The 144179-nt window shown below is 36.3% G+C and overlaps 2 protein-coding genes and 1 long non-coding RNA gene across 5 annotated transcripts; 1 reads left to right on the top strand and 2 right to left on the bottom strand.

Annotated features, from left to right (window-relative positions):
- Window positions 1-59912: 59912 nt before the first annotated feature.
- Window positions 59913-141497, top strand: LOC130012516 (cyclin-dependent kinase 9-like). 2 transcript variants are annotated; one of them, XM_056100632.1, is made up of 4 exons: window positions 59913-60218; window positions 70108-70192; window positions 124988-125078; window positions 125289-141497. In XM_056100632.1, exons 1-4 carry the CDS (start codon window positions 60130-60132, stop codon window positions 126122-126124), a joined length of 1101 nt encoding a protein of 366 aa, XP_055956607.1. In that variant the 5' UTR covers window positions 59913-60129; the 3' UTR covers window positions 126125-141497. The 2 variants fall into 2 exon arrangements, with proteins under 2 accessions (XP_055956607.1, XP_055956608.1); XM_056100633.1 differs by lacking the exon at window positions 59913-60218 and adding an exon at window positions 63958-64040.
- On the bottom strand, window positions 86886-89192 carry LOC130012523 (uncharacterized). 2 transcript variants are annotated; one of them, XR_008787961.1, is made up of 3 exons: window positions 89008-89192; window positions 88368-88600; window positions 86886-86958 (listed from the first exon to the last, which is right to left on the bottom strand). It is a non-coding gene; the product is annotated as an uncharacterized LOC130012523 (long non-coding RNA). The 2 variants fall into 2 exon arrangements; XR_008787962.1 differs by having other exon boundaries at window positions 86909-86958; window positions 88383-88600.
- LOC126820616 (uncharacterized) lies at window positions 131043-135693 on the bottom strand. The gene is made up of 2 exons (XM_050548697.2): window positions 134686-135693; window positions 131043-131766 (listed from the first exon to the last, which is right to left on the bottom strand). Exons 1-2 carry the CDS (start codon window positions 135329-135331, stop codon window positions 131399-131401), a joined length of 1014 nt encoding a protein of 337 aa, XP_050404654.1. The 5' UTR covers window positions 135332-135693; the 3' UTR covers window positions 131043-131398.
- Window positions 141498-144179: the final 2682 nt, after the last annotated feature.

Genomic DNA, 144179 nt, shown 5'->3' with positions numbered 1-144179 from the left:
TCAATTTAATGTCATTGTAAAATGAAACACAGTAGCCGACGGTCTATATGTAATCTGGGTCGGGCTAAACGACCTATACTAATTATCATGGAGACCGATAGCCAATTTCAAGTTTTCTGAACTTAGAAGTCGTTGGCTTGAAATAAATATCCAACAAAACAAATTACACCCGTGTTGGTGTAATAATTAAAATTGAAGTGTAATTTACAAACCATCCTTGAGGGGATAATGCTTAATCTACACCCACGGGTGTAAACTATTTATATGTAACATTACATTGTCTGAGTGCATCAGGCAGGTTACACTACTGGAAGTGGCAACTAGTTTACACCCGAATTCTACACTAGTTGGGTGTTATCGGTTTACACCACTAAAGGCTAGGAGTTACCCCTATTTAGGTGGCAACTAGTTGCCACCCGAATTGGTGTAAACTTCCTTATTATTTTTAACTGTGTATCAAGTCTGTGGACCCGAGTTTGGTGAAACTGAAATAATGTTTATAACCCAATTATCTCTTAGTATTCGTACATATCGGATCGTAACTTTGATATTTGCGCTGGTTTATATGAGCATGTTGTGTAAGATAATATTAAATTACCAAGGTATTATTCAAGACATTCAAGTTTCATGCCATTTAATTGTTTTATCAGTTTTGAATGTATAGTAAGAATGGACCATTTTCTTACAGGCTGCTTCTACTGGTTTTGAACTCCTTACTTTAGCCTGCAAAAGAGAATATCTAACCCTGCCCACATTTCAAGAACCAGCCCTCGGCCAAGTAACTATACGTTCTACACCTCACCACCCTTCTCTGTTGCTGATGAAGAAGTATGGTTTGATGCATTACGGAACACCTTATACGTCCATAACAGATGGAAATTGTCTCTGCAGCTCCATATCTATAAGTTTAAAGGGCGATAACAGACTTAACATAGAATTACGTCTACGCACATGTATTGAGATGGTACTTAACATGGATGACTATATTAAGAAGCCTGAAGCAGCGGATGTAGATGCAGTATCACCTTCATATAAGACAGCATCACTTGAGTGTGCGACTTCTGGAAGATATTCCTCTCAGTGGACGGTGATGGCACTCACTAACGTGGTCAACAGAAACCTTCAAACAGTATACCCCGATTCCCGCCTAACTGCTGCTTATTCCAGTTTAAACGCAATTTGTAAACCACGAATACCGTGCTCTAAGTCACCGATTGTTGAGTTGTGGACGAATTGTATATATAGCGCAAGTGTAAAAGGATGGTTACCAGACCACTTTGTTCCATTGTTGAAACCTGCTTGCGACCCGGTAATGCCAACCAAATTCAAGCCAAAAATCTACAGCTCTCCGAATACATCTTCTCTTTTGGATGATGATGAATGGCCAAACCTGAAAGCAACCTCTGCCAGCACGATTTCTTTTGATTTCAATAGTTCGTCGTTTGCAAAGAGTAACAGATCAATACCAACCGATACCTCTTCGTCATTGGATTCTGATGAATTACCAGATCTGAAGGCAACCGGATCGCCTGCAAAGAGAACCGGATCAGTAGCAACCGATATCTCGTCATCACTGGATGTTGATGAATTACCAGATCTGAAGGCAACCGGATCACCCACCAGTATGCATTCTTATTACACAGAGAGTACTTGTCAGTCTCCGAAGAGTATTAGACCATTATCTACAGATACCTCCTCATTTTTCGAGAATTTAAGACCACTGTCGTCGCTAGAATCAAGCGTCATTACTTCACCACTGGCACCGATTGTTAATCCATTATCTAGCGCCATTAATTCACCATTGGCACCAAGTATAAGTCCACTATCTAGCGTGATTACTTCCCCATTGGCACCAAGTCCATTACATAGCGATAATAATTCGTCAACCCTCCGTCCCAGAAACCGGAACGTAACTTTGACAAGGCATGTGGTGATTTACCAGAATCAAAATTTCTGCGAATAGCTACCGTAATGGATTTATTGAACGACATAGATATTTCAGCCATTTATAAAGTTCCAGCAGGAAAAAAAGAAGATGAATACTTCGTGCTCAACAATACTGAAAACCAAACGAGGCGACGAAACGGACAACTGGGTGTTTTTTGGGACGACTGTGGCGTGTGGCAGACGTCCAAAGGAACGTCGCCGATATCTTATTTCCTTAATTCAAACCGTCGACCACTAAATATTTTTAAACGTCAAGGCCAATTTTGTACCCAAAAACAGGTAGACAAGAAACGAATCTACTTCCCTCTTGAACCACAACCCGATCCTACAGATATTACTATTGTCCATCGCTCCTACTCCACACTTAAGATATCTTCAAACTACAAACGCAGAGTCACTTGGTCCAATTCCAGTAACCGTGCCGTGGTTGAGTACATTGGTTGTTTTCCTGGTCGTAATACCCACGGTAATACGAAACAGTCAGACAGACCATATATAAGAACACCACATACCGCACTGCAATCAATGGGTGAAGAAGCCAGAACGTGTATGCCATCTAATGTTTACCAGAAACATCTCCTGCAAAATAGTGAATTAAGCGGCCCAAGGGATATTAAGCAGATCCGTAACAAAAGGTATACTATATTACAGAAGGAACGTGCTGCCAAGGGCTATACTCAAAATTTTGCTGACAATGTCCTCCAATTAGAAAATCTTGTTCAAAGTGATCCATTTGTCCAACAGGTAATACACATCAAATCGAAAGTGCCATCCGTTATCTGCTATACAGACAATCAGATAAAAGATATAAAAAGATTCTGTGCAAAAAATAAAGGCGCTGTTTTTGGATTAAATAAAACTTTTAATCTTTCAGACGTGCACGTGACAGTCGCGGTTTTTAAAAATTTGGCAGTAAGGAAACATACCACTGGGGAACACCCTCTCTTCCTTAGGCCTATTTTTTTTCACGGAAACTCGGACACAGCCACATATAACCAATTTTTTTCTGAATTATCTAGACATTTTACAACGGAAGAAATGAAAAACCTTGTTATTGGTTCGGACGATGAACTTGGACTGCGAAATGCCATTAAAAGAAATTTTTGAGATGCAACAACATTTGTGTGTACCCGCCATATTTTTCTGAATTATCTAGACATTTTACAACGGAAGAAATGAAAAACCTTGTTATTGGTTCGGACGATGAACTTGGACTGCGAAATGCCATTAAAAGAAATTTTTGAGATGCAACAACATTTGTGTGTACCCGCCATATTAAACAAAATGTTTTGGACTATCTAAGCAACAAAGTTAGAGTGAGTAGATCAGAAAGAAAGCGCGTTGTTAACGAACTCTTTGGCGAAAATGGTATTGCCGGCGAACAAGATCCGATCATCGTGGATCGTCGCATTCAGAATCTCCTGAAAACACTTCCCTCTAACGGCAACCTAACAAAATATCTAAACAATCGTATTCCAGCCTTATAAAAGTAAATTGTAGCGTCGACAGTGACATCCGTTCCCGCGAAAGTAGCTGGACCAACAACAACTGCGAGAGCATCAACTTCGTCCTTAAAGTTCGAATGGAAAACCTTAAAATTAGTTGACTTAGTTATGAAAGTTAAAGATTCTGTTGCAACCAAATACAAGGAGGTTGAGTTAGCATTGACCAGTAGGGGTCCCCTCAAACTGGACGACTGTTTCCAGCACCGAGTCGTCGACTTTGATAGCTGGTGTTTCAAGTCCACAACTGAAAGAGCTTCTATTGTGAGAAGATTTATGTCAGATCCAGGCCGTCTAAACCGTGGTTATGTGCGCTCAACCGACGGACAACGTGTTGTTCAGGAAGGATCCTCACGCGGGAAGAAGCCTCGCCAAATAAAACATAAGCGCGCTGAAAAGACAACGCCCAAAAATGTTAAACGCCCTAAACGAAATTGAATTCTGAAATAACGCCAAATAACTATTCAGTTGCACCCAAATATTGATGACTTAAATTTAGTTGAATTAAAATAACCCATTTTTTTTATGGAATAACAATTACTATTCTTTTTTCTTTTCATATGAAACATTTATAACGGAATTAAAATTAACTGCCAAGTGTCTCGTTACCACGTCAGGTAGCGCCTTTGTGTGTAGAATGTTTGGCAGTTAATTTGAATTCCTTTACAGACTATTATTTGGTTATATCTTGCCTTTTCTTTTCTTATGCAACATTTTTAAATATTTGTACGTTTTAATAATAGGTTTGTAACGGAATTAAAATTAACTGCCAAGTGTCTCGTTACCTCGTCAGGTAGCACCTTTGTGCGTAGAATGTTTGGCAGTTAATTTGAATTCCTTTACAGACTATTATATCTTGCCTTTTCTTTTCTTATGCAACATTTTTAAATATTTGTACTTTTTAATAATAGGTTTGTAACGGAATTAAAATTAACTGCCAAGTGTCTCGTTACCTCGTCAGGTAGCGCCTTTGTGCGTAGAATGTTGGGCAGTTAATTTGAATTCCTTTATAAACTATCATTTGGTTATATCTTGCCTTTTCTTTTCTTATGCAACATTTTTAAATATTTGTACGTTTTAATAATAGGTTTGTAACGGAATTAAAATTAACTGCCAAGTGTCTCGTTACCTCGTTAGGTAGCGCCTTTGTGCGTAGAATGTTTGGCAGTTAATTTGAATTCCTTTACAGACTATTATTTGGTTATATCTTGCCTTTTCAATTCTTATGCAACATTTTTAAATATTTGTACGTTTTAATAATAGGTTTGTAACGGAATTAAAATTAACTGCCAAGTGTCTCGTTACCTCGTCAGGTAGCGCCTTTGTGCGTAGAATGTTTGGCAGTTAATTTGAATTCCTTTATAGACTATCATTTGGTTATATCTTGCCTTTTCTTTTCTTATGCAACATTTTTAAATATTTGTACGTTTTAATAATAGGTTTGTAACGGAATTAAAATTAACTGCCAAGTGTCTCGTTACCTCGTCAGGTAGCGCCTTTGTGCCTAGAATGTTTGGCAGTTAATTTGAATTCCTTTACAGGCTATTATTTGGTTTTATCTTTTCCTTTTTCTTTTCTTATGCAACATTTTTAAATATTTGTACGTTTTAATAATAGGTTTGTAACGGAATTGAAATTACAGACTATTATTTTTAATAATAGGTTTGTAACGGAATTAAAATTAACTGCCAAGTGTCTCGTTACCTCGTCAGGTAGCGCCTTTGGGTGTAGAATGCTTGACAGTTAATTTGAATTCCTTTACAGACTAATCGTCGGGTAGCGCATTTTTGCGCAAAATTATTGGAAGTTATTTGATTTTCATGTAAAAAAAAACAAACTATAGCGGAGACATCTGTAATAACGTTTTGTTGTTGCCACCGCCTGACGATACCCATGGAGGGGTTGAAATAGTTATTTTACAAAAAAACAAAAAAAACAAGATCATTTAAAATCAGACTGATGGCCATCTTACATAATAATATGGTATATTTTAATAATTATTTGATTTCGCACCTATAAAGTGGTATTTAATGATTAAAATATTATACAAAGAACGGGCCCCGACAAAGAACAGCTTTCTTTCCTTATTCATTGCACATAATCGCCGGCTATGATTATCAATCAACTTGTATACACTGCCATCAATAGTAGGCATATAGAATGTTCACCAGTTAATTGTCATTGTAAAACGTAACAAATCACATACAATCACACCTCCAACAAACATAATAAACTATGATAACATGAGAATGAGAATTAATATTTTTCTAAGGTCGATGTCGATGACCGAAAGAGTGACAATCGGCGCAATTTGCAATTATAAATAAATAAATATAGCTATAATATTAAATTGTTTATTGCACTATATATACCATAATATGTTTCATGTATATAATTACTGTTTTAATAAACTATTAATCAATCTTTTATTACAATACATTACAACGAATTGCAACGAAAGTATACATTAGTTTCTTGTCAACAAAAATCACAAACACGAGTTATCTCCCGTTTACCTCCGATTTGGGCACAAATCAGCGAGGCTTCTTAAATTCAATTGTTATTTTGTGATTTTGTGTTTCCACAGTCAACATTTTGAAGTTATTGGGTAATTCGACGCAAATTATTATTTTGTGTTATTTTGGAGTTCGGCCTATTGTACACGCCCTACGTTATCATAATCATGATCGGTGCATATATTTGAAATGAATTCCGGTAGTCTTTCAATTTCAAGTAAATTCACCTACAGCGCCTTTATCTGGCCTGTGGAGAGATCAAAATGTATTATACATTTAAAATAAGTGAGTTTTGTTGGAGGAATCAGTGATTTTAGAAGTGAATTCCGGTAATTGTAAATGAATTCCGGTGATTGTAAATGAATTCCGGTGATTAGTCTACCCCCCCACCCCCCCCTGCTCAGGCTTGAAAATTTGAAGGGTCCGAGAAACTTAAATCTAAAAGCCCGAATCTGACCCCAAAATTGCGAGTTTGTATACATTGAGTTGAGTCATGACTTTCATTCCATTGTGGGCAAAAACAAATAGTCACATACAGCTCTGGCAATTAGCCAGAAACGTCGACAGCATAAATTGCAGTCGGGACCAATTGACCCCACAGCAAATCGCCTATTGACGACGGCAATTTTTTAATACCGTACTGTATGAAAATATAAGTTTATTGAAATTTAAAGAGTTTTATTAACGCTGTTCGCCTGCTGACGTTGAATATTGTTGTGTTTGCTTTTTAATTTTATCGACAGCGTTGATAAGAAAAAAAACCTGGTTTGTGCTCTGGAAAACCCCGACCAACTTTCCTATACTTATATGGACTGGTTACTCTAATAGTAAATTGATACTGCTAATAAAGCTTGTTAAGATCAACCATAATATGGTATCTGAAGATATTTTGTTCCTCGCCTGTGAAGGGAGCATTCCCCATCAACATTTTAAGGACATTTTATGCGATTTTATTGGCGATTTTTAGACCTGTAATTTTGGAATTTACCTTCCGGAAATACGTCAGAATGCACCAAATTGAATCTAATTTACCAATTACCACCGCAATTAGTTAAGCAATTATCCCCTCCCCTGCGACAAATCCTGGATCCGCGCCTGGATAATGGCTTCTTTTTTATGTAGTAACCCGTCTTAAACATCCGTCTTCATCCTCGGCTTTATTCATTTGTCTAACACACGTTCATATTCCTTTAGTCTTGAGGGTAGGGGATTGGAATAGTATAGAATATTGTAGCCCTAGCTAACTACAAATGTGAACGAGTCGTGTAGCAGTTTCATAACGAAGAAACCATAGGGTTATTCATTTGAATGAGTTAAACATACATTATGCAAGAGCTTAATCTGCCTATTGCAAGTCTTTATTTAGGCTTCAGATATTATAGAAATTATTAAAGATACATTATGGGAGATAAGATACGGAGATGGCTGTTCTCGCTATAATAGTTAAAAACTAGATAGTGTAAAGGTAATTTGCTGAAAATTTCAGTCAAATTGATCCACTATGAGCCGAGAAAGAAGCGGGTGAAATTTTTGCATAGTCTCGGTCATCATTACTAAAATCATTAATATAAACAGCATAGTCTCGATTATCCACTTTTTCTGATTTAATTATCAACGGCCGTTAGCGGCATATAGGAATCTAATCCAGCCAACATCGAAGGCTAGCCTTGACATCGAGAGTTTATTATGGTCTGGATAAGTTAATTAATGTCTAATTGATAATTTAGAGAACATTTCAGGCCTAAAGAAAGACTTGTAATAAGCAGATTTTGCTCTTGCATCATGCATGTTTAATTAGACCTTTATTTACACGACGAGCTCAAAATCAACTCTGTAGATCCACGGATGGCTTGGATACAATTTGGATTTAAACAGTCGTCCATTGTAGCTCCAAGCAGCTGTTTGCATGCGACAGCGGCCACACCCCGGAAAACCGCTTCGACAGGCGGGCTAAACCAGGTGAGGATAGCCGTCGGGTCTCAAACTCTCGGCGAGTTAGGGAATGCCTACCCAAGCCTGTGAAGACTGTAGTCGGCGGAGTGAGCGGATAAGGTCATCTTCAATCCCAACGGTCACGAAGGCGGTGAAAGCAAGCGTCGTGGGGTGCTATGGGCACGGCAAGGCACTACAGACGTCGTGGTCATCGACTGCAGCCGAGGAAATCCCTGGCTGTGACGGCTCCTCCGTACCACCAGATCCTGGCTTATGAGGCCGAGAGAGTGGGATTGCCCCTGTGCATCGACTTTCCCACGTTAAACACTCTCCCGCACAGGTTTTCCTCGTGTGTGTTAGTCCCCATACCCCTACACAAAGTCCGGCGGCGATGAGGAACGAGCGAAACAACGGTTGGAGGCGCCCACTGAAGTTGCAGTTTGAACCCTGCACGTTGGCGGCCCTCAGGTGACTGAGCAGCCTCTTTAGGATAGCACTGCTCACCCTCATATGAGAGCGGGGACTGGAAAAGGTGTCCCAAACAAATGCTTGTCCCTTCCAACTGTTCAGCATACCGCGGCTTGCAGTTCTACCCTTGAACTGGCCCGTTACCGCATTGACATAGCTGCCCTCAGCGAGACCAGACTAGCTGAGGAAGGATCTGTGGATGAACTGAAAGGTGGCTACACTTTTTTTTGGGTAAGGCAAGGCCAAAGATGAAGAGAGAATCCATGGAGTAGGATTGGCCATCAAGACATCGCGATTTCAATGCCAGAGTTGGAGCAGACTGCAGAAATTGGAAAGGCGTGCTGGGACCCCACGGAACTCGAAAGCTGAATTTCAATGGATTGATGCTTTTAAGCCTTTGTGCTGAACAACACCTCACTATTACATACACCCTGTTCCGACAGGCCGACAAATGCAAGACAATATGGATGCACTCAAGATCCAAGCAGTGGGATCTGATCGACTGCGGCAATTACCGGGGGATCTCCCACCTTTGTGTTGCTGGGAAAATATTGGCTCGGATCCTCCTCAATCGATTAGTAGAAAACATTTCCGAAGGAAATCTGCCAGAAACACAATGTGGATTTCGCCCAAACCGCAGCTCTGTGGACATGATCTTCTCCGTCCGGCAAGTGCAGGAGAAATGCTTAGAGCAAAACATGGACTTGTATGCTGTCTTCGTCGACCTCACCAAAGCCTGTGACACAGTGAACAGGGAGGCCCTTTGGATCATTCTATCCAAATTCGGATGCCCACACAAGTTCGTCAACCTTTTACGCCAGTTCCATGACAACATGACTGGACAGATTTTCTCGGGTGGAGAAGTATCAGAGCCTTTCAATATCAGCAACGGCGTCAAAGAGGGATGCGTTCTGGCCCCGGTCCTTTTCAACCTCTTTTTCACCTGCGTCCTCAACCACGCTATCAGGGACTTGGGCCTTGGGGTATACCTACGATACAGACTTGATGGCTCACTGTTCGACCTCCGCCGACTGAATTCCAGGACTCACCGTCAGCCTCGGCAAGACAGGGGTACTATTTCAGCCAGCCCCTGCCCCAACCGCCCCCCCCCCTTCTATCTCCATGGAGGACACCCAGCTAAAGACAGTGGATGACTTCAGATACCTCGGCAGTACCATCAGCAACGACGGCAGCCTGGATAAAGAGATCAACGTCAGGCTCTGCAAGGCCAGTCAAGCTCTTCGTCGTCTCCGAGCTCGTGTCCTGAACCAGCACGACATCTAGCTCTCCACAAAGCTCAAGGTGTACAGAGCCGTCGTCCTCACTATCTTCATCTATGGATGGGAGACATGGGCTGTGTACAAAAGACATTTGAAGCAGCTGGACAAGTTCCATATGAGAAGCCTGCGGTCAATAATGAATATCCACTGGCAAGATCGGATCGCAAACCTCGAGGTCCTGGACAGAGCTAAGATGTCCAGCACAGAGGCCATGATACTGAAAGCTCAGCTTCGATGGGTTGGTCACGTGATCGGGATGGATGACCACAGGCTGCCAAAGCAGCTTATGAATGACCTCGGGAAAGCGGAACCAAGGCAGACCACGCAAAAGATTCCAAGACAGCTTGAAGTCCAACGTCAAACACTCTGGCATCCTTCCTAAACAGCTGGAGCTGTATTCTATGGACAGACCAGGTTGGCGCGCCCTCACTATCCAGGCGCGTGACAACTTCGAGGAGAAGAGGCGCGCTGATGTGACTGCAGCACGGGTAAGAATAAAGGCGTCAACAACCAATCCTGACGACCCCGGACAGTTTCCTTGAGCCTACTGCACCCGCGTCTGCCGATCAAGGATTGGCTTAATCAGCCACCTCCATGCCCACACAAGACAAGGACCTACCTCATGAGGACAGTCATCATCGCATCGATGGACGACCAAGAGAGAGAGCTCAATGGCTATGGTAGCCTCGCTTGGTAGGCCTTTCATCACCAGTTTCCGGTAGTGACATCCGCGACTAACGGTAAACGTTAGCTTGGTCCTTGTCAGTGATGCAGGGCGGAGGGCCTGACAAAGACAGCTGTCTAGTCATTCGGATGAGACGGAAACCGAGGTCCCTTGTACACATTGGCGTGCACGTAAAAGATCCCTTGACAGTTGGAATTCGATATAAGAGTAGCCGTAGTGCCGCTGTCCGGGCAAAATTTCCCTCGTAGCACACTGCATTGCGTATGCCCGTCTTCAATAACCCAGTTCGGAGCAAAACGGTAGGACGTTAAATCCAATTTCATTTCATTTCGTTAGCTTGGTCCGCGATTTATTGATTTAATTTTAAATGGACGACTGTTTAAACCAAAACTGTATCCAAGCCACCCGTGAGCCTACATAGTTGATTGAGCTTTTCGTGTAAAAAAAGGTCTTATTAATAATTTCTGTAACATCTGAAGCCCAAATAAAGACTTGCAATAGGCAGATTTAACTCTTGCATAATATATGTTTAAAATTAAATCAATAAATGGCGGACCAAGCTAACGTTTACCGTAAGTCGCTGATTAGCAGAAAGTTATCAAAATTAAGGGAATCTGCGAATCAAGTTTTTTGTCCTAAATTAAGCGTGAAAAATGTTAAACAAATGTGAATTACCGTTCCCTTTGATGTCGGTCGACGAGATTAAAAGTAGTCAAAGATTAGCCAATAAACTAATTGTAAGCTAACCTTTTAACAATCATTCAGTTCACGATCTAACTAAGTAATTAGTACAGACGTTAAATTTAATAATCCCGTAAATATACAAGCTTGATAATTATTCACAAAACAATAATTTTTATCTGTAACTATTTTACTTTGTAAGAATTGACTACGTGTTCCCATCTGGCATTCCATTTGCCATCACACCACATTTTAATCATTTTCCATTCACTGAACAATAAAATATTCCGTAGGCTATAATCATTCGAAAAATATATCCACCCGAATCGCGCACTGTTATGGTTATTAGCTATACACATCAGTTTAATTTTTATTCGTTTAACAAACTACTTGCGACTAAAATGGCACTTGTTTCATTTTGGCGGGAAAAAGGTCACGTGGACAAATGACACTAACGTGGCAACAATGCATGCAAGGCATACGGGTGTCGATGCTACAATGTAATTTTAAAATACCGTTTTATAATAAAAACAATCAATGTTTCGACAGATATTTTGCTTTCATTTTCTGCCATGTAAATGAAGACACGTAATTTTGGAGGAATATTACTTGCGTAAATTTGAAGCAGGTAGCCTACGGTCGTACGGGTCGGTACTCTTTCACTCCATCGTATTACGACAACACCTAATTCCCTAGGAATATTACGGACGTAAATTTGAATACTCTATACGGCAATTGAATATGAAAAATAGCGAGGTGTGCCTATTTATTATTATTATTTTTTTGTATTCAGAACATGATATGCTACATTGGCTAACATAAAACTATTCGTAGTTTAAGTCTATTAAAGGCCATGAAAGCCTCCCATACTCACAGAGACGTTAATTGTAGGCCATACCGGTAGAAATTATGACCTACAGAAATCGTTCAATACGATACCGTGAAAATTTACTTATTTGCTATTTAATCAAAAGGAACTGCTGATCAATTTTCAGATTGATTAGCACTTTTTTTTAGAACATCCAAAAACTGCTAATCAATTTATTTTTCTTATCATCCTGCTGTATATATGCAAGTCAGAAAAGGAGTGACGTAGGAGCGAATCTGACGTATTAGAGCAGGTTATCCAGTCTACCATAGCCATTGAGCGTGTTATTATTATTATTATTATTATTATTATTACAGCATATTTATAGTGCACCCTTTCATATAACATGCTCAGGGGCACTTTACAAAGTGACAATGTAAATCATACATAAACAACAAGATTATGGACATGGTAACGATTGTATACAGAGTCAGTTAAAAGCCTGATTAAATAAATGTGTTTTAAGTTGTTTTTTAAAAGAATATAGAGATGCACAACATCTTAAACTATAAAATGGTAGATTATTCCATAAAACAGGTGCTTGATAACCAAAAGAGCGCTGACCATAAGAGACCAGTTGAACAGTTTTGGGCTTTAAAAGTAGTTTATCTGATGTACGTAATGTTCGGCCAGGTGTATAAAGTTCTAAAAGATCTGAGAGGTAAACAGGAGCTAAATTATTTAAACATTTAAAAGTAAATAATAAAATCTTAAAATCAATTCGATATTTAACAGGTAACCAGTGTAAATTATATAAAACAGGAGTTATGTGGTCACATTTCTTAGTTAAAGTAACAAGTCTAGCCGCAGTATTCTGTACTTTTTGTAATTCATCTATAAGCTTTAAAGGTAAACCAACTAAAAGTGAATTAAAGTTATCTAATCGAGAAGTGACCAGAGAATTAACAAGTGACTTAGTGGCCTCTACAGTTACACATTTGCGTATTTTACCTATACTTCTAATATTAAAATAGCACAATTTACAAATATTATTTACTTGAGCTCCCATAAGCATAAAACTATCAAAGATTGCGCCAATATTACGAGCAGAATAAGATGAAAATATATCACAATTACCAATTACAACAGGGGGGTTATCATGTGCAGATTTACTTAATTGATGCCTTGAGCCTAATAACAAATATTCGGTTTTATCATCATTCAATTTTAGAAAGTTCTCAGTGTTTCCACTTATACGGGTTTTATTCTGGATTTTTCACCCTTTTCAGATCTTCAAATGAGGGGTATTTTGAGGTTTTCTGGTCAAATTTTCTTCAAATGAGGGTCCGTCTGCATCATCGTCCTCGATTGATGAGGCTGTCCAGAGTGCAGGAAATAGCGTTTCCGACAGTCCAGTTTTGATATACATTGTCCACCAATTTTACAGCACCCCTGAGAAAACTTCCCGCCCCCCTCGTTGCTCTGAGCTATAGTTACGGTCCTGCTTACAAAAAAATTGGCCGACGACATACAGATGGCGGTAATGTGCTTCGACTGCAGTGGAGTGGTTTAGGCAAGGAGCTGAATTTGTACAATTACATGTAAATAGTTATATTGTATACCAAAACATCCATCCAGGACAGCATACAATACTAGCCGATCCGCCTATCATTAGCCTGCTAGTAGTAGAAAGTTGTTAGTCGTTTTTAGATGCTCGTAGCAGCGCTAAGGGTGCCTCTGCGCCTCTGGGGGTAGTTGTTAGCCGCTACAGTAACAACTAACAAGGAGCCTTTGTTATCTACTATAGTAGCAACTAACAAGGGCCGTATAGTTTTTACTTGGAAAACTAATTTTATTCCCATTTTCTGGTTATTGACGAAATGTTGACTTCTTTAATAAATAACTAAATTACCCATATTTTACCGCGGCCAAAATATTCATGAATAATACTAAAATATGGATTAAAGATGAGATTTTTTTGTAGATAATCAAGGCCCTATCCTACTTATAGGAGGAAACTGTGCGCTGTATTCATATATATTATTATTTAATGAACTTTCTTTTCGGAGGTCCCTATATTCTAATTTCGACAATTATAACATACACTGTACATTGCATCCACTTCTGTCGAACATTTCTGATTCGCTTTTTAATGCACCATTTTATAATTTGCTCCCTTTGTACAAAAGGAGTATTCTGCCCGCCTTATAGGAGCAAACTGTGCGCTGTATTCATATATATTATTATTTAATGAACTTTCTGTCGAACATTTCTGATTCGCTTTTTAATGCACCATTTTATAATTTGATCCCTTTTACAAAAGGAGTATTCTGCCCGTCTTATAGGAGGAATCTGTGCGCTGTATTCATATATATTATTATTTAATGAACTTTCTTTTCAGGGGTCCCTATATTCTAATTTCGACAATTATAACACACAGGTTAGAACTAAAACTTAGAACTTAAAAGACCAAGCAAATTTTCTGATTTCATGTAACAATGCGTTATTATTACTTATTATTAGGGCCTATGTTGAAGAAATTGCCTTACTGAAAAAGAAGACAGTGAAGCAACATGAACATTAGATATCATTCCTCGATTTTTACAAAATAGATTGAATATGAAAACAGGACGAAAGCAAAAAGATAGGCAACCGTATGACATATTAACTTATTGCGGCTTTAGTTTTAGTCTACTTTAGACACTTTAGTCTTACAGAGCCTGGAAGGAACAGTGTGACCTGCTCTAGTCATTCAGTTGTTTCTTTCGTAACATCGAAACATCGCTCAGTAATAAGCAGTCATTGTATTCCATATAATTGTGACCTGTATATTCCAGTTCAATTACTAAAATTTAAATGCGATTGAAACAATTCAGTATTTTCTTATTGAACCTTTCCATTTGGATTGACAGGAATGGTCAAAGAATTTTGTCTGTGAGATACAGTTCTGACAGGAACTAGTCATTCAGATGGTACGATAAACAAGTTCCCCTGTACACGGCATGAAATTGAAATAAGAGTGGGCGGGCAAAATTTCTTTATACATGTACTAGTACACTGCATGTCGGATATCGGTTTCATTATTCTCTGGTGTAGTTACCCCATGTGATGTCAGTGGTGAAGGACAGGGGGCCTGACCAGGACAGCTGTCTAGTCATTTGGATGTTACAAAAAACAAGGTCACATGTTCACATTGGCGTGCACGTAAAAGATGCTGTGGCAGTTGGAATTGGATATATAACTTGTAAGAGTAGGTCATAGTGCAGCTGTCCGGGCAAAATTTCACTCATATCATGTGCCCATCTTCATTAACCCAGGCGGAAAAGAAACGTAGGACATTAAACCCAATTTCATTTCATTTCCGTCTTCACTAGCTCGAATAACCCCATTTAGAATTGAATTCCCCAAACAACCTTCAATTGTTGTTTTCTACATTAGTGGGATTAGTTGCAGAAAGTATGACAATAAACCCCATTTCATTTCTTTAGTATAAATTGTCATGTAATTTTGTCCATGCTATCAGTCTATCTATCCATTTCATATAGTTTACTTTTATGCCTTTTTAGAAATGAAATGAAATGAAATGGAGTTTAACGTCCTACTGTTTTACTCCAAACTGGGCTAATGAAGACAGGAATACGCCATACAGTATGCTATGAGGGGAAATTTTGCCTGGACAGTGGTGCTACAGGCTACTCTTATATTGAATTCCAACTGTCAAGGGATCTTTAACGTGCACCTCAATGTGTACACGGGACCTAGGTTTTTCGTACCATCCGAACAACTAGACAGCTGTCCTTGTCAGGCCCTCCGTCTTGCATCACTGACAAGGGGAAACATGGACTGGAAACAATGAGTGAACGAAAAGAGGAGGGTGGCTGGTACATAAGTTTACTTTATACATACAATAGAAAACAGTCCATGGACCCAATAACTATTCCTAAGCACATGTGTACGTCATTAGTAAGGGAAAGTGAGGTAATATTAAATTCTATGTTAATTTTGCAGATTTAGTTTGTAAACAAATTAATCGCCACCCAGAATCTTTCCATAGAAAAAGCTAAGCTTATTATTACTGCACCAAGTTATTAGTAAAGGTTAGATTATCTGTTCAAATTTACCAGCGCACAAAGACTCTCCTTTTATATTATAGCGCGTTCAGACGTTGACATTGAACTGGATTGAATAAACCAGTTTAACAACCCCACCTGTAGCTGTCTTAAAATCTCTGGCTCCAGCTTGCTTTGGGCATGCACAGTATCGTAAGCTATAGCCTATTCCTGGCAAAATGCCGACATGTGCAACAGCATTCGGTCTTAAATACCCTGCAATTTTGAACTAGTTTGAATATAAGCTTCTGAATAGGCTACCAGAAGGAAATAAACAACTTAAACCCACTTATTTTACAATTTTCTCAAGCTAAAAATAAATTGGGGGGGGGGGGGGGTAAACTGACCAGAAATAGATCAGACAAATCCAGTTTGTGGCGATTTACAATGTACAAGGATATTGATGCATCTCAGAATAGTTTTAGTAAATTATAGGCCTAAACATGCATAAGGCCTCCAATCTAATTCTGAATTGGCCTTTTGTGTAGTGAAGTGAAGATTAACCAATGCGGTATTTTTAACTATGCTAGTGTACATGTACATGACAGTAGCTAAATATTTTTACACATTATGTTTTATTTATATTTTTTAGAAGTTGATTTGGAGAAAAATAAAGCTCCTTAAGCAGAGAAAAGACACAAGAATGTATTGATGTTGGATGTTTAAGTTCAGCAGAAGTGAAATGATCCCAAAAAGAACCCAAGGGGGAAATTCGTTTCAAGTAATTTCTTTATACTTTCTAATTATGTGCCTCCATTTCAACTTACAGATACATTATGTAAGATTTAGATAGAGAGCTAGCCATTCTTGCTATAATAGTTCGAAAATAGATAATGTAAAATGAATAATATTGAAAATTTCATTCAAATTGCTTTATTGCCAGCGAAGATATTGCCTTTGAAGTTTTGAAAAGACATGTTCAATAATTGCATCCACCATACTGGTTGTTCAAAGCTAAGTCTCGCTCCTCCATTTTTTAGATTAAATCAAAATATGGCTGAACCGTTCTAATCTAGATAATATCAGAGAAATCAGATGGCATCGAGAGATGATTAGTTAAACATACATTATGCAAGAGCTAAATCTGCCTACTGCAGGTCTTTCTTTAGGCCTGAAATGTTAGGGTGTAACGGTGATATAATAATACGGGTTTTTAAATCGGATAACAATTATGACTTCCATAGGGTCCACAAGCTAAAAACGCGATTTTTTGTACAATCAGGGGCCATAATTCAGGAAGTTAGGTTCCGATATGCGCGAATATCGAAAGGAACCGAGATCTTTGGGTTATAAACTTACATTTCAAGTTTCAACAAAATCGGATAAAAATTGTGACCTCTATAAGGTCCACAAGCTAAAAAACGTGATTTTTCGTACAAACAGGGGCCATAATCTATGAAGTTTCGATCCGATACATGCCAATATCAAAAGCAGCCGAGATCTTTTGGAGATAAACCTATATTTCAAGTTTCGTCAAAATCGGATAAGAATTGTGACCTCTAGAGTGTCCACAAATTGTGGACGGACGGACGGACGGACGGACAGGGGCGACGGCATAATATGAAAATGTGGGCGTATAAAAAAGAATAAGTACACCTTGCATAGGCTGCACACATACATATAACTTGCCGTTCAGTTCTCTAATTAGCTTGAATAGAAAGGCCCGCCTAGAGTCGCATTGTAAATGCTTTTATAGATCAGTATAATGCTTTGCCATTGGAATTTGTTAAACCACAGAAACATTCTATAATGTTTCTGGTTGAACTTTTGCATGGAACAGTGCCTAGTTGCTTGGATGGAAAGAAAAATGCGTCTTGTACATAGAACTAAAAGAACCCTACGGACAGAATTCCAAAAACGAGTAAGCTTACGTAAGCTACATTACTTATTGTCACTCTGTGCAAAATTTGCCTCATCATAACATATTAGCCCAGAAAGAGCAGAAAAGCAGGATGTTAAACTCCATTTCAGCATTTCATTTCATTTTGTTACATCATCATATTCATATCTTCAAAATTCATATCATCAAAATCCATATCATCAGAAATGGCATTAGTACCAGTAGGTCTACATAGGCCTAGTTTAGTAGTTAGGCTACAAGTACAAGTAAGCTTCAAACCTAGTACCGCCGAATACTAATAGTGCTTGATGGCAGTAGGAACATTGTTTAGCACTATCTCACAAAATCTGTCATTGAGCCTAACACGGCGTGCGTGGGTCGACTGTCGAGTGAATTTAACAATAGGCCTATTAGTCCCGAAATGATTTAGGCCTAGTTTAATGGTTTGTGTCGAGTGGTCGAGACGAGTGGACTTTAAAGGAGTTAAATCGCTGGTGTTTAGAACCTAGAAATTGACCCAAATGGGTCGCAACATAAATAATAATGTACGGTAATCTGATTAGTATATAAACTGATTTACATTTAATTGTTTCAGTTTTGACTCTAATTTCAAATCAGTTATCTCCAGCGAAATATGGCATGAGTCTCAATCGAATCGCTATTTCTAGCGTCTGGTTATTCCAGTCTATTGCGCATTCTCTCATGGCGTCACCGTTTGACATGAGTATTGAGTTGTGGAATATGTCTAGCCTCGTCTTTACTGGTCATTTGTTACAAATGACAATGAAACGCACTATGGCACTGTACACGATTCGTGTACCAATGGTAAACTATTAATTTTATTTTAAATATTGGATATCAGAAGCTTCCCTTTTCCCCGGTAAGATCACAACATCAATGTTGATTTGAATTGAAAAATAATTCGTGTTTTCAAAGAGTAAGACTTTGGTGGATGATTTTGAGTTAGACTTAGAGACTTAGTAAATTTAGCTACTCACTCCGAGTCTCTCTCTCTAACTATTAAAGCCCAGTCTTTGGATGGGTTTTATCCTCTGTTTAAGTCTGCCCTTTTATAGAATAAAGTAAGTTACCTCGTATTTTGGTTTTATATTTTTAAGTTATGTATGAATATGGCGCTCTTTCCCGCCTTGTTGACCTTGGACCTTGTCCAAAAGAGCGCAGGAAAGTAGTTCGAGAGATAGAGTAACCCCAGTAACTCACAATGTGATTCTTGAAGACGATTCCCGTTCATGAAATAAAATGAAATGATTGGGGTTTAATGTCCTACTGTTCCGCTCCGACTGGGCTAATGAAGACGGGCATACGTCATACAGTGTGCTATGAAGGAAAATATTGCCCGGGCAGTGGAAATATGGCCTAGGCCGACTCTTATATCGAATTCCAACTGCCAAGGGATCATTAACGTGCACGCCAATGTATACACAGGACCTCTTTTTTTCGTCGCATCCGAACGACTAGACAGCTGTCCTTGTCAGGCTTTGCGTCTTGCACCACTGACAAGGGGAAACCATGTCGGAAAAACCCGATGAAATTCTTGGCCAATGTAGGAAACAAAGATTCCCGTTTATGAAGAAATGAAATGGGATTTAACAATAACCCAATGCAGCATGCAGTATGCTATTGGGGTGAGGGGGGGTCTTCGGCGGTACTGGGTACGGCGTACTCTTATTTTGATTCAAAACTGTGAAGGATTCCTCTACGTTTACGTGTACGCGGGACCTCCTTTCTGTCCCATCTGAACGACTATATAGCTTTTCCTTGAGGCACTCCGCCCTGAACCCACTGACAAGGGTAAACTTTGCCTAAAAATCACGACGGATTCACACCGGGAGCAAACTCCAGACCCCCCTCCAGCCTAATAATAAGCAGTATGGTATTTGTATTGAATATAATGTTTTATTGTGACCTGTATATTCCAGTTCAATTACTGAATGCTATTGAAACAATTTATTAATAACTGCACCCCATAGTCTTTTACGCTATAGACTAATCTACACCCAGATTCAGCGCTACGGGTTCGATCCCCCGGTAACATACAGTGGCGAGGATCGACGGGCGGTAGGCTATATATTTTAGGCCAAAGTATTTTGAAAGATTTCTTCTAACTTGGAAGATTGTTCGGGTCGTCATAAGAAGGCAATCTATACAAATTCTATCTTTTATTCCGATTTATCGGAGATTGAGAAAATAATGATTTATAAATAAGCTAATAGCGGATACTAACTATTACAGCCCTTGTTGGTTGCTAATAGTAGATAACAAAGGATGTCCTTGTTAGTTGTTACTGTAGCGGCTAACAACTACCCCCAGAGGCGCAGAGGCACCCTTAGCGCTGCTACGAGCATCTAAAAACGACTAACAACTTTCTACTACTAGCAGGCTAATAATAGGCGGATCGGGTGCAAATCTCGAATTCGGGTGTACACATCAAAGTGTGATGTAGGTTCGAAAAGCAGATAAAATACTGTTATATTTTGGAATAGTTTCTTGTTTTGTTACTATAATCCCCAACTGAATCAGAGAACAATGACACGTCGTCAGCATATAATAACGAATCATTTTCTGGTGCTTCTGGAATAGTAAATATACCCCTGCAGTTTGAAGAATTTAGCATCTCAACAAGATTAATATATAAACAAAATAACAATGGGCTTAAAATACATCCTTGCCTTACACCGGAATCACAATTAAACGATCGTGTTACATAAGAATCAGGTTTTACACAGGAGGTAACCGTTTTATACATAGAACATAGAAGTTAATGTAGCATACATTTTTCCATGGAGACCTTTATTTATTAATACAGATAGCAGTTTAATTCTGCTTAAACAACCATATGCCTTACTGAAGTCAACGTATAATACAAATAGCCTCCCTTTGGATTTGGATAGATATTTTTGTACCAGACCCTGGTCGTAATCAGGATCGACACATAGGTTCAACTCAGTCAACTCTACTGCTCTCCTAGACCGGGAGTACGATCGTATCGATCGTGTTCAATCGATACGATCGTACTCAGGATCGACCGATGTATTCCACTCAGTCAACTGTACTTGTCTCCTAGACTGGGAGTACGATCGTATCGATCGTGTTCAATCGATACGATCGTAATCAGGATCGACACATAGGTTCAACTCAGTCAACTCTACTTCTTTCCTAGACTGGGCGTACGATCGTGTTCAATCGATACGATCGTAATCAGGATCGACACATAGGTTCAACTCAGTCAACTCTACTGCTCTCCTAGACTGGGAGTACGATCGTATCGATCGTGTTCAATCGATACGATCGTACTCAGGATCGACCGATGGGTTCAACTCAGTCAACTATCGTGTTCAATCGATACGATTGTACTCAGGATCGACAGATGGGTTCAACTCAATCGACTCTACTGCTCTCTTAGAATGGGGGTACTCAGAATCGACAGATTAGATCATCTCAATGGACTCTACTGAGTGCACAGCCAAAGCTTCATGAAAAAATAAAGTTTCATGGGGGGGGGGGGGGGGAAAGCTTCAGCTTCCCGAAGGCACACGGATTTATGCGAGATCAGGTTTCCAGTATTTAGATATGACATAATAAAAAGACTAATTTGGATCGGTTAAATTAATTAGATGATGTGGAAGTACCCATAGCGTATGCGTATTTTGTGTAGAACATTAAGGTACGGTGCTTAGCTATTAAATAAGAAATAAACAAAAAAATCCAATATAATAGACTTTATTTTAATGACAATAAAGTAATTTATATGTTGTTCAATAGTGTGTCTTGTAGCTATTCCGTGGTCTAATTGTTCACTTAGTTGTATAATTGTCCAGTTTCCAACATACATTTTACAGGGGGATTATTTTCCTTATCTACTTTGTCTGGAAGATCTGCAAAATACTATTCAAAAAAAGTAGGGGATATTTGATTTTTAAGTGTTATTAAAGTCACCTAATGAAACTGACGAAGAAACAAATGACAAAATGAAATGAAGTTCACATTCATCGATTTATTCCAAATGATCGTTAGACTAAGTAAGGCACAGACTGACCATTATAAGGGTAAAATGATACCCGGGGTCAAACAGCAAAGTTACCACAGCATCACAGCCAAGTCAGTAACGGGTAAATCCTCCTCTGTTTGCCAAACAAGCATTGATCCGACGTGGCATACTCCTAATGAGACGTCTAAGGTCATTTTGGTCCAGATTGTCCCATTCCTGTTGCAACGCAGCAGCAAGTTCTTGGACATTGGCAGGACGTTGTTGACGTTGACGTAACCTCTGTCCAAGCATGTCCCAGACATGCTCGATGGGGGAGAGGTCGGGACTCAGTGCTGGCCAAGGTAATGTGGTGATGTTCTGTTGTTGGAGGTAACCTGTAACGATCCTGGCCCTGTGACATCTTGCGTTGTCATCCTGGAAGATGAAACGGCGGCCATGACGTCGTCCGAACGGCACAACATGGACTGCCAACATGTTGTCCCGGTAGTACTGGCCTGTAACACGCCCTGCAACAACATGTAAAGCCGTTCTTCCAGCAACAGTGATGCCTCCCCACACCATAACAGAACCACCCCCAAATCGATCATGTCTGATGACGTTAACGTCTTGGAAGCGCTCGTTTCGACGACGCCACACCCTCCTACGTCTGTCCAAAAAATCAACAGTGAACCTTGACTCATCTGAAAACATCACATTGCTCCAGCGTCGATTATCCCAGTGTTGACGATCCCTACACCAACCACGTCTTGCCTGAATGTGATGATCTCTCAAACAAGGGATCACGCGAGGACGTCGGGCGCGAAGGTGACCCCTATGCAGTCGATTCCGAATCGTCTGGCCACTCACTCTCACACCAGTGTCTGTTTGAAGACGAGCGCTGATCTGATTTGCTGTGATGACACGATTTCTCAAGGCCAAGGTACGGATAAATCGATCCTGGGCTTGAGTTGTCGCCCTTGGTCGACCTGAGCGTGGTCTGTCCTGTACAGATTGTGTATCACGGTATCTGGACCATAGCCTGCTTATGACAGACTGAGAAACATTCATCGTCCGCGCCACAACCGCCTGTGTTGTGCCGATCTGTAGCATGCCAAGGGCACGTAACCTTTCATTTTGGGTAAGCCGACGCATATCAAAATTTGTTTTCTGGTCACTAAAACAATTAAACTGATGTTTCCACCCTGGAATTCAATGCCACAATGACTGTAACATTCAAAGTCAGAGTCGTGCAAATCTTGGGTTGGACCCCCATGATGATCCCAAGCATCACCTGCATTCCATGCGGTAGCTATTGGTGCGTTTGGGCGTCACATGTAACTGGAAATGTTTCTTCTGTTAGGTTCTATAGTGACTTTTTTCGTAGTCATTTGCATATTTTAGTATTATGCCCCCAAAATCAAATATCCCCTACTTTTTTTGAATAGTATATATATAGATACATGTATATAAAAATAAGATACATAATATTCTAACTCCAGAGTTCTCACTGTGTTCATATTAATTTATCATTATGTGTAAGCAAATACATAGACAGCATAGACGCAGGGGTACGTACCCACTACCCCTGCAGCGCAAGTACTCCCAGTGCATAAGCAGATCATCTGCGTCTTTCTGCGATAACATGTGAATTTTATTAGTCTAAATTGACCTGACTTACGGTGTCGACTTGTCATAAAACAACATGCATTCATTAATTCATTTTTTCCTGCCCCTTAGAGGCACAGTCACCTGACATTAAACAATTTTTCCATACATATATTATATCCCTAACCCGAACCCTAACCCTAAAAATATTTCGATTAATATAATCCTATCCCTATCCCTAACAATAATCCTAACCCTATGTGTCGATCGTATCGATCGTGCGTTTCAATTGAAAATCCACTGAGTTGATTGATTTGACAGATGACGTTCGATCGTTGTCGATCGTGTCGATCGTATCGATCGTGCGTTTCAATTGAGAATCCACTGAGTTGATTGATTCGACAGATGACGTTCGATCGTTGTCGATCGTATCGATGGTGCGTTTCAATTGAGAATCCACTGAGTTGATTGATTCGACAGATGACGTTCGATCGTTGTCGATCCTGTGGATCGTATCGATCGTGCGTTTCAATTGAGAATCCACTGAGTTGATTGATTCGACAGATGACGTTACTATCAAGTCGTCCGTTTTTAAAATCTATTGAGTTGATTGAATCGACAAGTGTTGTTGAATCAATCGATTGTCGGATCCTGTACCTTAATGAATTTTATCGTTTCATTTCTGTTTCTTCTTCCGCAAAATCTCAAATTCGTGTGTACACATCAACATGTGATGTCGGTTTCGAAAGCACAAAACTACTGCTATATTTTGGAATAGTTTCTAGATAAAAAACACAACACAGTTTATATGGAAATACAAGGATTATAGTTTCTAGATGTTGTTAATATAACAGACAGGAAAGCGTGTTTATATGGACGTTTAATGTTTAATACTTAACGGGGATTTGGTGGCCAAATAGTGAACACGTGAGCGCTGTATCATTAGGTCTGTCATTAAATCAACTGGCGTGTTTTCGATTTCCCGGTTGTAAGTGACAAGAAGTAGGGTCGCTTGTCCAACCTCGGAGGTTTTCTCTGGGTCTTCCCACAGCTAAAGACACCTACGCGCAAGCTGGTCTCCTTAAAGTGGAAACGTATATTCCATAGAACAATGAGTGATAAAGTAGATAATTCATTGGTTTCATTATTTACAAAAATAAATATTTTTCTTAACAAATTTTTGTCTAAAGTGTGATGACGTGTATATTTGTAAGTACTATTTTTTCGCGTATTAGCGCGACCCGATTTAATCTACTGTACCGCTGCAATTTTTATAATATAGTGATTTATTTTGATTTTTCAATGGGTTGCTTTTCAATTTATCTCGGTTTTCAGTCCGAAATTTTGGAAAAAATCAATTTTTCTGCCCGATGAGTTCTGATCTCGCACTTCGCCGAGTAGTTGCAAATAGCTTTAAAGACGTGAGGCCGACATTACGTCATTTTGGTGAAGTTATCGAAAATATACTTTTGCCTTCAATTCAACAAAATAAAATGTCCAAAATCCCATAACTTTTTGGCCTTTCCAACCAGTCTTCAAACATCGATCATTATAAAAATTCAATCTTTTTTTCGGGAATTGAAATAGCTTTAAATTGAGAGTATGGATAAAATAAGATCACTGTAAAAATTTCTGTGAATGCAGCTGGTTCATTTCTTTATGCGCATTGGGTTGAATTTAGTTTGCAAAAACAGGTTGCTGTATTCACACACTGAATTAGCACCGGGTCGATTGTGCGCTTTGCGACTTCTGGCGATCATGTGAAAATTAATCGGAAATTTTATCGTTCCAACATTTCTGTTTCATCTTGCCCAAAATCTCGAATTCGGGTGTACACATCAAAGTGTGATGTAGGTTCCAAAAGCAGAAAAAATACTGTTATATTTTGGAATAGTTTCTAGTTTTGTTACTATAATAAATGGACAGGAAAACGTGTTTATATGGACATTTTATGTTTAATACTTAATTTGTTGTCCTGCTATAATCTAATGGGGGCCTTAATACGTATATTTTTTATACAGCTGGTCTCCTTAAGGTGGAAACCTATATTCCACAGAACAATGAGTGATGAAGTAGATAATTCATGAGTTTCAATATTAAAAAGATAATGTTTTTTGTAACAAATTTCGGCTCAAGTGGGATGACGTGTATATTTGTAAGCACTAGTTTTTGCGCATTTGGGGGACACGATTCAATCTTCTATACCGCTGAAATTTTTACAGTATAGCGATTTTGTTTTAGTTTTCAGTTTATCTCGGTTTTCAGCCCGAAATTTCGGAAAAAAATCATGTTTTTCGCAACAAATTTCGGCTGAGATATTATGACGTGTATATTTGTATGTACTAATCTTAGCGCATAAGGGAGACCGGATTTAATCTACTGTATCCTTGAAATATTTACAATTTAGTGATTTTTTAAAATTGTAATGGGTTGCTCTTAAGTTTATCTCGGTTTTCAGCCCGAAATTTCTGAAAAAATCGATATATGAAAAAAATCGATTTTTCTGCCCGATGAGTATTGATTTCGCACTTCGCCGTGTAAATTGCAAGAAGCTTTAATGACGTTGGTTCGATATGACGTAATTTTGGTGAAGTTGTCGAAAGTTTTTAGTCCGAAATTTTGGAAAAAAATCGATTTTTCTGCCCGATGAGTTCTGATCTCTCACTTCGCCGAGTAGTTGCAAATAGCTTTAAAGACGTGGGGCCGACATTACCTCATTTTGGTGAAGTTATCGAAAATATACTTTTGCCTTCAATTCAACAAAATAAAATGTCCGAAATCCCATGACTTTTTGGCCTTTCCGACTAGTCTTCAAACATCGATCATTATAAATATTCAATCTTTTTTTCGGGAATTGAAATAGCTTTAAATTGAGAGTATGGATAAAATAAGATCACTGTAAAAATTTATGGTGAATGCAGCTGATTCATTCTTTATGCGCATTGGGTTGAATTCAATTTGCAAAAACAGGTTGCTGTATTCACGCACTGAATTAGCACCGGGTCGATCATGTGAAAATTAATCGGAAATTTTATCATCCGATCATTTCTGTTTCATCTTGCCCAAAATCTCGAATTCCGGTGTACACATCAAAGTTTGATGTAGGTTCCAAAAGTAGAAAAAATACTGTCATATTTTGAAATAGTTTCTAGTTTTGTTACTAAAATGAACAGGAAAACGTGTTTATATGGACATTTTATGTTTAATACTTAAATTTTTGTCCTGCTATAATCTAATGGGGGCCTTAATGCGTATATTTTTATACAGGTGGTCTCCTTAAGGTGGAAACCTATATTCCATAGAACAATGAGTGATGAAGTAGATAATTCTTGAGTTTCATTATTAAAAAGGTAATGTTTTTTGTAACAAATTTCGGTTCAATCGGGATGACGTGTATATTTGTAAGTACTAGTTTTTGCACATTTGGGGGACCCGATTCAATCTGCTATACCACTGCAATTGTTACCATAGGCATTTGCCTGTTGTTCAATCCATTTCAGTTTATTGAATAAAATATTGTTTAAACTAATTGTTACAATATAGCGATTTTTTTTAGTTTTCAGTTTATCTCGGTTTTCGGCCCGAAACATAGGAAAAAAAATGTTTTTCGTAACAAATTTCGGCTGAGGTGTTATGACGTGAATATTTGTAAGTACTATTTTTAGCGCATTAGGGAGACCCGATGATTTAATTCTACTGTATCCCTGAAATTTTTACAATATAGTGATTTTTCTTAAATTTCAATGGGTTGCTCTTAAGGTTATCTCGGTTTTCAGCCCGAAATTTCTGAAAAAATCGATATATGAAAAAAATCGATTTTTCTGCCCGATGAGTTTTGATCTCGCACTTTGCCGTGTAAATTGCAAGAAGCTTTATTAATGACGTTGGTTCGATATGGCGTCATTTTGGTGAAGTTGTCGAAAATATCCTTTAGCTTTCAAGTTAACAAAATAAAATGCCCGAAATCCCATTACTTTTTGGTATTTTTCAACGTGCGACAGTTGATCAGTGTAATAAATGTGCTTTATCACTTTTCTTTGAATGCAACTGGTTCAGTATTTATGCGCATTCGGTGGAATTTATTTTTCAAAAATAAAATGCCCGAAATCCCATTACTTTTTGTTATTTTTCAACGTGCGACAGTTGATCAGTTTAATAAATGTGCTTGATCACTTTTCTGTGAATGCAACTGGATCAGTGTTTTTGCGCATTCGGTGGACTTTATTTTGTAAAAACAGGTTGCTGTATTCTCGCAACAGGTCGATTGTGCGCTTTGCGACTTCTGGCGATCCTATGCAATCTAATTGGGAATTTTATCGTTTCATTTCTGTTTCTTCTTCCGCAAAATCTTAAATTCGCGTGTACACATCAAAATGAGATGTCGGTTCCGAAAGCACAAAACTACTGCTATATTTTGGAATGTTTCTAGATGTTGTTAATATAACAGACAGGAAAGCGTGTTTATATATGGACGTTTAATGTTTAATACTTAACGGGGATTTGGTGGCCAAATAGTGAACACGTGCGCGCTGAATCATTTGAGTGAACTGGCGTGGTTTCGATTTCCCGGTTGTAAGTGACAAGAAGTAGGGTCGCTTGTCCAACCTCGGAGGTTCTGTTGGTCCTCCGGTTTCCTCCCACAGCTAAAGACACCTACGCGCAAGCTGGTCTCCTTAAGGTGGGAACATATATTCCATAGAACAATGAGTGATAAAGTAGATAATTCGTTGGTTTCATTATTTACAAAAATAATTTTTTTTCTTAACAAATTTTTGTCTAAAAGTGTGATGACGTGTATATTTGTAAGTACTATTTTTTGCGCATTAGCGCGACCCGATTTAATCCACTGTACCGCTGCAATTTTTATAATATGGTGATTTTTTTTTTGATTTTTCAATGGGTTGCTTTTAAGGTTATCTCGGTTTTCAGTCTGAAATTTTGGAAAAAATCGATAAATTAAAAAAATCGATTTTTCTGCCCGATTAGTTCTGTTCTCGCACTTCGCTGAGTTGTTGCAAATAGCTTTAAAGACGTGAGGCCGACATTACGTCAGTTTGGTGAAGTTATCGAAAATATACTTTTGCCTTCAATTCAACAAAATAAAATGTCCGAAATCCCATGACTTTTTGGCCTTTCCAACCAGTCTTCAACATCGATCATTATAAATATTCAATCTTTTTTTTCGGGAATTGAAATAGCTTTAAATTGAGAGTATGGATAAAATAAGATCACTGTAAAAATTTATGGTGAATGCAGCTGGTTCATTCTTTATGCGCATTGGGTTGAATTTAGTTTGCAAAAACAGGTTGCTGTATTCACGCACTGAATTAGCACCGGGTCGATCATGTGAAAATTAATCGGAAATTTTATCATCCGATCATTTCTGTTTCATCTTGCCCAAAATCTCGAATTCCGGTGTACACATCAAAGTTTGATGTAGGTTCCAAAAGTAGAAAAAATACTGTCATATTTTGAAATAGTTTCTAGTTTTGTTACTAAAATGAACAGGAAAACGTGTTTATATGGACATTTTATGTTTAATACTTAAATTTTTGTCCTGCTATAATCTAATGGGGGCCTTAATGCGTATATTTTTATACAGGTGGTCTCCTTAAGGTGGAAACCTATATTCCATAGAACAATGAGTGATGAAGTAGATAATTCTTGAGTTTCATTATTAAAAAGATAATGTTTTTTGTAACAAATTTCGGTTCAATCGGGATGACGTGTATATTTGTAAGTACTAGTTTTTGCACATTTGGGGGACCCGATTCAATCTGCTATACCACTGCAATTGTTACAATAGGCATTTGCCTGTTGTTCAATCCATTTCAGTTTATTGAATAAAATATTGTTTAAACTAATTGTTACAATATAGCGATTTTTTTTAGTTTTCAGTTTATCTCGGTTTTCGGCCCGAAACATAGGAAAAAAAATGTTTTTCGTAACAAATTTCGGCTGAGGTGTTATGACGTGAATATTTGTAAGTACTATTTTTAGCGCATTAGGGAGACCCGATGATTTAATTCTACTGTATCCCTGAAATTTTTACAATATAGTGATTTTTCTTAAATTTCAATGGGTTGCTCTTAAGGTTATCTCGGTTTTCAGCCCGAAATTTCTGAAAAAATCGATATATGAAAAAAATCGATTTTTCTGCCCGATGAGTTTTGATCTCGCACTTTGCCGTGTAAATTGCAAGAAGCTTTATTAATGACGTTGGTTCGATATGGCGTCATTTTGGTGAAGTTGTCGAAAATATCCTTTAGCTTTCAAGTTAACAAAATAAAATGCCCGAAATCCCATTACTTTTTGGTATTTTTCAACGTGCGACAGTTGATCAGTGTAATAAATGTGCTTTATCACTTTTCTTTGAATGCAACTGGTTCAGTATTTATGCGCATTCGGTGGAATTTATTTTTCAAAAATAAAATGCCCGAAATCCCATTACTTTTTGTTATTTTTCAACGTGCGACAGTTGATCAGTTTAATAAATGTGCTTGATCACTTTTCTGTGAATGCAACTGGATCAGTGTTTTTGCGCATTCGGTGGACTTTATTTTGTAAAAACAGGTTGCTGTATTCTCGCAACAGGTCGATTGTGCGCTTTGCGACTTCTGGCGATCCTATGCAATCTAATTGGGAATTTTATCGTTTCATTTCTGTTTCTTCTTCCGCAAAATCTTAAATTCGCGTGTACACATCAAAATGAGATGTCGGTTCCGAAAGCACAAAACTACTGCTATATTTTGGAATGTTTCTAGATGTTGTTAATATAACAGACAGGAAAGCGTGTTTATATATGGACGTTTAATGTTTAATACTTAACGGGGATTTGGTGGCCAAATAGTGAACACGTGCGCGCTGAATCATTTGAGTGAACTGGCGTGGTTTCGATTTCCCGGTTGTAAGTGACAAGAAGTAGGGTCGCTTGTCCAACCTCGGAGGTTCTGTTGGTCCTCCGGTTTCCTCCCACAGCTAAAGACACCTACGCGCAAGCTGGTCTCCTTAAGGTGGGAACATATATTCCATAGAACAATGAGTGATAAAGTAGATAATTCGTTGGTTTCATTATTTACAAAAATAATTTTTTTTCTTAACAAATTTTTGTCTAAAAGTGTGATGACGTGTATATTTGTAAGTACTATTTTTTGCGCATTAGCGCGACCCGATTTAATCCACTGTACCGCTGCAATTTTTATAATATGGTGATTTTTTTTTTGATTTTTCAATGGGTTGCTTTTAAGGTTATCTCGGTTTTCAGTCTGAAATTTTGGAAAAAATCGATAAATTAAAAAAATCGATTTTTCTGCCCGATTAGTTCTGTTCTCGCACTTCGCTGAGTTGTTGCAAATAGCTTTAAAGACGTGAGGCCGACATTACGTCAGTTTGGTGAAGTTATCGAAAATATACTTTTGCCTTCAATTCAACAAAATAAAATGTCCGAAATCCCATGACTTTTTGGCCTTTCCAACCAGTCTTCAACATCGATCATTATAAATATTCAATCTTTTTTTTCGGGAATTGAAATAGCTTTAAATTGAGAGTATGGATAAAATAAGATCACTGTAAAAATTTATGGTGAATGCAGCTGGTTCATTCTTTATGCGCATTGGGTTGAATTTAGTTTGCAAAAACAGGTTGCTGTATTCACGCACTGAATTAGCACCGGGTCGATCATGTGAAAATTAATCGGAAATTTTATCATCCGATCATTTCTGTTTCATCTTGCCCAAAATCTCGAATTCCGGTGTACACATCAAAGTTTGATGTAGGTTCCAAAAGTAGAAAAAATACTGTCATATTTTGAAATAGTTTCTAGTTTTGTTACTAAAATGAACAGGAAAACGTGTTTATATGGACATTTTATGTTTAATACTTAAATTTTTGTCCTGCTATAATCTAATGGGGGCCTTAATGCGTATATTTTTATACAGGTGGTCTCCTTAAGGTGGAAACCTATATTCCATAGAACAATGAGTGATGAAGTAGATAATTCTTGAGTTTCATTATTAAAAAGATAATGTTTTTTGTAACAAATTTCGGTTCAATCGGGATGACGTGTATATTTGTAAGTACTAGTTTTTGCACATTTGGGGGACCCGATTCAATCTGCTATACCACTGCAATTGTTACAATAGGCATTTGCCTGTTGTTCAATCCATTTCAGTTTATTGAATAAAATATTGTTTAAACTAATTGTTACAATATAGCGATTTTTTTTAGTTTTCAGTTTATCTCGGTTTTCGGCCCGAAACATAGGAAAAAAAATGTTTTTCGTAACAAATTTCGGCTGAGGTGTTATGACGTGAATATTTGTAAGTACTATTTTTAGCGCATTAGGGAGACCCGATGATTTAATTCTACTGTATCCCTGAAATTTTTACAATATAGTGATTTTTCTTAAATTTCAATGGGTTGCTCTTAAGGTTATCTCGGTTTTCAGCCCGAAATTTCTGAAAAAATCGATATATGAAAAAAATCGATTTTTCTGCCCGATGAGTTTTGATCTCGCACTTTGCCGTGTAAATTGCAAGAAGCTTTATTAATGACGTTGGTTCGATATGGCGTCATTTTGGTGAAGTTGTCGAAAATATCCTTTAGCTTTCAAGTTAACAAAATAAAATGCCCGAAATCCCATTACTTTTTGGTATTTTTCAACGTGCGACAGTTGATCAGTGTAATAAATGTGCTTTATCACTTTTCTTTGAATGCAACTGGTTCAGTATTTATGCGCATTCGGTGGAATTTATTTTTCAAAAATAAAATGCCCGAAATCCCATTACTTTTTGTTATTTTTCAACGTGCGACAGTTGATCAGTTTAATAAATGTGCTTGATCACTTTTCTGTGAATGCAACTGGATCAGTGTTTATGCGCATTCGGTGGACTTTATTTTGTAAAAACAGGTTGCTGTATTCTCGCAACAGGTCGATTGTGCGCTTTGCGACTTCTGGCGATCCTATGCAATCTAATTGGGAATTTTATCGTTTCATTTCTGTTTCTTCTTCCGCAAAATCTTAAATTCGCGTGTACACATCAAAATGAGATGTCGGTTCCGAAAGCACAAAACTACTGCTATATTTTGGAATGTTTCTAGATGTTGTTAATATAACAGACAGGAAAGCGTGTTTATATATGGACGTTTAATGTTTAATACTTAACGGGGATTTGGTGGCCAAATAGTGAACACGTGCGCGCTGAATCATTTGAGTGAACTGGCGTGGTTTCGATTTCCCGGTTGTAAGTGACAAGAAGTAGGGTCGCTTGTCCAACCTCGGAGGTTCTGTTGGTCCTCCGGTTTCCTCCCACAGCTAAAGACACCTACGCGCAAGCTGGTCTCCTTAAGGTGGGAACATATATTCCATAGAACAATGAGTGATAAAGTAGATAATTCGTTGGTTTCATTATTTACAAAAATATATTTTTTTCTTAACAAATTTTTGTCTAAAAGTGTGATGACGTGTATATTTGTAAGTACTATTTTTTGCGCATTAGCGCGACCCGATTTAATCCACTGTACCGCTGCAATTTTTATAATATGGTGATTTTTTTTTTTTTGATTTTTCAATGGGTTGTTTTTAAGGTTATCTCGGTTTTCAGTCTGAAATTTTGGAAAAAATCGATTTTTCTGCCCGATTAGTTCTGTTCTCGCACTTCGCCGAGTTGTTGCAAATAGCTCTAAAGACGTGAGGCCGACATAACGTCAGTTTGGTGAAGTTATCGAAAATATACTTTTGCCTTCAATTCAACAAAATAAAATGTCCGAAATCCCATGACTTTTTGGCCTTTCCAACCAGTCTTCAACATCGATCATTATAAATATTCAATTCTTTTTTTCGGGAATTGAAATAGCTTTAAATTGAGAGTATGGATAAAATAAGATCACTGTAACAATTTCTGTGAATGCAGCTGGTTCATTCTTTAAGCGCATTGGGTTGAATTTAGTTTGCAAAAGCAGGTTGCTGTATTCACGCACTGAATTAGCACCGGGTGGATTGTGCGCTTTGCGACTTCTGGCGATCATGTGAAAATTAATTGGAAATTTTATCGTTCGATCATTTCTGTTTCATCTTGCCCAAAATCTCGAATTCGGGTTTACACATCAAAGTGTGATGTAGGTTCCAAAAGCAGAAAAATACTGTTATATTTTGGAATAGTTTCTAGTTTTGTTACTATAATGGACAGGAAAACGTGTTTATATGGACATTTTATGTTTAATGCTTAAATTTTTGTCCTGCTATAATCTAAGGGGGCCTTAATGCGTATATTTTTATACAGCTGGTCTCCTTAAGGTGGAAACCTATATTCCACAGAACAATGAATGTTGAAGTAGATAATTCATGAGTTTCATTATTAAAAAGATAATGTTTTTTTGCAACAAATTTCGGCTCAATCCGCATTTGGGGGACCCGATTCAATCTTCTATACCGCTGCAATTGTTACAATATAGCGATTTGTTTTTAGTTTTCAGTTTATCTTGGTTTTCAACTCGAAATTTCGGAAAAAAAATCATGTTTTTCGTAACAAATTTCGGCTGAGGTGTTATGACGTTTATATTTGTCTAAAGTGTGATGACGTGTAAATTTGTAAGTACAATTTTTTAGCGCATTAGGGAGACCCGATTTAATCTACTGTATCAGCCCGAAATTTCTGAGAAAAAAATCATCTTTTTCGTAACAAATTTCGGCTGAGGTGTTATGATTTGAATATTTGTAAGTACTATTTTTAGCGCATTAGGGAGACCCGATTTATAATATAATGATCTTTTTATTTTTTCTTATAATTGTTTTTAAGGTTATCTCGATTTTCACCCCTAAATTTCAGAAAAAAATCGATAAATAGAAAAAATTGATTTATCTGTCCGTTAAGTTCTGAACTCGCACTTCGCCGAGTAGTTGCTAGAAGCATTAATGACGTTGGGCCGACATGGCGTCATTTTGGTGTAGTTGTCGAAAATATCCTTTTGCCTTCAAGTTTTCATGTGGACGCATATTGTCGTCGCCCCCATCTGCCCATCCGCCCCTCCACAGTTGTTTCTGAACACTCTATAGTTCACAATTTTTATCCGATTTCATGAAACTTGAAATATAGGTTATCTCCCTAAGATCTCGCTTGTCATGTCGATATTGGCATGTATCAGACCGTAACTTTATGGATTATAGCCACTAATTTGTAAGGAAAATCACGTTTTTAGCCTGTGAACACTGTAGAGGTCACAATTTTTATCCGATTTTGTTTAAACTTATAATGTAGGTTTGTAACCCACAAATCTTGTTTCCCTTTCGATATTCTCGCATCTCGGACGATAACTTCCTTAATTATTTCCCCTGATTGTACGAAAAAGCGCGTTTTTAGCTTGTGGTCCCTTTAGAGGTCACAATTATTATCCGATTTAAAAAAAAAACAAAAAAAAAAAACCGTTTCAATATATCACCGTTACATCCTAATGATGGTTGAGTTCGAATTTTGTGAAAATCGAACCAAAACTGCCGGACAAAATGGCCGCCACTCGTACGCAAATAAGGTAAAAATATGGTATATCAATGTCGTGGACCCTCTAGAGGCCACATTTTTTAACCGATTTTGATACAACTTTAAATTTATCTTTATATCATAAAGATCTTGGTTCCTATCAATATTCGCCCATATTAGATCGTAACTTCCTTTAGCTTCTGGGCCCTCTAGAGGTCGCAATTTTTAGCCTATTTAAAAAATAAAATTTGAATATATCACCATTATACCCTAATCATTGGTGAGTGTGGATTTTGTAGAAATTGGACCCAAACTGCCAGACAAAATGGCCGCCCTGCCTGTGCAGCAAATGGTATATCAAGGTTGTTAACCCTCTAGAGGCCACAATTGTTATCCGATTTTAATGAAACTTTCTTTAAATTTACTTTTACATCACAAAGATCTTGGCTCCTTTCAATATTTCCTGTATTATGGCTCTTAATTATACGAAAAATCACGTTTTTAGCTTGTGGTCCCTCTAGAAGTCATAATTTTTATCCGATTTAAAAACAAACCGTTCGAATATATCACTGTTACACCTTGAACATTGTTGAGTTTGAATTAACTGAAAATCGTACCAAAAATGCCAGACAGAATGGCCGCCCCTCCTGCGCATATAGTGTAAAAGTATGGTATATCAAGGTTGTGGGCCCTCTAGAGGCCACAATTTTGAACCGATTTTGATGAAACTTTAAGTTTATCTTTATATCACAAAGATCTTGGCTCCTTTCGATAACCGCGTAAATCCGAACTTAGCTTCCTGGATTATGGACCCTGATTGTTCGAAATATCACGTTTTTAACTTGTGGTCCCACTAGAAATCACAATTTGTATTCCATTTTAAAAAACGTTTTTAAAACATTGTTACCTTTACACATTAATGAAGGTTGAGTTCGAATTTCGTAAAAATCTGATCAAAACTGTCGGACAAAATGGCCGCCCCTTAACTGATTTTGATGAAACTTAAAATATGTTCATATCCTGAAGATCTAGGTTCCTGTAGATATTCACGCATATCGGACCGTAACTTCTTGGATTATGGCCCCTGATTATACGAAAAATCGCCTCTTTTTAATTTTAGCTTGCTCTCTATCTATGTCTTGCCAAATTTGGGCGCATCTTGCATGGCAACCACTTGTTTGAATTGGGTATGTAAAGTTTATCATTCTAGGCGACAAATTTTAGCTGAAATTTTTATTTTGATGTGTCACAGCCGACATGCACGCGCGAAGACATCACGCTTCTGGCAAAGTAATTAAACGCGCCAAAAACGAATTTTCAAGGCCTTCCTTCTGAAGTCTTTAAGTTGTGTGAAACAACAGAAGAGATGGGTATGTTAGATATCAGTGCTTTCCTTATGTTTACACCATATGTTTGATACAATTTAATAAGATTTGAGTGACTGAATATGATTTCGTAAATTGATAAAAGTTATCTTTATTTTCACCGATTGGTGTAATTCGGTCCCGCTTTGTATGATTTATTTTTCTAAAAATGTTAATATTGGGCATATCTCTATAAAAACTCATTTCCTATGTGGGAACGCATGCCAGTATTGAAGTATGTTCTAAAATTTTTCTCATCACAAATATAATTCCCAAATTTATGCGTGACAGAATTACATGTTTCTTTCGCGACAGAATTACAAATTTTTTCGAAATTCAAGCATTTAGTAAGTATGGAATTTTATTGCATTATATAGTTTCATAATTATATTCTTTGAGTTATAGCCACACCTACAGCATAGAGACACCATCTACGAAAAGAAAAATTTATAAATCAGCTGTAAATCGGGTGGATTATGATAATGTTGATAGGGAACGGACGATAAATCTGATATTTGTCATGTTACCAAAACAGCTCAACTATTTAAGAAAAAGAAATAGATTGACTGTTTAAAATCACAAAATGGGCAATTCCAATGATAAGAATGTGGGTGCAATTTGTGCCGTGACTGGATATCATATAAACCCGCGAAGTCCATATAAAATGAAGAAACCCGAGAGGAATGTTTGCTCCAAATGGATTTTTAGGAAAATTTCAAATATATATAGCTAGGCGAGATCCAATCCACGCATTGGAAGCAACGTCGAGTGATGATCCTATATCAATATTTTCACTTGCTTCGTCTGTACCGCAATATTAGATTTTCCGCATTCAGACTCATGTTGCCGCGAGGGTCACAAAATATAAAAAAAATATACATAAAGACGCCTTGATGCGTATATTATGCAAAAATATACATATGTCCCCTTAATGAGTATATTATGCAAAAATATACAAAAAGTCGCCTTAATGCGTATATTATGCAAAAAATATATATATATATGACCCCTTAATGCGTATATTATGCAAAATTATACTTATGTCACCTTAATGCGTATATTATGCAAAAAAATATATAAAGTCGCCTTAATGTGTACATTATGCAAAAATATATGTCGCCTTAATGCGTATATTATGCAAAAATATACATATGTCGCCTTAATGCGTATATTATGCAAAAATATATATAAAGTCGCCTTAATGCGTATGTAACAGTAACAAAATATTAAGGCGACCAAAATTTTTGTATATTTTTAATTATTTTTTTCTATGAACAAAACTTCAGGAAATTGTAAAACAAAGGGTACAGTACTCGAAAAAGCATTTTCTGCTATAAAATATGGAAAATCTACATATATATATATATATATATATATATATATATATAATGTCTGTACATATAGTGTCTGTATATATATATATATTTTTTTTTTTTAAAAATTGGGGTGTACGTTTGCTTTTTTGATGTATATATATTGATTTGCTATGTGTAGCTTTAGCTTGAAATGTTAATCATTGTAATCAGTCAAGACATTCACCTAATGAACATGGAGTTATGCGCCCTTGTTGGCTGCAGCTGTGTTAATTTGCTCTGACTTCTTTTAAAATTTTCTGCATAATTACTTTTTTGTGATAATTGAAATTTGTATGAAATCAACATAAGGATATCTGGACCAGACTGTGAAAATTTTGTGTCTCCAAATGTTGTAATTCTGGTGTTGTGATTGTAAACTTTATCATATATTGGATGTGTGAACAAGTATGGACGCAAAATATTTATCTGTGAAACTTGATTAAAAATCGTGTAATCCTATGGATAAAAAGACTCTTATAGCAGAAAGTAGTTAACCAAACGCTAATAGGAAGAGTGCAGATCATATGAATACCAAAGAAAACAGAAAGAGTGGCCGCAAACTGAAGAAATCGAAAGGACAAAACAAGAGTAACATCAGTCACGAAAAGCCACGTAGAAAGTTAAATGAGAGTATTGAGAGTAAAAAAACAACAACAACACAGGATATGAATGAACATAACAATAGTATGAGCACATTCTGTGTATCACCATCAAACGACCAACAATGCACCCCAAGGCTACAGCGCCCAGAAATCCAACATTTACAACAACAAAACCAAATAACCCCAAATATACCCATGGGTGAATATTATGTAAGTAGTCCCTTCCAACCCCATATGAACCCCGTTATGCATTCAACAATGAATCAGGGCCAAGATATAAATAGTAAAATAGATAGACTAGTTCAAAGTGTTGATCAGATGTTTCAGAAACTTTATGTTGTAGATCAAATCAGTGCAAAACTTGATACTTTTGAGACAAAAATTAACGGTTTAATAGAAAATGTGGATCAACTGTCAAATCGCATGAATAACATTGAGGGTGGTTTAAATGAAGTTAAAACAGAACAGGCTGAAATGAAATCAGCCAATTCTAACCTCCAATATGAACTCAATCAGGGTATGACAACAATGAAACAAAACTATAGTGAGTTGTTTGAACGTCACTTGGATCTACAAACTAGGTCAATGAGGGACAATTTAGTGTTCGCTGGTTTACCTGTGTCTGAATCTGATGATGAGGATACAGAATCATTGCTCATTGAATTCATGAAAACAAAGTTGAAACTTAACGACCCCCCCCCCCCCGACTTTCCTAGAGCTCATCGATTTGGAGGTACGTATGAAGTAAATGTTGATGGAGAACCCGCATATCGCTCAAGAAATATTGTGTGCAGATTCAAAAATTTTAAGGGTAGAGAATGTGTTAGAAATTGTGGCAGATTACTAAAAGGGAGCAGTTATGGTATAAGAGAGCAGTTTCCAAAAGAAATAAACGAAAGACGAAAATTCTTATGGCCATATTTCAAAGAAGCTAAAATTCAGAAAAAGAAAGTGTCGCTAAAGAGAGATAAACTATATATTGATGGGCGGGAATTTAAACCAGCAAATGAGAGACAAGAAGACAACGAAATGGTAGTAGATTCTCAAACTAGGTATGATTTACAAGGCGCGCGTCGCAAACAGAGAAACGGACTAAATCAACGGGTAACCCAAACAAGGCCCCATAATAGATATGATAAATAGGAATGTCATGGAGGACCACGTGACTTATACAACGAAAATGAACAAATCAGCGAGACTGTTGATGATAGGGGTCCATACAGAGTGAATGAAAACGGCCAAGGTGTAACTTATAAAATTCGTATGCTTGTGTTAAACGTATGTCGGCTAAAAAGAAAATTATTGATTCCTGATTTTCAAGAGTTAATCAAAGAACAAGATTTGCTTTGTTTTACAGAAACAAAATTAGATGACATAGATGAAATTATAGTTAATTATTTTAGTTTTATTTATAAGAATAGAAAGAAATTATCTGGTAATAGATCAGGTGGAATTGCTTTAGGTTATAGAAAAAGTTTGTCAAAATTCATACACCCTATTACTACAGACAGCCAATTTGTTCTTTGGTTTTATATTGACCGTGGTATTATATACTATTCAAAAAAAGTAGGGGATATTTGATTTTGGGGGCATAATACTAAAATATGCAAATGACTACGAAAAAAGTCACTATAGAACCTAACAGAAGAAACATTTCCAGTTACATGTGACGCCCAAACGCACCAATAGCTACCGCATGGAATGCAGGTGATGCTTGGGATCATCATGGGGGTCCAACCCAAGATTTGCACGATTCTGACTTTGAATGTTACAGTCATTGTGGCATTGAATTCCAGGGTGGAAACATCAGTTTAATTGTTTTAGTGACCAGAAAACAAATTTTGATATGCGTCGGCTTACCCAAAATGAAAGGTTACGTGCCCTTGGCATGCTACAGATCGGCACAACACAGGCGGTTGTGGCGCGGACGATGAATGTTTCTCAGTCTGTCATAAGCAGGCTATGGTCCAGATACCGTGATACACAATCTGTACAGGACAGACCACGCTCAGGTCGACCAAGGGCGACAACTCAAGCCCAGGATCGATTTATCCGTACCTTGGCCTTGAGAAATCGTGTCATCACAGCAAATCAGATCAGCGCTCGTCTTCAAACAGACACTGGTGTGAGAGTGAGTGGCCAGACGATTTGGAATCGACTGCATAGGGGTCACCTTCGCGCCCGACGTCCTCGCGTGATCCCTTGTTTGAGAGATCATCACTTTCAGGCAAGACGTCGTTGGTGTAGGGATCGTCAACACTGGGATAATCGACGCTGGAGCAATGTGATGTTTTCAGATGAGTCAAGGTTCACTGTTGATTTTTTGGACAGACGTAGGAGGGTGTGGCGTCGTCGAAACGAGCGCTTCCAAGACGTTAACGTCATCAGACATTATCGATTTGGGGGTGGTTCTGTTATGGTGTGGGGAGGCATCACTGTTGCTGGAAGAACGGCTTTACATGTTGTTGCAGGGCGTGTTACAGGCCAGTACTACCGGGACAACATCTTGGCAGTCCATGTTGTGCCGTTCGGACGACGTCATGGCCGCCGTTTCATCTTCCAGGATGACAACGCAAGATGTCACAGGGCCAGGATCGTTACAGGTTACCTCCAACAACAGAACATCACCACATTATCTTGGTGACCTCTCCCCCATCGAGCATGTCTGGGACATGCTTGGACAGAGGTTACGTCAACGTCAACAACGTCCTGCCAATGTCCAAGAACTTGCTGCTGCGTTGCCACAGGAATGGGACAATCTGGACCAAAATGACCTTAGACGTCTCATTAGGAGTATGCCACGTCGGATCAATGCTTGTTTGGCAAACAGAGGAGGATTTGGTTGTGATGCTGTGGTAACTTTGCTGTTTGACCCCGGGTATCATTTTACCCTTATAATGGTCAGTCTGTGCCTTACTTAGTCTAACGATCATTTGGAATAAATCGATGAATGTGAACTTCATTTCATTTTGTCATTTGTTTCTTCGTCAGTTTCATTAGATGACTTTAATAACACTTAAAAATCAAATATCCCCTACTTTTTTTGAATAGTATATATCCACAGTTCCAAATATAATCTTGATTGCAAATGGATTTATTTCTTGAAAAGTATTTTAAATGAAACCGGATTTTCCTATACGTGGAACTGTCAAATAGTAGATAATTGGACAACTAAAAGAATTGAAATATCACTAAAAGATCAATTCTTACAAAAATGTTTAGCAGGTATACAACTTTCAACAAAATGTCTTTGTTACAAAATATTTAAAACCGAATTCAAATTAGAACCATATTTTAAAAATTTAACAAATATTAACATACAAATTTTGTCTAGATTCAGACTTGGGAGTCACCGATTACCGATTGAGTCGGGGAGGTGGAATAAAACACCACGAAACGAAAGACTATGTCATGTCTGTGACTCAGCCGACATCGGTGACGAATTTCACTATATTTTAAATTGTAAATATTTTTCTTCTGAAAGAAAAAGATTATTGCCAGATTGGTGCCAAAATCGCCCAAATATATTCAAATTTCAAAGTCTTTTTAATTGTAAAAATACTGTTGTATTACAGAAGTTATGTCGACTCATTAAAATCATTACATCAAAAATTAATCCTCCATGAAAACCTTTTGTTATATACTTACACCACTATTGTTGTTGTCAATATTATTTATTAATTATTGATATTACTTAATTGTTCGCACATGTCATTTAAGTTTGAATCTTTGTATATAAATGTGCATTATCTCAATAACTATGTATATATAGTTTTGGAGAATAAAGAAGTTAAGTTAAGATAATTTGTGCTATTTTTAGTTACAATTTACCTGTTGGTCACTATCATGTGAACTGTTTTAAGTGTTATGTGAGCCATCTTCAGCAATGTTGTGAGCTTTTCCTGAACTATGAAATGATTTCCTACTCACGTCAACAACTTTTTGAATTAAAGAGACACTCTTCTAAATTATTTAAACAATTTGTCAATCCCTCAATGTTACACGACCTTGGTCTGCTCAGACCCTTTAGAGGAACTAGAGGTGGTAAATCCAAACATGGAAATAAAATTGTTTCCTTAGACTGTTCAATCAAGTCATGTCAAAACTTAGTCAATCAAGCACCAAATTTAAAATCATCCAAATCATTGAAAGTTTATGTTTTAAATTGCCAATCATGTCGCAATAAAACCCTAGACATTGCTAATTTATTACTTGATGAAGATGTTGATGTCCTGTTTTTAACAGAGACATGGCGAAAGGAAGCAGGGGACGATGTTAAGATTTCGGAGCTCACTCCTGACGGCTACGATATTTATCAAGTTCCAAGACCTAATCGTGCTGGCGGAGGCTTAGCAGTAATTTTCAAACTTGGATTAAACCTAGAAGTTATAAATAACATTTCGTGGAAATACAATTGTTTTGAATCATTTCATGTAAAATTCAGTTCTTATAATGTGACAGTTCATGTTGTCTGTATTTATAGACCACCGGTATCCAAAAAGAACAATGCTTCTCTTGCTACTATCTTTGACGAATTTGAAACTCTATTTGGTATTCACAAAAAGGATAACACAGTTTACTTTGGAGACTTTAATTTTCACTATGAAGACACAACTAATTCAAGTACACAGAAATTCAGAAAACTCCTTAAATCCTTTAGTTTGCTACAACATATATCCAACCCAACACATAAACATGGCCATACTCTGGATTTGGTTATATCTCCTGAAACATGCAACCTCATTAACAATGTATCAGTTTCTGATATTCAAATATGTGATCATTTCCTCATTCAGATGGATTGGTGCATGCAAAAACCATCTAATGAACGTATTGAAAGAGTTTGTCGGAACATCAAAGGTATGAAAATATCAGACTTTATTGCTGACCTGAAATCCTCAGATCTACTTAATGATCCACCGTATGACGTAGATGAATTATGCATATTGTACAACGAGACTCTTTCTAGCTTGTTGGATAAGCATGCCCCTGCAACCACAAAGGTAATTATTATCAGACCAGGCACCAAATGGTATGACAAGGAGATCAAAGAGGCTAAGCATCGGCGAGGAAAAGCTGAAAGACGTTGGCGGAAGTCACACTTAGAAGTTCACCGACAAATTTTTAAGTCAGAAAGGAACATATATTCAAAAACGCTGAAGCGTGTAAAAGCTCAATACTGCAACGAGAAGATTTCTGCCATTAATAAAGATCCTAAGAAATTCTACAGTTTTATGGAATCACTCCTGGGTGTAAAGTCTAAATCAAAACTTCCTGATTCTGCAGATGACCATGTGCTGGCAACAAAATTCTCCGACTACTTTATATCGAAAATCGAAAATATTCGGCGGGACTTGGACGCGCAGCCTTCATCCAAAAATGATCTGGGCACATGCACATACTATGTCTTGGGAACCACTCTCCTGTTTTGAACCTTTTGGTGAGGATGAGGTCAGAAAACTGATACTAGCGTCAAAGAGGACTACCTGTCTGCTAGATCCTGTTCCAACCACTATTGTTTTTGATCATTTGGATATTCTTACACCGGTTATAATGCGTATTATAAATGACAGTTTTTCAAGTGGTGTATTCCCAAATGTTCTTAAACAAGCTATTGTACGACCACTACTGAAAAAGGATAATCTGGATAAAAACATACTGAAGAATTTTCGACCTGTATCAAATCTGTCTTTCCTGTTTAAAATTGTTGAAAAAGCCGTGAACAATAGATTACGCTCCTATTTGACAACAAAAAATCTCTGGGATAATTTTCAGTCAGCTTACCGTCCATCACACAGTACAGAAACCACTCTTGTCAGAGTTGTAAACGACATCAGATCTTCTGTGGATAGTGGTTCTATAACGGCACTTATTCTATTGGATCTATCGGCAGCATTTGACACTGTTGATCACAAGATTCTTTCTGGTCGTCTCAGAAATGAATTTCTCATAACTGGAAGTGCACATTCTTGGTTCATGTCATACCTTCAAAACCGCCATCAACAGGTTCAAATAAATGATGTAAAGTCTAATCCAGTTGAACTTAAATATGAAGTACCCCAGGGGTCAGTTCTGGGTTCTACTTTACTCGTCATGTGTTTCGGAAATCATCTGTCAACACGGCATCAACCATTTTTCTTATGCTGACGATACACAACTAATGTCATCTTTCAAAACAAATCAGATTACCAATGCTATAAATACCATAACCCTGTGCTCTCAAGATATAAAATCTTGGATGTCATCAAATAAATTAAAATTAAACGACGATAAGACTGAAGCGATCATTTTTGGAACAAAAAAGCAGCTACATGATCTATCGGAAATTAGTATAACCATTGGAGATTCCAGCATCCTAGTTTCTGATGATGTTAAAAATCTTGGCGTAGTTCTAGATTCATCTCTTACTTTAGAAGGACAGGTCGATATCTCTGCAGATCATGCTACTTTCAACTGAGACGTATAAGCGGAATACGAAACATCATCACTGTGGAAGCGGCTAAATCATTAGTTCAATCTCTCGTCCTTTCAAAACTCGACTATTGTATAAGTATACTAACTGGAAGTACTCAGTCCACACTATATAAGTTACAAAAAGTTCAGAATACAGCTGCCAGGATCATAACTAGAACAAACAAATCATCACACATCACTCCTGTCTTGAAATCCCTGCATTGGCTTCCAATTCATGCACGTATTGAATTTAAGATCTTGTGTTTCACTTACCAATGTCAGTGGGGTACTGCACCCTTGTATCTTTCAGAAGTATTAACTATATACCAGCCTACTCGTACTTTGAGATCCCAACATCAAAACCTTTTATGCATTCCGTCATCAAAATTGAAACAATTTGGAGATAGAAGTTTCAGTGTTGCTGCACCCAAACTCTGGAATAGTTTGCCAATTAATATCCGTGACTGTAAAACTCTGTCAAGTTTTAAATCACATTTAAAAACTTACATGTTTAAACTATCTTATCCAGACTAATATAATTGATATGTTTTTACCATAGGCCTATATTTGCGTCCGATTTCTAGTAATTTTAGAAAAGTTCAAAGATATATAGGACTATATATAAGTTATTTTTATTGTGGGGTCTTTATATTAATAAACACCTGTCATTGCATAGGCCTATTTCATTTTTCTTTAAAAAAAAATACTTATATTATAGGCCTATATCATATTTTTATTTTATTTTTTAAAAATTACTTATAGTATTGGCCTATATCCTGTTTTTTAAAACAAAAAACTACTTATATTATAGGCCTATATCACATTTTCTTCTTTACTATTTACAATGCTGTTTTTCAATGGTAATTTCAGAGAGAATAAAAGCACAAATTGATTTGTAATAAAATATAGGATTACATTATATAACTATATTTTATAGGCCTATATCCCATACAAATAGTCAAAATTTATTTTTTCACAAATATATAGGCCTACATTATATACCATTTTCGTCTTTACTTTTCTGTAATTTCACAGTCAATTTTAGTGGGGGAAAAACTAAGATTTGATGTCCAGTTAGTTATTTCTTTGGTATTGTGGACAGAATAATCTGTAATTATAAAGTCTTTATTTAAAAAAATATAGGCTATTCACATAATAAAAGAATTATAGGTCTATGTGTATATGATATGTGTCTAGCTTCTTTTATTACTTCTTTTTCACTGATGTTTAAACAAACAAAATGGAAATAGGGCCTAAATAAAAATGAACGAAATATATGCACGTACATGCATGTAACAAGAAAATTTTTTTTTTTTTTTTTTTTTTTTTTTTTGCTGCTATTTTGCATTCTCTTATATTTTTTGAAAAGTTTAAAGATATATTAGTTAATTGTATGATAAAAAAAAGCCTTCCGTAGCTTAGGCCTATATCTTTTTCTCTTCTTAAAAAGACCCTTACTCATTGCATAGTCCTGCTTATATCCCATTTTCTTCTCATACTTTACAATTCTGTATTTTCACTGTTTATTCACTGTCCAAATTTATTCTTTAAAAATACATATAGGACTATATAGTATTATAGGCTAAGTCATAACTCATTGTCTTCTTTACTATTCTGTAATTGTACACTTAATTCTAGAGGAAAAATGCCCAGGATGTAGTGATTATTTTTTTTAAAACGGCTATTATATAGGCCTAAATATGTGTCCAATTTCTTTTTTCCTTAAATCAAAGTCAATAGCAAATAAATAAATATAAAAGAAGAAATATATATAAAAAAAAGAAAAGAAAACTCGAAGAACTATATTAAAATACATATTTGCTTTTCTTTTCACCCGTGAATTCAGTTCTCCTTCCTTCCTCTATGATGTGAAAAGTTTCATTAAAATAATAGGACTGATTTAGCCCAGGATGTAGTGATTATTTTTTTTAAAAAGGCTATTATATAGGCCTAAATATGTGTCCAATTTCTTTTTTCCTTAAATCAAAGTCAATAGCAAATAAATAAATATAAAAGAAGAAATATATATATAAAAAAAGAAAAGAAAACTTGAAGAACTATATTAAAATACATATTTGCTTTTCTTTTCACCCGTGAATTCAGTTCTCCTTCCTTCCTCTATGATGTGAAAAGTTTCATTAAAATAATAGGACTGATTTACGTCTATTTACCATCCATGCGATCATATTTAATATGATGATTATGAATATGATTATGAATGAAAAGAAAGACCAAGGCATGCCCACGTAAACGGTGATTTTCACGTTTTCGTTTCTTTTATTTTCATAAACTGTCGCACATTTCATTCAGGATAACTTGCAATTAATTTTGAAAATTTATGATTATTTAAAGAACAATTAACGGTATTAATTATCGAAGTTTACCTTGAGGTAAATACAACTACGTCAACGGTAGAAACCAATGTTTTCAGAGTGGTAACATGGCGGAATTGGTACTTCCGGTAACTTCACACATCTCAGCCAATGAGCTATCCAGTTATTATATAGATCAGTGGTCCAGACTAATATGGACACAGCTCCGAATGTAGGGCAAAAGTTATTTTTAGTCTTTTTCTCCCTTTCCCTTTTTCCCCCTTTTGCATGGCGATTTTTGTTGACTTTTTGATGTAGAATGTAGAATCGAAGAAAAGGGTTTGAAAATACATTTTCTACCAGGTTTTGGTGAATATTCATGATTTTGAGGCGGAAGGATACAAGAGGTGAGAGGTTGCCCACATAACAATATGATGTTAATTTTACGTTACATTTACGTAAAAATGGTCAGTCAGTTAACCATCATTTTGCTCATCTTTTTAACGATAATTTTACGTCAGGAAATGACGTTAATCTAACGTAAACTTTACGTCATTTTTACGTTATATTTACGTCATTTTCTGACGTAAATCTAACGTAAAGTTTACGTCATTTTCTGACGTAAATCTAACGTAAAATTTGCGTAAAGTTTACGTCATTTTCGTTAGATTTACGTCAGAAAATGACGTAAACTTTACGTTAGATTTACGTCAGAAAATGATGTAAATATAACATAAAAATGACGTAAACTTTACGCTAGATTAACGTCATTTCCTGACGTTAAATTGTCGTTAAAAGGATGAGCAAAATGATGGATATCTAACCGACCATTATAATGTAAATCTAACATTAAATTAACATCATTTACGGATGCAATTCTAATGTCAAATTTTGATGAGCATTAAAACCTTCAAAATTATTCATTATTTGCCGCAGTAAATGGGAAGTACATTCAACCAATAATCAAATTTTCCTGACCCGTGGGTGAGGCTAAAAGTTGAGTGGTCCAACGTGTGCGCTTTAGATCATAAGGTCTGTCATTGAGTCAAGTGGTTTCTTTCCACACCCAACTTGAACATGGGTTTTCTCTGGGTCCTCCTACTACTAAAGATTCCTGGTGCGGATGAATTATTCAACTTGAATTGAATCACTTAGTCCCAAAGTATATACATATACTTTATTTAAAAGACAAAAATATAATGTTATAAAATACAAAATACACATTTAAATATTAACAGTTTTTATCCACAGCTGTTTGAGAAATGAAGACGGGCATATGCCACACAGTGTGCAGAGCTATGGCGTACTCTTATATAAAATTCCAACTGCCAAGGGATCTTTCACACACACACACTTGAGTTTACACTGTACCTTGGTTTTTTTTTTGTCCCTTCCGTATGACTAGTCAGCCATCCATGTCAGGTCCTCTGTCCGGCATCACTGACAAGGGAAAATGTTCAAGAAAAGGGTCTACATTAGCGCTATGAAAGTGTTGATATGCATATAAGAAAGAAAAAACTGGGATATTGACCAAATTGGGCCAAAACCTATAGCCTCTATCTTATTTGCTCAAGGTATTGATGGAATAGGAGTTAACTTTGGAATGAGTGAAATGAAATGGGGTTTAATGTCCTATTCCGACAGGGCTAATGACATGGAAATATGCTATACAGTGTCCTATTATGGAATTTTATCCAGACAGCGGCGCTAAAGCCTACTCTTATATCGAATTCAAACTGCCAAGGGATCTTTCACGTGCGAACCAATGTGTGCACAGGACCTCGGTCATTCGTACCATCCAAACGACTAGACAGCTGTCCCTCCTTGTCAGGCCCTCTGTCCTGCACCTCTGACAAGGGGAGGAAACCAAGTCTGGAAATCACGAAGAACTTTCTCGGCCGACACTGGAATGGAATGTTGTGGAATACTGAATATTGATAAGTTTCGTCCTCTCATGATTCCAGTGTGTAACACAAATTTGAAAAAGATCAATTAAGAATAAACACAGCATCTATTGCATTTGAAAAAAGGAGAATTAACCAAGGAAGGCAAAGTCCTGAAAAGCTGTATATTGATAATGCTTGTCCTCTCACAATCGGAATGATTCACATTTCACACCCAGTGTACGGACAAACAGGGCCAAAATTGATATGTGGGTGTATAAACAAAGATATATACTACACCAATATTACATGTGTTGCAGAATTGGTTTAACACATTTCAAATATAATTGTAACACGGATATTTGCAATGGTTGATCCATGACAAAAGATTTGAAATATTTTGAAGAGACGCAAAAGGTTACGCCATACAGTGTGCTATGAGGGAAATTTTGCCCGGGCAGCAGCGCTATGGCCTACTCTTGTATCGAATTCCAACTGCCAGGGGATCTTTTATGTGCATGCCAATGTGTACACTGGACCTTGGTTTTTTTTGTCCCATCCAAACGACTAGACAGCTGTCCTCGTCGGGCCCTCCGTCCTGCATCACTGACAATGAGAAACCACACCGGAAAATCAGGATGAACTTTCTCGGCCAATGCAGGGATCGAACACCCGACCTCAAGGCTAGCGAGTCAGCGTCTTACCCACTTAGCCACATGATCCCCCCTTGGCCTATGTACATGTAGAGATGAATTTTGAGCTACCTTTATATATATCTTTCTATTTTTAAAACCTGCGACAAGTATATTTATATCAAGGATGTAACCCTCTATTAGTTAACCCGTCACAGATTGGTTGCATTGGTGAACCGGTTCAAAATATTCGTTTCATATCATACCTGACCTTCAAATCCAGGAATTGTAGCCACAACGGGGATCACGTTGGTTAAGTCGGTAAGACACTGGCTATCTAGTCTGGAGGTCGGGTGTTCGATCCCTGCATTGGCCGAGAAAGTTACTCCAGATTTTCCGGCGTGGTTCTCCCTTGTCAGTGATGCAGGACAGAGGGCTAGACAAGACAGCTATCTAGTCATTAAAATGGGACAAAAAAATGAGGTCCCATGTACACATTGGCGTGCACGTACAAGAGCCCTTGAAGTTAGAATTCGATATAAGAGAAGGCCGTAGTGCCACTGTCCAGGCAAAATTTCCCACATAGCACACTGTATGGCGTATGCCCATCTTCATTAGCCCAGTTCAGAGCAAAACAGTAGGACGTTAAACTTTCATTTCACTAGCCACAGCTCTGTTTTCTTTCACCAAAGGGGGGGGGGGGGTGGATGGCTGAATGGTTAGCGTGCGCACGCTGTATCATAAAGTCTGTCATTGAGTCGACTGGCGTGGTTTCGAATCCCCGGTTGTACGTGGCAAGGAGTAGGGTCGCCTGTCCAACCTCGTGGGTTTTCTCCGGGTCGTCCGGTTTCCTTCCCCTGCTAAAGACCCCTACGCGCAAGCGAATTATGTAAATAAAAAATTAAACCATGTTAGTCCGAAATGACCTAGTTTGTGTCCAGTGGACAGTAAACCCCATTTCTCTCTCTCTTTCACCAAAGGGGGGGGATCAAGTGGCTAAGTGGGTAAGACGCTGGCTCGCTAGCCTGGAGATCGGGTGTTTGATCCCTGTATTGGCCGAGAAAGTTCATCCTGATTTTCCGGCGTGGTTTCCCTTGTCAGTGATGCAGGACGGTGGGACTGACAAGGACAGCTGTCTAGTCGTTATGGGACAAAAAAACGGGGTCCCGTGTAGACATTGGCGTGCACGTAAAAGATCCCTTGGCAGTTGGAATTCGATATAAGAGTACGCCGTAGCCCCGCTGCCCAGGCAAAATTTCCCTCATAGCACACTGTATGGCATATGCTCGTCTTCATTAGCCCAGGTTAGGAGCAGAACAGTAGGACGTTAAACCCCATTTCATTTCATTTCATTTCTTTCACCAAAGACCACATAAATACTTCATTTAGCACTTGTCATTTGAAACAGTTATAGCATAAGTCGATGTTGAGTATAAGTCAAATTGCCAAATTTTACATTTTTCCGACCTACATCCATAATTAAGTAGAGGCGGTATATAAGACTAATGTTTATCCTAGTCTAATACCGTGCCGGTGTACCCCGAAGAAAAGTTGGGCCATATAAATAATGAGGGTCTGGGACAGTTGTCAATAACACTTGCATTTATAAACAAACATGAATAGTGATGACGAATTAGGATTCAATAAAAAAAACAACAACATAGATATGGCCCATGAAGAGAGAAATTTTACAATAAAAAAAATTAAGAGTGTTGGATATTGAACTGACAATGCAATCAAATGGATTTTCGGAAATGGCATTCTTATATAAATTTCATGGGCATCAACATCTTGTTTTAGGACTAGTTACCTCCCTTAGACTTTGTTTATGATAATGTAAAAGACCGGATAATCTAGCCTATGATCGATTATTCTCAAATGTTGACAACGCAACCACACTAATATTCGTAGAATATAGAATATTTTTTTCTAGATGATAGAGACTAATAATATGCCAATATTGAAATGTGTGCATAAATATGGTATATACTTAACTACACCAATATTATACCTATGTCATAGAATTTGTTACACACATTACAAATATAATCTTAATAGAGATCTTTGCTATGGTTGATCTATCAGTAAAAATTGGAAGATTTGTAAGGAACGCAAAAGGTTATTGTTTACTGGCTGCAGCAGGGAGCAATAACAGGAACACAGATGATTTTCAACTCACTGATACAACTCAGTTTAAATTTTAAGCCAAAGAGCTGTTATATAATACTGTGACAGGATATCTGCTCTAAACTAACTAGTCATCAAAGAATTGACTGTCAAAAGTTCAGACAGAAAGTATTTTAGGCCTACAATGCTTGTAAAGCTTTGGCCTACATTCTGATGATATTTGTGCTACCATAGATACATATATATTTATATCATTACATTATGTGACAAGTAGTAGTGTTTGGCAAGTAGTAGTGTTGTCTAACATTCATTATAAAGCCCATATAAATCTTTTTAGAACTTCTTTGCCATTACTGCCACCACGGGTGCTCAAATATACATGTAGGATCTGTAAAAAAAAATAAAAAGCAACTTTATACTCCCAAAAAAAACGATATTGGGTTAAACGGCCTACTGTTCAGCTCCAACTGGGCTGACAGCCAACCTACTGTGGATCTGTAATGAAATGGGGTTCAACACCATACTGTGCTGCTCAAATTGGGCTAAAGAAGTTGGACAAATGCTTGAAAGTGTGCTATGATGAAAATTTTGACTGGACCGTGTGTACAAAAGAGCTTGGTTTTTTGTCCTATCCGAACAACTGTACATTAGCCCTTACCAGCCCCTCTGTCTTGCACCATTTAAAAGAGGAACCATGCCAGAAAATCCTGATGAACTTTCTTGGCCACCACAAGAAAAAATATGCAGGGGAGTAGGACTGAAACCTTTATGTACAAGTATGTACGGGCAAACTTGTTATTTAATGTTATATCATATAAATAGGCCTATGTATATAAGCTTAAAGTCTTGATTATCCATTTTTCAATTAAATTAAATCATTAACATTAACCGCCAGTGTTTGAATCTGTGAACATCTCGAGCACCCGATGGCATTGAGACTTGATTATAGACTTAGCAAGTTAATACATTAAAATGTCTTATAAAAAAATTTACAGTCTCAAGAAATACCTACCTAACCTACGTACAATATATAGATTTAGCTCTTGCATTATGCATTATTAAATTTGCAAAAATATCAGTACAATAACAACAAAAAAAACCAACCTGGAACACCCATAAAAATGTTTAGAAAATACTACATGTACTTATATTATAATTAGCACAGCCTGAATTTTAACAGTCTACATCATTAATAAATTCGTTATGTGTTTGATAATTTTTGGATCCAGATTTTTTAAAAACAATTTTGGAACCAGTATTACTTTCGATAACTTAAAGCAATGTTGATTTTGTTTATGAATAGTATGGTTTACGGACAATTTAACTGCATCAGTGCATCGTGTTAAAAACAAATACTGACTGTCTGATATACAAAGTTGATTGCAAACTTTTTCCACGGCCAGATTATTTTTTTATCAACATTAGATCTATCGGTATACTGTCAACGGAAGTTCGCATAAAAAGTGCACTTACCTTCAACTTTACTTTGCTGAATCCAAAATCGTGTGTGTATGTGTGGAATAGCTTTATTTAACTTTAAATCACGGCATCATTTCTTCTTTGGGAAAAATAATAACCTATGCCGCCATTTTAAATCCCAGAATTCCGTACGTTCCGGTCAAACGAACAAACAAAAAATATTTAATAAATAATTGAAGCAATTTTGATAAATAACAACAATAACCGTAACCTATAAAAAAATATTGTAATGTGAATAGAAATAATATGATATAAACCGATTTAAACACAATCATCAACCGTGAACAGATCGTGACCTTGACCTTGCCCGAGACGATAAAAATATATTTGTACATCTACATGTATGTAGGTCTAAAAATGGCGACTGTTCGTTTGAAAGGCCTGTAATATTTCTGATAATGAATCTATTCATATTATTTGTTTGTATACGCTCTACCATATTTTATATGAGGTTACATGATTACGTTATATTAAAAGAATAATCAAATCGGGTAATTTTAATTTTCAGAGATAGGTCTTTTATCGAGAGACGATAAATATATGGACTCATATAGCTAGGGTTAATTGACTGGGTCATTATTATCTATTTTTCAGATTCATAACTTAAAAAAATGGAACTAGTCTTGGTCCAACCTTTATTTTTATATGGTTTTACAACTTATATAATTAAGTGCTGAACTTTTAAATTCGAAATAAAAAAAACGGCAACAATCGACTCATGACCTTTTTTATATATTGTATATGTAGACAGCCGCCATTTTGAATGACATTAACAACACACATTGATTTAAGCAATATTTTATTTAGATAGTTTCATATTAAGAACTAAATTTTCAAAAATTTAAGGATTCATGAACAAGGCCAAAGGTTATTATAATTGATCTCCATATTGTTAATGGTAATACAATTCCAAGAATGTACACTTGTACAAACATACATGAAGGCCTTATATAAATAATGATCATGAATTTTATATTTACTGGTGCAAGGATCATTAATTTTATATTTACTGGTGCAAGGTTGATGAAGGCCTTATATAAATAATGATCATGAATATTATATTTACTGGTCCAAGGATCATTAAGTTTATATTTACTGGTGCAAGGTACTACATTTAATAACTTTAATTATAAAAACACAATGCATTGTCGGCCTATGAATTTTATATTTATTGGTGAAAAGATCATTAATTTTATATTTACTGATGCAAGGTAATATACTATTCAAAAAAAGTAGGGGATATTTGATTTTGGGGGCATAATACTAAAATATGCAAATGACTACGAAAAAAGTCACTATAGAACCTAACAGAAGAAACATTTCCAGTTACATGTGACGCCCAAACGCACCAATAGCTACCGCATGGAATGCAGGTGATGCTTGGGATCATCATGGGGGTCCAACCCAAGATTTGCACGACTCTGACTTTGAATGTTACAGTCATTGTGGCATTGAATTCCAGGGTGGAAACATCAGTTTAATTGTTTTAGTGACCAGAAAACAAATTTTGATATGCGTCGGCTTACCCAAAATGAAAGGTTACGTGCCCTTGGCATGCTACAGATCGGCACAACACAGGCGGTTGTGGCGCGGACGATGACTGTTTCTCAGTCTGTCATAAGCAGGCTATGGTCCAGATACCGTGATACACAATCTGTACAGGACAGACCACGCTCAGGTCGACCAAGGGCGACAACTCAAGCCCAGGATCGATTTATCCGTACCTTGGCCTTGAGAAATCGTGTCATCACAGCAAATCAGATCAGCGCTCGTCTTCAAACAGACACTGGTGTGAGAGTGAGTGGCCAGACGATTCGCGTGATCCCTTGTTTGAGAGATCATCACATTCAGGCAAGACGTCGTTGGTGTAGGGATCGTCAACACTGGGATAATCGACGTTGGAGCAATGTGATGTTTTCAGATGAGTCAAGGTTCACTGTTGATTTTTTGGACAGACGTAGGAGGGTGTGGCGTCGTCGAAACGAGCGCTTCCAAGACGTTAACGTCATCAGACATGATCGATTTGGGGGTGGTTCTGTTATGGTGTGGGGAGGCATCACTGTTGCTGGAAGAACGGCTTTACATGTTGTTGCAGGGCGTGTTACAGGCCAGTACTACCGGGACAACATCTTGGCAGTCCATGTTGTGCCGTTCGCACGACGTCATGGCCGCCGTTTCATCTTCCAGGATGACAACGCAAGATGTCACAGGGCCAGGATCGTTACAGCTTACCTCCAACAACAGAACATCACCACATTACCTTGGCCAGCACTGAGTCCCGACCTCTCCCCCATCGAGCATGTCTGGGACATGCTTGGACAGAGGTTACGTCAACGTCAACAACGTCCTGCCAATGTCCAAGAACTTGCTGCTGCGTTGCAACAGGAATGGGACAATCTGGACCAAAATGACCTTTGACGTCTCATTAGGAGTATGCCACGTCGGATCAATGCTTGTTTGGCAAACAGAGGAGGATTTACCCGTTACTGACTTGGTTGTGATGCTGTGGTAACTTTGCTGTTTGACCCCGGGTATCATTTTACCCTTATAATGGCCAGTCTAACTTAGTCTAACGATCATTTGGAATAAATCGATGAATGTGAACTTCATTTCATTTTGTCATTTGTTTCTTCGTCAGTTTCATTAGGTGACTTTAATAACACTTAAAAATCAAATATCCCCTACTTTTTTTGAATAGTATATATTTAATAAATTTAATTATAAAAACACTTCATGCATAGTCGGCCTAGGTGTGGACTACTCCGAACATTTGGACAGTGATAACCTTTTAGTAGAGAACAACTTTGCTTTATGAAACAGTTTCCGACAATCAATCATTATTTGTTTTGTCAAATTTTTGGGTATCAAAATTGAGAGAGAGAGAAATGGGGTTTAACGTTCACTTGACTCGATGATACAACAAAAAACACAATTACTATTTTAATTAAAGCGACATTTCGTTGAGGGTTCTCTCAACGTTTTCAAGTAAATGATGCTCAATAGTCAATGGGTGCACTCGTCCGCTTGCCAGCCTATCTTTTATAGTCCCATTGGTGCAGAAAAGTAGGAAAATTAAATAAAATTAAATGAGATTAAACATCCTACTGTTTTGCTCTGAGTGAGCTAATGAAGACAGGCATACACTATATACAGTGTACTATGACGGAAACTTTGCACGGATAGCGGCACTATGGCCTACTCTGATATTGAATTACAACTGTCGGAGTGTCTTTTACGTGCATGCCAATATGTACACGAGGACTTGATTTTTCATATGACCCGAACAACTATACCTTATCCCTTGCCAGATCCTCCGCCCTGCCACAGTCCATAGAAAATTTCCGTCATAGCACTCTGCATTGCGTATGACTATCTTCAATAGTCCGATTGGTTCAGAAAAGTATAAAAATGAATTTTAAATGGGGTTTGAACATCCTACTATTTTGTTCCAAGTGGGCTACTGAAGAAGGGCATATGCTATAATGGTTAAAATGTTGTGATTTCGGGTTAAAATGCCGTGATGTTGGGTTATCGCCTTACGAAGGGTGATATCAGTCACCATATCTACTGGGTTTCTTTAATACTCATATTTATAGTATTTTATAGAGTCAGACTAGTGGACTAGTGAATGCACGGATTAGTGCACCCACAGACTAGTGAACCCGCAGACTAGTAATTGGTAATGATGGAAAAGTGTGTAAAGACCTGTTTTACAGGTTGGCGTGCACTTAGAACTATTTGTAATGACTATATGCAGAAATGCTGCTCTGCAGGCAAAATGTCTTTCCTAGCACTTCTTCATTAGTAAGTGCGGTAATGCTGCTGTCCAGGCAAAATTTCTGTCATAGCACATCTTCATTACTAATTTTGATAAAGCCATGGTGGCTAAGTGCGTAAGATGCTGGCTCGGTAATCCGGAGGGCACGTGTTCGATCCCTGCATTGGTGGAGAAAGTTCATCAGGATTTTCCGACATGGTTTCCCCTTGTCAGAGGTGCAGGAACAAGGACAGTAGTCTAGTCACTCAGATGGGACAAAAATCCGAGGTACCATGTATACATTGGCTTGCACGAAAAGATCCCTTGGCAGTTGGATTCGATATTAGTAGGCAAAATTTCCCTCATAGCACATTGTATGGTATGTACCTGTCTTCATTAGCCCAGTCGGAGCAGAACAGTAGGACAATAAACCGATTTCATCAGGACAAACCTACATGAGGAAAAACCTACATTTCACAAACTTAGTAATTAGTAACGGGGGGTTGGATGGCTGAATGGTTAGCGTGCGGGCGCTGTATCATAAAGTCTGTCATTGAGTTGACTGGCGTGGTTTCGAATCCCCGGTTGTACGTGACAAGGAGTAGGGTCGCCTGTCCAACCTCCGGTTTTCTCCCACTGCTAAAGACCCCTACGCGCAAGCGAATTATGTAAATAAAAATTAAACCATATGTTAGTCCCGAAATGACCTAGTTTGTGTCGAGTAGACGTTAAACCCCATTTCTCTCTCTCTCTCTCTCTCTCTCTCTCTCTCTCTCTCTCTAGTAATTAGTAACACACTGGCTAGCAAATGAGGGGTTCAATTTCCGTGTTGGTCGAGAAAAATGAAATGAAATTGGGTTTAACGTCCTACTGTTCTGCTCCTAAACTGAGCTAATGAAGACGAGCATACGCCATACAGTATGCTATGAAGGAAATTTTGCCCAGGCAGCGGCGCTATGGCCTACTCTTATATCAAGTTCCAACTACCAAGGGATCTTTCATGTACACTCCTGTGTGTACACGTGACCTCAGTTTTTCATCCCTGACTAGACAGCTGTTCTTGTCAGGCCCTCCGTCCTGTATCACTGACAAGGGGAAAACACGCAGAAAAATCTGGATGAACTTTCTCAGCCAATGCAGGGATCGAACACCCGACCTCCATGCTAGCGAGTCAGCGTCTTACCCACTTAGCCAACGTGATCCCCATGTTGGTCGAGAAAGTTCCCTTTGTTAGTAGTGGTGTAGGACAGAGGACCTCAAAAAAACAGTGTCTAGTCCATCACGTGGGTGTGCACGTAAAAGAACCCTTGACATTTGGAATTTGAAATGAGAGTAGATCATTCATTCATTCGTTTTCTCTTTGTGTGTCACCTACAGACCGCAACTATTAAAGGAGCTAGATCTCTATTCTTGGGCACTTAGAAATGGATACAAAATGTAATGAAATGAAATGGGGTTTAACGTCCAACTGTTTTGCTCCGAACTGGGCTAATGAAGATGGCCATACACCATACAGTGTGTTATGAGGGAAATTTTGCCCCGACAGTGGCACTACGGCCTACTCTTATATCAAATTCCAACTGTCAAGGGATCTTTTACATGCATGCCAATGTGTACACAGAACCTCGTTTTTTTTTTATCCCATCTGAACAACTAGACAGCTGTCCTTGTCAGGCTCTCCGTCCTGCATCACTGACAAGGGGAAACCACGCCGGAAATCTGGATGAACTTTCTCGGCCAATGCAGGGATCGAACACCCGACCTCCAGGCTAGCGAGCCAGGGTCTTACCCATTTTAATGACTAGACAGCTGTCTTGTCAGGCCCTTAATTGTTAGTATCATGACATTAAACTGACATTTGTTTTACGTTTTACAACTAATATCAGGTTTATGTTAGAAAACTAACGTTAGATTTATGTTAGAAAACTAAAGTTAGATTTATGTTATAAAATTAACATTAGATTTACGTTAGAAAACTAACGTTAAATTAACGGTTAAAATTATGACATAAAACTAACATTACATTAACGTTAGAAAACTAACATTATATTAACGTTAGAAAACTAACGTTAGATTTACGTCAGAAAACTAACGTTAGATTTACGTCAGAAAACTAACGTTAGATTTACGTCAGAAATCTAACCATAAACTAACGGTTAGAAACCTGATGTAAAATTTACGTTAGATTAACGTTAGAATTATAACCAATAATACATATATAATTATTATGTCTGAATTCCGACTATATATCAATTGTTAGAATGTGCACACACTTGTAATGTTATTTAATCAAGAAGTATTCAAAGGGAAAAAAATTGGTTAGTAATCCGTCATAAAGTTTACGTTACATTTACGTCATTTTCTGACGTAAAAGTAACCATAACCATTATGACGTAAAAGTAACGTAAATTTAACCAAAGAATTTTACCATTATTGGACGCTAACCAAAATCTAACCATAATGACGTAAACTTTACGTAAATCTAACCATCAATGTTAACTGGGTGGTTAGTTTGAAATGTAGGGTCCAAAATTGCATGTTTTCTTGTCTCTACTTCCAGCTTGTGTGTTTCAAGTTTTCCATGGTGAACCTCATACGTGCTTTTGGGCAAGAGGTTGCCACATGTTGCTCCATCTGTGGTAGAAAGCGTTCTACCCAACGAAAAATTTGGGAAAAAGTTAGAGCCGGTCTAAGAGACGAGAATTAACATTAAAGTCAATGGGCAAATGTTTAGTGATCTGTGGCCATATTCGTAGAATATTTTTCTGGACGATAGAGACTAGGAAGTAGAGACAAGTAAACATGCAATTTCCGGCCCTACATTTCAACGTAACCAACAATGACGTATATAATATTACGTCATTGGTAACCAACCTCACAACTCTTGTATCCTTCCGCCTCAAAATCATGAATATTCACCAAAACCTGTCAGAAAATGTATTTTCAAACCCTTTTTTTCGATTCTACACCAAAAAGTAAAAAAAATCGCCATGCAAAAGGGGGAAAAGGGAAAGGGAAAGAGAGACTCCCATGAATATTTGGTGATCTGTGTCCTGATAGTGATATTTGGAACGGGAAATAACTCTTACTCTGTTAAAAAAATTCTCTACATTGTTTGCTGTATCTAGATTCAATCGAAGCTGTATAGATAGTGAGCTTGTCAGTTAGGGTTATTTATTGAAGAAATTAGCAAATATTTCCCAATCTAATGAAAGATCCAAAGATATATTGAAACTTTCTCATTTTTCATTGCTGTATGGGACAACAGAGAAGAGCCGGAAGTTGAAATTGTCAAACTTAAGTTGTTTATTAATATTTGTACTAGGCTAAATGGCAAAATATGACGATTTAAAGTTTCCGTATTGTGAAGAAGAGACTAAATATGAAAAACTATTGAAAATAGGTCAAGGCACATTTGGGTGTGTAATTGTTGTTGAATTAAATGTGCATGAAGTAGCTAAGTCTCTAACTCAGTATCATCAAAAATCTTCGACATTGAAAACACGAATTATTTGTCAATTCAAATCAACATTGGTCTTGCGATCTTACAGGGATAAGATGGGCTTCTGATATCCAATATTCAATACAAAATAAACATTTTACCATTGGTACATGAATCGTGTACCATAATGGTTTTCAGCGCCATTTGGAACAAGGAACTCAAAGAACAGGGCTAGACATATTCCAAAATCATGTCAAATGGTGAAGCTATATTCTTATCTCTAGAGCATGCGCAATAAATACCATCAGTGTAGACTGGAAAAAACAGACGCTAAAGATTGCCATTCACATGAGACTTTCTGGCCTATTTCGCCGAACATAACTGATTAGAAATTACAGTAAAAACAGAAACGATTGAATGTAAATCAGTTTATATACATTCATATTACAATAGGGGTTTCAGGTCATGTGACTTTAGCGTGAAATCGGACAGCCAGCGGCTGAAATATAGCCCACTTCAATCTATGATTCTGAATTACTATTTTATGTAAATGCATTACTAGCAATTGTATTGCAATAGTTTAATATCAATCTCAATATCTGCAAAGATTCAGGCTAAAAAATTATCGAAATGTAAGCGAAATTACCGTTTGTTTACATGAGACGCTCGCGGGAAAATACCGTTCTGACGTCACACGCCCTGGGATTTTCCATTGCTACGACTCACTTCATTGATAAATCCGCACCTTAGTTACCGGGGGATTTTGATATAGAACCAATCAAACGATAGATAACATTTTTGTGGTTATTATGCTTGTTGATACCACGTGATCAGACAATTAGACCCGTAGAAAATGGGATTTATCTGTTTAGATGACTGAAAATTGCCAAATTTCGACTAAATATCATTCAGATTATAAATATTTGACATATTATCATTCAAATTATTACGATTTTAATAAATTTTAGCTGACAATAACGGGCGGATTTTAGTTTTAAAATTGGTGCTACTGATTCTGAAGGGAAAATACCGCTTATGACGTCACTCAAATATGACTGAAAAGCGCTTATTTTGGTGCCATGCCACGCATTGACTGGTATAGAGCATTTTGATTACATTATTGACGTCGATCTTGGATTTTAAAATTCCATAACTTTGGATCTAATTAGAATATTTTGATGAAATAACAAAATTTGGGTAGCATTTTATGTATGTTTTCACAAAATAATTTAAAAAAATTTTTTTCTGTTATTTGAAACTTTGACCTGAAACCCCTAATTACAATTACATTATTATATGCGTTGCGACCCATTTTTGTCAATTTCTAGGTCCCAAATATTAGCGATTTAGCTCCTTTAACTACTTATGAAGTGCAGATCTGTAGATTTTCCTTTCTTCAGTCAGTAGCGACCGGCAGCTATTTTTATACGCCCACATGGAAATGTGGTCGTATATTGCCGTCGCCCCCGTCCGTCCGTCTGTCTGTCCGTCGTCCTCAATTTCTTGTGAACACTCTACAGACTACATTTATCATCTGATTGTTTTGAAATTGATATATGTTGTTTGCATTAGTGAGATGAAGAAGCCTGTTTAAATTCAATAACTTCCGTTAATTTCGTCTGGAGTTATGGCCCTTGTTTCACTTTGTTGCACCTTGTGAACGCTCTAACGACAAAAGTGATAAACCGATCTGTATGAAATTTATATGCATCATTTAAATTAGTAAAACAAAGAAGCCTATTGAATTTCAGCAATTTCCGTTAATTACATCTAGAGTTATGGCCCTTGTTTCACTTTGTTGAATCTTGTGAACGCTCTAATGACAACAGTTATCATCCGATCTGTTTGAAATTGATATGCATCATTTAAATTAGTGAAACGAAGAAGCCTATTGAATTTGAGCAATTTCCGTTAATTACGCCGTGAGTTATGGCCCTTGTTTCACCTTGTTGCACCTTGTGAACGCTCTAACGACAAAAGTGTTCAACCGATCTGTATAAAATTTATATGCAGCATTTAAATTAGTAAAACAAAGAAGCCTATTGAATTTCAGCAATTTCCGTTAATTACATCTAGAGTTATGGCCCTTTTTTCACTTTGTTGAATCTTGTGAACGCTCTAATGACAACAGTTATCATCCGATCTGTTTGAAATTGATATGCATCATTTAAATTAGTGAAACGAAAAAGCCAATTGAATTTCAGCAATTTCCTTTAATTACGCTGTGAGTTATGGCCCTTGTTTCACTTTGTTGTACCTTGTTTATGCTCTTAACGACAAAAGTTATTATCCGATCTGTATGAAATTTATATGCATCATTTAGATTAGTAAAACAAAGAAGCTTATTGAATTTCAGTAATTTCCGTTAATTACATCTAGAGTTATGGCCCTTGTTTCACTTTGTTGAATCTTTTGAACGCTCTAATGACAACAGTTATCATCCGATCTGTTTGAATTTGATTGCATCATTTAAATTAGTGCAACGAAGATGTCTATTGAATTTCAACAATTTCCGTTAATTACACCGTGAGTAATGGCCCTTTTTTCACTTTGTTGTACCTTGTGAATGCCTTAACGACAAAAGTTATTATCCGATCTGTATGAAATTTATAGGTATCATTTAAATTAGTAAAACGAACAAGCCTGTTGAGGTTCAGCAAATTTCCGTTAATTACATCTAGAGTTATGGCCCTTGTTTCACATTGTTGAATCTTGTGAACGCTTGAACGACAAAAGTTATCACCCAATCTGTATGAAATTCATATGCCTCATTTAAATTAGTGAAATGAAGAAGCCTGTTGAATGTCAACAATTTCTGTCAATTACTTCTAGAGTTATGGCCCTTGTTTTACTTTGCTGAAAGTTCTGAACGTTCGAACGACAAAAGTTATCATCCGATCTGTATGATATTGATATGTATTATTTGAATTAGTAAAACGAAAAAGTCTGTCGAATTTCAACAATTTCTGTAGATTACTTCCAGAGTTACAGCCCTTGTTTTAGTTTTTAGAACCCTATGAACCCTCAAACGACGAAAATTATAATGTCATCTGTATGAAATTGTCTATTAAATGCTCCCTAATTACCTACAAAAGAACAAATATACGACAACTCTTGTCGACCGCTCGGACGATTTAGCTGCTGTGGGCGTATGTTTAGTTGCCTGGCAACCTATCTTTAAATATTATTTTCTTCTCCAGATAGGGTGACCCACCATAAATAAATATCTCGACAATTACACCACAATATTTATATATAGGAGCTTTTATGGGTTTCCTTTTTGACGTCATTTTCGGTCATGCTCAGACCCTGGCCTTAACCGTAGACTGAAACACATAGGGCCTGAATAGGCCATTGTGTCTTTTTTTTGTGAAAATACCGTCGTACAGTAAGCTTGTTTTACATAAAATGAAACCGATCGCCATTTCTACATACGTGTAAGGTTTACCGACCGATGTCAGAAACCGATATTGACAAAACTTCAATGTAGAAAAGATACAGCAAGTTTGCTGTATCTAGATTCAATCGAAGCTGTATAGTGAGCTTGTCAGTTAGGGTTATTTATTGATGAAATTAGCAAATATTTCCCAATCTAATGAAAAATCCAAAGATATATTGAAACTTTCTCATTTTTCATTGCTGTATGGGACAACAGAGAAGAGCCGGAAGTTGAAATTTTCAAACTTATGTTGTTTATTTGTCTAAAATGTCAAAATATGACGATTTAAAGTTTCCGTATTGTGAAGAAGAGACTAAGTAAATATGAAAAACTATTGAAAATAGGTCAAGGCACATTTGGGTGTGTAATTGTCGTTGAATCAAATGTGCATGTTAACTAATTATAAAGTACAGATCTGTAGATTTTCCTTTCTTCAGTCAGTAGCGACCGGCAGCTATTTTTAAATATTATTTTCTTCTCCAGATAGGGTGACCCACCATAAATAAATATCTGGACAATTACACCACAATATTTATATTGGGTAGCTTTTTTGGGTTTCCCTTTTGACGTCATTTTTGGTCATGCACAGACCCTGGCGTTAACTGTAGACTGAAACACATAGGGCCTGAATAGGCCATTGTGTGTTTTTTTGTGAAAATACAGTCGTACAGTAAGCTTGTTTTACATAAAATGAAACCGATCACCATTTCTACATACATGTAAGGTTTACCGACCGATGTCAGAAACCGATATTGACAAAACTTTGATGTAGAAAAGATGCGGCAAGTTTACCAGACCTGTAATGGCCGTATGCAATTGAGGAAAACAAGTGGATGACTGATCCGTGCTCATGGCCCAAACTAGAATTTGGTCAAGTTTGTTACGCATTTTACGACCAAACAGATGTTATCTATTAATTACAGGACAGTATTAACACAAAAGATTTAAATGGTCTATCCTATTTACATCCAACTGCCGACTGGACAGTACGTGCGAGGTCGTCTGCTTTTGCACTGCATGCTATACTCTACACAAAAAAAAACCACGGTACTATGTTGGTCCTTGAGGCTATCGACTTAAAAATAATTCCAGCTAATAATACTATAAATAGTATGCAATATGCAAATAGGATTGTTTATGCGAGCTGTTAGCCAATAGCTACTGTAAATTTCCCCACGTTTAGACGGCTCTAATGATAAAATCGTTGTTGGATGCACAGAGTAAAACTTGAACCATTTTTATAAAATTTCCCCTTGATGGAATATGAATAACAGAAAGAATAAAACGATGATCAAGCTGAATCTCTGAATATTTTTTTAAATATTTTTTCTTTTTTCCTTATGTATTCACATAAATCGTCTTAGCTCAGCTTTTGACAGTCAGTTTATCTCCACTGTCGCTACCAAGAATCAAGAATGATACAAGTGTCCGTTTTATCAATTTCTAAATCAGTATTAGGTTTAGAGAACAACTGTTGAATGCAAATATATAACTGGACTCAGTGCATTCTATACAGAATTATTTTTACAGCGTGATTATTATTTGTTTTGTTTTTTTCAGATGTGCTACGGTACTGCTTAAATTTTAATATTGTCTTGAATAATTCTTTCGTGGAAGTGCAGGTCACCACGCTAACCCATTCTATTATTTACTCTTATGCTCTACTTCGTGGCATTTTACAACCAAACATTTACCATGTTAAGATACGTGATGAAAAAGGCCAGGCTAAAAATAGACACCGGAAGAACGTCACACGTAAAAGCTCCTATATACCAAGCTTTAAACATACATTAAGCAAGAGCTAAATCTGCCTATTGCAGGTCTTTCTTTAGGCCTGAAATTAGTGACCGGCAGCTATTTTTAAATATTATTTTCTTCTTGAGAAAGCTTGTTATTTTCCGAAAGCTGTACATCTCAGTATTGTAAAAACACCAAGCTACATTTTCTTTTGTCAAAGTCATTTGAAGTATTAACTGTGGTCTGTAAATTCATATTTCATGTTTTTTATTCATGGTCAGGTATTGTGAACTCACGGGTCTATACCACTTTGTCAGCATGAGGTACACAAAAAAAATATATATTGGACTTAAAAATGAAACATTAGTAAGGCTTATGATAATTATTTATTCATTAAATATTTTGTTTTGGCTACTTAAATAACGAAATAGCTGAATTGGCTGTAGAAAAAACATTTCAGTAACTAACACGTAATTACCACATGCTCTATAGAAAACACACTGACCTGGATAATTTTGGGTTGTAATACAATAAATTTGAAATGAAGATAAATATATAATTATCCACGGCATATATCTCACATTTATTGGTTTTAGAACATTCTTATGATACGTGGACTATACGTGAATGATTAACAATGGACCGCTTCATGCCATTGATAAGATACCCACATATCAATTAAATTTTATTGTTCTACTACCAGACACTCGTCATTAATTATCAACACAACATTCAGTATAATCTGTTGATGACTATGCATACAACCCTATAACACCAATCACAGGATTATGTGCATTATTCTGTACTGGCGTACATTTGTATAGTTACATAGTGGAGGTCTATCGTAGCCATATTTGAAAATTGGGTTTTGAAAAAAAAAGGCTTTCTTTCCGGTGTGCAAAATGACTGTTGGGTCAGATCTTGTTACAATCATTTTCCATACCACTAGGTCTCAACCGGCATATACGACCGATGTGGAACCCATGGTCTGTACCCATATTGTGATGGAGTTGCGTTCCTTTGGAATCTGACACGGTGCTGATTTCCAGGAATTGCCACTTTCCACGGGGGTTTCGATCCTTGGGAATATTTTAGGTCACTAATTTAGTGTTTATTTTTATAATTGTAAGTAAAATTTTGAGTGTATATGCGCATATCAGACAATTTCAATAAAAAAGAAAACTTCAACAATTTATTAAAAGCCAACTTACTGCATGTCAACTGCCATTAACCAATTTTTCAGACACGCTTGGATACTCTCTAAGAGAACCATATGGTTTCCGACCCAAATTCAGTTGGAAAAGTCTGTACTAGCTCGGCAAAAACATGACCCCTAAACAGATGGAGTGGGGTTGAAAATCGTCCATAGCTGAGTGCACCACTGTCTGAGCCCCCTAGCGGTGGCACCGGTCGCTACAGTCAGTCAGACGTGGGACTAGGAATAGGATATTCTATATCCATATGGACCATATCCATAATATTCTATATCCATAATTTGTCAGCTGTATGTTGGCCCTTTGGGCCTTTTAGCTGATCTGTATTCTAGAAAAATTTCTAACCAGTTCAATTTAGGAGACTTAGCACAGTTCAGGTTATTTTTCTAAAGAGGCCAAGGAGAGCATTTTGTGAGCCAATTTTTGCAACACTCCAACAGGTAAAACTTAGTTCAGCTCTGAACATAGGTCTCATTACACTTACTGGGCAACTTTTAACTGCTAAACGGTCGCGTGTCAGTCCCTGTGAACGCCTGTACTGTACACTGTAAAGGAACATTTTAATGAGATAAAAAGACCTCAGTGCTTAACTCGCTGCAGTCAGTATGTTTGACACAACCTGCTGTTAAAAATATGTCCCCTCATGCTAAGTTGCTTTAGCGCCGCCATTGCACTCTAATTATAGGTCAACACATAAATTTAAGAATGTTGGGGATACAAAGACAAAACGAAATTTAGGTAACCAGGACAAAGAAATTGGAATCTTTGAAATAATTAGAATCTATCTGGGGTAGGCAAAGCAATAAATGACCGAAGATTCAAAGATTCCAATTTCTTTGCTCTGATTACCTAAATTTTGTCTTCGTATCGTCAACGTTCTTAAATTTGTATCTAGAGTTGTACCAAGTGTGATTTAGTCTGTTTACTATTCTTTGACTGAAGAAGTGTGCACGGAAAGACTTATGGGTGAAAGTCTTCTCCAACTTTAGGTCGTGTCATCTAGTCATTGGCCTAGGTCTGTCCGTTCGGGTATCGGTGTCAAATCTTAGCTTTGGGGCAGTGACATTATACATCCAGTTAAGAAATTTCCATACCTCAATCATGTCCCCCTTCCTGTGACGATACTTCATGATGCTTGGTATGCCCATTCTTATCAGTCGCTCAGTGTAATTGTATTTCTTCAGGTTCGGAATTATCCTGGTGACTCTGTGGAGAACATTTTCAACTTTCTGTTGGACCCCTTTCCACATTGGGCGCCAGACACTTGCACAGTGCTCTAAGTGTGGTCTTACCAGGGCCCAAAACACGATTAGTTCCTGATTAGATAGTCACATTGACCTTTTTGATTGGTACCGCGACACAGGATAATGTCACATCCATAGAATGCCTTCGAATTCTATTTAGCTTTTTAGCAATGCTTTTCTCATAAGCTCTTGCAGCCTTTATGCAGTTGGCCTTTGCAGATCTGTAGGTACAGCTCACCTTCAAGGGAGTCGATATAGCGCATGTTTCTTCTTAACTTTTGATAGCGCCTTTTCATTCATCCAAAGTGGTCTACATTTTCTTTGTTTGGTGCAATTGTTTTTATTCGACCTCTTTGGCGGGATATACATGCTTTCCCAGGCTTGGCTAGCTGATTTAACCTCAAGCAGCCATTTCCTGTGTCCGAGATCATACCAACTTCATTGGACCATACTAGGTCTAGGATGGTTGCCGTACAATGTGGCCTGTGTGTGGGTCTATATACATGCTGGATGAGGAATGTGTCACTAAGTGCTTCCAAGAGCACAGCTGCTTGGTGTCTGAGTGGGAGGGTTGTTGTACGTCACCTAATCTACTGATGGAGAGTTGAAGTCTCCAACAATTACGTTGTACGAAGCTGACGAGTTTTGGCAGATATTCATGAGACTGTCATTAGAGTTTGTTGTTGTTTTCAGAATCTCTCAGATTAAACTCGCACCATACACTTTCGTGGAAGTCTGCTGTTGTTTAAAATGGGCTCATAGCAGCAGAAAGACTTTGTTGGTGTAGGTGAATACACCATGCGTAGCAGTTGTGAAATTGGTGAACTTGTCGTACCCATCAATCTGGATCTCGGCTTCTGTTGGTGCATAACATGCATTTTGGGGTAAAAATTCTGTGCAGCAAATAACGACAGGTGCATAAAAATATCAACGAAACAAGTTAGTTGAATTTTTTTGTTTGAAAGACTGTCTACGTTGGTGTAATAAACCTTCAAATTATTTACAAGTTTGGCACCATGGTCTTGGCTACAACTAGGCGTTTTTATTCTTTGCCTTGCAATGGCCCTGGTTCGTATCACCTGCCACTATGCTTGTTGCCTGCCGTTGGCTGTTGGGGCGTCTTACTGTGTTAACTACCTTGTTTCGGAGGATTACCCAGTTTGCCTCCAGGCCCTCTTCTTCTGATAGCCTCCTCTTCTCGTCCCTCGTCTTGACTAGATACCTCATTGTATCCCGTTGAAAAGGAGTTTGGTCCTGAAACATTCTCTTACAGAAGTCTTACTACTGATTGCATATTTCTGTAGGAGTCGTAGTCACAGGAGGGGGGAATTGGTGTCAGCACAGACACAAATGGGAATTTTAAGTTTTATTTATGGTCCATTTTAACACGATAATAGATACTCATTCTTAATGATGAGTAATATCTGTACTGTTATTTGTTACGCTGTAATGGAATGCTTGTTAACCCAAGTCCTATTACCAGTCATAATTAAGGGACAGAAATCATTAGTCAGCCCAGCAGTGTTTGAGTGGTACAACTATAAGGTCTAGTCAAATGAAACCCTGCCAGAAGTATGGGAGTGGAAGTTCTTACATGTAGGTTCTGTTCTCAGAAACAACTAGGCTACTCGTAAAAGTTTGGTTCTCACCTTATCATTTCTGAATTTTTTATGTATTTCACAAGTCTGTGACATAAACAATTTTCTCTGACAGTCTATCACTCGCTGTCAAGTAATTTTCAAATAGCTGTTTCCATCAACGCCAGTTTTCTGCTACATTGGGTTCCCACACATTTTTATAAGCTGCATGCAGGTGGTTGAATTAATTGATCCATTTTTCCTTTTAGACATCTGACACCATGTGATATGAAGATATTAATAATGGCTGACAGGATGACTTATTTTATTGATGACTACACATACTACTTTGGGACTGTTGTTGAGTTGTTCATAGCAAAGACCGTTATAGGGAGACAACAACATTTAAATGTGTCATTAGTCTGTTAATAATGATATCTTTACAACTTTGCGTTGGTGTGGTTGATTAAAATCTGTTGCAGAATCAGTTCTCAACAATGACGTCAATGTGCAGAAAAATAGGATGATAAACTTCATTTCACTCATTTCAGTTATCAGGATGTTAAGTAGGCTTGGATTAATATTTATTTTACATCCATGTCAAATTTTTAATGGAGGTGAACTTTGAGAGTTATAGCATTTTATATTCTTTCAGTGAAGTGTTTAAAGCAAAAGACAGAAAAAACAGAAGTAAATTGGTTGCTATGAAGAAAGTGTTGATGGAAAATGAAAAAGAAGGTGTAAGTTGATTAATTGTAATTAGTAATGGTCCTATAATTGGTTTCAACATCTGTAATTGATCTGTATGTGGCCTATCGGTAGAAATTGGTATCGGCCGATACTCGGCCATTTTGCCGATATTGGAGACACTGGAGTCACCGACATCTGTTCAAAAGGACAAGGTAAATACCTTTAAAATACCGGTACATTATTTATAAATACCTTTAAAATACCGGTACATTATTTTGCTTGACACTTGGTACATATATTTTGGTTGCTGTGCACATGGCTATTTAGACATAATACAAGACTCTCATAGAGTCTGTAAAAAGGGAAGAAAAAAGGGTGCAAAATCCGTACCAGTATACATTATTTTTATACGCCCACATTGAAATGTGGACGTATATTGCCGTCGCCCCGTTTATTACGTCTAGAGTTATGGCCCTTGTTTCACTTTGTTGAACTTTGTGAACGCTCTAATGCCAAAAGTTAACATACAGTCTTTGTGAAATTTATATGCAATATTTAAGTTAGTGAAACGAAGAAGCCTATTGAATTTCAACAATTTCTGTTTATTACGTCTAGAGTTATGGCCCTTGTTTCACTTTATTGATCCTTGTGAATGCTCTAACGCAAAATATTATCACCCGATCTTTGTGAAATTTATATGCATGATTTAAATTAGTGAAACGAAAAAGCCTATTGAATTTCAGCAATTTACAATAATTACTTCTAGAGTTATTGCCCTTGTTTCACTTTGTTAAACCTTGTTAATGCTTGATTGATGATAGTTATCATCCGATATGTATGAAATTTATATGAATCATTTAAATTTGTGAAACAGGTCTATTGAATTTCAGCAATTTCCGTCAATAATTTCTGGAGTTATGGCGATTGTGAACGTTTGAATGACAAAAGTAATCATTTGATGTGTATGAAATTTATATGCATTGTTTAAATTAGTAAAACGAAAAAGCCTGTCAAATTTCAACAATTTCTGTAGATTACTTCCAGAGTTGAGACCCTTGTTTCAGTTTGTAGAACCTTGTAAACCCTCAAAACGACAAAATTTATAATCTGATCTGTATGGAACTGTCTTGTAAAGGCCCCCAATTACCTACAAAGGAATAAATATGCGACAACCCTTGACGACTGCTCGGACGATTTAGCTGCTGTGGGCGTATGTTTTGTTGCCTGGCAACCTACCTTTTTAATCCTTATTCACACATTGTAGGTTCATGCACAGAACAAAAATCCAATAAACGAGCTATATTTGGCGCGTATTTTAACAAATATGATAAGACTTACCATTAAAATCATCATTCATGAACAATTAAACTATTGCTAAGTTGGATTTTTGTGTGATTTAACCATTTTAATGGGCCTTTCTAACATGTAGAAAAGTTCATCGCCCAAAGTGGCGTTACAGTGATAGATTTTTTCATCAAAAAGATTTAGGTTTCTTAATTTCCGCAGTCGGGATTCTTCATTTTTTATACGCCCACATGGAAATGTGGTTGTATATTGCCGTCGGTCTGTCCGTCCGTCTTCCACAATTTCTTGTGAACACTCTACAGACTACATTAATCATCTGATTGTTTTGAAATTGATATATCGTGGGTCTCCGCTTGAAACCTCGTATAACGAAAAAATGCTGAAAGTTAGTAAAGGAGTTAATCGATAAAATTTGTTTTAAATAAAACTGCCATATTTTTCTGAATAATATCGGGTATCTGTTTGATGAAAATATGAGTACGCTTTGATTCATGATCTTTTTCAAGTGAAAATAATTATTTATTCTAAAATATAATCGAAAAATGTTATATACGTGTTTTTGATTCTAGAAAGATGACCAATTCTTCAAGTACGTGTTTTTTGATCAACGAAAGTTTAAATACAAGTTTAACAAAAAAATGTTAAAATAATTAGTTTTGAGCTTTCGAAAATTTATAAAAATGGAATAAGATAAAAAAAATTCATGTGTCTGATATATTTCATATCACAACTATTTAATATAATTTTCTAAAAGATTTGTCGTGATTTTGAAAAACTGAAAAGTACACAGTTCCTGATACAATGCCAAAGGGCTAATATGAGTAGGACAACGGAATCTGCAGTGACTCAGTGTGTAAGGCACAGGCTCGCAAACCAAGGCGTCCCGGGTTCGATCCCGGTGATGACCTAGAGAGTTCCCCCGAAGAGGGGCTGACAAGAAACAGCGTCTAGTCGTTCGTATGGGTCGAAAATCGAGGTCCCATGTACACTTTCCCGTACACGTTAAAGAACTTTTGGCGTTAGGCGGTAGTTCTTATAGCAAAATGCCCACCCCACCCCATAGCACACTGTATGGCGTATGCCCGTCTTTATTAGCCCAGTAGGAGCACAATAGTGGGACGATAAAACCCATGTCATTTCAAATTTTTAGACCATGTGACCAATACACAATTTTGGAAAACTGAAAAGTACACAGTTCCTGAGGCAATCACAGGGATTATAAGGAGTGTGTGTAGGACAACGCGGGACTGTGGTGGCTCGCTAACCAATAAGTTCCGAGTTCGATTTCGTCGTCGACCGAGAATGTTCCTCAGGATTTTCCAGCGTGGTTTGCCCTTGTCAGGGCTGGGAAGGAACAGAGTCTAGTCTCTCGGATGGGACGAAAACCGAGGTCCCGTATACACTTTCGCATGCACGTTAAGGAACCCATGATATCACACTGCATCGCGTCTGCCCATTATCCCGGTTGGTGCAGGCAAGTGGGATATTAAACCACATTCCACTTCATTATATTTAGGACAAGGTATTTACAAACCTATTAAAGTCCAGTCATGTCGTTGGTGGAAAATGTCAGACGACGTGACCAATAAAAAATAATCAGTGGATATTTGCGACAAGGAGGGGTACAGATAATAAGTATGATTTGATGTTAATGGATTTTATTATATGAAATGTAATGTATTCATAGATGATAGTTAGTATTAAACTCAAACTAACAATATGCTTTGAAATTATGACAATTTATATCTGTGTTAAATATACCATACAAGTACACGTCGATTGGTGAAATCTACAGCATGCGATATGTCCGTTATTCCTGATGTACATAAGGCAGGGAATCATAGAAATGATGATATTCCCGTGGCAATACTTTTTTCAGTTCCTGCAAATGCTGCCATTTGGATTTTTTGATGGGAAGTGGATGTCTGTATAGTGGGGCGACAATTTGATTATGACGAGCTTTAGGTCTCCTGGGAAGCAACTGCCACTCTTCTGAAAACAAAAGCTTAAATTCTACTTTCAGATCAGGAGAATATTTAAGAGCACGAATATCAGTAACGACATGATCTCCAACTGAGTTACCAGGTCTGATACTGCTCAAATATGACAATTGGCTATAATTTTTAAAGAATGTATGATCGACATATTTGATCTGATATTGCGGCTCCCTTCTGGCTGATCTAAATATATTTACGTACTCGGCTGGCCAATATACTTCGCGATTTCGGAGCTTATTTTCGATGGCAGAATGAACGGAGTCCACCTCCATCCAGGTATGGCCTTTCTCCAAAAACTTTTGAATTATTGTAACACCAGTTGACATTGACAGGTTAAGGAGTGCGTTGGCCAATACAAAATTCCGGTTCTGATAGCAGCAGCCATCACTATAAAGAATAATGGTTTTTGGTGGTTTTTCAACATTTTGACTAATGATATGCTGAACCTGGTCAACAATACAAGATGCGAAATTGTTTCCAGTAACTTCACCTTGGCCCTCATGCCAGAAATAGCAGTACACTTCCCTAGTTCCTAGATTATAGGTGGTGAAGTTGTGGCACGAGAGTTTTGTTTTGTAGTAATTGGCATTTGCAAAAATTCTTGGTGATAGAAGAACCACTTGAAGATCCATGGTAAGTACCACAATATCACCATCTTCAGACTGAGCTTCTTGTTTGTCTTTCTTCTTTTCTTCTTTAGCCTCTTCTTTTCTCTGTATGTGAAGCTGGTGTTCTTCATCGGATATGGTGTTGTGCTTATATGAACAACATACATTGCATTCGTCTTTTTTGGGTTTTGTAATGGCGACATTGTCTTCATTCATCACTTTGCTGAACACTTGGATAGAAACCTTCGGGTAATCTTTTGATTCACAGTAACTTTGGAACACTTCATACAACTTTCTCTTTGTGTCAATTGTTGTTTCTAGGTAATGTTTGGACGAATCAGAGCGCGAATAATGTGATGGCAGCTTGGGTAATGATTTAAGAAATTCTCTTGCAATACTGATCTTATTTTTGTTGGCAGTAGGTGTGTCTCCTTTTTGTTTTCGATAGCTGTAACTCTCGTGCATACCGTATTTATCCTTCGCACAAAGGACCCAATTTCTAACAGACCATTCTTTCAGCCCGAATGTGTTAAGAAACATTTTTTTACACACATTAATCATCTCATCATTTACTCTTAAATTGTACTTAAAAGTCCCGGTCCTGCGCCCTCGGTGTGGAACATGATAATATGTAACAAGGGAAGCTATGTATACTTTCCTTTGTCCCCAATCCATTGCATTCCAAAATTCACCAAAAAGATTTTGCCGATCTTCGTCTGAAACAGTACCGCATTTTTTCGTCTTGAAATAATTCAGGTTATGATCACATCGCTTACCAAGCTTTCTTTCCCCTCTCTCAGTGTATTCATGTTTACCGGTTTCATGATTTTTCCTGTACCCGGAGTAATGCTTGCCTTCCATCCGTAGTCTCTTATTTTGTATTGTTTTCCAGTTATCTCTATCCACTATACCCTTCCTCTTCTGTGTTAGATTTTCATTGGTATTAAGGTCTTCATCCATTTGTTCCTGATGTCTACCACCTTCAGGATGTCCCTCATCTTCATCTTCTTCTATTCCCTGCTCTCCGTCTGTGCCATTGTCTTTTCCATATTCATCACTTTCGTCTCCATATTCCACATCATCGCTTTCATTCTGTTGTCCTTTCTGTTCTTCTTCTTTATCCCTTTTTACTCTGTAACAATGATCGCCACGTCCTCCTTGGTCATGAGCACTTTTCAACTTCTTAAAATTTTTCTCTTGTCAAACGTCACCTCTCGTTTCTCCATATGTACTCCCCTCTTCTCTCTCACCAGCTCTGTGTTCTACAAATTCAACTCTCTGATGTCCAGCTGTTAGCTGATCAACTTCATCGCTCCGATGTCCAGCCCCACTTCTGTCTTCCTCATCCGAAAAATCCTGTTCACAGTTCTCATGGCTTTCTTTTCTAGCTACACCCCCTTGTTCTTGTTCTCTACCGCCATATTGTGCTACCAACTTTTCAAGCACTGACGGTGCAGTGCTAGGAAGTACATCTGTACCAGTATCATTTAAAACAAGCTCCTCGTTATCGTTTCGGAATAATACATCAGCTAATAAATATATCTGCTGGATATCGTCATTCTCGGGTAAGGATTGTTCTATTAAGGCCACCGCCCCCTCATCAAGTTCATTAAAAATTGGATCATTAGACCCTTCCAAACCACATATAGGCCTATCTGGTATTAAATTCGTCAAATCATCATTTGTCTTTTCGGTCGGTATTGGGTTCTTCTGGGGACTCGGCGCTCTTTGAGCTGATTTATGCAATGCTAATTGAACAAGTCGCTGACCTCTACTGCAAAATTTCCCATAAAAGCTTTTGTTCCTGATCATCTTTAGGCCTAATCTGTAAAAAGAATAACAATCAGAATTTAGGATAGTCAGAATTTGTGAACACTCCCGTAAATAAACAAATTATGTCATCTGGTTCTTTGCAAGAATCTCTAGAAAAGTAAGAACAGGGGCGTTTAATTGGACCATTTTTCTGTTGTTATGACATCGTTTGGTACGCAGTAAGTAAATACAGCGTAGCTACTGTTCTTGTTTGTAGGCTTAAAGGCTTGTCAAATGTAAAAGCAAGAACATAATTGGACCATTTGTCGATTGTTATGGCATCTTTTGATACCGGTAAGTGTATAGTGTAGCTACTGTTCGTATTTGTAGACTTAAAGGCTTGTCAAATGTAAAATCTGGAACACGTGTAGAAACTGGACCACGTGGCATTTAGTCACAGTGACACATTCAGTGATACATGAACATTACACATTATATTTACTTATTTTTCTGTGCCTGAATTAAACAATGTGATATTGAATGGCACAAAAACAAGGAAACTTTCATAATTATACTAAAGTTTAAAAGAAACTTACGTTTTATCTTGGTACGTCGACGTCTTACTAGGCTAAATGACCTCGTATTATAGTAAATAGATGTCACGTGATATGAATCTGTAGTATAAAAACCTCGTATGTCGGTTTATACGAGGTTTATAGATTACAATTGATAATATTTCTAATTCAAAACCTCGTATATTATTATACGGGGTTTTGATTGTATGCTATTTTATACGTGATATTTATTTAGACATTTTCAGACATTTAAAACTATCGTAGGTACACGAGGTTTTGATATTCAGAAGCGCACTTTTACGAGCTTTACAATGATACCAAAAAGTGTTTTGGGCCAAAAATCGGTTATACGAGGTTTCAAGCGGAGACCTACGATATGTTGTTTGCATTAGTGAGATGAAGAAGCCTATTTAATTTCAATAACTTCCGTTAATTTCTTCTGGAGTTATGGCCCTTGTTTCACTTTGTTGCACCTTGTGAACGCTCTAACGACAAAAGTTATCAACAGATCTGTATGAAATTTATATTCATCATTTAAATTAGTAAAACAAAGAAGCCTATTGAATTTCAGCAATTTCCGTTAATTACATCTAGAGTTATGGCCCTTGTTTCACTTTGTTGAATCTTGTGAACGCTCTAATGACAACCGTTATCATCCGATCTGTTTGAAATTGATATGCATCATTTAAATTAGTGAAACGAAGAAGCCTATTGAATTTGAGCAATTTCCGTTAATTACGTCGTGAGTTATGGCCCTTGTTTCACTTTGTTGTACCTTGTGAATGCTCTAACGACAAAAGTTATTATCCGATGTGTATGAAATTTATAGGTATCGTTTAAATTAGTAAAACGAACAAGCCTATTGAGTTTCAGCAATTTCCGTTAATTACATCTACAGTTATGGCCCTTGTTTCACATTGTTGAATCTTGTGAACAGTTGTCATCCGATCTGTTTGAAATTGACATGCATCATTTAATAAATTAAATTAGTGAAACTAAGAATCCTATTAAATTTCAGCAATTTCCTTTAATTACGCCGTGAGTTATGGCCCTTGTTTCACTTTGTTGTACCTTGTTTATGCTCTAAAGACAAAAGTTATTATCCGATCTGTATGAAATTTATATGCATCATTAACATTAGTAAAACAAAGAAGCTTATTGAATTTCAGCAATTTCCGTTAATTACATCTAGAGTTATAGCCCTTGTTTCACTTTGTTGAATCTTTTGAACGCTCTTATGACAACAGTTATCATCTGATCTGTTTGAAATTGATATGCATCATTTAAATTAATGCAACAAAGATGCCTATTGAATTACAACAATTTCCGTTAATTACACCGTGAGTAATGGCCCTTTTTTCACTTTGTTGTACCTTGTGAATGCTTTAACGACAAAAGTTATTATCCAATCTGTATGAAATTTATAGGTATCGTTTAAATTAGTAAAACGAACAAGCCTATTGAGTTTCAGCAAATTTCCGTTAATTACATCTAGAGTTATGGCCCTTGTTTTAGTTTTTAGAACCTTGTGACCCCTCAAACGATTTCTGTAGATTACTTCCAGAGTTACAGCCCTTGTTTTAGTTTTTAGAACCTTGTGAACCCTCAAACGACGAAAATTATAATGTCATCTGTATGAAATTGTCTATTAAATGCTCCCTAATTACCTACAAAAGAACAAATATACGACAACTCTTGTCGACTGCTCGGACGATTTAGCTGCTGTGGGCGTATGTTTAGTTGCCTGGCAACCTATCTTTTTACGTACGTACAATTAACGATTGAATTTAACATTTGTACGTGTGCGCAACCCTTAGTTAGTTAGAGAGAGATTGTCTGTATTCATCACTTACCTTTTTTTTTAACGTTTTCATGTAATAGTTAAAACTTTCTAATAAGGGGGAATATCGTGGTTTACAAACGCAGTATGTAGAGAGTGCTTGCCGTACTCATATTCAAACATATTGTAGATGTTAAATATCCTATATGATAATCCTATTTTGTTTGAAATAATTATCACAGACAAATATAAAAATTATACACATCAAAAACAGAGCACACGACACACGCAAAGAAAAAGGCCTGAAGCATTTTCAGATCGGTTCGACAGCAGTGGTCCAAATGTCTATCATTGCACCCGGAATTACGTATAAGAATCTACTTAGAAGTCAAAAATGCGACTCCTAACACATTGCGCTCTAAACTGTCCTATAAATTATAGAATAAACCGTAAATCAATTGAACCCATTTCAAGGTGGAACTGCATGCTTTTTGATATGGTTATTTGAGGCGCCAGATAGTCTAAAAATAGAATTCGATACATGACAATGCGTCTCGAAAAATTCTTTGATCTGTTATGTTATAGGAAAATTCTGTTATTAAAAACAACCTGCATGAAAATGACTGCATAATAAATTGGAAGTTCTACGATAAGGATCTTTTAGTGAAATATTAGAGTAATTTAAGTTTAAATATATCCTTTGTTTGAATTACCACTTAATGGTTGGTTGTGTCGAACTATGTATCAACCTGGAAATTTCTATTTTATAGCTATTGTTCTTGAAAGTAAGACGTACAATTTACGCATCGTGTCGCGTTTTCATATTTTTAATAATTATGAAACAGTCAATGCTCGTCTTTTTAGTTATATACTCTTCAAAAAAAGTAGGGATATTCAGAAACAATACAAAACTGCGGAAATGCACTGCTGTTTTTATTAGAGGTAACCAGTGTATGTTAATAACAGGCCAATTGTCTACACATGAACATAAACAGCTCATATGGGCGGTTTATCTGATGGCCCTATTTCAATCGCAAAGAGATACAATGCCTGATCTTCGATGCAAATGTTGCAACCATATAACACCAAATAACAAATATAATTTTCATAACTTTAATTTTAGAGTCAATGACAATATGAATTGTGACACAAAAAATCTCATATGTCTTGACTTGTAATGGTTGTCGAAATTTTTATATCGGAGAGACAGGTATAAATCTACGGGATAGAGTATGCAACCATCAACGGGATTGTAACATTGAAAATGGGCCCTTATTTGTAAATAGACATATCTTTAGATGTGCACAACACCTATAAGTGAAATTTAAATTTTCCCTTTTTATAAAATAAAAGTCGATGACAGGACGAAAAAAAAAATATTAATGGAAATTTTCGAAAACCATTTTATTAAAAAATACGTTCCACATCTTAATAGTCAATAAGTAACAATTGGCCATTAATCTATCCCAGGATTATCTTCCACTCATTGTTCCTAAATTGTACCCATGTACAACAGATTAACACACGTGTATACATGTTTTCTGTTAGTTACCTATATACTATGTAACCACAGACAATGGTAACTATAGCCAAGTAAAACCACAGTGTTACTATGTCAATACGTATAAATTTAGTACGCTGTCCATCTCTATGCAATGACATTATTTATGAATAGTTTCAAGACAGACAAAGATAGGTTGCCAAGCCTCGAAACATATGCCCACAGCAGCTACATCGTCCTGGCAGACAACAAGAGTTGTTGTATATTTTTACTTTTTTCGGTAATGAAACATTTATAATACACTAAAATCTGATTAAGAGTAACAAAACTCATTAAAGATACATTATGGGAGATAAGAGATGGCAGTTCTCGCTATAATAGTTAAAAACTAGATAGTGTAAAGGTAATTTGCTGAAAATTTCAGTCAAATTGATCCACTATGAGCCGAGAACGAAGCAGGTGAAATTTTCGCATAGTCTCGGTCATCATTACTAAAATCATTAATATAAACAGCATAGTCTCGATTATCCACTGTTTTGATTTAATTATCAATGGCCGTTAAGCGGCATATAGGAATCTAATCCAGCCAACATCGAAGGCTAGCCTTGACGTCGAGAGTTTATTATGGTCTGGATAAGTTAATTAATGTCTCATTGATAATTTAGATAACATTTCAGGCCTAAAGAAAGACTTGTAATAAGCAGATTTTGCTCTTGCATAATGCATGTTTAAGTAATTATCAGAAAATCATTAGAATTTTTTTGGTTTTTATAAAGTTCTGCACCATGCTAACATTTAGTATACGAAACATTTAATATCATGGATTTAGCTGTTCAAGTTATCAAAATTTATTGAAAATCAATATACTTGTGTGTCTCAAGACCTCAAACTATGTGTATCAATCTGCAGTGAATCGGATGATAACTTTAGCCTCTAGAGTGTCACAAGATTTTTCAAAGTGTCAAAGTGATCAAGGGCCATAACTTTGGCAGTAATTACCTGAAATAGTTGAAAATCAATAGGATTTTTCGTCTCGTGACCTCAAACACTGCGTATAAATTTATTTAAAGTCAATAAGATATTAACTTTAGCCTCTAGAGTTCCACAAGATTTTTTAAAGTGATCAAGGGCCATAACTCTGACAGTAATTATACGAAATCGCTGAAAATCAATAGGCTTCTTAGTCTTATGACCTTAAACACAGTGTATGAATTTAAAGTCAATCGGATATATTCTTGAGCCTCTAAAGCATCCACAAGATATTTTGAAGTGATCAAGGGCCATAACTCTGGCAGTAATTATCCGAAATCGCTGAAAATCAATAAGCTTCTTCCGCTCATGACCTTAGACACTGTGTATAAATTTAAAGTGCATACCATACATCTCCACGTACAATCCTCGAAACCCGAAAACATGGCTGGAAATTTTCGCCTGTCTACTTGTCGCCGACATGGATTTTTTCGTCTTGGCAGGTGGACTAAATTTTTCTTGATGTTCAGTAAATTGACTTAAGACCACAATACACACGTCCACGTCACATACAAACAATTATTCGTTTCTAAATGCAAGAATTAAGCACGGAAATACTGCGAAAAGCCACCATTTGCACTGTATACATTTCGCTCTGGCGTAGGCTACAGTTACTCACACAGTTTGTAAGTTCAAGTAGCCAGTTTTATAACAATGAATTTCACACCATCTACGCTTGTTTTCATCTACATGTACTTGACACCAGCTTATAGCATTATAAAGTATTATATCTAAATAAATTAAAACGCACCCCCAAATTATCTGAAATAATTCTACCGTAACGACACCAAATAAATATAGTGGTGGCTGGAAGGAAATGCACACAGCTCATTGCCTGATGTATTTAATCATTCAAAAAGTTTAAAACAATTTCCATAAATAAAGGCTATGAATATTTTATAATACAATTTGACAAAATCAAATAATTAAGTTGGGAAAATATCTTATAAATAAATATAATTTGTACTTAATTTGTAGCATAAATATAGACAGGATGTGAGAAAGGAATTCCAGGGGGTGTTACCTGACCGCCGCACACGGTACATGTGGACTCAGACTAGTAATTATTTCCCCTTATTTCATGATGGATGAATGTAGTGCGAGTTATAAATAGACAATTTTTTCCTCAATTTCATAGCAGTTTTGGGTAATACTCATGATATTACAGTGGAGGAATAGGGGGTGTAAAGTGTCTTTCTGCAGAGCAATCATTGTGTCGGAAGTGAGATTTTTACCCCAGTCAACCACAAATCCCCGTAGCAAAAAATCTAAACGGTCAACCGCCTACAAAATTATGATGAGGATATTGCCAAATGTGGTCCCCATTGTGCCTATAAGTGTTTTTAGTATTTAGTGTTTAGTGTACATACATATAAATACATACATTACAATTGTTTTTTGTTATTATCATTAGATTATCATAGCTAAATATATGTTCTGTTTTATTTATAATCCCATTTCTTTTTTGGGAATGTGGATTTTGAATTAGTACCAATTCACTTCGCCACCCCCCCCCCCCCCCCCGATTCCTACCACAAATCTAATTTATTTTAAATGCATAATATAATGAATAACTATTTTGATCTCTCCACAGACCTGATGATGGCGCTGTAGGTGTATATATTTGAAAGACTACCGGAATTCATTTCAAATATATGCATCATGATTATAGGTGTTCCACAAGGATATGTATTGGGACCTCTGCTTTTTCTTCTATACATTCTTCCAACTGGTCAAATCATAAGAAGACATGGGGTACAAAACCGCAGCTTTGCTGATGACACCCAAATATATGACTACTTTCAGCACAACAACTATCTTGCTTCCAAGGATTCTATCAGTAGACTAGAGTCTTGTCTTAAAGACATTCGAGGATGGATGACTAGAAATAGGCTAAAACTTAACGATGACAAATCCGAATTTCTCGTCATATCATCAAAGTAACAATCCAGTAAATTGTTTAAACCGGATTCCATTCAGATCGGTGATTGCTCTATCTCTCCCATGAAGCAGGCTAAAAATCTTTGCTATGTGACCGATGAATTTATGTCCCCAGTTCCCCAAATCAATAGTATCATACGGAAAATGTATCTTCAAATGAGAGCTATTTCGAGAATACGCTCTAATCTTAATAGTGATGCTTGCCAGAGTGTTGTTAGAGCATTAGTAACATCGCATATGGACTATGCAAATTCTCTTCTATTACATTAGGAGCATCCAGAAACAGTTAAAACAGACTACAAATAGTACAAAACAATGCTGCACGCCTCATAACTAGAACACGAAAATTTGATCATATATCAGCTAAGTTACAGAAACTCCATTGACTTCCAGTTCGAGCGAGGGTTCAATTTAAAGCTCTTGTGAATGTGTTTAAATCAATTTATTCTGACACTGCACCCAGTTATTTAAAAGAACTCTTTGATTTCTATTCTCCTCGTCGATCCAACCTGCATTCTTCAAGTGATCGTAGCATATTGAGGATTCCTAAATAAAATAAACGTTCTGGTGAATATGCTTTCTAAGTCAGAGCAGCTAAAATGTGGAATGATCTTTTAAAATCTCTTCGAGAGTCCTCTTCCATCCAGAGGTTTAAGATTAACTTAAAAACATATTTATTTCAAAAATGTTTTTGAACTGTTTTGTTGTGAATGTGCTTAGAAACACTCATGTGTAATAAAGCGCTATATAAATCGAACAATAATAATAATAATAATGTAGGGCACGTCGTATTACCCAATAACTCCAAAACAACACCCAATAACTCCAAAACTGTTGACTGTGGAAACACAAAATAAGAATTTAGTTGAATTTAAGAAGCCTCACTGCTTTGTGCCCAAATTGGAGGTTCATGAGAGATAACTTGTGTATGTGATTTTTGTTGATAACAAACTAATGTATACTTTCGTTGCAATTCGTTGTAGTGTATTGTAATTAGTGATTGATTAATAGTTTATTAAAACAAGTAATTGTATGCATGAAACATATTGTGGTATATATAGTAGATGTCACAGCTCCATTGCCCGCGTTGGAAGAAAGTCGTTTTTCCCGTATTTGTAACCCTTTTTTAATTTAACGTCAAACAGTGGCTACTTAATCTTTTGTAGTAATTTAAAAATATTTTGGAAGCAGATATTATTTTCTTTTGTTTGATATAATTTTTATATACGTGTTCGTTTTATTTATTTCATAAGCGTAAGTTGAAAAACGTCAATTTGCCGTGTTTTGACGTTACGCAGAAAAATTTTGTCACGTTTTTAAATGAGGGTACCCCACTTCAAATGCTCGGCGAGGTCACTCATTATTAATATTTCTTTTTCATTTTAATATCATTAGAAAGATAATTGAACGATCTTTCGATCGGTCGGGGGTGCTTTGTTGACATTTCAAAATACCATGCTTTTTTTTTTAAGTTGAACACTTCAATTCACATAATCTTTTTTTGAGGAAATTTGCCAATATAGCACCTCCGACCGATCGAAATTTTGTTTTATTGCCGTTTCGATGCTATTAAAATCAACAAAATCGGAGCATGTTAAGTGACCTCGCCGGGCATTTGAAAATGGTATACATCGGGAAATGTTTTGGGAAATAATTAATAACGTAGTTTGGCGTGTGATGACGTCATTTCAACGCGCGAAGAAAAAAATAATTTCAAGTTCCTAAGACCCATATTCACGGTAAATTACGTCTAAATGCAACTCATTGTTCATTTATGAAATAAGCGTTATGTTATATAAATAAATGACTTGCCTGAAAAGACATAATGATAGATAATTCCATTATTTTGATGCCTGATCTCGACCATGATCCACAATGTTTACATCACGTGACTCATATTCGCACGCTTTTATCGAAGGGAAATTTCCTCTCGTCTCAGCTCCTATTACACACGCCTTTACGTTTAACACCAAATATTTTTCAACCGTTAAAAAATTTCCAAACATAGACAAGTATTTCAATGTTCTGAATTACTTAATTCTCTGTTGTTCATGCCTAATTTGAAGTATTTAATGTGCACACGAATGAAAATGAAATCGGTAAATATCAACACGGTATGGGAGAATCATTTCCGGTTGCGACTTGTATTCGTCTGAAGGAACGGACTTACGGATAATAATAACATGATTTCTGACCATTGTAATATCCAAATAAAGTTGGAATGGCAAAAGAATTAACAAAAAATAATTTAAATAATGGCTCAAATTCTGGAATTTCCGTTGACGATTTACAACATTTCCTTTGAGATTAGTGCCGTGGTAAGTCAATAAAATGGCGGTACAGTTACAAAGGCAATTTATTCAATATTTTATCATTATATCGGTTTTTATACTAATTATTTATATGTTTAATTCATTGTAATTTTGGGAAAATACATGTATTTAACACCAAATTTTATTTGTTAGTCAGTAAAAACAAATAGAATCTAGGCCGACAAACACAGGGTGAAGGCTGCAGAATTAAATTTAATAGGCCTAGATTTGATGTTGTTGACGAAAATATACGAATAAAAAAAGGGGAGTTGCTCCACGATAGTCTACATTTGGAGGAATGATAAAAATGTTCAAATGTAAAGTAGACCTTCATTGTAAAAACAAAACAATTCTTCCAGTCAAAATCCTAGCATTAGTGCCACCCTAGGCCTACATGACATGTATGATGTACCTTAGCGTACTGTCGTATGGGTACCTACCAGTGATGGGATTTTACCCGTATATTCCGGACTTGTCCGAATCTTTTTTTCGAAACGCCCAAAATTGTCCGACCGGGAATATGCCCAATCGGACATCAAGACATGGTGAATAATATTCAAATTCCAAAATTAATATAGTGTACTGAGTGTATAACTACCGTGCAACCCGATTATCGTTGATAATAGGCTGTTTGGTTAGGTAATTAAGTGATCGACTATTTATCGTGTTATATCGTCTTACACACCTACCTTGATTAACTACTATTCTGCCTTGATTGGCTGAACTAATTCTTTATCGGCCAATTCATCAAATCAATCCTGAACAGAAGTCATTGCTTCTCCTTTGTCGGACGATATATCAATCCAATAAGAGTGATTAGAAACTTAATCTGATTAACCCGTGATTTCTCCATTGACCATTGTCTCACGTTTTAATCTCCTTTGTGTTGGACAATAACACGTAGAAATTAGTCATATATGTCACATATCCTGATAGTATATAACACCTCAAATCAACATACATTGTATCCGATAACTTGTCTGTGATATATTTTCGGTGGAAGCCGAAGTTAAATATTTCACACACATGGCGCTTATAGAGTTCAGTAATTAAAATGAAAGTACAAATCTCGCGAGACACGTGAAATTAAGAGATGTATACGTGCTGAATCCAATACGCCTGATGTTCGAGAAAAGATTCAATTTTGATAGCATATTGTCGGATTTATGATCATATTTTGAAGGGGGTTTATGTCTTTAAATAAATAAATAAACACGCTAAGAAATGTTGACGAATATTTCGATTGGAATGACGTAAGTAGTTAATTGTTTTAGACGATAGCGCGTGCTACAGTTGAATGCAATTATTTAGAAGTTGGTTACACTCGCTCATAGGGCGTCGTTAACTACGGTTTACGGCCAAATAAATTTCGGGATGTCATTTTTTTACCTTCCGTATATAAATCGAAACGGAGTATCAGACGAATGTCGGACTTTGCTGAAAAATGTACTGACGTATGACCCGAAAAATACGGTAATTTTGGGGGAGTTTGAAACAGATCGGCAGCAGTCGGCACGCTGCCAATTCTATAGTATTACGATGTCATGTAATTTTGTAGGAATATTATTGACATAAATTTGAATACCGTACAGGTTTTAAACATGAAATATAACGAGGTGCGCCTATTTTTTTTTTACATATGAATTTGAATATATTTTGTTGACACATGATTCTTAATTGTGTTTTGAAAACGTCTGCTTAAATTACGGTAAGAGTTATGCCCCTTTATTTTCGGGAAAAAATGTCCGACATGAATTTTTTTGAAATCCCATCACTGGACCTACCTAGTCTTCTTTTAAACGTTTTAGAGAATTATTTAGATGCACCACAAATAATTTGTTTTTATTGGTCAATGTTGTTAGATAATAATGTATATACAAAATAGAAATCTTCTTGTAGCATGTAAGCAATACATGCAGAGAACAGACAATAGCATTGCCAACGGGTTTTCAGATACAACCATTGACTCAAAAATGACAACGATACTGCAATTGTGAACTATCTAGAATGAATAATCTGAAAAAATTTCGAAAAAATATTGAAAATTAAAAAAGTTATAGCGTTTTAAAGAAGGCAAACCAGAGGCGCTAAAAAACGGCTTTTTTTAAAAACCGCAAAATAGTGACCGAAGCCAATATCTCAGTAACTATACAAGATAGGTCTATGAAAATTGCACTAATTAAAGATCTAGATGTACTTGATAAAGCCAAATTGTCGCTATAATATTCTAGTATATACTTTTTATGTTACAGAGGTTCAAAGTTGGGATCCGTGCCGATTTCGCACAAATCACAGCAAAAAATTTTTCAAATTTGTGTGTACTTAAATTGTAGCGCTTTGACATTAATACAGAGGCTTATTTTTTAATGAATAAGCACACATAAAAGTGTTTTCAGTCTGTTCTGTTATTTATTTTTTGCATGACAATTTTTGACTGTATGATGTCAATGTCGAAGAGAAACAAGTTTATGTATGTAATTGGGCACCTACTGGTTCCGAGGCCATTGACCACTGGCCATTCACAGTCATACAACAATTATAAACCGGTTATACTAACGTATACTGTGGATATTTTTAAAAATCATGAAAGTGTGTGGCAAAATGAGAAATAAACCTGTAAGCTTTTGGCAGATTTGCCTCTTTTGCCACGCCAACTGCTTTAGTTGTTTAGAAGCTGCCATGTACATCAATTTGAAATTGTTTGTTTCAGGAATGAAAATTAACAATTAAACTATGATTTATATAACAGCTATATTTTTGTGATCAACATCACTACAATTTCAAATAAAAACAGACATAATTAATAGACATAATTAAAACATTTGAATATCTTAAAAGAGTCCAAATTAAAAGGTAAGCTTATAAAAAGTAAGATATAATCTACATGAAAGAGTATTAAAAAAATTAAGTTGTGATACATGTGCATTACGATATACTATATTATAATATCAGTGGTAGAAGTCTAGCTTTCTTGTTGAGACATTATCCCATGAAAATAAAAACAATATAAACATTCAGATGGTGATACATCTTGCCGAGACATTATCTATGTCATAAAAATATAAAAATATTAAAAACAAAATCACAATAAGATCAAAATTCATATCTGTTACTTTTTAATATGAAATTAAAAATGTTCACCCACCGGTTTAAAATAAATGATAAAAAAAAAGAAACCATTATCACATTTATCAACAAATATAAGATTTCTAATACATGTATCTTACAAAAACAAACAATAATAACAATATAAAATAATCACATTATTCATATGCGATATTTTTCAAAATAAACAAAAACATTTGACGCATCAGGCCACTTCTTTCAGGTAGAAAATGTTAAAAATAAAATAAATATTATCACAAATATTGAAATAACAAAAATAAGATTACTAAGACTGATTTCAAACAATAAATTAAACTAACTTCTATGATTCATACCAAATTTATAATAATTATGGACTTTCTTGAGAATGCTGAGAAACAGTCAGTTTCAAGCCCCCCTTTTTATAGTCCTCATGCAAATTGTATGAGTAGGCCTCTATATCATCATCATTTGTCTATTTTATGTTGTACCAAGTAATATCAGGGATCGCCTTTGGCTATGTTTGGATTTGGATGAGTATATATTATGTAGCTTACTTCTTCAGCTACAGTTCCTGAAAAAAAAATCCAAGGTGGTCAACAACATTCACAATTTTTATCCTTTGTTAGTGAAATGTCTGGCTAAAGTTTGGTTGGTAGCTTTAGTAACATTCAATATAATAAAAAAAACCTGTCCAAATCTAACATCATTTTTTTTACACTGAAGTCTGTGGGGGGGGGGGGGGTTAATTATGGTCTGAACCCTGATCAACCACGAGTTACCTCCCTTTAATTCTACATGGTTCAATTTCAGCCATTTTACGAATTCCTACGGGGGATACGGACTTAACAAATGGTCAAACTAAGTAGTTAATGAATTGGGCTTTCCAAATATACCAAAATCTTGAGCGTCGAGGGCCTTTTTCGAAAATTTCTCTCAACTTCAAATTTTCAATTCATGAAAAATATCAGAAAATCTTACCTCAGCTTCTCAAAATCCTACTCGACAGCAAGTTCATCTATTTTTCTCGATGGTAAACATCACGTGGTCAATGTTTGACACTTTGAATATTCATGACAAGGCGTAACACGACGTATACTTTTCTCGGTCAACTTTTTGTGATGTCTGTAAATAGTACAGCCAGCGCTCCTAGCGGCGTTTAGCATCGCTACAGACAATAGTGAAACAACAGTTACCGGTATGTTATTTTTAAAATTATATAGCTGCTATGGCAACCACCCAAAGTTCTTAATATTTTACTAAAAATTATGCAATTTATAACCATTATACAATTTATAACATTTAATATCACATTGCTTTTAAATGCTAAAAGCTTTCTTTAAAATGGGTGATCAGTGATCACATGTTTCATTATGGTAAGAACACGTACCATTCAAAATGATATAAAATTGCATTTTTTGGGTTTGTTTTTCGTTTTGGTTGCTGACAACAAAATATATGTTAAATATACAAGAGTAAAGATATGTAATTTTTAATATTCACAAAATTCTGGACTTGTAAACAAAATTCACTTCAAGATTTCAATTCCTTCATATTTCATTTACAGTATGTCTTAATACCAGCCAAATAAATGGGCAATTTGCTACCGCGGAATGTTTTCAGCTCTTGAGAGAAGACATATTTATAAAGATTTTGATTTTATTTATTTTTTTAAAATCTTGCCCAATAGCTTCTGATTTTAGATAATACAATTATCAATATTGATGTCATAATTATTGAAAAATAATTAAAAAAAAATATACAGTGGTTGCTATGGTAACCACTCAAACTCCTTAATGGGGGGGTCCTTAATGGGTTTCAAATATTTTAAAATGCTTATTTTTATACGCCCACATTTCAATGTGGTCGTATATTGTCGTCGCCCCCGTCCGTCCGTCGGTCTGTCGGTCCGGCGTCCACAATTGCTTGTGGACGCTCTATAGGCTAAAGTTAATATCCGATTGACTTTAAATTTATATACAGTGTTTAAGGCCATGAATCAAAGAAGTTTATTGATTTTCAGCGATTTCCGATAATTACTGCCAGAGTTATGGCCCTTGATCACTTCAAAAAATCTTGTGGACGCCCTAGAGGTCAAAGTTAATATCCAATTGACGTTAAATTTATACACAGTGTTTAAGGTCATGAGACGAAGAAGCCTATTGATTTTCAGCGATTTCCAATAATTACTGCCAGAGTTATGGCCCTTGATCACTTCAAAAAATCTTGTGGACGCTCTAGAGGTCAAAGTTAATATCCATTTGATGTTAAATTTATACACAGTGTTTAAGGTCATGAGACGAAGAAGCCTTTCAGCGATTTCCAATAATTACTGCCAGAGTTATGGCCCTTGATCACTTCAAAAAATCTTGTGGACGCTCTAAAGGCCAAAGTTAATATCCGATTGACTTTAAATTTATACACAGTGTTTAAGGTCATGAGAAGAAGAAGCCTATTCATTTTCAGCGATTTTCGATATTTACTGCCAGAGTTATGGCCCTTGATCACTTTTGAAAAATCTTGTGGACGCTCTAGAGGCTAAAGTCAATATCTGATTGACTTTAAATTTATACACAGTGTTTAAGGTCATGAGACAAAGAAGTCTATTCATTTTCAGTGACTTTCGATAATTACTGTCACAGTTATGGCCCTTGATCACTTTGAAAAATCTTGTGACGCTCTAGAGGCTAAAGTTATCATCCGATTGACTTCAGATTGATACACAGAGTTTAAGAGCTTGAGACGAACAAGTATTATTGATTTTCAATGAATTTTTATGATTTGAAGAGCTAAATCCATGATATTAAAAACCAAACAAATTCTAATGGTTTTCTGATAATTACTTCATGAGTGTATTATAAATGTTTCATTACCGAAAGAAGTAAAAATATGCGACAACAATTGTTGATTGCCCGGACGATTTAGCTGCTGTGGGCGTATGTTTCGTTGCCTGGCAACCTATCTTTAAATGTGGTGATCACTTTTTGGGTGATGGTAAACCGCGTTGAAAATGGTCAAAAATTGCATTTTTTCCATTTTGGTTGCTATGACAACCAAAATTGATAATATATGACGGATTAAAAATAAGTAATTTTAAAAATTCACAAACTTTTTGACATATTCCCATAATTTCACTTGTGTACAAGCGCTGAAATAAGCGTCCGGACACGGACAATGTCCGGGCGAATTGACCCCTTTTGACAGGCCAAATTGCCTTTCGTCCGGACATAATTGTCCGACCGTGTTTTTGTAAAACATTAAGTCAAAAATATTCGAGTCGATCGCTATTTATTATTAGACTCGAAAGTCCAGGACCAAAAATATCAATGACCCGAGTCATAGTGAAAATGTTACTATTTATATCTCGGCCGCGTGCAGATAAAATCTTCAATAAGTTTTAGAATCGACTCTTTTACGCTGGTTATATCAACGACCCGAGTCATAGTAAAAATATTACTATTTACACATGTATCTCTCTCGGCCGCGTGAAGATAAAATAATGAATAATATTGAGAATCGGTTCTTTTACACTGGTTATTCGAGTCTCGTAGCTAGCTTTGCGTTACTTTCGTATATATGATTAGCTCTAAATCACACCTAACATGACATGTAATTATATAAATTATTAGTAATAAAAGTAATAATATTTTAAAATTAGTTTACAAGAAAATGTTCAAGTTGACTATGGATGTACATGTACATGTAATTAGAGACAGACTTTTTATACGAAAATATCTCACTTTGTTGGACACTTCCGATGTGAATGTAAATAGAAGAGCCGTGAAAACATGTCGAATAAAATAACTTCTTACTTTTCCCAACCCTCGAACACGGATATCCCGGCTAGTGGGACCGTTCCAGAAAATTCAAAGACTGGTACTGTGTCTTATGTCTCTCATTAAGACACTTCTAAACAGGGGCCGTCACCAGTTCGAAAATTACAAACACGAACCGTAGACTAGAAAAGTGGATCAAAAATGACTTGGCAGATTCTGAACCATTTACGACAACTCAAGATGTCTATTCTTTAGTTAAATTTGAATCTTAATCCCCAGCCCCACCAAAGAGATTAATGACATTATTATATGAACTATAAAGTTGTATTCCATATACATATAAAAACTTTAAACTCCAGGTTGTATGTGAGTCATCAATTTATTTTATTAATAAATGTATGTATAATAATATATATAAACATAGTAAATTTCAACAGTTTTTTGGTTTAATATACTTTATAAAGTATTTGTCAGGCTGAAAATCTGAAATGTCCGGCCGAAAATCAGTTCAGCCTGACATGATGTCAGGCTGAAACTTGGCAGTTATTTCAAGGCTTGCTTGTGTATCTCCATTCCTTCTTATTTTACTAATGACCCAAAAACGCCCCAAAAATAGGCAATTGTGTGCCGCGGAAAATTGTTAAAAAATGAACATATATTCAGCTTTTGAGAGAAGGCATTTAGATATTTTTACTATTTTTTTTTCTGTTTATCTTACTTGATAGCTACTGACTTTAAAATGCATTTATAACAACCAGGTTCAATATTTTAGATATAAGACCATTTTTAATGAAAAAATTGACCAAAATCACTTTGACAAAATGGAATTTTTGAGAAAACCTATGTATTTTGGAGTTGCTGGGGAAATCGGAGTAATTGTTACACAAATGTGAAAATCGAAACATAATTAGCCTTAAAGTTGTATTTCATGAATTTACATCTACATTTTTGATAGTTTCGATACGAAATGAAATATGGCATCGCAAAAAACACCAAAAATGACTTTTTCAAGGTGTTGAAAAACCTTTCTTCCGCGAAAAGTCAAAAATCACAACTTTGAGCCTCCATAAAAAAAAAAAAATTCATCCGATTTTGAATCTGTAAAAAGTTTTGTGAGAAGAATGATGAGATCTACTTGAAAAACTTATAAAATCAAATGTATAATCATAATCTCAAAATCACCTTTTCCACCTATATATAGTGCAATAAACAATTCAATATTATAGCTGTATTTATTGTAACTTGTTTTGAAATAAATAAATGAAATCAATTTAGATAAGTACAGCTGCCAATTAATTGTCTCTGCTCAGAGTATTCTCATGTTATTATAGTTTATTATGTTGTAATTATATGTGATTTGCCACCTTTTACAATGACAATATTTAAATTTAATATGATTCGTAAATCCGACATTTTGATCATTAAAGGGAGAGTACTGGACATGTGGAGAAAACCTTGTAACTCGTCATATTTCAAAACTAGTAAGCATATAATTTGAGTTGTTTTAAAACAATTATGTGTAGAACCTATTTGTAATTCATCAAAAAGCCTCTTTTATCAGCATTTCTGTCATAATTTTAACTTACAATATTATTTGACCAAATCCATTCCATGTAAGTATGCTAATTGTATTTCAAAAATCCTTTTATCTGCCCATAACTTATTTATAGAAGTAGGTGTAACGGCTTTACGTCCCCGAGTTGGCCGTATTGGATATTCAGGTGTACTGGACTTCAGGCATAATCAAAGTCGTAACAAATAACAATTTTAATTCTATATGAAGCATGTAAAAATCTTTGTGATGGCATACAACTTGATAACAATTGAAAATGCAGCCATGCTCTTCACATGAGACACATGTCTGCCGGTTATAGGGAAATTACGGATTGACTACTCAAACAATTTCTTAATTTACAATATTACGGATGGTGAACGGAATGTCTACAGAATTTTAAAATTATGAAATATCAAACATAATAGCATCTCTATCTCCGTAACATGGCTACCCTAAATTGGCAACAATTTACCACACATCACTTTCAAAGTCATATTATGAGTCTTTTAAAGAAAAAGTATAAACGAACTCAAAAGTCCGCCATTCTCTAAATAACATTAAAAAGTTCAACACAATAAGGTTTGAAAATGATAAGCACAATACAGTCTCTATCTTGGCTTCTCGATGGGGAAATACCCCATTCATTTATGTATTCGGAAGCAATAGAACAATCTTGTGTATTGGTCTTTCGATATAAGTCGGTGGTTTAGTACGTTTGCCTTTCTTATCGATGGTTCAATCTGCAACGACGAGTTTTAACTTTTCGAACTAATCCATCATCACTACTGTAAGTCTGGATGACACGGGCTAACTGCCAATTATTACGAGAGTCATTATCACTTTCAACAATCACCACGTCGTTGACTCGAATGTTTCTATGTGGTTTATTCCATTTGGATCGTTCTTGGAGGTTGTGGAGATACTCTGTTTTCCATCTGGTCCAAAACTGGTTATCTAGATGTTGAATACGTCTCCATCTTTTCTTAGAGTACTGATCAGTGTTGCCAAATACACCTGGTAGTGGTAGTTAGGGCTGGCAATCGATCCTGTTTCAAGTATCGATTATCGCGGACCATCCACCGATCGATAATCGACAATATCCGCAAATTATTTTGACTTACCATTGGTCTGAAAACAATCATAATTTGTACACAAATTATATGCGAGTTTATGCTGTGATATTATTCTGTATACATGTAGATTTTTTTTTTTTCATTTATTTGACATTAGACAATAAAATAATAGCATTCCATAGCAAAACCAAGGTGTAGAAAGAAACTTGATCAACTTCGTTTGTAAGACAGAATCCGCCACCGCTCGGCATATCTTTGTCGCTTATGACCTAAATAATACTGAGTAAAATGTAGTTATTTCCCTTTGATCACATCAAACGAATTCTTCAGTTTGCCGTAACAGTTTATTTCTTGCAGTGATTTCTTCGCACTGGGGAAATTAAAAATCTCCTCTTCAGACATTTCTTCGCAAATTTCTTAAAGGGACAATAACACTCTTGCTGGCTTGACAGCTCCAGAAAATAAAAAATAGCCTTATTCTAAGTACTAGATGTGTTAGTGTCCTACCTGTTGTGTAAATTATCCATTAAATCCTATTTTACTTGTCCAGAGGGCTCAAAAATATTTTTAAATCCAAGTCACATTTGAAAAGCTTTACGTCAGGCTTTTCAAATCATTTAGTTGAATTTTTCCAATTTTTGAAATTAGGTGTGTTAAGATGAAATTTGTATCACCAATTAATTGGAATATTGTAAAATAGTACAATTTGTTGACCAGAATGAAGATTGGGACATATTATTCAGTTACAACAAGAGTGGTATTGAGCCTTTAATAAAATAATAAATTTTATAACGGGAAAGTACGTGTTTGACTTAGAAACAGAGAACACGAAAGAACTGAAGAGTTAAAATAAGGGGCACAACTGGATGTTACGTGAAACCCACTCGGCAAACCTCGGCAGATTCCGGTACCCTACATCAAACTCGGCTAATCATTCTTATTGAATTGATGAGTAGTCCGACAAAAGGAAAGCAATGACTTCTGTTTAAGATTAGATTGATGAATTGTCCGACAAAGGATTAAGTCAGTCAATCAAGGCAGATTAAGTAGTTAAATCAAGGTAGGTTTATACTATAGACGGTATAACACGATAAATACGTTGATCACTTAATTACCTAATAAACCCAGCGTATTATCGACGATAATCGGGTTGAGTGGTAGTTATACACTCAGTAAACTATATTAATTTTGGAATTTTGAATATTATTCACCATGTCTTGATGTTCGATTGGGCATATTCCCGGTCGGACAATTTTTGGCGTTTGGAAAAAAGATTCGGACAAGTCCGGAATATACGGGCAAAATCCCATCACTGCTTTATACCCCCAGGGACGTCTACTTCTTTTGGCGACACCGCCATCAGGATTTGTTTGGAGAAAGTGTTCAACGGCTTTATTGTACAGCTCTTCACAATTATTGAAACTGACACCATAACTGCTAATTATTAACAAATCTTCAATTGTCTGATTTTTTAAAGATTGTCTTTTGTTAAAATTTTTACAAATTTGCTGAATACTCTCTCAACCTCAGCACTACTTATTGGTACAACTATTGCGATTTCTGCTAAATGCAAAAAATTATCAATAGCTAAATCAAGTCTTGACTGAAAAAGTTGCGGCCAAACATTGTGACTTGATGAATTTTTTTGAAATGTTTTAACATGGAGATCAAGCGCTGAAATAAGCGTCCGGACACGGACAATGTCCGGGCGAATTGACCCCTTTTGACAGGCCAAATTGCCTTTCGTCCGGACATAATTGTCCGACCGTGTTTTTGTAAAACATTAAGTCAAAAATATTCGAGTCGATCGCTATTTATTATTAGACTCGAAAGTCCAGGACCAAAAATATCAATGACCCGAGTCATAGTGAAAATGTTACTATTTATATCTCGGCCGCGTGCAGATAAAATCTTCAATAAGTTTTAGAATCGACTCTTTTACGCTGGTTATATCAACGACCCGAGTCATAGTAAAAATATTACTATTTACACATGTATCTCTCTCGGCCGCGTGAAGATAAAATAATGAATAATATTGAGAATCGGTTCTTTTACACTGGTTATTCGAGTCTCGTAGCTAGCTTTGCGTTACTTTCGTATATATGATTAGCTCTAAATCACACCTAACATGACATGTAATTATATAAATTATTAGTAATAAAAGTAATAATATTTTAAAATTAGTTTACAAGAAAATGTTCAAGTTGACTATGGATGTACATGTACATGTAATTAGAGACAGACTTTTTATACGAAAATATCTCACTTTGTTGGACACTTCCGATGTGAATGTAAATAGAAGAGCCGTGAAAACATGTCGAATAAAATAACTTCTTACTTTTCCCAACCCTCGAACACGGATATCCCGGCTAGTGGGACCGTTCCAGAAAATTCAAAGACTGGTACTGTGTCTTATGTCTCTCATTAAGACACTTCTAAACGGGGGCCGTCGCCGTCACCAGTTCGAAAATTACAAACACGAACCGTAGACTAGAAAAGTGGATCAAAAATGACTTGGCAGATTCTGAACCATTTACGACAACTCAAGATGTCTATTCTTTAGTTAAATTTGAATCTTAATCCCCAGCCCCACCAAAGAGATTAATGACATTATTATATGAACTATAAAGTTGTATTCCATATACATATAAAAACTTTAAACTCCAGGTTGTATGTGAGTCATCAATTTATTTTATTAATAAATGTATGTATAATAATATATATAAACATAGTAAATTTCAACAGTTTTTTGGTTTAATATACTTTATAAAGTATTTGTCAGGCTGAAAATCTGAAATGTCCGGCCGAAAATCAGTTCAGCCTGACATGATGTCAGGCTGAAACTTGGCAGTTATTTCAAGGCTTGATGGAGATGCACCGTATCAAATTCATGTTGTATTTTCAAAGTGTCACAGCCATTTGCTGCTAACACTGGTGAAAAATGTTCAGTTAATAGTTTAATTGATTGCTTAATATCTGCTTTATCCTTAAATTGGTACCCCTTCGTGTCCAAAAGATTGGCTACAGCCGAATAAATAGGGTTATCAGTAAAATTTGAAAATTAAACGAAACTTACCTTGGTTAAGTTTGAAGTTTGATTTGGATTCTATGAGTAAATAGAATCCATGAAGAGATTACGTGAGTGGCACGTAATCTCTTCATGGATTCTATTTACTCATAGAATCCAAATCAAACTTCAACTTAACCAAGGTAAGTTTCGTTTAATTTTCAAATTCTATTTCGTAAATATCCATTACGAGATCACGTGAGACTTTAAAGCCTAATCACAAAAATTAACAAACAAGTAATCAAATTGAAACATATACTACAATTTTAATACTCCTTGAGCAAAATTATCATCATTAACAATTTCCTTATTGTAATATTTAGCAAAAGTCCTAGAATTAGACCAACCGGCCTTGCTTATGATATCGTCAATTGACACATTATTTATTTTAGCTTTACTAACAGCGGCAGCCCTAACACTGTGCGCTGTAAACTTCCTGATGTCAACACCAGACCTGTCCATCACAACACGAATCCATCATGCAATAGTTTCTCGCGAAACTTCTCGATGAGGTTTTACATAACTAACAAAAAGTTTATCCACATCGCCCCTTATAGAAGATGTCCTCTTCAAATATTCTTTTAATGCAACATATATACACAGTCTGTTATCCATTGGATAAGCACACATTTTCAATTCCTTCACAGGATGTCCTGGCCTTGAAGTTTTCAAAAGTGTACCAAAACCAAACATAAAATAGGATTTTTCCTGACACATATTTGAAAGTTTCAATGAATCAATTGTCTGCACACGAGACGCACAGGTCAATGAAATTAACATGACCAATTTCAATGACAAATCCTTCAAACTCAAATCTTCCAGTGGAAAAAATGTTATTAAATACTGTAAAGCTTTTGAAACATCCCAAACACAAGAAAGTTTAGGCAAAGCCATCCGCAAATTATATACACCTTTCATGAATTTAATTACAATGGGATGGCTACCAACGGCAAATCCGTCAATAATAATACCTAAAGCTGACCGTGCTATGTTAATTGCACTATACTGTAGACCACATTCAAATTGATTAGTCAAAAATTCTATAACTGTTCCTATAGAAACTTGAAACGGATTAATTTCTGTTTCGTCACAGTACAAAAACCATTTTTTATGATAAGTCTGGTACTGTTTCTTTGTGCCAGGTCTCCAACTTGACAAAAAGATATTGGTTGCCTCTGCAGAAAAGCCTTGTTTTCTAAACTGTCGCCTGAAACATGACAAACCATCATCACCAGCGATTTCCGCAAAGGATGCATTTCCCCCGTATGGGAATGAATGAGTAGGCTGTCCGACATTGGAAGAATCAAAGGTACCTCCACCAATATATTCATTAGACTTGTAAACCATGGCTGTGTTGGCCAAATGGGGAGAAGCAAAATTGCCTTTCCTTTGTCTGTCTGAATCTTCTGTATACATCTGCCAATCAAACTGAAAGGTGGGAAAATATAGGCATAAAAATCACTCCAATTCAAAGTAAATGCATCAATAAACATAGCTGAGGGGTCTGGACCCCAAGAACAAAACCGATCAACCTTTGCGTTCAATCTTGACGCAAATAAGTCAATATCCGGAGTGCCTAATTTCTTGACAATATCCTGAAAAATAGCTTTATCAAGACCCCACTCAGTTTCATGACAAAACTTTCTCGATGGTTTATCAGCTATATTACTAGAGCCTGGAATATGACTGGCAGTCAACCAAATGTCCAAAGATCTACACCAAAGCCAAATGTCTTTAGCAAGATGATCACAAGATGTCGATTGTAAACCACCCATATTATTAATATAATACACAGCTGTTGTATTATCAGTTAGAAGTTTTACATGTTTAGATTTTAATCCTTTACATGATTTGAGAGCAAACCAACAAGCTAACATTTCTAAGTAATTTATATGATGTAATTTTTCAGAGTCTGACCATCGACCCCCAAACTCTAAATCTGATATTACAGCCCACCCAGCCTTGCAAAGAAGCATCACATGTAATAATCATATCAATTTTACCATGATATATTGCTTGTGACTGGGCCCTTACATTGTTAATCCACCAGATTAAATCTTTTTTTCATAATGTCAGTAATTGCCATTGAACTATCAAAATTGTTATTGACTAACTTTAATGCAGAAATCTTTTCCCTCTCCAGATCTCTATAAAACATGTGACCTAACTCCACTGCCGAAAAACTAGCCACCATAATGCCAATAACTCTAGCAACATGCCGAATTGAATCATGTGATTTTTTATATAATTTGGTACATTCTTCAACAAGAATGGCCTTTCTACATTCCGTTAAGGTAACAGTCATCGAGACAGAATCTATAATATTACCAAGAAAAATTATCTTGTTGGTTGGCTGTAAAACAGATTTTTCATAATTCACAATAAACCCCAATTTTTCAACCAATGCAATTGTTTCTTGTACATTTGCCTTACAATAGCTTGGTGTGTCCCCAAATAATAAAGAATCATCAATATATCCTACATTAGAGAACCCATGTCTTCTCAAAGTAGAGTACACTGGCTTTAATAATTTGGTAAAAATTCGGGGTGAACTAGCCAAACCCTGAGGTAGAGATAAATACTGAAACATTCTATCTCTCCATTGAAATTGCAAAAACTTCTGATGCTCAGTCGCAATAGGCACTGAATAATAAACATGTCTCAAGTCCACTGAGGCCATAAAACAATTAGGCTGAACTGATTTGAGAGCGATTTCAAATGTATCCATCTTAAAATGATGATAAGCAATACTTTTATTTAATTCTTTTAAATTTATTATCATGCGAATTTCACCACTTGGTTTAGGTCTAACAAAAAAGGGTGAAACAAAATGTCTTTCATTGACATTAATTTCTTTTATCACTCTCATTTCCAGAAATTTCTCAATCTCTGCATCAATAGCCAATTGTTCAATCTTATTAAACTTGAACTGATATGGAAGAGTGGATTGAGATGGATAGATATTATTAATAAACTCAAGGTGACAACCTTTAACAATATCTAAAATACTTTCATCAGAAGTTAACACCTCCCAACTTGAGATAAATTGTTTCAGTCTACCTGCTATAAACGACTTACTTGCCTGGGCATTATTTATTTTGACGAGGGGTGCCCCATACCCCTCCGACTGAAGTTTTTTGAATCACCACTAGTGATGGTACTGGTGGGATAAGTTCTATTAAATGGCCTGCCTCTGCCTCGACCACGTATAAATCCACCAGATCCAAAAGGTCTGCCTCTTGTATTGATAAGCCTTGAAGGTGGTCTCACAGCCACAAGCTTGTTAACAATTTTGCGACAATCTCCAATTTCTCTAATTGTCTTAGGTATGTCATCTCCAAAAAGGAACGATGTGTATTTTACGTTTTGTGAACACAAATGACCATATTCTCCATGAAGGTCCCGCGCCTTCATTAAATCACGACGAAAAAAGTTAATTTGTCTATTAGACTGTCCCAACAGGGCCAAAGACTCCATCGCCCCTTGCAACAACGGACTTTCATTCATGTCATTTACCACTTTCGTTAAAATTTTGGCTGCTTTAATCACAGTGTTCTCAATAGTTTGCAACTTTTTATCAAAAGTCCTCGACTGAGGGGGAAGAAAGTCCCAAATCATCTGGTTTGTTTTCACTGTGGTGAGAGAAGGACAATTTCCTGGTCTGCAATTACAAGAATCCTTAACCAATTCTTGATACCTGCCTTCTTTAGCTCCATTTAGAAACCAATCGTTTACTAAAACAAGTAAAACAGCGAGCTCAGGATCAACATCCTGATCTACATTCTCGGCAACTTTAAGTTTAGCCCCAGCGGTTCTAAAGCGATTAGACGACATCTCCAACATACCGGTATCACCAGCAGAAAAATTGCTATTAGTATTAGGCTCTACTTCAGCCTTTTCTGCACAAGACTCATCGACTTGATCTGTTTCATCATAATACCAACCGTAATTACTGTGACCGTAATCGTAATTACCCTCGTAACCGTGTCCTTGATCAACTTCAAGTACATTATCAACATGCATTTTCAATGCATCAAAATCTTGTTTTTGTTTAACCTGTCCTGCTTGAATCGATCTTAAAATAGTCATAATTTCAGTATCAGGTTCCGCTTTCTTCGAAAGCAGGGACGATCGAGTGGACACTCCACTCGCGATCAACGGGTCATCGGCCGCCGCTTTCTGTGAAAGCGGAGACGATCGAGTGGACACTCCACTCGCGATCAACAGATCATCGGCCGGGAGAGTCGATGATTTGACAGACTTCGCATTCTTAGAAGTCGAAACACAATCAAACTTTCTTTTTGAAGTAGAAGTTGAAGATCGTTTAGTTTTATCAACATGTCCACCGCGTGGACTGGTAACCAACGGCTCCGCCATGACACAACAAATAATCAGCTGGCCTGAGCTAAAAATAGTAACAGTCATCAGACAACGTCCGATCAACTGCAACTCTGCTAGTACACTGAACTCACACCTGCGCAGTACTATCTCACGTGATCTCGTAATGGATATTTACGAAATAGAATTGGAAAATCTCTGTTTTATGTTAACACATAAATTTTCAAGAACAGGTTCTAAATACCTTATGACCAACGACAGAGCTTCCTCCAAAGTAGTTGTCATAGCATACCCATGGAATGACTTTTTGTTAGAATCCCCAACTGAGTGCACAGCAAAAACGGGATTCCCACGAGTTGTGTGGCGTCCAGTTAAAAGTTGATTTGGAATGTCTTCCTTTAAGAAAGGCCAGCATAACTTGGCTAACGTGGGGAAGTACTCTTCCATGTACAATGCATCTGAATCTTTTTCATGGACCAAGTCCTTTAACTTTTCTAGTGTTTGAATGAGTGCTTTCATCGATGTGACTGCTTCAGGCACAAGCAATTCTTGCTTTTGTAAAATATTTGAAAACGGTGTCATATATGAAAGAATATCTTTCCGGGCACAAAGAAAAATCAAAGTAGGTAGTTTTGATGAATTTTTTAACAACCCCTGAAGCTTTTGACGAGAATCTTTCATAGTTTTGTTGTGTGGCGAATGGATTTATTGATTACAAAAGGCAATAAAAATAGGAAGGTTTTTGATAAAACTGTCGGAGGAATCCACTTGATGAGACACCCACCTAGTTCCATTAGGTCTTTTATATTTATATAGTTTTTGATTTATGAACAATGCCTGTCTTTTCAGTAACCTGAACTTCAAATTAGCACGTTTGAAGAAATAATAAACGCTGTCTAGCAGTTCCTGACATTCAGAATTAAGTTGCGATCCCTTGAAACTGTCCTTTATTCCTAGTTCGTTTTTATGATTCGCACACCATCCTATATCATTTTTTTCCATTTCAAAAAGTTTATTGTTCACAGCAGCTCCATCGCTACCATTGCCTATCTGTCGTTCACTTCTATTGAAGATAAATCCTTGTTTGTTCATGCAAGTTGTCAAAGCCACCTTAAGGCCCTCTGCATCTGACTTTTCTGGTTCTTCTAATGACAGTATTTGAAACTTGGACTTTCCATCTTTGCAAGTTTTGATTACCGGTACATACAATTCTTTTTCATCCATCGTTTTGGCACTACTAGACCCATCATAGAAAAGTGAATAATAAATTCTTTGTTTATCATTTAAGGGTTCTGTAACTTCCTGTTTTCTTATGCAGTGTGCTAATACTGAGACCATTTCACACCCAGATTTGTCTGAGAGATACCCACCTCCCAAATCAACATCATGAATATTTTTTTCAAAATTTGCTATTTTCTCGTAGTCGGTAAATGGCCGGTTTTTTGTGTGAAACATACAGTTTTCTACGTGATTCAGTAATAGTAATCTGGCTTGATTTCAACACATTATTTTCTTCAACTGTCAAATCGCAGCTACCGGTACTAGTACTAGAGCCAACTTGACTTTTCTCGTGGGGGGGGGGGGGTCACTACGGCGTCTAAGTAATGCATCCTGGTGTACTTTAGATTTATTAACATCGTCTTCGGCATTACATTTCTTTATTACAGTAGTACCCGTAACCCATTTATCGATTCTTCTCATTACATTTCCACGAATACGTTGATGTGGAAAATACGCCGGTACAGGCCCATCTGTGGCATTGGCATTCGTAACGGAATCCGGACTGCCATATACTTCACGGCATACTTTACAGTAAATACGTTTGACAACATCACTGTCGTTGGATTCTAACTCACAACCAATGCTATTTAGTTTCCAGTTATCGACGATTTTTTTTCTAATCCCCATTATTTATGGAATAAAAACTGACGAGAATTAAGAGTGAGACGGCATCGATGCCAGACGAGTGTCAAAAAGAGTGGAGGAAGTAAGCTATGTGTATCCATACGCGCGAATAGTTCGTGAAATGAATTTAAAATTTAATGTTTGTTTGGCATATTGTTGTTACAACGCTAAAACAGATCTATTTTATGTAATTTTGGTTTGAAAGAATAGCAAGAAAATAAATATTGTGAATTTTTACGCTCCGTTACATAGGGCGTAGTAATTATAAACAAAGGGTTAAAAATACAAATGACGAGAATGGTAACATTGTTCATGCATTAGCCAGAGTAACTAGGCAACAGTCCGTGCACTCTATGTCTATTTTAGTTTATAATCGTTGAAAATAACACCACTGTAACGGTAAAGCATGGATATGCCTACAGCACATGGGTTAAAAGTGTACCGGTATTCGTTAATTACAATATATTTGTCAGACGTTCGTCAAAGTGATAAAATGACGTTATTGCACGGTCAGACGACATCCTCCTGGTACTATTCTATAACCGGTACATTTAGTCATTATTAGGATCATAAGATCTACCACGGCAAAAAAATATGAATTATACCGTGGCTGACGGGGGTTGCGTCGGCTTTTACTACGGTTTTGCCGTTTGCCGTGGTTAATTTCCAGCGCTGCAGGTATACCAGTTTACTTTAATGAGTCTGCAAGGAATTCTATCATAAAACAAGCATCAGACTATTCATCTATAAGTAGGTGTCACAGCTCTATTGCCCGCGTTGGAAGAAAGTCTTTTTTTCCCGATTTGTAACCCTTTTTCAACTTAACGTCATACGGTGGCTATTTAATATTTTGTAATAATTTTAAAATATTTTGGAAGCCGATATCCTGTTCTTTCGCTTGGTATAATTTTTATATATATGTGTTCATTTTATTAATTTGATAAACGTAAGTTGAAAAACGTCAATTTCCCGTGTTTTGACGTTACGCTGAAATTTTTTGTCACGTTTTGAAATGAGGGTACCCCACTTCAAGTGCTCGGCGGCGGTTCCTATTTTTAATATTATTTTTTCATTTTAATATCATTAGAAAGGTAATTGAACGATCTTTCGATCGGTCGGAGGTGCTTTGTTGGCATTTCGAAATACCATGCCTTATTTGTAAGTTGAACGCTTCAATTCACGTAATCTTTTTGTGAGGCGATTTGCCAATGTCGTTTCAATGCTATTAAAATCAACAAAATCGGAGTATTTTAAGAACCGCCGCCAAGCATCTGAAAATTGTATACAATGGGCAATTTTGTCAAAAATAAATCGTGTAGTTTTGCCTTGTTATGACGTCATTTCTACACGAGAAGAAAAATCCATTCCAAGTTCCTGTGACTCATATTCGCCGTAAATTTAGCTCGAAATGCAACCCGATGTTTATTTATGAAGAAATCGTTATGTTATATGAATAAATGACTTGCCTGAAAATAAATAACGATAGTAATTCCATTTTATTCACGCCTTTCGCAGGGCCGACTGTGTTTACATCACGTGACTCATCTTCGCGCGCTTTTATAACCATGTGACAGGACATTAAAAAATCGAAGGGAAATTTCATCCCAGCGACCACACGTCTCTACTTTTAACACCAAACATTTTTCAAGAATTGAAAAATTCCGTAACATTGACGAATGTTTCAATGCACTGAAATCATAAATTCGCTGTTCACTGAATTATTCAAGCCCTATTTTAAACCATTTCTGTGCACACGAATGAAAATGAAACCAGAAAATATCCACACGGGTCTCGGTGCCGACCGCAGCCGTGAGGAAGATAGTATAGTACTACTGATAATTAGTACATCGATTTCTAACCACTTAAAAAGGGAACTTTACCCAAATAAAGTTGGAATAACAAAAGAATTAACGCTAGCTGAAATAGTTTGAAAAATGGCTCAATTTCTGGATTTGCCGTTGGCGATTTACAACATTTCGTTTGAGATGATGGAACCGACATAGATTATGAATTTCAATTAGGTCAGTCATGTCGACAATATTAAACTAATAATTACTATCACTCAGTATCGATACGGATACCCAATTTTCCCAAAACGTTTTATTAAATAATTTAGCATTATATAACAGTTGTCATACTAATTATTATAATTTTAATTCTTTGTTTTTTTAGGAAACTATATTTAACACCTCGAGTATCACATATTATTTGTTGGCCAGTTAAACAAGTTGAAAGAACCGACAAACGTAAGGCCTTTAGGCCTTGATTTGATATTTATTTACAATACATTGATTAAAATATACAAAAAAGGAAGTTGCTCAATAGGCTACATACCGATTTGAAGGAATAATAGAAATATTCAAAAGTGAAGTAAAAACAACAATTCTTTGAGTTAAATTGTAGCTTTTAGGCCTAGGCCTTTATAATATAAACATGACTAGGCCTACCATAGCCTATCAGTAACTGAGTAACCTACTTTTACTCTTTAGTCTTTAGAGAATAATTTTTTATTGGTCAATGTTATCTTCTGAGTAGAAAATAATATGTAAAAGCAGAATTCTAACAATAATGTAAGAAATGAATGCTGAGAACAATGATAATGAAACAACAGTTGTCTGTTTTTTAAAATTATGTGGTTGCTATAACAACCATCCAAAATCCTTAATAATTCACTAAAATTATACAATTCTTAATATTTTATATTACATGCCATGGGCTATAAATATATGCTAAAATGCTTTCTTCTACTATACTTAAAATGTGGTGATCAATTGGTTTGTCAGGGTCAACACCATTGAAAATGGAATAACATTGCCTTTTTTGGGGTGTCTGTTTTTGTTTTGATTGCTATAACAACCAAATATTAATTTTAAGTAATATTCAAGAGTAAAGATAAGTAATTTTAAAAATTCACAAACATAAATACATGTAAACAAAATTTCTCTTCAAGATCTTAATTCCTTCATATTTCATTATGTCTTAATAATGTCCAAAATAGACAATTAGCTGCTGCAGAATGTTCTTCAAGTTAAAAAGGGAACTCCTTTCCAGCTCTTGGGAGAAGACATATAAATATTCTGATTTTATTTATTTTTTAAAATCTTATCCAATAGCTTCTGTTTTTAAAATAATACAGTTATCAATATTGATGTCATGATTATTGGAAAATAATGGTTTTCTGAAAAAAAATAAATGTGGTTGCTATGGTAACCACTCAAACTCCTTAATATTTTGCTCAAACTTATACAATCCATATCATTTGATATTACATGGGTTTCAAATATTTTAAAATGCTTATTTTTAAAAGTGGTGATCACCTTTTGGGTTATGGTAAATAGCGTTGAAAATAATATATGGCAGATTGGAAATATGTAATTTTAAAAATTCACAAACTTTTTGACATATTCCCATAATTTCACTTCCCTATCTCCATTCCTTCTTATTTTACTAAGGTCACCAAAACGCCCCAAAAATAGGCAAATGTGTGCCGCGGACAATTATTCAAAATTTAACACATATCCAGCCCTTGAGAGAAGGAATATAGATATTTTTACTATTTTTTTTTCTGTTAATCTTACTTGATAGATACTGATTTTAAAATGCGTAACAACCAGGTTCAATATTTCAGATATAACATGCACAAGACCATTTTTGATGAAAAAATTGACCAAAATCGCTCTGAGAAAATGGAATTTTTGAGAAAACTTAGGTATTTTCCAGTTTCTGTGGAATTCGGTGTAATTATTACAAAAATGTGAAAATAGAAACATAATTAGCCTTGAAGTTGTATTTCATGAATTTACATCTACATTGTTGATAGTTTTGATATGAAATGAAATATGGCATAACAAAAAACACCAAAAATGACTTTTTCAAAGTGTTGAAAAACCTTTCTTCCGCGAAAAGTCAAAAATCGCAACTTTGAACCTCAATAAAAAAAAAAAAATTTCATCCGATTTTGAATCTGTAAAAAGTTTTGTGAGAAGAATGATGAGATCTACATGAAAAGCTAATAAAAACATACATTTATAATCATAATCTCAAAATCACCTTTTCCACCTACTATAAGAGCATAGGCCAATTCTTGTCTTTCTCTGAAATCGGTGTGGAAAACTTTAACAGGAACAATTTGTGATGAAACCTCTAAGCAATCTCCAAATTCCTTGATACAGTTCGAGACAGAGCTAGCTTCCAGTTTATCTTTATGACTAATGATGGGATTCTTTAATAGACATCTAGTTTCATTATTTAATAAACTTTATAAGATTGTAACAAACCGCCATTATTGATGTACAGTAAAGCATGTTTTTTATGGTTACTATATTTAGAAGCAACTCCACTGACTAATCACGTGACATAATATCGCGTGCAACAGATATACCGTAGAGTTGGTAATAAAACTAGAGAATGTGACATCTCCCTTTTTTGAAGAAAATAATAATCATTTTGAAACATTTTTTTTTTTTAAAATAATCTACTTGATTTTACTTTAACTTATTATGATTTTCCTTCATTAAATAGTCAATACAGAGAGTTCACATTTTGAAGGTTTATGCAATTTACTATAACTGAAATATTATTATTATTTTGTTAGTCCAACATAAAGATTGAGTTTATCTGGTGCATGGATTGCTCTTCCAGAACGTGTAAGATATGGTTGATTTACATCAGGCACAATTGGTTGTTGACAATCAGCTGGACTAGGATTAATATCTTGCGGATTATCATTGTGTTCATTATCTACAATATCATCAATATCATGTCTCTTATCGTTGAAGTCGGTGTGAGAATAGCGTATGAATTTTCGGTTTCTCCGATAAACACCACCTTTTAAATTTCTGACTAGATATGATCTAGGATTTTGATTAATACCGACAATAACTGCAGGCTCCCAAATGTTAGTATTGTCGTTGAACATTCTAACCGATTGTCCTACAATTAATTCTGAATAAGGCATTTTATTTGCTTTTCGATCAAAATAATGTTTCATGGTTGTTTTCTTCTTATTGAGACTAGTCCTATAGTTATCTGTTGATTTCACTTGGGGTGATACTTTTAAGAATTCACGGTTAACAGGTAATAGGGTACGAAACAATCTACCCATTAACAGTTCTGCTGGTGACGGAAAATCATTCGATAACGGAGTTGTTCTATAGTTTAATAAAGCAAGGTTAGAATCGTGGTTACTCTCCATTGACTTAAAATTAACCGTTTTCACTGTTCCAATAGCCCTTTCTGCTTGTCCATTACTCTGGGCATATCGTGGGCTGGAGGTATGATGATTAATATCATATTTTACACATAATTGTTTGAACAATTCACTAGCATATTGTGGTCCATTGTCTGACATTATTACTTCTGGAATTCCATATTCAGATATCACTGATTTTGTATGGGCTACAACACACTCTGCAGTCATTGTTTTACCTAAACATCTAACGACAGGAAACTTTGAGAAATAGTCTACAAAGATTATATAGTGGGTCTGTTTAATATCAAAAATATCTGTGCCTATTTTCTGCCATGGATATTCTGGTGTTGCATGAGGTAATAAAGGTTCACTTGACTGTTTATATTGATGTGCTTGACATACTTGACATTTTGATATCGTGTTCTTGATATCTAAGGTTATACCAGGCCAGAATAAAGATTGTCGTGCACGCAGAAGGCATTTCTCTATACCAAGATGTCCTTCATGTAGAAGTTTAAGAGTATCTTCACGTAATGAGGTAGGTATGATAAGACGATGGGATTTAAAAATTAAATTATCTTCAACACACAAATCTTTTCTGTAATTCCAATAATCTAGAATTTCTTTCGGACAATCATGTCTGTCATTAGGCCATCCATCAATTATGGTTAACTTTAATATTTTTAAAGTTGGGTTTTGACAAGTTAGTGTGCGTTAATTTTCTCAACTGTTGAGCTTGAAGCAGTGGTGTGTTTAGTTATAGTGTTGATTAGAATTTCTGGTAAGTCCTCCTCCCTCTTCCGATAGAAGGCTGGATCAACTCTTGACAAAGCATCCGCTATGACGTTTGTTTTACCTGGTATGTACTCAACCTTTACATCATACTTAGTTGTCCGTAATAGAAGTCGTTGTAGTCGTGGACTGGACTTGCTTATTTGTTTACGAAATATTGATTCAAGAGGCTTGTGGTCAGTCTGAAGAAGTACTGGTTTTCCATATATAAAATAGTGAAATTTCTCAAGGCTCCAGACCACTGCTAATAGTTCTCTTTCGATATTGCTGTATCACTGTTCTGTCTCGGTAAGTGAACTTGATTTGTAGCATATGGGTATAGAATCTTGTAGGAGGGTACAACCCAGTCCTTGTGTGCTTGCATCACATTGTATGACATTCTCTTTCTTTGGGTCGTAGTAGGTAAGTGTGGACAAATTAGCTATTTCTGTTTTGATATCACCAAAAGCTTTCTCATGTTCAGGATACCATTGAAAAACTGAATTCTTTTTGAGTAAATCTCTGAGAGGTGCTGAAATCGTAGCCAATATTGGACAGAAACGATTGAGGAAATTTACCATACCAAGAAAAGAGTGTAGATCTTCTTTTGAACTTGGTGCTCTCATGTTGAATATACCATCTATTTTCTAGGGGTCAGGTTTTAATCCATCTGGAGTCCAGATATGACCAAAGAATTTTGTTTCTGCAACTTTCAGCTGAAACTTATCTGGATTAAACCTTATGTTCATTTCTCTGGCTCTCTTCAGAAGATTATGTAGATTTCTGTCATGATCCACTTCATTTTCACCGAATACAAATATATCGTCGGCTATACCAAAGACCTCGTCCATTTTTCGCTGAAAAATATCCTGACTAACAACCAATCCAAAAGGTAATCTGTTGAACTTGAACCTGCCAAATGGTGTAGCAAAGGTAGTTAAATATGAACTGGCTTCATCTAATTCCACCATCCAGTAGCCTGAACGAACATCTAGAACTGAGAAATAGTTTGAATTTGACAGTTTAGGAATTATATCGTCGATTGTACGAGTATAATAATGCTCTCGTTGAATATTTTTGTTTAGGTCTCTAGGGTCAAGACAGATGCGTAAATCGTGTGTAGAATTGTGTTTCTCTATAACAACAAAGCTATTCACCCATTCTGTAGGCTTGTAAACTTTGGAGATGACATTCATGTCCTCCATTCGCTGGAGTTCTGCCTGGAATCTGCCCTGTAAGTGAATACTAACAGATCTTGGAGGGTTAACAACTGGAATGCTGTCTTCTCTCAATTTGATTTTATAATGATCACCAGGAAATTGTCCTATTCCGTTGAATACATCTTTGTAATCTTCAAGAACGGATTCTTTTGTGAGACGTTTCTTCACTGAGTAATTAACTTTGACTAAGTTCATCAATCTACAGGTTTTGAGTCCTAGAATGGCTGGACCATCGCTAGATGTAACGTTAAAATCAACCTCGTATTGAACATTTTTATGTCTGAGATACAAGATGCATAAGCCTAGGTTGACTATTTTAGAACCACCATAACCTGTGAGTGTAGATGTAGGAGGTTTGAGCTGGTAATTATGTGGAAATAACTTCTCATATATATTCTTGGGTAGAATATCAGCCTCAGCTCCTGTGTCGACTTGGAACTGTACACTTCTATGACGTTTATATGTACGTTTAGTTGTGACGGGTAAGTTTATTAGGCATTTATCTTGAGAAATGTTGTGTTGAACAATCTGACTAGGATCGTCTTCATCTGGTTTGTTGTCGACTGAACCAATAAATAGTTTATCCATATCAAACTCTTCTGTTTCTACTGTATTAATATCAGAGTTTTGCTGTGAAAGGCATACCCTAGCAAAGTGACCAAATTTATGGCATATTTTACATCTATTGTTGTTGGCTGGGCATTGTCTTCTTGTATGAGCCTGTTCACCACAATATCTGCAGGAATTCTTACTTCCTTGTCTTGAATAGGCTTGAGGAGAGTTTGGCTTCTTAGCTGATGAACTGTGACCTCTATATGATGAAAATTGTGGCTTAATGGGGTGTGATTTTCTTTGCTGTTGTTGAAATCGTTGATTTGGACCTTGATACGACCTATTGTTATATTTATATGAACGGGTCTGGTCACTAAAAGATTGCTGATTTCGGTGTTGAACAGCATATACGGAATCACTGGCAGTAGTGGCATGCATTTCCTTCATTTGGTTAGCAGTGCATTCTTCTGTGCGGGCATACAGTATAGCATCATTTTGAGTAAGCCGATTCCCTTTTGATATACACTTGAATTTTACTTTCTCGTTGGCCATGCCGAATACGAGAGTGTCACGAACTTGTTCTTCAACAAAGTTGTCAGGAAATCCACAATCTCTAATGGTGAGACGAATTTCTGTGAGGAAATCTTCGAGGCTTTTAGATCCTTGCTCCATTTTTCTTAACTTATATCGATGAACCAGGAAATTAGTTTGGGGGTTGACAAAAAGTTCAAATCTCTCCCAGTAGCTTTCTAGAAGCTTTGCTTGGTCATCACTCAAATTCCAGGAGTTATAAAGTTCAAATCCCCTGTCCCCAGACCAGATAAGAAGATACTTGCACTGAATGTCTTCGTCCAAATCTTTAAGTGGTCCTTGGAAAATGGTCTCGCACTTTTGTTTCCATAGTCTGTAACGACTTGGCAATTCAGCGACTGTCTCCCAGTCAATTTGAGGCCCATCATTAATACCTGCTAATGCCGCTGCCATGTTCATTGATTAACAGATGTCTATCCCACTTCTGACACCATGACTAATGATGGGATTCTTTAATAGACATCTAGTTTCATTATTTAATAAACTTTATAAGATTGTAACAAACCGCCATTATTGATGTACAATAAAGCATGTCTTTTATGGTTACTATATTTAGAAGCAACTCCACTGACTAATCACGTGACATAATATCGCATGCAACCGATATACTGTAGAGTTGGTAATAAAACTAGAGAATGTGACACTTTATACTTCTGATAAAGTTCTTCGTTATGTAGACAAGTGGGGTGATTGAGTTAACATTTCTGACAAGTCTCCTTTATTCTGCAGTCTTTCCGAGTGTGACCATAATAAAGGCAACTATTGCATACTCGCTTTTGGTACAATAAATTTCTTCTTTCTGGTAGTGGAATTTTGAGGAACTTCTTACAGGTGCACATATCGTGTTGCTCTTTACAATAGTGACAATAAGGTTTCTTGGGTTGTGACGATTTCTTATCTTCTACTATTTTCTTTTATTCAGTTTCATCACTTGTAAATGTGGTGGTCTTTGATGTAGATGATTGTGTGGGTATGGTTAATGATGCAAAACTATGACTTCTTCTAGGCTGCTGTGGCCATTTATCTAGTTCTTTATCACTATATCTTACACTTCTGTCTCTGTATCTAAAAGACTTTTTATCTTCAGAATCCTTTTGGTACATTGTAGTCATCACTGGATTACATGCTATTCTGGCCTCTTTCTCTATAAAATTACAAAATACAGTAAACTTGGGATAATGTCTTCCATTTTCTTTTCTGCTGATTTCAAGGTTACTTTTATTTCTACCATCTCCTGCTAGGTAATCATCAACTAACCGACCCCATCTCCCAACGATATGGTTTAGTAATTTTCTTAATATCTTTTTACTTTCCTCAGGATCATTCAAGATTTTTAAATATTCATTTTGCTGCATTGCTGTTTTACAGTGCTGAAGAAAATCAGAGAATTTTATTAATCCAGGGCCATCCTGTGACGAAATTCTTGGCCAATCTCTCAATTTTCTTCTGTAGGCTTCACAGACTTTGAAATTGTCTCCATATCTGTCATCGAGTCTATCCCTGGCACTTTGATAAGCATTTTCAGTATCCTGTTGTAGAAAACCAAGTATAGCATCCTTGGCATCCCCTCCAGTATATCTGCCTAAATAATACAATCTACCAGCAGTTGTGGTTATTCTACTTTCCACCAAAGTTTCATATGATTTGATCCATATGGGATATTGTAATAAATCGCCTTGAAACACTTCAGGTTCAGGTTTTGGGCAATGAATCGCTATCCCATCTTTTTGACATAAGATTGACAAGCTCTGTAAGGCTATTATCTTGACGAACTTCTGGTAGTGCGGGTAAAGGTTGATTTACAAACTCTGTAGGGCTATTATCTTGCTGAACTTCTGGTGGTGGGGGTAAAGGTTGACTGTACTTCGACTGTGTTTCTAAATAACTATCCATTAAATCTTTGTTATCAAGAGGCCCACCATTTACATACGGCAAAGTTGAATCCATGACAACAGACGTATTATATTCTTCTTCTCTATCTATAAATTCAATTACAGCCTTTGTCTTTGATAATTCTTCTAGCATTTTCAGTTTCTCTAAATCTCGCTGAGATCTTTGAATTTCAGCTTCTTTTTCAGCTTGCAATCTTTTAATTTCAGCTTCCTTATAAGTTTGCAATCTTTTAATTTCAGCTTCCTTGTCAATTTTAAGTTGATAAAATTTCAATTCAGTTTCTAGGAGGGTTGCTTTCTTAACCATTTCCGATCTTGTTGAACTAGCAACAGAGAAGTATTTCGAATATTTGGATTTGACAGAAGGACCATGTGAAACTCTTGATCTTTTATCTTCTTGATCTATTTTTTCTTTCTTTTCCTCTCCATCAACTATTTCTACTTCTATAGGATATTTAGGATTTGTTGTCATCTTGATCTTGAAACTTAATCTCAAAGCTTGAAGTATGTGAAATTCCCTAGAAATTCTTGGTGTCTTTAAATGAAAATGACTAGGTAGATAACTTGAACTTGATGCAAAATATATTCTATAAATATCAAGGTCTTAATAATTTCAGGCTCGATAGGTATCTTTAGTTCTCTGTAAGAGTATCTTCTTAGTTCCTAACAAAGCAGGTGTCTTGGTATTTCTTGAAAAAGGTAAGTATGTTACAATGCCATGTAATGTATAGGTGTCTTGGTAATAAATAGTTCCATACAAAACAGGCGTCTTAAATTTACATGTCCCTTTAATGTCAATGAATCAGCGGCGGCTTTTCTTTGATCTAGGATTGAGAATTCTCGTGCAGTGTATCACAGATTACTGACAAATAATTTATCCTTCAAAATGTCTAATTTATCAAAACGTTATAAAACTATGATGAATAAATTACTCTTGATGCTGTGAATTTCTAACATTTTCCGTTTTCACGTGATACACTATACACAGCTTACTTTTACTGTTCAATTTATTCCACGACAACTTCTAAAACACAAAAGTCTTTTCTTTACTTGAAATTGGTATTATCGATGCTCGGCAGCATATCACAATTTTCTTGACAAAACCATCAAAGTTTTTTTACTGTAACGGCTGGAGACCATGCTTGTTTTAACTTTACGTCCCCGGGTTGGCCGTTTTGGATATTCAGGCGTTCTGGACTTCACACATAATCAAAGTCGTAACAAATAACAATTTTAATTCTATATGAAGCACGTAAAAAACTTTGTGATGGCATACAACTTGATAACAATTGAAAATGCAGCCATGCTCTTCACATGAGACACATGTCTGCCGGTTATAGGGAAATTACAGATTGACTAATCAAACAATTTCTTAATTTACAATATTACCGATGGTGAATGGAATGTCAACAGAATTTTAAAATTATGAAATATCAAACATAATAGCATCTCTATCTCCGTAACAGTAGGTAGATGCAACTATGTTGTTAGAAATAACAGATTTTGTAAATTTTGTGATAATAAGGTGAAGATGAGTAGCAATTTGTATCAATACGTAAAAAATATAAAGATATTAGCTGTAAATATATTAAACCATATTATAGATTAGCTAAGATAATAAAAATGAAAACAAGACAATTTGTCTTCGATATCACCTTGGGGGGAAGCGAACGTTAAACAGTAAGAACAACATCATTGGTAGCATGACTTACCTTAGACAATCTCTTTATATCAGATGAATAACAATATGTATCACTTGATATTCCATCAAAATAACAGTACAAGCAGCTGAATTGAATAGAGGAATGTTGTCAAAAAAAGTTAAACTCTAACTCGGTCAATATTGTTCTATGATTAGTTCCTGTCTATGATTAGAACAATCAACAAAAGGGCCCTGTCAACAGACAGGTTAAGAATGAGTTCGCGAGAGAATTATGCAAAATTTAGAAAAACCGGTGTCGTCGATTTTGACCAAACTTTGCAGATTTGGTCATTGGGTACCCCGTATACCCCACATGAAATATGAGGGTCACCAACCCTGTAGTTACGAGAACCAGCTATAGCTATTTTAGAGTAAAAAAAAACGCCATTTGTAAAAAAAAAAACCTTTTAATTCAAATGTTTCCCATAAATTGCCTATTGATTTTTTATTTTTTTTAATTATTTTTTTATGAATGATCTTGTCTACTACTTCAATATATATGACTATTAAATTTTTCCGAAACCATTTGAAGCTATGAAGAATTTATTTTGAGACGTAGCTTTTGCTATATGCTAAAACATATAAATTTCATGATGCTATATCTCGCCCACTGCGGGGCTTAGGACAATTCTATTAATAATGGATGTTGAGGACTACTAATACTAATATTTGGTTTTGACAAAATGACTGGCACGGATTTCTTTTATATTAAATTTGATGGTCGAACTTGAAGAAAATGACTTCATTTTTGACTTCATTTTTCCAATAAAATCATTCATTGCCTAGATTATTAGGCCAGATAATGCCCCAAGCAACCGACTTCCAACAACCCCGTGTTAGGCCGGTCCAGATGATTCGGGAGTTCCACAAGGACCAGTCCTTGGACCTGTCTTTTCTGTAATGTATACTAAGAATTTAGGACAACTATGCAGATGATACACAGCTGATCGCAAATTATTCCCTTTCAAAAACTGTTCCATCCCCTAATTGTACACATGACATTAAAGCATAGAACTAGAATACTAGTTCTAAGATTAAAGATAGGATGACAAGAAATATGTTGAAATTAAATTTAATTGAATTAATTAAATTAAAATGTATTTTATGTGGTCCAAATACACATCTGCAAAAATACAAGTTCAAATGATATGGTTGTACGAGATGCAATATTTGTACCATGAGACACTGTGGAGAAGTTAGGTGTCCTCTTACGGTCCAATTTGAGCATGGACAGTCACATTAGTGAAATTTGTCGAAACTGTTATCTTCGATACAGGAACATTGGCCATATAAGACACTTTATTAGCCAGGAAGCAGCTGCTACACTTTTATGTTCTTTGGTATTCTCAATGATTGACTACTGTAACAGCCTGTTAGTAGAAACATCTAGTGCCACTATTAAAAAAAAATTAACTTGTACAAAATACTGCAGCTCAAATTCTTACCAGATCATCAAAATACTCCCATATTACTCCTGTTCTGAAATCATTCCATTGACTGCCAATTCATGAAAGAATCATCTTCAAAAGTCTGTCTTTGACATATCAGTGTGTGAATGGCTTAGCTCAATTATACTTATGTAACCTTATGCAAATACAAGTTTCCTCGTGTAACCTCCGGTCGAATACACCTTCATCAGTTGTGTTGCCTAAACTGCGGAACAATCTTCCAGAGATCATTAAATCATCATTAAACCCTTTCTTGTTTTACATCAAGACTTAAAACTCATCTTGTTATCAGGATTAATTAAATTAATTTAATTGTATGCGCAGTGGACATGCCTCTGTACATGGAGTACGTGCGCTATATAAATCAGCTGTTCATTTCCCCGTCTTTTGCACAAATAAAATGCGGTTTAGTGGGCAGTTATCTGAAAGAAACTACAATAGCATATTCCTGAAGCAATAGCCCGAGAAATTGCCATTGCTGGATTGACTTCTAATACTTATGTTTTTGGGGGAGTGTGTCTATTCTTCCCGTTCAATCAAATCGCTCCTAAGTACAGTCTTTCGTTTAATCTGGGGTCTTCCCTAAAACTTTGGACAGTGATTTAAGGTATTAAAAACGGTGAAAGTATCGTTCGTCTCCGAACAGTATTGTTTACATTGTAGCCATTTTGATAGCCTCGTTTATCGTGCAATTAGTTTTTCTGCAATATTCTGCTATGCACTGGTTAATTGGGCATAATAAATTTCGGGAATCATGAGGTAACATTATGTAAACATATTTGGAGCTCTGATTAAACTCGAATGATATTGTTACGCAGTTAGGTATTGGTTGTTAATCGGACTATTGACCAGTCATAATTTGGAACAGAAATTTGCTTTCATTACGGCAGTGCTGAGTGGGATTAGGTCTAATCAAACGAAAAACTGTAGGGAGTATGCTACAATAGTGACCTTACTCTCATATACTATTTGTTTTTGTCTTTTTGAAATATCGCTTGATTCTTTAGTCAAGTATAGACAGAAGTACATGACTACTACACTATTTAATTTTAAAAATTCATTATCCTTCTACTAGATCATGAGATTATATTGCCGAATTAATAAAATGTTGAAAAATAGTCTAGAGAGATTAGTTGTATTTACCAAGAACAGCTCTTTTGTCATTTACAGTAAATTAAGCTTTTCAAAATTTTAACGGTGTAACTGTGAGTTCAGTTTTTGTGATTAGATACATATTAGACAGATAAACAGATAGATGGATAGATAGATAGATAGATGATTAGATAGTAGATAGTAAAGTATAGTGATATTTTTTAATTTGAAATACTTATTGGTAATAAGTATTTGTAGTTTTGATAATGGAACATTTTTTAAACGTGAATTATTTGATGAAAGTATATAATGTGTTTATATTTATTTGTTTATTTCTATTTCTATTATGGCTTGCTCTTAATGGAACTGGAACCCACGTTAATTTGGTTTCCAGTGCTATGTTACACTTTTCATTGTGTAAATAAAGCAGTTTATGTTTTTGTCATTTTTGTTGAAAATCGTTATTTTTAGACAAAAATGGAAATTATTTACTACTCAACGGGTCGAGTGCCACCCAATTTTTTTCTTGATCTTAATACTATAGATCATTGCCTTTTCAGTCAGCATTCCAAAAAAATACTTAAACCCGCAGTGGGTGAGGTATAGATAGAATAAAATGACATACCTAAATTGATCTATTTTGGTACCTTACAGCACTAAGTCTCTATACCAAAAACCTCTCAATGAAAGTCCATCAAACTTTCAGAATGTATACTTACTAACCATATCTGCTACCCTATAAAGTTTCATTAATCTATTCGTCGTAGTTTAGTTGTAAGCCATAATTGAAAAGTGGCCTAAAAATGATGATTTTTTGGCTTTTTTCGGTCTAAAAATTTCAAATATTTTTCTACACTCTAAAAATGGTTCGATTGATCTAAAATTGTGGCAGTGGGGTTTGGAGGGATTACCCATCATACATAAAAAAATGATGAAAATCGGTCACCCACCATGTGCCGGTCCCTGCATGGTTCTCTTGCAAACGCATTCTTAAACATACATCTGAATTTCATATCCACTGCAAATTAATTATTAAAATAACTACTGAACATGTCAGTGTTGATTTAAGGAATAATGAGTGAAGTGTAAGCCAAAATTTTGCGTCTCGTTAGTGGTACAAGACAATTCACAATCTGGACTGCTTCATGCAACAATGGATTATCTATGAAAATATCCAAACCATTATTGATGAGACTTTATTTAATTGGCTTATTATTACCAAGTTAATTTTTGAATAAACTTAACTCATCTACACTGAGAACGTTTTGCTCCACATTCAAGAAATGTTCGGTTTGACATTTTACATGGATTACTGCTCCGTTCTAATCATATTGTGTTTCCCGAGTTGACCATCTGGAAATATCGTTTTTGCAGTAGATACATCCTAGTATTAATATTAATGCAAAATATAAGTAAATACAATTGTCTTGGGGCGAATTCTGATTTTGTCAAAGTGAATTCTGGTGTTTTAAAGTAATTTATTATTAATGTAAAATATAAGTAAATACGAAGGTCTTAAGTGCGAATTCCGAAATTTTGAAAGGGATTTCCGGTGTTTATATGTTTTAAATGTCCGATTTTCTCAAAGTGAATTCCGGTGTTTTAAGCAATTTATTATTAATGTAAAATATTAGTAAGTACGAAGGTCTTAAATGCGAATTCCAATATTTTGAAAGTGAATTCTGGTTTTTATGTTTTCAGCGTGAATGTCGGTGATTTACGGTAAATTATTATTAATGTAAAATATTTGTAAATACGAAGGTCTTAAAGTGCGAATTCTGATATGTTGAAAGTGAATTCCGATGGTTATATGTTTTCAATGTGAATCCCGGTGATTTACAGTAAATTATTATTAATGTAAAATATTAGTAAATACGAAGGTCTTAAAGTGTGAATCCCGATATATGTGAATTCCGGTGATTTTATTTGTTTTAAAGTAATTCAATAATAATATTAATGGAAAATAGGAAGATTTTACGGGCGAATTCTGATATCTTAAAGTGAATTAAGGTGAGATTCCGGTGATTGTAAGTGAATCCTTGTGATTGTAAGTGAATTCCGGTGATTAGTCTACCCGTTCTATATTACGTAGCAAAACGATGTACTACAAGTACATTTATATTTAAAGAAGTACTCCATTTTACAAATAGCCGGCGCAAGGAGCGAAGTAGACGTTGAAATTTGCAGGCCGCCGACTCTTAATGAAATCCCTGTGTAGGTGTTTATTAGGTGAATGCCTTGATGGAATTCAAAGATGAGCATTGTCTGCTTAGGCTAAGCAGAGACAAGCAGTTTGATTGGTTGATGCTTTGGAACACGAAAATTTTAGTTTTATTAAGTGAGAGTGATGAAACTTGGTGTATAGTTTCATTATATCAATACCTTGATTAAGTTTGATAATGAGCATTTTCGGTTCAGGGTAAGCAGAGCGATCAGCAATTTGATTGGTCAAGACTTTGGAGCTCGATAACTTTGATTCTAATTGAGTGAGATTGATGAAACTTCATGTATAGCTTCATTACATCAATACCTTGACTAACTACGAGGATAAGCATTTTCTGCTTAGGCTTAGGAGATACTTCAATCTGATTGGTCGAGACTTTGGAACACAATAACTCTCCTTCTAATTGAGGTAGAATGTTTAAACTTGGTGTAGGTGTTTATAGGTGAATGCCTTGATGAAGTTTGAAGATGAGCAGTTACTGCAATTTGATTGTTGATGCTTTGGGACAAGATAACTTTAGTTCTAATTAAGTGAGAGTGTTGAAACTTGGTGTATAGTTTATTACATCAATACCTTGACCAACTTCGATAATAAGCAGTTTCTGCTTAGGCTTAGTAAATACTTCAAGTTCAATTTGATTGGTCGAGACTTTGGAAAACTATAACTCTCCTTCTAATTGAGGTAGAATGTTCAAACTTGGTGTAAGTGTTTATTAAGTGAATACCTTGACAGTGTTCGATCATGCACATTTTCTACTAAGGCTAAGCAGGGTCATTCCATGTCAAGTGGGTCAATTTTCAGAAAGTTGAGAAATCGATCCCCCCGAAAAAAATCTGGAAAAAATATAAGTTATTGTACATGTAAAAACTAGAAATTGTGCAAAATTTGTTGTCTGTAGCTTGACAGAGATACTGGCATTGGAGTTTTATGAGTTAGTGATAAGTTTTTGAAACAAAATATGTATCAATAATTTCTCGAGTTTCAGATATCTTGTTTTTACCTTTCTAGTGATGATATAGGGTTCGAATTCGGTAGTCTTAAAGGACTTTGTGTGGAGATTATGAATCTGTTGTACTTCTGACAATCTCTAGATAGGCTAAAATTTGGGTTTATATCTATTACTTTGTAGGTCCTGGAGCACTACAAAATCCAGAAAATATATATACTATTCAAAAAAAGTAGGGGATATTTGATTTTTAAGTGTTATTAAAGTCACCTAATGAAACTAACGAAGAAACAAATGACAAAATGAAATGAAGTTCACATTCATCGATTTATTCCAAATGATCGTTAGACTAAGTAAGGCACAGACTGACCATTATAAGGGTAAAATGATACCCGGGGTCAAACAGCAAAGTTACCACAGCATCACAACCAAGTCAGTAACGGGTAAATCCTCCTCTGTTTGCCAAACAAGCATTGATCCGACGTGGCATACTCCTAATGAGACGTCTAAGGTCATTTTGGTCCAGATTGTCCCATTCCTGTTGCAACGCAGCAGCAAGTTCTTGGACATTGGCAGGACGTTGTTGACGTTGACGTAACCTCTGTCCAAGCATGTCCCAGACATGCTCGATGGGGGAGAGGTCGGGACTCAGTGCTGGCCAAGGTAATGTGGTGATGTTCTGTTGTTGGAGGTAACCTGTAACGATCCTGGCCCTGTGACATCTTGCGTTGTCATCCTGGAAGATGAAACGGCGGCCATGACGTCGTGCGAACGGCACAACATGGACTGCCAAGATGTTGTCCCGGTAGTACTGGCCTGTAACACGCCCTGCAACAACACGCTCTTCCAGCAACAGTGATGTCTCCCCACACCATAACAGAACCACCCCCAAATCGATCATGTCTGATGACGTTAACGTCTTGGAAGCGCTCGTTTCGACGACGCCACACCCTCCTACGTCTGTCCAAAAAATCAACAGTGAACCTTGACTCATCTGAAAACATCACATTGCTCCAGCGTCGATTATCCCAGTGTTGACGATCCCTACACCAACGACGTCTTGCCTGAATGTGATGATCTCTCAAACAAGGGATCACGCGAGGACGTCGGGCGCGAAGGTGACCCCTATGCAGTCGATTCCGAATCGTCTGGCCACTCACTCTCACACCAGTGTCTGTTTGAAGACGAGCGCTGATCTGATTTGCTGTGATGACACGATTTCTCAAGGCCAAGGTACGGATAAATCGATCCTGGGCTTGAGTTGTCGCCCTTGGTCGACCTGAGCGTGGTCTGTCCTGTACAGATTGTGTATCACGGTATCTGGACCATAGCCTGCTTATGACAGACTGAGAAACATTCATCGTCCGCGCCACAACCGCCTGTGTTGTGCCGATCTGTAGCATGCCAAGGGCACGTAACCTTTCATTTTGGTTAAGCCGACGCATATCAAAATTTGTTTTCTGGTCACTAAAACAATTAAACTGATGTTTCCACCCTGGAATTCAATGCCACAATGACTGTAACATTCAAAGTCAGAGTCGTGCAAATCTTGGGTTGGACCCCCATGATGATCCCAAGCATCACCTGCATTCCATGCGGTAGCTATTGGTGCCTTTGGGCGTCACATGTAACTGGAAATGTTTCTTCTGTTAGGTTCTATAGTGACTTTTTTCGTAGTCATTTGCATATTTTAGTATTATGCCCCCAAAATCAAATATCCCCTACTTTTTTTGAATAGTATAATTACACCAAAAGTTCTTTAAGACTACCAAATTTGAGCCCTATATTTTCACTAGAAAGTTAAAAACAAGATATCTGAAAATCGAGAAAATTATTGATATATTTTGTTCGAAAACTTATCGGTAACTCCTAAAACTCAAATGCTCATATTGCAGTCAATTATCAAGCTACAGCCCACACATTTTGCATAGTTTCTAATTTTTTCATGTACAATAACATACATTTTTTCCAGATTTTTTGAGGGGGTCGATTTCCGACCCCTGGACTGCTTGACATGGACATACTAAACTTTAATTTCAAAGTCACCCAATGAAACAGTTACATGAAATATTTATAAAATATAAAGAGCTGATGTGTGATCTGCTGAAAATCTGTAACATGTGGTAAAGATGCATGCATGTAATTTAGTTTTATCACAGCTACACTACCAAATAACCAACCAAGACAAAGAATCACAGATCACCTGATCAGAAAGTGGAACTATTAAGAACTAAACCCATATAAAAGACTAAAGCGTTTCCACCACAAAAATAACACACCATAATCAGGACAACATAATTTCAGATCCATACAAATTAGAATCCACCAAACAAAACAATTATACTAATTTATATTTGCATATTAACCAAACTATAAACTCACCAACATTAATCCCAAAACATAACCCTGTTACATATAAATAACTTCTTTCTCGAACTATGAATTCTAATATACATGTATATTGATGAATTACTACAATCCATGCATCTGAATCAATTGCCAAACGATGTGTTACGTTTTGTTATGCCTTGAAAGATGTTATTCTCCTAGAATTTCTACTATGAATACCCATGTCTGAGGTTAATTGTCCCCCGTCTTTCAAAGAAAGCAGGGGACTATTAAAATGAGTTCGTTCGTCTGTCTGTCTGTCAGTCCGTGTGTCTCCGTCCGTCTGTCTGTCTGTCCATCACACATTTTGGGACACAATAAAAAAAACTCTCCTTCTAATTGAGCTAGAATGTTCAAAGTTGGTCTAGGTGTGTATAAGGTCAATGCCTTGATGGAGTATGAAGATGAGCATTTTCTGCTTAGGGTAAGCGGAGATAAGCAATTTGATTGGTTGATGCTTTGGGACACGATAACTTTAGTTCTAATTAAGTGAGATTAATGAAACTTGGTGTATAGTTTCACTGCATCAATACCTTGACAAAGTTCGATAATGAGCATTATCTGCTCAGGGTAAGCAGAGCTATAAGCAATTTGATTAGCTGAGACTTTGGAACACTGTAACTCTCCTTCTAATTGAGGAGGATGTTCAAACTTGGTGTAGGCGTTCATTAGGTGAATGCCTTGATCTAGTTTGATGATAAACATTGTCTGCTTACGGTAAGCAGAGATAAGCAATCTGATTGGTTGATGCTTTGGGGCACGATAACTTTGGTTATAATTAAGTGAGAGTGATGGAACTCCGAGTATAGATTCATTATATCATTACCTTGTCTAAGTTCGATGATGAGAATTTTCTGCTTAGGCTAAGGAGAGATAAGCAATTTGATTGGTCAGGACTTTGGAACATAACAACTCTGCTTTTAATTGAGGTAGAATGTTTAAACTTGATGTAGATGTTCATTAGGTGAATGTCTCGACCGAGTTCAATGATTAACATTTCGAGCTAAAGCTAAGCAAAGGAATTTCATTGGTCAATGCTTTAGGACAAGATAATTTTGATTCTATCTGATAGAAAGTGATGAAACTTAGTGTATAGTTGATAATCAGTTTGATTGCTTGATACTTTTGAAAAAAATAAATGTGCGATAAATTAAAATGTTTCATCTATTTATTTTGTGATTTCGACGGAGGACATAAACCTCACTGTTGGCTTGTTTATTTATGTTTCAGTTTCCTATCACAGCTTTACGAGAAATTAAAATACTCCAGTTATTGAAACATGAAAATGTTGTAAATTTGATTGAAATCTGTAGAACAAAAGGTAAGCTGAAAATATGATAGCAGCATATGCGTAACAGGTTTACATATAAGATTTAAGGAATTCCATTGTCAGTTGTATCAGTGAATTAGTGTGAAATTATTAAAGATTATCATCTGAATATGTTTAAATTATTATATTAGTTGATTGATGATAAAATACCACCTGATTCCCATTGCTGACTTGCAATCTTATCTTTCTGTATGTTTTCAGCCTCACCATATAACAGATATAAAAGTACATTCTACCTCATATTTGAATTTTGTGAACATGATCTAGCTGGACTTCTCAGTAACATAAACGTCAAGTTTAAGCTCTCAGAAATTAAAAAAGTGATGTCTCAGCTTCTAAATGGTTTATATTTCATCCATAGCAACAAAATTCTTCACAGAGACATGAAAGCAGCAAATATACTTATTACAAAGAATGGAGTGTTAAAGTTAGCTGATTTTGGATTAGCTAGAGCCTTTAGTTTACCAAAACATGGACAATCGAATCGCTACACAAATCGTGTGGTGACTTTGTGGTACCGCCCACCTGAACTGTTGCTAGGAGAAAGGAATTATGGACCTGCTATAGATCTGTGGGGAGCTGGATGCATCATGGCAGAAATGTGGACACGAAGTCCCATAATGCAAGGCAACACAGAACAACATCAACTTCAACTGATCAGTCAATTATGTGGTTCCATTACCTCTGATGTCTGGCCAGGAGTTGACAAATTAGATCTTTATGAAAAATTAGAATTACCAAAAGGTCAAAAACGTAAAGTAAAGGAAAGATTAAAGGCCTATGTCAAGGACACCACAGCTCTTGAACTGTTAGACAAACTATTAGCATTAAATCCTAGCAAGAGACTGGATAGTGACACAGCTCTCAATCATGATTTTTTCTGGGTTAGTCCTGAACCTGAGGACCTTACACCTATGTTATCAAGACACACTACATCAATGTTTGAATACTTAGCCCCACCAAGAAGGCGTGGTCAACAACCCCCACCACCAAAACCTGCACCAAACAATGATCATCATTTCGAAAGAATCTTTTAACACTATGAACAAGCGGTTGCCATTCAAGATACGCCCACATTTTGCAAGAGATGGACAGAGAACAGGCTAAACAGAAAAGCGATTTTTCGTACAATAAGGGGCCATAATACAGAAAGTTAGGGCCTGATTAGCGCAAATATTGAAAGGATCCCAGATCTTTGGGATATGAACACAAATTTTAAGTTTCATCAAAATCGTGACCTCAGAGGGTCCACAACCTTGGCAGTACATACTTTTACACTATTTGCATATGTGGAGTGGCCATTTTGTCGGGCAGATTCGGTCCGATTTTCAAGAAATTCAAACTCAAACATCATAAGTGTGTAACAGTGATATATATATTTAAATGTTTTTTTAGATCGTGACCTCTAGAGGGTCCATAAGCTAAAAACACTCAGGGGCCATAATCCAGGAAGTTACATTCCAGTATCCGCGAAAGGAACCAAGATCTTTGTGATAAAACATAAATTTAAAGTTTCATCAAAATCGAATCAAAACTGTGACCTCTTGAGGGTTCACAACCCTGATATACCATACATTTACACTATTTGCATACAAGGAGCAACCATTTTGTTTGGCAGTGATAAAACATAAATTTAAAGTTTCAACAAAATCAAATCAAAACTGTGACCTCTTGAGGGTTCACAACCCTGATATACCATTCATTTACAATATTTGCATACAAGGAGCAACCATTTTGTTTGGCAGTTTTGGTCTGATTTTCACGAAATTCGAACTTAACCATCATTTTGGTGAAATGGTAATATATTCAAATTTTTTTTAATTTGGATAAAAATTGTGACCATGAGAGGTACCACAAGCTAAAAACAAGATTTTTCGTACAAACAGGGGCTATAACCCAGGAAGTTATGTGCAAATATCGAAAGGAACCGAGATCTTTTCGTTAGAAACAAACATTTCAATTTTCATCAAATTTGGATAACCAGCGGCTGCCAGGCAGGATACGCCCACATTTTCCAGAGATGGATAGAAAACAAGCTAAAACGAAAGTTATTTTTCCTACAATCAAGGGCCATAATTCAGGAAATTACAATTCGATATGCGCAAATATCGAAAAGAACCAAGATCTTTGAGTTATAAACTTACATTTCAAGTTTCAACAAAATCGGATAAAAATTGTGACCTGTATAGGGTCCACAACCTTGATATACCATATTTTTACGCAATTTGAGAACGAGGGGCGGCCATTTTGTCTGTCAGTTTTGGGCCGTCCTTATGGTGTAACGGTGATATATTAACACGGTTTTTTAAATCGGATACAAATGATGACCTCTATAGGGTCCACAAGCCAAAAAACGCGTTTTTGCGTACAATCAGGGGCTATAATTCATGAAGTTACGGTCCGATATGCGCGAATATCGAAAGGAACCAAGATCTTTGTGTTATAAACTTACATTTCAAGTTTCAACAAAATCGGATAAAAATTGTGACCTCTATAGGGTCCACAACCTTGATATACCATGTTTTTACGCTATTTGAGAACGAACGGCGGCCATTTTGTCTGTCAGTTTTGGGCCGATTTTCACGAAATTCAAACTCAGCCGTCCTTATGGTGTAACGGTGATGTATTAACACGGTTTTTTAAATCGGATAAAAATTATGACCTCTATAGGGTCCACAAGCCAAAAAACGCGCTTTTGCGTACAATCAGGGGCCATAATTCATGAAGTTACGGTCCGATATGCGCGAATATTGAAAGGAACCAAGATCTTTGTGTTATAAACTTACATTTCAAGTTTCAACAAAATCGGATAAAAATTGTGACCTCTATAGGGTCCACAACCTTGATATACCATATTTTTACGCTATTTGAGAACGAACGGCGGCTATTTTGTCTGTCAGTTTTGGGCTGATTTTCTCGAAATTCGAACTCAGCCGTCCTTAGGGTGTAACGGTGATATATTAACACGTTTTTTTTAAATCTGATAAAAATTATGACCTCTATAGGGTCCACAAACCCAAAAATGCGTTTTTGCGTACAATCAGGGGCCATAATTCATGAAGTTACGACCCGATATGCGCGAATATCGAAAAGAATCAAGATCTTTGTGTTATAAACTTACATTTCAAGTTTCAACAAAATCGGATAAAAATTATGACCTCTATAGGGTCCACAACCTTGATATACCATATTTTTACGCTATTTGAGAACGAACGGCGGCCATTTTGTCTGTCAGTTTTGGGCCGATTTTCACGAAATTCGAACTCAACCGTCCTTAGGGTTTAACGGTGATATAATAATACGTTTTTTTTAAATCGGATAACAATTATGACCTCTATAGGGTCCACAAGCCAAAAAACGCTTTTTTACGTACAATCAGGGGCCATAATTCAGGAAGTTACGGTCCGATATGCGCGAATATCGAAAGGAACCGAGATCTTTGGGTTATAAACTTACATTTCAAGTTTCAACAAAATCGGATAAAAATTGTGACATCTACAGTGTTCACAAGCCCAAAACGTGATTTTTCGTACAATCAGGGGCCATAATCCATGAAGTTACGGTCCGATAGATGCCAATATTGAAAGAAACCGAGATCTTAGGGTGATAAACCCATATTTCAAGTTTCATTGAAATCGGATAAAAATTGTGACCTGTAGACTGTTCACAAACAATTGTGGACGGACGGACAGGGGCGACGACAATATACGTCCACATGAAAATGTGGGCGTATAAAAATTGTGACTACTAGAGGGTCCACAACTTTGGTATTACATACTTTTGGGTCATTCTATATCAAGTGGAAGAGTGCATGTAAAGTGACCTCCACAGAATATTATGAAAAAAAATATATGTTATAGTACATGACATACAAATTTATGTAAATCTGCAAAGTTATATGACTCTTGCCTTAATATTGACTAAAATATGGCCTTTTGAATAGGGGTACCCTTTTGCAAGTATGACTCGATTTTAGTGTACTGATTTTATTTCTTCTAGTTGGAAAATATTCTTGAAATTATACATATACAGGTTATAGAAGCCATGGGTTTGCTCTTGCAGGGTGTGATTTTATAATAATTTAACTATTAGAATTGATATCCTTTCATATGGGCAAAAAATCTAAATATATTAACATGTTAAAAATCTTGAATTTCCCATGTTTTTGATATTGAATCATTTAATATGGAATGACCCTTCTACACTATTTATGGACAGTTTTGGTCCAATTTTCACAAAATTTGAATTCAATCATCATTAGGCTGTAACGGTGATATAATTAAACGGTTTTTATACGTCCACATTTTCATGTGGTTAAAAACAAAGTCATGGGTATCACAAAACCATCTTTTATAGTATCTAACGTTTCGTAAGTGTAAAAACTTACTTCTTCAGAGAATACAACTACGCAAATGATACATTTTAAGTACAAGGTTAGTCATGGTAACCAGTGATGTCATAATGTTAATATGATGTCATAACTTTGATGACATAATATAAAGAATAAGCTAAATATAGATAAATGATGTATAGTTAAAAAAAAGGTGTAGAATTAATTTACAGGCATTTCATTTAAACCACTAGGCCATACAGTGTTTAATCTGTGGATCCAAATCCAATGTGATTCAGCAATATTGAGTTTGGCTCTATCGTTCCGTGGGATTTTATCCAGCACAGTGCCGACATAAGTATAAGATTCATTACCAGGTGTATTAAAGTGTGGGGCTATGTGAGGTGATTTTCCAATCTTTTTCAATTTAATATTACTTCTATGACTATTAAAGATACATGTACATTGAGGGAGATTTTAATAGAGAGTTGGCCATTCTTGCTATAACAGTTCAAAATAGATGATAAAAGAAGAATATATTGAAAATTTCAGTCAAATTACTTTATTCTGAACAAAGTTATCACTTATTGTAATTTTTGACTAGAAATAGGAGTCAACTCTCTCTTCACCGTCTCCGAGAATGGCTGATCGTTTGATTGACAGGCGTTAACTCCACCTACATAATCTCGATTATCAAGTAACATTTTCAATGGCTGTGGTACCGTAAGCCTATTCGGTTTGAGACGGGGTTGCAATTCAATTCGTATCACATTTATTTTTACTACAAATTAAAAATAAGACTTTTAAATATATAATAAGTGAAAGTTTGAAAGGAATGGACCAAAACAATAAGGAATAATTATAGCCAACTTCTTGTTAGCCTGTGTCTACTCTTGTACTGTAAGTGGTGGTAGGCCTACGTAACTCCCGAAGCAGACAAATAGGAAACAGTGATCCAATGGGGCTGCAATTCAACTGGGGTGATGTTAGCTGTGATGTTTATCAATTTCCATAATTTTCTGTAAACACAAGTGACAAAAGAGCGTATTATACCGACATCCAAACTCTCATTTTAACCACAACTAAACATATTATCAAGGCAGTATGTATCGAACTTTCAATCAAATTGACTGACATGCGACCTCGCTCAACAGCAGCCTCGCTTCGTACACTCTATCGTTTAGCCTCGATCTAAAATTTCCGGGAGTATGACGTCAACGTAATGGTTAATCTCCGCTAACGACGCCATTTAAAAATCCTGTTTAAATCCAAGCCGATTCCAAGCCATCCGTGGGTCTACAGAGCTGATTTTGTGCTTGTTGTGTAAATAAAGATCTAATTTATAATTTCTATGACATCTGAAGCCTAAATAAAGACTTGAAATAATCAGATTTAGCTCTTGCATAATGTATGTTTAAGTCTAGTACTAAAGGGGGTGATAGTTTGGCCAACATACTGTTTCTTACAAAACTCACAAGTTATTCAATATATGACATTAGAACTATGGCAATTTAAACAATTAGCCGTAATATTAAATATAATTAAGTCTATACAGTGTTTCATGATTGTACGGACGATGTGGACGGATTGGTAACACTGAGATATAAAATACACTATTTATGGTTCAGCCATCTTTAATCAACCAACTTCCTAAATGGAGATAACTCTATTCTGCTATAAGCCAGGAGGGGTTATCTCCCATTTTACATGTTAATACTAATACATAATAAAGAGTACAAGGAAAGCTTGTACATCATATTACATCCCTTTTGTTTTGGAATAAAAATAATTTTAAGCATTAGTAAATACTTCATTGATTACGCATATAGTTCAAAGCTTAATTTTTAACTTTTGCATGTAATAAATTTGATAATGAAAATTGAAACTTGAATAAAATTGTATGAAATACTCTAAAATACTACTTGTTATTTTGTTATCACATTTTAGTGATCACATTTTATAACACAGTTTTTGGCACATGTTAAATGTCTAATTTCTTTGGTTTGGTTATAGTGCGACTAGATTTCTTTCTGGATGGTATGCTGCTATTGGCTTCTGGTTTTTGGTTGTTGAGTTGTATGGAGTGTTCTGGACCATTTTCAGAGGATCTCTGTTTTATGTGTCGTCTGTTTCTCCGATACGTTTGGTCATCTGATGTTCTGACGAGGTAAGATCTGTGTGGCAAAACACTGGAAATTATGCCAGGTGTCCAAGATTTGTTGTTGTCGCTTTTCTGGACGTACACCTTGTCGTTATGTTGAAGGTCTGGAAGCGGCTTAGCTGTTCGGTCATAAAAGCGTTTCTGTTGGGTTTGTCTGTTTTCTCGTGTGGCACATACATTGGCAGGATCTTGTATTTCAGGTTGGAGTTGTGTTTCTGTTACTGGGAGGATGGAACGTAGACGGCGACCCATTAGTAATTGTGCTGGGGAAGCTAAATTGTCTATTGGAGTCACTCTATATTCCAAAAGACTGATATATGTGTTTCCACCATCTTTCTTCGTTTTGTTTAAAATGTTCTTTGCTGTCTGTACACTTTTCTCAGCCAGACCATTTGATTGTGGGTACTTTGGACTAGACGTGATGTGTTTGAAATCCCAAGTCTTGGCGAAATTGTAAAATTCACTGGAGGAGAATTGCGGACCATTATCACTGATAACTATGTCTGGAATGCCGAAGCGAGCAAAGTTTGCTGATAGTTTACTGATAACTGCTGCTGATGAGAGAGAATGAAGTTTGTCGATCTCGAAGTATCGGCTGTAATAATCAGTGAGTACGATGTAGTTCTTGTTGTTAATGGTGAATAAGTCCGTGCATACTTTCTGCCAAGGTCGTGTTGGTATCTGATGTGGTTTTAGTGGTTCCTTCGTGTTGGAAGACTGTTTCTCGCCACATATTGTACAGTTGGTGACAATCTTCTCAATGTCTCGGTTCATGCCGGGCCAAAATAAGATGTCTCTGGCACGCTGCTGACACTTTTCTATACCAAAGTGACTAGAGTGTATCTTTGTCAACATTTCGGATCGTAGGCTCTTGGGAATTATTATTTTGTGTCCCTTGAATATAAGATTCTCCATGACTGTGAGTTGGTCTCTGTAATTCCAATATTCTTGTACCTCTGATGGGCATTTCTTGCGGTGTTGTGGCCATCCATCTAGAATAGTTGTTTTCAACTTGTTCATTTGTTGATCTGTTGTTATCTCTTTCCGTAGTTTTGACATTTTCTGATCACTAACTGGTAGGTTGGCTATTACGCTGTGGACTAGTAAATCCATTTCTTGAGACATGTTATCTGGTGGTATTGTGATGAAATTACGACTAAGTGTATCTGCTACAGGAATGTCCTTTCCGGGTACAAAGATAACGTTAATGTCGTATTTCTGTAGTTGTAGGAGCATCCGTTGTAAACGTGTTGGTGCTGTCGCTAATGGTTTCTTCATTATGGTTTGGAGAGGTTTATGATCAGATTCAACTGTGATCTGATGTCCGTATACCATTTGATGAAATTTTTTGCAACCAAATAGCACTGCATACAGCTCTTTTTCAATTTGAGCATAATTCTGCTCTGATGTTGTTAATGATTTTGAAGCGTATGCTATTGGTTTCTGCTCCTGCATAAGTATTGCTCCAAGTCCGTGTTTTGATGCGTCAACTTGTAGCGTGATATGTTTTGATGGATTGAAGTACGCCAGCACTGGTTCACTGGTGATTAGTTTCTTGACATGGTTTAAAGCGCTGTCATGTCTCTGATCCCAGTGGAATGCTATCGTCTTCTTCGTTAGTTCCCTTAATGGAGTTGTAATTTCAGAAAGTGAAGGCGAGAATCTGGCTAGGTAGTTGATCATTCCTAATATTGTTTCCAGTTCTTTCTTGTCTGATGGAGCCTTCATTTCGTCGATTGCCTTTACTTTCTCTGGATCTATTTTGATTCCATCAGCTGTAATAAGGTGACCGAAGTAGCTAACTTCTGTGGTCCCTATAACTAATTTGTCTGGATTCAATTTAACATTTTTCTGGCAACTTCTATTAAGAACTGCGAGCAAGTTAGCGTCGTGTTCTTCACGTGTTCTGCCGAATATTAATATATCATCTACGATCGCTATGCATCCGGGAATATCGCCATAGATTTCGTCAATCTTACGTTGAAAAACATCTTGAGCTGAGATGATCCCGAAAGGCATGCGCAGGAATCTGTATCTGCCGTATATTGAATTGAAAGTTGTTAGGTATGAAGAAGATTCCGTTAGCTTGATGTTCCAATAACCAGATCTAGCATCTAATTTGCTGAAAAACTTGGCTCCATTAAGTAAGGCAAAAGCATCATCAATAGTTTTAAGATGGTAATGAGGTCTTTTAATCGCTCTGTTTAGGTCCAGAGGATCCAGGCATATTCTGAGTTTTTTGCTGTGTGGTTTTTCTACCACGACTAACGAATTTACCCAATCTGTAGGTTCTGTAACCTTTTTAATGATGTTATTCTTCTCCATATTATCAAGTTCATTCTTGAGGCGATCCTGTATGGAATGTGGAACTCGTCTCGGAGCATGTACTGCTGGGACGGCATTATCTTCGATTTGAATTGTGACTTCGCCATCAAATTCGCCAATTCCTTTAAATATATTTTTGTATTCATTCAAAACGGATTCACGTGAGAGTGGAATCGTTGCTTCTTCGAGAGAAAATATGAATTTTACCAACTTCATTTTGGTCAAGAGAGGCAAGCCTAGTATGGGAGGACCTGTGGTATTTATGATGTAAAATTTATCAGTGGCTGATTTGGTTTTATAGCTACACTGTAAATCTATGAATCCGTGGACTTTTAATTGTTGTCCTGAGTATCCGGTGAGTCGCTCTTCTGTGTTCTTCAATAGAGGGGGGTTTGGAATTTTCTGGAAATGGTCGAATGGTAGGACATTGACTTGAGATCCTGTATCAATTTTGAAAGTTGTTGTTTGCCCTTGACCTATTTCCAATTTTACAAAAGCTTGGTCTTTTGGTGTCCCTTTGCCCTCTATAGAGTCAATATATAACTCGCTGACATCAGTATCCGAGTAGCTGTCATCATCCTGATCTATTGTGTGTATCTTTCTGTGATCTCTGTAATTGAAAGAACCAGAACGGCAAACAATTGCAAAATGATGCCATTTTCTGCATTTCGAACACTGTGATCCTTTTGCTGGACATCTTTGATGTTTTCCGTGCTGTTGACCACAGAATGAACAGCGTTCATCAGGTTGTCTGGAACTCTGATGTGATCGTTGCCTTTGGCCTTGTCTTCGGTTTCGGTTAGCATCACTGTGTTGCGATCTGTCAGTGTGCTTATGTCGGAACTTTGAAATAGCGTCTACTGTTTCTAGAGATTGCTGTGGCTGTGCTTTGGAGCTTGACATTGATTTAAGGTGAGATTGTGTTATTTCATGTGAACGACATACGTCTATAGCCTTTGTCATGTCCAACGTATCTCCAATATCGAGAAGTTTTTCCCTGACTTTCGAGTGCAGGATTCCACAGACAATTCTGTCTCTGACCATTTCTTGGGGCTTATCATAGGCACAGTCTTGAACCAAGAGCTGCAGGTCTGTTGTAAATTGTTCTATTGTTTCCCCTTCATGTTGTATTCTTGTCTGAAATTGATATCGGGCGAATAACGAACTTGACTTTGGGGTCACATACGAGTCAAATTTATCTAGAACTGAATTTAAACTTGCTGCTTCTTGTTCTGTAACTGTGAATGTGTTATAGATATCTCTGCCTTTCTCACCGGCCCAAATTAAAAGGTACGCACACTGCTCAGCCTGTGTTGCTTTCTTTAATGGTCCCATAAACATCAAACGGACGTGTTGCTTGAACTTTTTCCATGCTTCGGGAAGGTTCTTTGAACTCCAGTCTACGTTAGGATGCGGTGTAGAGGACATTGTTTTGCTAGTGTGTGTAAATCAGTTATGGCGCCGAAATTAGTGAGTTTGACAAAAAATGTTCCTGTATCTTAATTCCGCCCCATCTGTCGGAAATTCGTATTTTATAATGAGGAGTGAGGATTTCTTTTTAGTTTTGATCCATTCTGACACCATGTTTCATGATTGTACGGACGATGTGGACGGATTGGTAACACTGAGATATAAAATACACTATTTATGGTTCAGCCATCTTTAATCAACCAACTTCCTAAATGGAGATAACTCTATTCTGCTATAAGCCAGGAGGGGTTATCTCCCATTTTACATGTTAATACTAATACATAATAAAGAGTACAAGGAAAGCTTGTACATCATATTACATACAGGTAATGTGACTGGGGGTTTCAACAGTAGCACACGCTTTACATTTAGGTCTAAAACATGTTTTGCATCCTCTATAAAAGTCACTGTCAACTACAGGCACTTCAGGTGTTTTCAGTCTATTCACGTGTATCAATTTACCAATAGTCTTACATTTCTTCTGGGATATTACGATTTTTGATTTATCCAACAGTTTAGACATAAGGATGCTAGTCTCTAAAATCGAAGTATCTTGCACTAAAGTATGTAAATTAGGTTGACGGGGGTCATATGTGGTTACCCATGGTATAAATTTCTTCTTATTTTAATATCTTTAATCTTATATTGCAATAATTCATTTCTGTTTTTTTGATGGACTTTGTTAAATTCTTTTTTGATGACTTTAGTTTTATATCCGCATTGTTTTAGGTAAGTTTCAAATTCAGTTAAATGGTAGCTGGTTCATTCAGCTTTGCTGTCCCATGGTAAACTATGGAATTGAAGATATGATGAGGATGACAGCAAGATGTTTTAAGATATTGATGACTAGCTGTTTCTTTGCAGAATAAATTAGTTTCTAGTTTGTTGTGATGATTGATGACTTTAACGTCTAAAAATGAAATTTCAGTATTACTGATATTCGTAGTGAATTTGATTTTAGGGTGCTGTTGGTTGAGGGTTATTAGAAAATTTTGGCATTCTTCCAGGGTAGACGAAGAAATGGCCCATATATCATTGATGAATTGAAAGTGTTTATCCGGCCTATTAGGTAAATAATTCCAGGGGCGGAGATCGCCAAAAATTAGTGGTGGGGACGGTCCATGCGCGGGAGACTATTGGTAAAGAGGGGGGGGGGGGGGTTGGGGGGTCCTCCTCCGAAATTTTTTGAAAACTAGACACTCTAAAACGCACTCTGTGGGTATTTTCAGCATCATTTTCTGGCAAACAATTCTAATCCCTGAGGCAGCAAATGATACGAAATCTAATCTAAAGACAAATCTTCAAGCCACCGTTCACGATTTATTCTCTCATGTACACTACAAGAACTAGAAATATTTACACTACTGAGGTTCCAGCTCCGCCTCCATTCCCAGTAGTGTTCGAAGACTACGTAAAATGTGTATTCAATTGGATACACAAATGTACAGGCCTACAAATCTTTTAATTTATATAAACTAAAACAAGCCACACACACAGCCAAACATATCAATATTCAATCCCAATTGAAACTAGAACTGCGAAGCAGTAATGACGGGTTTTTCCTGGTGCCGTGTTACCCTTGAACTTATGTCACTTTTGGTGACATGTTACCCTTGAACTCATCAATTCCAGTACCAATGGAACAGATAAATAGATATCCACAAACTTTGCACGCATCAAATAAAATGGAAGCAGAATCAACCAAATCCAGCAATACCAATTCATTTTATACATGTGTTACATGTAAGTGATCCCGACAAAATTACATTACTTCCGGTGATAATGGAAAAGTTCCATTAGTTTTATGAAATCAGAAATGGCATAAGGCATCGCATGGTGAAAATTTATGTAAATCGAATATTAATTGCTACTTTTATAGACCAAAAACCTTAAAAAGTGACTTGTAGAAAATTGTCTATTTCTCTGCAACCGTACAAGTTAGAAACCATTTTTTGGTATCTGTATGATCGTGTGGGTTCAATCTATATCATAATTTTAAACACTTTACAAATCAGACGCATTTGAATAAAATATCTTCTTTGAAGGCTAAAAATACAGTTTTTGGCCAAATGACGTTACTTCCGGTGATAATGAAAATCTTAAATTACTTGTATGAAATCGTAAATGGCATTGGGTATCAAATACTGAAAGTTTTATGAAAATCGAATAATAATTGACACTTTTATGGACCAAAAACCTTGAAATGTTACCTTTTGAAAATCGTCTGTTTCTCCGCAACTGAAAAAATTAGAAACCATTTTGTGATATCTATATGATCGTATGGGCTCATTCTATTAGTTGATTGGAATCAAATATCAAAATTTTAAACAAATAACAAATACGACTCATTTGAATAAATTATTTGTTTTAACGGCTCTAAATACAGTCACTCGTGCAAAATTGCCCATTTCTCGGCAACTGCTCATATTACAAACTAATTTTCACATACATTCTCTTCGTATGGATTGTTGCTACGAGTTAATGAAAGTTACGAAGAAATATTTTAAAATATTAAGACGCTGAATGGGTTGTAAATAGCTTAATTTTACACCTTATTTATACGTCCGTAGACGTATATTGTCGTCGCCCCTGTCCGTCCGTCCACAATTGTTTGTGAACAGTCGACAGGTCACAATTTTTATCCTATTTCAATTAAACTTGAAATATAGGTTTATCACCCTAAGATCTCGGTTCCGATATTGGCCCCTGATTGTACGAAAAATCACGTTTTTAGCTTGTGAACACTGTAGAGGTCACAATTTTTATCCGATTTAGTTTAAACTTGATATGTATGATTATAATCCAAAGATCTCGGATCCTTTCGATATCCGCGCATATCGGAACGTAACTTCCTGAATTATGGCCCCTGATTGTACGAAAAATCGCGATTTTAGCCTGTGGAGCCCATAGAGGTCATAATTTTTATCCGATTTAAAAAAACGTATTATTATATCACCGTTAGACCCTAAGGACGACTGAGTTCGAATTTTGTGAAAATCGGCCCAAAACTGACAGACAAAATGGCCGCCCTTCGTTCTCAAATAGCGTAAAAATATGGTATATCAAGGTTGTTGACCCTATAGAGGTAACAATTTTTATACGCCCACATTTTCATGTGGACGTATATTGTCGTCGCCCCTATCCGTCCGTCCGTCCACAATTGTTTGTGAACACTGTAGAAGTCACAATTTTTATCCGATTTGGTTTAAACTTGAAATATATGTTTATAACCCACAGATCTCGGTTCCTTTCGATATTCGCGCATATTGGACCATAACTTCCTGAATTATGACCCCTGATTGTACGAAAAATTGCGTTTTTAGCTTGTGGACCCCATAGAGGTCACAATTTTTATCCGATTTAAAAAAACGTGACAATATATCACCGTTACATCCTAAGAATGGTTTCGTTCGAATTTTGTAAAAATTGGACCGAAACTGACGGATAAAATGGCCGCCCCTCATTCGCAGATAGTGTCAAAATATTGTGTATCAGGGTTGGGGACCCTCTGGAGGTTACAATTTTCATCTGATTTTGATGAAACTTGAAATGCATGTTTATAACCCACAGATCTCAGTTCCTTTCGATATTCGCGCATATCGCACTATAACTTCCTGAATTATGGCCCTTGATTGCACAAAAAATCACGTTTTTATACACCCACATTTTCATGTGGACGTATATTGTCGTCAATCCTGTCCGTCCATCCACAATTGTTTGTGAACACTCTACAAGTCACAATTTTTATCCGATTTCAATAAAACGTTTAAATATATCACTGTTACAACCTATTGATGCTCAACTTTGAATTTAGTGAATGTCATACCAAAACTGACAGACAAAATGGCTGCTCTATGTATGCAAATAGTGTTATAGTATGTAATATTAAGGTTGTGGACCCTCGCTAGATGTCACAATTTTGATCCGATTTTGATGAAACCATGGACCTGTATTATAAGGTCCATGATGAAACTTAAAACATGTGTTTATGTCCCAAAGATCTCTGTTCCTTTCGATATTTCCTGGATTATGGCCCTTGATTGTAGGCAAAAATCATTATATTAGCTTGTTGACTGTTGACTCTCATAGAGTCACAATTTTTATTATACGCCCACATTGAAATGTGGTCGTATATTGTCGTCGCCCTCGTCCGTCCGTCCGTCCGTCCGGCGTCCACAAGCTCTAGAGGCTAAAGTTAATATCCGATTGACTTTAAATTTATATACAGTGTTTAAGGTCATGAGACGAAGAAACCTATTGATTTTCAGCGATTTCCGATAATTACTGCCAGAGTTCTGGCTCTTGATCACTTCAAAAATATCTTGTGGACGCTCTAGAGGCCAAAGTTAATATCCTATTGACTTTAATTTCATACACAGTGCTTAAGGTCATGAGACGAAAAATCCTATTGATTTTCAGCAATTTACGATAATTACTGCCAGAGTTATGGCCCTTGATCACTTCAAAAAATCTTGTGGACGCTCTAGAGGCCAAAGTTAATATCCGATTGACTCTAAATTTATACACAGTGTTTAAGGTCATGAGACGAAGAAGCCTATTGATTTTCAGCGATTTCCGATAATTACTGCCAGAGTTATGGCCCTTGATCACTTCAAAAAATCTTGTGGACGCTCTAGAGGCCAAAGTTAATATTCGATTGACTTTAAATTTATACACAGTGTTTAAGGTCATGAGACGAGGAAGCCTATTGATTTTCAGCGATTTCCGATATTTACTGCCAGAGTTATGGCACTTGGTCACTTCAAAAAATCTTGTGGACGCTCTAGAGGCCAAAGTTAATGTCCGATTGACTTTAAATTGATACACAGGGTTTAAGGTCATGAGACGAAGAACCCTATTGATTTTCAGCGATTTCCGATATTTACTGCCAGAGTTATGGCCCTTGATCACTTCAAAAAATCTTGTGGACGCTCTAGAGGCCAAAGTTAATATCCGATTGACTTTAAATTTATACACAGTGTTTAAGGTCATGAGACGAAGAAACCTATTGATTTTCAGCGATTTCCGATAATTACTGCCAGATAATTATGGCCCTTGATCACTTCAAAAAATCTTGTGGACGCTCTAGAGGCCAAAGTTAATATCCGATTGACTTTAAATTTATACACAGTGTTTAAGGTCATGAGACAAAGAAGCCTATTGATTTTCAGCGATTTTCGATAATTACTGCCAGATAATTATGGCCCTTGATCACTTCAAAAAATCTTGTGGACGCTCTAGAGGCCAAAGTTAATATCCAATTGACTTTAAATTTATACACAGTGTTTAAGGTCATGAGACAAAGAAGCCTATTGATTTTCAGCGATTTTCGATAATTACTGCCAGAGTTATGGTCCTTGATCACTTCAAAAAACCTTGTGGATGCTCTAAAGGCTAAAGTTAATATCAGATTGACTTTAAATTTATACAGTGTTTGAGGTCACGAGGCGAAGAATCCTATTGATTTTCAAAGATTTCTGATAATTACTGCCAAAGTTATGGCCCTTGATCACTTTGAAAAATCTTGTGGACGCTCTAGAGGCCAAAGTTAATATCCGATTGACGTCAGATTGATACACAGAGTTTAATATCTTGAGACGAACAAGTATATTGAGTTTCAATGAATTTTTATGACTTGGAACAGCTAAATCCATGATACAGTATTAAAAGTTTTGTATACAAAACGTTAGCATGGTTTTCTGAGTTGTTGCTCTTAATCAGATTTTAGTGTATTATAAATGTTTCATTACCGAAAAAAGTAAAAATATGCGACAACTCTTGTTGACTGCCCGGACGATTTAGCTGCTGTGGGCGTATGTTTCATTGCCTGGCAACCTATCTTTCGATTTTAAAAATTGTTTAAATATTTCATGTTTACATCCTAATGATGGTCGAGTTCTAATTTCATGAAAAGCAAACCGAAACTGCCAGACTATTTGGCCATTCCTTTTACAGTCGGACCAAGACAGAAGACCACTCGGACCAATGTTTTTGAAATAATAAAGTATTGTTTTAATAAATTGATGATTGTGTTTGTTTTAGTACATTTGTTTTCTTTGTAGCCTACTTATACTTGTGTTATTATATATCATGAAGCACAGAAATAAAAAAAACCCATTGACAACAGAGTACTTATTAATTCTTTATACTGCTGAAAAGACTATTCTTTGTGCGTACTATATTTATCGATTTGTATTGCCTTTTACTGCAAGCTTCTCCTGGAAAGCATGTCGAAGTTCACTTTACAAGTGGTAGAGACTTTGAATAACCATGTGTGTTGTGTTAAATTTTCAAACTTTATCAGCATAGGCCTAGCCTACTACTACAATATTCCTTTTTATACGCCCACATTGAAATGTGGTCGTATATTGTCGTCGCCCCCGTCCGTCCGCCCGCCCGTCCGTCCGTCCGGCCGGCCGTCCGGCGTCCACAATTGCTTGTTGACGCTCTAGAGGCTAAAGTTAATATCCGATTGACTTTAAATTTATATACAGTGTTTAAGGCCATGAGACGAAGAAGCCTATTGATTTTCAGCGATATCCGATAATTACTGCCAGAGTTATGGCCCTTGATCACTTCAAAAAATCTTGTGGACGCTCTAGAGGCTAAAGTTAATATCCGATTGACTTTAAATTTATATACAGTGTTTAAGGCCATGAGACGAAGAAACCTATTGATTTTCAGCGATTTCCGATAATTACTGCCAGAGTTCTGGCTCTTGATCACTTCAAAAATATCTTGTGGACTCTCTCGAGGCCAAAGTTAATATCCTATTGACTTTAATTTCATACACAGTGCTTAAGGTCATGAGACGAAAAATCCTATTGATTTTCAGCAATTTACGATAATTACTGCCAGAGTTATGGCCCTTGATCACTTTGAAAAATCTTGTGGACGCTCTAGAGTCTAAAGTTAATATCTGATTGACTTTAAATTTATACACAGTGTTTAAGGTCATGAGATGAAGAAGCCTATTGATTTTCAGCGATTTCCGATATAGTTACTGCCAGAGTAATGGCCCTTGATCACTTCAAAAAATCTTGTGGACGCTCTAGAGGGTAAAGTTAATATCCGATTGACTTTTAATTTATACACAGTGTTTAAGGTCATGAGACGAAGAAGTCTAATCATTTTCAGCAATTTCTGATAATTACAGCTAGAGTTATGGCCCTTGATCACTTTGAAAAATCTTGTGGACGCTCTAGAGGCTAAAGTTAATATCCGATTGACATTAAATTTATACACAGTGTTTAAGGTCATGAGACGAAGAATCCTATTGATTTTCAGCGATTTCCGATAATTACTGCCAGAGTTATGGCCCTTGATCACTTTGAAAAATCTTGTGGAAGCTCTAGAGGCTAAAGTTAATATCCGATTGACTTTAAATTTATACACAGTGTTTAAGGTCTTGAGACGAACAAGTATATTAATTTTCAATGAATCTTTATGACTTGAACAGCTAAATCCATGATGTTAAAAGTTTCGTATGCTAAACGTTAGCATGGCGCAGAACTTTATAAAAACCGAACAAATTCTAATGGTTTTCTGATAATTACTCAATGATAATTACTTCCAGAGTTATGGCCCTTGATCACTTTGAAAAATCTTGTGGACGCTCTAAAGGTTAAAGTTAATATCTGATCGACTTTAAATTTATACAGTGTTTAAGGTCATGAGACGAAGAAGCCTGTTGATTTTCAACAATTTTCGATAATTACTGCCAGAGTTATGGCCCTTGATCACTTCAAAAAATTATGTGGAAGCTCTAGAGGTCAAAGTTAATATCCGATTGACTTTAAATTTATACACAGTGTTTAAGGTCATGAGACGAAGAAGCCTATTGATTTTCAGCAATTTCTGATAATTACAGCTAGAGTTATGGCCCTTGATCACTTTGAAAAATCTTGTGGACGCTCTAGAGGCTAAAGTTAATATCCGATTGACATTAAATTTATACACAGTGTTTAAGGTCTTGAGACGAAGAATCCTATTGATTTTCAGCGATTTCCGATAATTACTGCCAGAGTTATGGCCCTTGATCACTTTGAAAAATCTTGTGGAAGCTCTAGAGGCTAAAGTTAATATCCGATTGACTTTAAATTTATACACAGTGTTTAAGGTCTTGAGACGAACAAGTATATTAATTTTCAATGAATCTTTATGACTTGAACAGCTAAATCCATGATGTTAAAAGTTTCGTATGCTAAACGTTAGCATGGCGCAGAACTTTATAAAAACCGAACAAATTCTAATGGTTTTCTGATAATTACTCAATGAGTTGTTACTCTTAATCAGATTTTAATGTATTATAAATGTTTCATTACCGAAAAAAGTAAAAATATGCGACAACTCTTGTTGACTGCCCGGACGATATAGCTGCTGTGGGCGTATGTTTCGTTGCCTGGCAACCTATCTTTTTATATATAACTTTTATCATTTATGGGAATCTCTATAATTATCAACGTACATTAACGTTTATCGTTTGGTAGAGCCTTTTTAATAATAAGGTGTTTCATGTTTATATTTTCTTACTGTTTTGTTGAGTTGACCTATTTCAAAGAAATTCATTAGCTATTTTCATTTATGCATTGATGAAAAATAAAGTTACAGAAAGAAATATAGATTAAAAGTCACCCAAAATATTCTGTGAAAATATGAGCTCACGAAAATAATTTTTAGTCCTTTACGTGAACCTGAATAATGACAATAATTCATTTGATAATATCAATCACGTGACATAAATAATGAACCATAACATACACACATGACTTTTGAACCAAAGTTGCCTACACAAAAAGAACTTTAG

The sequence above is a fragment of the Patella vulgata genome, chromosome 1 (assembly GCF_932274485.2).
Source record: "Patella vulgata chromosome 1, xgPatVulg1.2, whole genome shotgun sequence".
Taxonomy (NCBI): domain Eukaryota; kingdom Metazoa; phylum Mollusca; class Gastropoda; family Patellidae; genus Patella; species Patella vulgata.
The sequence above is the reverse complement of the archived record's forward strand: the minus strand, read 5'-3'. Positions and strand labels throughout refer to the sequence as shown.

Excerpts from the sequence above, each read along its gene's own strand:
- LOC130012516 (XM_056100632.1), top strand. The coding sequence starts at position 60,130 with ATGGCAAAATATGACGATTTAAAGTTTCCGTATTGTGAAGAAGAGACT. Across the intron at positions 60,219-70,107 it reads ATAGGTCAAGGCACATTTGG|TGAAGTGTTTAAAGCAAAAG; the intron begins GTGTGTAATTGT and ends ATATTCTTTCAG. Across the intron at positions 70,193-124,987 it reads TGGAAAATGAAAAAGAAGGT|TTTCCTATCACAGCTTTACG; the intron begins GTAAGTTGATTA and ends TTTATGTTTCAG.
- LOC126820616 (XM_050548697.2), bottom strand. The coding sequence starts at position 135,331 with ATGTCCTCTACACCGCATCCTAACGTAGACTGGAGTTCAAAGAACCTT. Across the intron at positions 131,767-134,685 it reads TAACCGAAACCGAAGACAAG|ATCCTGCCAATGTATGTGCC; the intron begins GCCAAAGGCAAC and ends CTGAAATACAAG.